Source organism: Pleurodeles waltl, chromosome 1_2 (genome assembly GCF_031143425.1).
Source record: "Pleurodeles waltl isolate 20211129_DDA chromosome 1_2, aPleWal1.hap1.20221129, whole genome shotgun sequence".
Lineage (NCBI taxonomy): Eukaryota > Metazoa > Chordata > Amphibia > Caudata > Salamandridae > Pleurodeles > Pleurodeles waltl.
In genome coordinates, this window is record NC_090437.1 from 1,243,787,397 (window position 1) to 1,243,931,575 (window position 144,179).

At 44.4% G+C, this 144,179-nt stretch overlaps 1 protein-coding gene across 1 annotated transcript; it reads left to right on the forward strand.

Annotated features, from left to right (window-relative positions):
• The first annotated feature begins 14,955 nt into the window (after window positions 1-14,955).
• Window positions 14,956-99,573, forward strand: SUCLG1 (succinate-CoA ligase GDP/ADP-forming subunit alpha). The gene is made up of 9 exons (XM_069204645.1): window positions 14,956-15,080; window positions 28,158-28,261; window positions 41,107-41,223; window positions 48,882-49,094; window positions 50,427-50,484; window positions 62,388-62,471; window positions 63,607-63,758; window positions 77,143-77,331; window positions 98,615-99,573. Exons 1-9 carry the CDS (start codon window positions 15,047-15,049, stop codon window positions 98,639-98,641), a joined length of 978 nt encoding a protein of 325 aa, XP_069060746.1. The 5' UTR covers window positions 14,956-15,046; the 3' UTR covers window positions 98,642-99,573.
• The last annotated feature ends 44,606 nt before the right edge of the window (window positions 99,574-144,179 follow it).

Here is a 144,179-nt window from a genome sequence, read left to right on the forward strand (position 1 = left end):
TTTCAGATTTTGTTCTCATGAGAAGCAAACCCCTATTTGTAAAAAGATTATTGTGTAACTGTAGAAAGTCATATCCATTTGTCCTTGAAGACACTGTAGTACAGGAACATGGACTGAGATCCTATACAAATATTTCAACCTGTTGGAGTCACATGGAAAGGAGATGTTTCCATGACAGACTTGGGAAAATGTTGAACTTTTGCAACCTGGAGACTAGTGATCAATTTTAATTGGATAATGCCCCTTCAAAGTACTTTAATCTGGCACCTTTAACAAATATAAATGTTTTTTGTGGATTAATATAGCAGTGGATATTCAAACTTTGCACAGTTCAGTCAGAGAGCAAAAGCAGCCTTAGTCTTGTCTCGGTCAGAGACAGTCACTTTCCTCCATGCTTGCACATGCCTTGCTGACAGATGCCTTGCTGATGAAGATTCCCTGAATGCGGTATCCCTTGGAGAGGTATCTTCATCTTCGTCTCCGCCATTTGCTATTGCTCCTTGAAATGCCCTTTTAGATTCAAAACTACACTATGCTGGTGCTTTTTTTATTTTTATTTTTGGTTAGTGCCTTATAGCTCAAGTTAAATCATTTTCCAAATTATTTGTGTCCTTTTTGTATTCTGTATTTTTCCCACATGTGTTCCTCCCCACACATGTATTTCCCAAATTTGGTTAGCTGTAGGACTGACCTGTGCCCAGCTAAAGCTTATTCACCCTGCTAAATTTGAATTGACTAAGGATTGTGCAATCTGAGCACTGTGTTATGTCTGTGTCACAGTATTTTCTATTGACTTTCTGTATCATTCTTCTTGAATGCTCAATTTGACAGATGTTAGTGTGCCTGAATTTATTTTGTTGCCTTGGGCAACCCTGGGAGAATATGTATCTCTGTATCTTGGTTTTTCGCATAGTCTATTTGACTTTTAGCTTGTGTTTTTAATAAATCTTTTAGTTTTATTACAGATTGGAGTCCTCATTCCTTGGCTACATTGGTCATGGTGTCTAAATTATTGGGATCATGATGAAGTAATTGTTGATGGTTCACCACACATCTTTCAGGGTCCAAAGGTCCATCGACCTCATGCACACGTGATTCCTGTGAAGGATGACAAATGCGCCCATATCAGCTGTCTTTGTTTTTGAAAATGTCCTAGACACTTGTCAGGGATGCAGGGTTTTCCATTATCCATCTGCACATATTTACCCCCAGCCGTACCTTTACTAGCATCTCTTCCAGGTAGGCATGGTCTAGTTAGCCAAAGGCCTTTTCTCCAGCAGGAGAGTAGTGCTGTAGCTGTCATCTCTTTTGCTTGGCTTTACAGATGAGGTGACCAATCTTTCTGGTATTTTTATATGTCTGCCTATTCTGGCCAAATTCTACCAGATCAGAATCTATTGTATAAGCAGTGGCAGTATGGTGTCTAAGTTTGTAGCGATTTTTAGTGAATAATTTTCTATTCAAATTAATTAACACTATGCATAAATGGGAGGCACAGAGCTCCTGGTCTTGTTTATGTTTTGGTATAGTAATAATGGTATACTTTGACCATGTCTCTGTCACCCTCACAGTTTCCAAAAATAAATTGTACAATTTATTCCACAAACGTAGGGGATTTTACTCTGTTTTGCTATAGAATATAAGAGCTAGTCCACAAGCTTTGAGCATTTTCAGAGTTTAGGCTGCCCTAGAAAGGTGTCCAATGTTGTGGCTAGTATTTTATTAAATAAATGGGTATCTGTCCAAATAAATGACCACTGTGACCCTATATGAGAGGCACGGTGCACCTGGTCCTTTCTTTGTTTCAGAATATTATTAACTACAGTTTCTTACATGGTTTCTGTCAAGCTTTCAGTTTCCAAAGATGTACTGCCCTTCTTTTCCATGGGATCAATGTGATTGTGATTTATTTTCAACAGGATGGGTGGCCCGGCTCATTTTTTGAGTTTTCACTGCCTTCAAGATCTTATGTTTTGTAATAGGCTTATCCATACGTGCCCTGACTTGTACATGCATTTTTGGATTACCGCAAAAGTATGACCACTGGGCTCATGTTTGGTCTACTTCATATGCCTTATAAAATACCTGAAAAATAGCTTGTTGTGGGATTTAATATAACTTGTTCAGGTAAAGGGTTTTAAACTTTACCTGAAAAGTTGCCAACTTCAGCCCTGCAGTGTTTGTGCTGCTTTGCTCTGATTGGCCAGCCTCTGCAGCCTGGACAGGCTGCCTTGATGAGGTGTGATGTGGCCTGGCTCAACACAAAGAGATGTGCCTGGGGGAGGAGATCTTCCCTCAGCAGATGGCAGGGAAGGACATTTAGAGCAACCCAGGAACACCCTCACATCCTGCAAACCCAGACAATTAGTTGCCCCCTTGATTAGATTAGGAGAGGGGTATGTTTAGGATTGTTAGCCACACAGTGGGTGGACTCAGCCAGATGTAACCTTCAAAAATCACTTTCAGCCATGATGGATTTTTGAGGAATGTTGTTACCTGGGATTGATTTTTGACACACTTCTCAGAAAGTGATCATCGCGGGGGGAAGGACCCTGCCCCTGATTGGAGAACCAGGACCCCCCCTGTTTTTCACCCAGAAGCAAGGATACAACTGGAAGACCTGCACCCACACCTCAGTTCCCTACCAGATCCCTATCAGATTCCAACAAGGAAGAACTACAGAAGAAGAAGGACTGCCCTGCTGGACCCCTGGCCTGCATCTGGACACTGCACTCTGGAGGACTGCACCAGCTGCACACTTGGGCTTCACCACAAGAAGGATTTTGCCTGGCTTCAACTGGTTCAAGGAGGGACTCCCTGTTTGCTACAGGTGAAAACTTGCTAACCAGAGTCCCCTGCACCAACTCTTGAAGAAACCAACCAGATGACCTCTGCCCAGGGCCAAAACGGAGTTTGCACCAGGTGCATTCTAGGAGTTGTAGTCCACACCCTCAAGGAGCATCTCAGAGCTTCTGGAACCTTGGGTTGAACTGTGGACCTCAAAAGAACCTTAATAGAACATCTGGAAGAAGATCCAGAAGTTTGAAGAACTTTGGAGAACTTTTGGAAAAAAGCTCCATAGAGGGTCCGACCCGCCGCGGCAACCCTAGCTGGCTTGCCTCAACCGTGACCCGGCCTGACTTGCAGGTTTGTCCCGGTGAAGAAAATCTCCAAAAAAGTGACTACGTCCGAATGTAGGAAGTTGACCAGGACCTCCCAGGCAGTGTATCTGAAGAGGGCTGTAAGGACGTTGGATCAAGATTCAGGTTTGCCCTGATCGAAGGATTTTCACGTTGAAAAAACGACTTCGTCCAAAGGTAAAAACCCTCACTGAGGGCTCCCGCGATGCATATCCAAGGAAGAGTTCCAGGAGGTCGGATTGGACTGGCAGGTTCTTCATGCTGAAGACAATCTCCAGAAAAACGACTAAGTCCTAAGGTAAACTTTTGATCGAGGCCTCCTGCGGACTGTAGCCAAGCCGGGCTCCATCGCGGTCGGCCTTAAACTTTGACTTTGCCCTGGTCGAGGTGTGACCAGATGAACAGATTGGTGCTTTTTGTTTCTATGCGCTAGAAAGCATTAATTCTTTAAAAATTCATATGTCCGGTTCCCCTTATCCGATTTTATTCGTTTTGGTGTCATTTTAAAGCTAAAAATACTTCCTATTTTTATATATTGATTTTGGAGTTTTAAACTGTTTCCTGTGTTTTATTTAATTACTGTTTTGCGATATTTGAATGCTTTACGCTTTGTCACCTAAGTTAAGCCTTTGTCGCTCGTTGACAAGCTACGAATGGTTGAGCTGGGTTTAATTTACTGAGACCTAACTGGACCTAAGTGGAGGTTGGTGGCCTATTGCTAAGTGTAGGTACTTACCTGCCCTTATAAATAACCCATGTTCCAACAGCTCCCTTTTCTAGCCTTTTTCTGGCCCTCTTGGGGGCTACATCTACTTTTTGGACTCTCTTAGTGCTCTTTGCAGACATGTATTGTTTTTCCAAATCCACCATCTTCCCATGTTCAGTTTTCTCAGACTGCAGTTACCTTTGGTTCTTTTACTACAGCACCAATGAATTCCATGATGAATTTCAGATGGCCCTGTACGTCAGTACATAGAGAAAGGTAGTATTCAAAGGTGTTGATTCTACTTTCTTTTTTATTATATTATACAGTAGCGGCACCCATAATCATTGTCTCTGTAGTAAAAGGGACTTCCCTATCTCTGTAATATGTCTACACCTGATTTTTTGAAGTCCGCTCAAGAAAAATGTGGTCCTGAACCCTCTTCTACTTAATCTCCCCTGAACCTTATCAGTTGGGACTCATTCAGACAGTTTATTTTTCATCACAGGATGCTCAAAAGATTAAGGGCCTGATTATGACCTTGGCGGATGGGCTACTCCGTCACAAAAGTGATGGATAGCCCACCTGCCATTTTAAAAGTTCCAAAGTTGCAACTTATTGGCATGTATTTGGATTGTGGATTACTCGCTATATATTTAATAGAATGTGGTGCTTTTCTCTGTCCAATTAGGTATTTGGTATTTTATTTGACAGTCACAGTAGGAACATTACCTACTTCTTGAAGCTACATATCATTACTTAGGATTGGGAAATATATAAGGTATGATTATGTGTCAGTACATTTCTAGTTTTGATTATTTTTGATGTTGTACTTTATTTTTTCAACTCTTTATTTCATTTATTGTTTAGTTAGTGGTCGTTGGGTGTTGACTTTGGCTTTGAATTTTTCTTAGTGGTGAACAAAGAAGTGGGTCACATATGTAAATGCTTGTGAATATGCAATTTACCTGGTGGCTGGTAGCACTTTGACTATTTTTACGTGGTGACTTAGTGGATTATTGGTAGGCTTGGCTCTTTTATATTGGGATCATCACAACTAATAGGATCACCTTTCCGCTATCGTTATTGGGATTCTCCTTTCCTTTAACATAAGGGTCTGTTATAGATTATATTTTGCAACATACAGTTTGAGCATTTTGGTTTCTAATATTAATTTTTACTCATAATGTAGAGCCCTGAAGAAGTCGTTGGGAACTAGAGGACTTCCCCATGACGAAACACGTGTTGGCTCGGAGTGTTTTTCCATGGATGATGCTGTAAATTAGAAGATGTGATCTAATAAACCTCTGGACTAGATTGGACTTTTTATTGATTGATGTGAAACTTTGGACTGCATTCCTTTGAACTTAACTCACTTGAATTTGACTTACTTGTGTTGCAACTTTACTCAATTGATTTTTGACCTATTTTACTTGTGAATATATAATTTGGGCTAGGGGGGCCTCACATTGTGTCAATTATTGTTGGGTTTATTTAAAACCTCTGAGGGATGGGTGTTTTCCCTTGTGTAGGCAACCCCTAATGATACACTTGGCCGAGTGATTTCCTGAGCGCCACTAATCCCCTGTTATTACACCCCATTTTTCCATTAACCAAGCCGATGAGGCCTAATTAAAACAAAACAAGTTTGGGTTTTCTTGTGTTCCCATTCATAGAGGACATAGTCTGGCAGTTTGGGCTGGATAATTCTTATTGGAGCAGGACTAAGACTAAATTGTATAAGGCTCGTGGTATGAGGAGGCATAGTCGGCATAAAAGAATAGACTGGACCACTGCCCTGATTAATTAACAATAGCTGAAAGGATTTCAAGCATTCAACTCCAGATCACTTTTTTATTTTCCTCTGTGAAACCAAGAAAGTATCAATATTTTCTAATCAAATATGTAAGTTGTTTAAAGCTTGCTGTGGCATTGAATATGTTTGCTAATTTTCATGACTCTAGTAGGCCCTGACGTCAGAGGGCTCAGGGTTGGCCATTTGCTCATTTGCTAGAGGCTCAACCTCACTTTTCAACTTGGCAAGGGGAAGTGGGATTTAGGAGAATAAGTCTAGTATTGTATCCATGAATTAGATCTCCTCCTCAAGGATGTCCCGTACTTCCTCAAGAAGATACTGACACATGTCCATTAAATACGTTTTCACTGAGCGTAGCAATTTTCTGTCACATGATTGAGAGCCACTGACTAATAGAAAAATTATATATATTGGCTTATTTCTGCGTGTTTTTTGCGATATGCTCCAACTACTGTTTTTAAGTGAAGGCTCTGGTCAGTTGAAATGACAATTGTCTCTGATCTTTTGCTGTGCTGCCTGCTATTCTGTATTAATCTGCAGTTGGACTTTTGGCTTCCTGACATTTTGTGTTCAATTATTAACACGTCAGTACTGTGATGCACTAAAAGTGATAGGTATGCCCAGGCAGTAGGTATGCCCAGTGCTCACTGGGCTGCAGAAACCAAGATATGCCTCCCTGATGACACCTAAGTAGGTAGAAACTGGTTTGGGGTTACTGGTTCTCCACAGGGGACATGGCCTAGCATTGTGGGCTGCGCTGTTTCTACTGCAGTAGAACCAATACCGATGTGCTTATGACTGGTCCCTGTCCAAGATGGCATGGCTGTCATATAACTAACAGGCTGGAAGGCAGCCTGTGTAATTACCAGAGATTGAGATTCTTTCAAACCTTCTACCCATCCTTTTATATTGTCCTCAGTACAACACTCTAAGGGCAAAGGGTATGCTGAGACGTGGGTCCCCATGCTCATTGTGCCACAGGATCCCAGCTGTACTTCACTGACAAGGCTTTGCAGTAAAGACTCTTGTTATAGTAACAAGACGCCCGTATTTGGGTGGCAGCACCACAGGGTGCGGGGTACTGAACCTGAGCTGACGCTGTGTAACAGGGTCGGCCTAACCCTTCTGGCCAGCTAGCAGCAGCTCACCAGTACCCAAGAGTAAAAGGTGATTTGTGGCAGTCCTTAACATGTGATCTGGATTTGTAAGGGAAATCATGGTGGAACAGGTCTTACCCCTTTCTCTCAGTCACATGTGTCACAAATACAAAGGCAAAACAGAAGCAAGACAAGGTTCAATATGTTTTATTGAATCAACTGCATGCTACGTAAAAAGACATGTATTTGGATTATAAGGATTATAAAGAAAAGCAAGGCAATGAATGACAAGAAAAGTGAAACATAGAAAAAGTCCCACTGTACAGTCACAACAATGGTTCTAAAATCCCTACGTGCACTACTAAGGTTCTCTACAAGAGCATGGCAGTGTTAACCCCAATCTGCCCATCACCCTGCTCCCCCCAGAGAATCCCATCTCCCATACTTGTGAATGTAGGAAAGAAAAGGTCTGCTGGTCTACTGCAAATTCTCGCACATGGAGGAAGAGACTGCGTCAGGTCTCAGAAGAATCTGCAAAGGCGACGTACAGTCTATGATGGCAACTGGTTAGAATTCCCCTCTATCGTGTAGGGGGCAGTGAGGCATTTTATAATAAAATATCCGGTGTTCTGCGAAAACTGCCCTGATGTGACAACACATATATTTCTGTGTGTAAGAGTTGGGGACATGATGAACACTTTGTACCGGCAATAATACGTAACTTATCACGTACAACCTTGAATAAAGCACAGAATGAAAATGCCATGCAGAGAAAAGAATAACAGTAGCCTGTGTGAAAGGACAAGGCGATAAAATAATAAACTAAAATAGGGTTTCTGCTTAAAAAAAAAAGAGGAATAAAATGTATGCCTCTGAGTGAAAAAGCACAAGCTGCAGGCCTAGGCTAAAATAATGTTCCTGTGTAATAGCTAGAGCAACCTCACGACACCCTCCCAATTGATGGTTCACAGTGAGTAGGTCCTTAACAAGTCTAAAGCAAAACTGTCATTTCTACATCTATAACCTAAAAATCAATACTAAAATGTACACAATGAAATGCAGGGGCGGCCCCTCCGTTGTGGCGGAAGAGTGTCGCACCACTGCTGAAAGGCAGCAGAAAAATAAAATGGTAATAAAATGATTGTATTATCAACAGAGATGTGGAAAAGATTAGTGGAGATCTGGTGAAAAGCCCTAAAAAATGCAAGTTTGTAGGTCTGCACAGACTCAAAGGCATTCCAGCCCTGGAACTATTGCTTACCACTACTTCCAGCCCAGTATGTACATCTGCAGAAAGTTGGCAAAATAAGGGAATTACTAGTAATCAAACTCTACTATATTATGAGCCCTGGCATAATCAGATCTGCTATTATCAGAGCTCTTATATAATAAAATGTCTTCCATAATTTGGCGCCACACTATGTTGCACTGAAGGGAAAATTAGATTATATTACAGGGCAAGCAGATTTGTAATGCAACCTATCCCACGGACAAGTACATACTTTATTAGATTCCACACCCCTGTGTCATTTTATTTTCCGTTTCCTCCTCGGCCAGTCTTGCCCAAACCGACATGTGGACTAAGAACTCTCCACCAGGGCTTGGTCCTCAAAGGGCAACCCACAAAAATGTTTAGGAAAGTTAGTATTTAAAAGGGACTGTATCTCTGCAGATAACCTTGCAACCTGGAGCGTATAGGTCTAGCGGGCAGATGTAAGCACCACGTGTTTATGAAACAAAAGAGCTTTCAGTCTACTTAGCTTGGAAACAGTTACATTTCAAATAGCACTATTAGGCCATATCTCTGCTACTTTTGTCCACTGTGTTGGAGGAATAAACACATTACTGCAACAGGTAACAATTTGGGACACCGAAACGACTTAATCAGTTGCAGCTCACATTCCACAACAGTTCTCTTTGTTCAGAACCACATAGCTCCCAATGAAAAGCATCTGGAATGCTGGATGAATCAAAGGGACAGGAACCCCCTTCAGATAACAGGCTAAATTTTCCACTGAACCATTACATAATCCATTCAAGGACAGCTGTTTAATAATCATTAAATGGCTCACAAAAGTCTCACACTCGCTTTTACCACGAAAAACCTCTTTCATGCCATTGAAATATTTGTACGAGAAGGGCAGCTCCCACACATCATGAATGTAACTATCTTCTAGCCTTTCATATCTGCCTACAGGAAAGTGCCTCAAGCATGAGGTGAACTGAAGTGTGGAAATAGGCAGATTAATAACCCCAATAATTTACCAGACAGCAGATGGTATTTCTGCCACAGTAAAAGGCAACTTTTCTAAATTTTCAATGTTAAGCATGACATAAGTTGATTCCTACTGTTAGCCATTATTTGTTGCTGTTGGGTTAAACTAAATGCGGCAAACAGGTATTTTGAGCTAAAATATTGCTATGGTACGTGACCAATTTTAATGACTTGTAATGACCAAACTTACTGCATAATGGACCTTAGCTGACTTTGTCCATGTTGTAAGGACCACATGTCATTTTGTATAATGTCGATCTCAGAAGTAATGATTTTGCTGAGTGGGTTATATGATGGAACCACGCATGGGGCAACCACGCATGCCTGAACAACGCGGTCGGAACGACCGTGTTGTTTCCATGCATGCCTTTACCATGCATGCCTTTACAATGATTTTCCTTGTAAAGGCATGTGTGGAAACGGCATGCTTGGTTGTCGCATGCCACTCCCCCACCCTAAAAACTGAAGTATCCCGACCCCCCACCCTTAAAAACTACTCCAATACCCCCCACCCACCCTGAGCCCTATAACTGACCCCCACCTCCAAAAATAAAAACCCAACCCCTACCCCAATCCCCAAGCCTAAAACTTAAACTACCCCGCCGCTAAAACTACTAAGATCCTCCACCCCCCTAAAAATTAAAAAATACCCCAACCCCCACCCCTAAAACTACCATGAACCCCCACCCCGCCACTAAAAATGAAAAATAACCCAACCCCACCCCTAAAACTACTGCAACCCCTCACCCCCTAAAATCGAAACTACCCCGACCCCCATCCTACCCCTAAAAACTAAAAATACCCCAACATCCCCACCCCGCCCCTAAAACTACAGCGATCCCCCACCCCCGCCCCTAAAACTACTGCGCCAACCCTAAAACTACTCTGAAAAATAAAACTACACAGAGTCCCACCCTGCCCCTAAAACTACAGCGACCCCCCCACCCCACTCCTAAAACTACTGCGATCCCCACCCCCTTAAACCTAAACTACCCCAACGCCCACCCCGAAAAACTAAAACTACATCGACCCCCCCACCCCTAAAAACCAAAAATACCCCGACCCCACCACCACCCCCCAAAACCTAAACTTCCCATACCTCTCACCCCACCCCTAAAAAGTAAAAATACCCTACCCCCCACCCCCGCCACTAAAACGACTGGGATCCCACCCTCCTAAAATCTAAACTACCCCGACCCCCACCCTGCCCCTAAAAACTAAAAATACCACAACCCCCGCCCGCCCCTAAAACTACAGCAACCGCCACCCCTAAAACTACTGTGACCCTGCACCCCCTAAAACCTAAATTACCCCGACCCCGCACCCCCACCCCTAAAAACTAAAAATACACCGACCCCCCACCCCGCCCCTAAAACTACCACGACCCCACACCTCCCTAAAACCTAAACTACCCCCACCCCGCCCCTAAAAACTAAAAATGCCCTGAGTCCCCACCTCGTCCCTAAAATGGCCCCTGCCCCACTTACCTGATTGGGTCCTCCGGTGAAGCCGACTCCCTTCTTCTGTGCCTTAACCACACATGTATGTTGTTCAGCACATGCATGGTTAAGGCACAAAAACAACAGCTTTCTTTGTTCACGACTTTGTTGTTCCGCAGTCGTGGTAGGGGATGTTTCCCTGCTGAGGCTTTGTATGTGGTTGGACAAGGTGTTCATTCCACTATCTACAATGGCTAGTGCTTTCTGTAAGTTTTCCTGATCTATTTGCCTTAACTGGGCTGCTACTTCTTTTTGGGAAAGTTTTCACATTTCATTGTAAATTGCATAAAAGAAGCACTTTTTCATTGTCTTCTGGGGTCCAACAGGAAATCGTGTAGATCTGCGTATTCTGATAGGAGACTGATGTGTTCTTTTACCGCTTCTAGTGAGGAAGATTTCATCCACTGTTGGCATAATTTCCCTACGCTATCTGTGATGACAATATCAGAGTGTTGTGATGATACATAACAAGGGTCAAGTCCGCTCACTCTATTACTGCCTGTGGAATTTACAAAACGTGCATGAAAACAATTTGTGCCTGTTGGCCACAATAACCACCCATCAGGACCTGAAAGTGTTGTGTTAAATGTTCCTTTTTTGGACCCACCCATCGAGCTGTTCTATAGTGGCATTTATTATTTTCTGCCAATTTGAATATTTAGCTAGCGAGGGAATACTAGATGCATTCATTTCCTTGTTCTTTGCTAAGCCTAGACAGCTAGTTTGCTGTATGGTGTCATTTAGGAAAATTATTTCCAACTGAATAAGGCATGCTCTAAACAAAGCTTCTCTTCCCTGTATTTGCCAAAATTTTGTTCCCTAAACACTTTTTAAGTCAATCGACTTTAACCAATATTCGTAGCCTTCTACTGACAATTGTGAAACAAAAGAATCAGAATAAATCAATCTGGTGTCAGTTAACAGAATATTGATCAATTTTATTGTAGGTAATTTGAAATAATAAGACTTAGCATTTGTCACATTGTGCCCAGTAAAATGGGTTAACCGGCTTCCGTCACTGGCTAACTTCACTGTGAGTGATGGCATCCTGCCCTTCCACAAGGAGGACCTCCAAGCACAAAGTAGTTCCCTTCAGTGTTGCCTTTTCATTCTCTTTTAGGATCCTGATGGGAAAGCGGCATGCATTTTACCTGCTCTTCATGTTGCTTTCCCATACATGCTAAACTTTTGAGCCCAGTAAGAGGGACATTTTTAAGCCAAAATTGGGTTCCTCATTGATTAACATTAAAGTAGAGGAGATTTTATATGGGAGACACCTAAAATAAGGCCATTTGGGGCTTACAAAAATGGGAGTCTCCTGTCTGAATGAGGTCTGTTGACATGTATGCTTTCCAGCCATTTCAGTTCCTAACTGCTGCTGATTCTGTTGTAAATTACATTTTGGGATGCCTTTTGTTTATTTGACTGCTGCTATCTCACAGTTAACCACACTATGTCCATTTAAATCTATTCCGTATGACGTTGTTATCTTTTTTGTATATGTGCAATGAAGTACATTTATAACTGCACTTGTGTATGTCATGCTGCTATAAATTTTAATTTAGGACTTTAATTATACATGTAGATCAATGTAAATCAACTTAGCTTGGTTACAGATTTCCTATAAATCCTAGGTGTATGTCTTTCTATTGTTTGCGCTAAGTCCTCTTGATCTTGTACTTATGTAAATATGTAACTATTATTTTGATAATTGAATCTATGCCATTTATTCTGATTTTATTACAAAACACTGAGGCTCTTATTATGCTATCTTCTCTTGCTTTAATTCAAATAGCAGCCAAGAAAAACTACAACTCCCAGCAAACCTAGCTGGGAAAACTACAAAATACATGTCATAAAGAAGTAACCAATCAGGATAACAGGTAGGTATAAACGTCTTGACTGAGAGCAACAAGTCCTCTTTTCTTGCTGCTCGCAGTCAAGATAAGTACTATCTTTATTATTCCTGCTCTTATACAATTTTTCACATGGTTATAGTTGGTTTTACTGTGACTTATTGTATTATATAGGTATTTATTGTAGTTATAATGTTATCATAACCTTTTCTCGTTATTGCTGTATTCGTTTGGGCTTTCTCAACATTCTACCTCAAGCGCCCTCAGCCTCATCAATTTTTTAGCCTCCCTGGCAGCCCGGGGTAGAGCGTATAGGTCGGTTAATACGTACAAGTCTGCGATTTCTGCAGAACATGTTCGAATCAACAATAAACCAATCGGTGAACATCCTCTAATTTTCCGGCTGTTAAAAGGAGCACGTTTTGCTAAACCTCCTTTACCTAAGTATAATGCTATGTGGGATGTCAATGTGATTTTGCAATTCCTATTATCTCAACAACCTAATTCTCTCTTGTCCCTCAAATTCCTTTCTGCTAAACTTACCATTCTCCTCTGTCTAGTTTCCCTAAAACGTATTTCCGATGTTAGAGCTTTAGATGTGACTTCTGTACAGTATACTGCTGCAGGTGTTTTTTTTCAGGTACGAAGAAGAACAAAGACTAACCTAATGTCAGTTTTTTATCCGTATTTTCCTGATCATGCTGAATTATGTGTGGGAAGTTGTTTGAGAGAGTATATATCAAGAACAAATGATTTGAGAAGGCCTTCCGAAACTCAACTCCTTGTCTCCTTTAGGTCCTCTCACAATCCTGTCTCGTCCACTTTAGCCCGTTGGGTAAAATGGATTATGAACCTTGCAGGTATTGACATTTCCGTCTTTGGGGCTCATTCCACTAGAGGGGCTATGGCATCCAAGGCCTTTTGGGCAGGCTTGAGTTTAGTTGACATTCTCAAATCGGCAGATTGGTCAAATGTCTCAACCTTTAGAACATTCTATTGTAAACCTGTCTCTCATGTAGCCAGTTCTGTGATTTCTATGCTTTGAACTAGCATAATAAGAGCCTCTGTGTTTTGTAATAAAATGGAAATTTTCTTAGCTTCATTGAAAGAAAGTCTTGATTTTATAAAAGACACGTATGCGAGTATTATCCCGTCACTTTTCTTCTTTTTTAACCCTCCCTTTCTTTTGATCAGGTTCATCTACCTCTACCAATCAGACGTCTTAGAAGTTTTCCTCGTCTACACTGTGATGCTCAGGCTGATCTACCTACATCTGTCCAGAAGAAGTCCTTATTTCAAGGTTTCCAGCATTCTATGCTTCATTCTGACTTTGATGAAAAGACGTTCAGTATCATTTATCGTTCGGAGGCCTTTTTCTCGCTTTTATTGGCATGCATTATTTTACTTTTGATTTTTCCTTTATTCAGAGTTGATTAACTGCTCTGCAAGAAAAGAGGTCTTGTTGCTCTCAGTCAAGACGTTTATACCTACCTGTTATCCTGATTGGTTACTTCTTTATGACATTTATTTTGTAATTTTCCCTGCTAGGATTGCTGGGAGTTGTAGTTTTTTCTTGGCTGCTATGTGAATTAAAGCAAGAGAAGATAGCATAATACTTGCCTCCGTGTCTTTAATAAAATCAAGACTTTCTTTCACTGAAGCTAAGAAAATCTCCATTTCCTGTCATATCTGTGAACATTGTTACATCTTTATGCTTCTAAAGTGCTTGAAATCAAACTTGTGATCACCTAAACTAAAATGTACTGTCTTATATTTTTAAGTGATGCTGCACTACACCACATGATCAATGCTGTTGTTATTTCTTGGTTCCAAATAGTTTCATTATTGTCATTACAAGACAGTGAGCGTTCCTGGAAACTTCTCACCATGGTGTACCCAACCAAGTACATGCCAGCTTACTCAGACTTTTGTTTATAGTGTGTCAATCTAAGACGGGAATAAACAGTGAGAGTGACTGTATTAAATGTCAAGTGGGTGGAAACCAACTCCAGAGTTATTGGCTTTGCCATACATGCCAATAGTCCCAATTGAGTCAGGAGACTCCAGATATGAAGCAGAAAATGGCTTACTTTGGTTCTCACTTGCCTGAAATAACCTCTGCTTCAAAAAAAGTCAAAGAGGGAAAGCCATTCTCCTGATAGTTATTTTTTTATCCTACACTTTCTTCTTCTAAAATGTTGGATTGTATAGATTAACCAATATTTGTTTTCTTATAAAATGTGTACGGAGTATTCCCAAATATTTACATTCATACAAAAGGATTGTTTTCCCCACCCCACAGCTCCGGTCCATAGTACGAAGCTCCTACAGTGTTGCACTGTACAACTAAGCCACCCTAGACCTGTAAGTAGTTTCTACTATTAGTTGCCCGTTACGTTTAATGAAAACTACATTTCCCGGCATGCCATTAAGGCTTCGTGCTCGCTAGCCTCATCGGAGTTCTGCAAATGTCTGAAAAAAAACCTCGAAATAAAACTAAGCACTTCAGGGTAACTTATCTAAATGATGAAGGTACAGTCTTTTTTCCATGTTTATGGTTCTGGCGAACTGCCGACCTCTACGTAGCGTGCGTGCTCCTGCGTGACCGTGCGCGTGGCCCCCTGCGCGCGGCCTGGGTTGTCATTGGCGAGTGACCCAAGATGTTTGCCGGCAGGTTACTTGCTCGATCGCTGCGTAAGTATGCCTATGCCGTTAGTGTGGGGCGTCCTCGTTGGCAAGCGGTGTGTTGGGGGCGGCTGTGATTTTAGAGTATCTTTTCTAGAGCAGAAAATGCACCAGATTTAAAGCCATTTCACTTGCATCCGAAGAATGTGTTGGCATGGGGGGCTGGTTAGAGGCTGTCCTGGTCAGCAGGGTGTACTGCATTCCTGCCTGCTTTTCTGACGTGTGCATGACGGCTCTGCAGCAACCTACGGTTACGGTCTTTGCGAACGTTTTGCCCACGTGTAAACTCGTATTAAGAGTCGGACAGGACACAACGTGTGTGGGATTCGTTCGCACCCCCACCTTAATTGAGGTTCTTCGGTATATGGCTTTGCAAGGAGCCTGGGTGTTTCAGGGGGTCGAGGTGTCTGTAATCGTTTACCAAATGCTACACTTCTCTGAACACTTTTGGTTGTCAAGGTTAAGTCCCTATCCTCTAAGCTTTCAACCCAACTTTTGTCCACGTTTCTACTGAATACACGTCCCTTGAACACTTCGGTCATTCCAAATTTAGCACACGCCATGTTGCTATTTAATTGTTTTTGCTCGGTCCCATTCTTTCTCGTAAAGGTACTGAAATAACAATTCTGAAATCGAAGAATAACTACTTATAGTGCAAAAATCAACTTTCAGCTGAAACTATTGTTTAAGTTACTTCTGTGTATAAAATATCTTGAAATAGTTATTCGGAAGCAAACAATAGGAGTTGCGGTTTTATCCTCTTATTTATCAAAGGGACTGCTCATTCTAGTTAGAGATCCCAAATGCGTCATGTCAGGTACAGTAGCTTTTTTGGAAAATGCCGATTTAAGACTAGTTGCCTGATTTTGTACGTAATTATATTAAAAGTCAATTCCCACGTGTTATGCTGTGTGTTGTACATATTATGCTTGTTAAGTGCTTCTCTCCCACTAGTTGTCAGCACAGGTGATGAGTGGCCCCATATCGTAGGAGACGCTTGGTGTAGTTGGAAAGGTGGTGTATGTCTGCAGTAGGAATATGCTCATGCTCAATATTTCCATCACTGCTTGTCATAATTGTCCTATGAACTTCAAAGTTGATCCAACTGTTGATTACATTCTGAAGTCACCTCTCACAGTAAGAACTGGGGTTTAATGCCGCATTGATATCGGACTCCTAGATGGAGCTGTGTATTTTTAGAAACCCTTTTCCCAAGTCATATGACTGTCGACGTTCCAACCCTAAATAATTAAGGACTGTCGATAGACAGAAAAGGGAAAGTCCTGAACTTTAACGCTCAGTCTATACCAGTAATAATCGCTTTACCACCAGGCTTCTCTAGATCTGTCTTTGTGGGTTTATTCAAATATTGGTAGCGTTACGGAAAGCAAATATTAGTCGATTAAGGAAAATAGCCAAAATCATAATACAGTAATGCAAGGTGCCTTGAAGAAATTAAACCGCCCCAACACGTTTGTCAAATAGTCAGATGTTCTAATTAATAAAAGAAAGCCAAAATGACAAAGTACTACGCACATCTAGTCCACTATAAGCAACAAGCAGAAACGTTTCACAGAAAAAGCTTCCTGTGACACAAAAATCTGGTTCTTCTCCGAATAGCTTTTCTTTTTATAAGGGTCTGGACAAAGAAAAGCACACCATTTCATAGCATAATATTAGAAAAGCAGCTATTAAAATTCACATTAAACAATCTGCTATTCATTTAAAATAGCACATGCTTGTTCATTATTTTCATTTATATATATATATATATATATATATATATATATATATATATATATATATATATATTTATAATTTCCTTTACTTGTTTCGAAGAACTCAAGTTTTATGAATGCAGTAATATGAGAAAACAAAGGCCTGTTTTCTGCACGTTCATAGCAATAAGCGCTATCAACACATAAGCTCAAAAACCTTATAGGGTATCAAGCACACATCTTTTCAGCTGGGGAAGCGAGAGAAGTTAAATTTGCAGCCGAATGGCAACAGTTTTCTTAAAGAAAAATAAAACCTGAAGATGTACAACTTGTTCGCAACAAAAATGAATGCACTTTTCTAAAATGTGACAAGCACTTTTGGTAATGCTGCCTAGTAAATTGCGACATTTGTTAGTATTTGCAGTCCAGACATTTAATTGTTCAATATTATTTGCCTAGTATAACCACAACACTTTTGGGCAATTTATTGCCCAGAAGTGTTATTTGAAGCTTCAATAATTGGACAAAAAACTGTTTGGTGATGCCAGGTTAGCAACTTGCACACGTTTTGTGTGCTGTTAATAGCTTATTGTGCCTTGGGTTACCTAGGCACAGTTTAACAACAGCAAGATGTGGTATTTCTTCCACTGGTATGGCTCTGAAAGGAATTGTTCAAAGGATAGTGTCTAATTTTTGACCGACTTTCATTTATTGATTTAAAGCTTTTGGGGAATACATTCGTTTTAACTCAAGACTGATTACTACACGGGTGGAAAGGGAGGGTAATGTCAACGCTAATTATATATATATATATATATATATATATATATATATATATATATATATATATATATATATAATTTTTTTTTTTTTTTACTTTTTTTTTTTTACTTCATAAATGCTTTGTAATGGCGATTGGATCTTGGATTATGAATGTTACTAGATAGTTTACTTAAAATGATTGATCTATAATGGAGTCAGAATTATCAATAGTGTTGCACCTGACCCTTTTTACAGGCTTATCTCCAAACCTTTTGCCTTCTGCCTATTTCTAGGGACGAGCGCAAAGCGCTCTGTCCCCTGTTGCAATCTCTATTTGGGCTTCTAACCACACCCAAGTCACGTCAGTCACTTTAATTAGTCCTTGGGCTTGCCCTTTCATTGGTGAAAGGCATGCATATGTCATGCCTTTTCTGGTGCCTCCTCCTCAAGCGCATCGACCCACTACTGAAAACATACAACGCTTGATGTTTTCCGTCTGTGTTCTGCGCTACTGTTTCTCTTTATTTCACAGCACGATCTCGCTGGGCAGTAGTCGGTCGCTTCCCATGACATAGATCCTGTTGCATAGGTAATTGCACTTTTGCCGGTTTCACGGACAATTGCACTTTTGCTGGTTACATGGATGATTGCACTTCTGCTGATAGGTTTCACTGCGAGCAAACTTTTATTTCCCTTTGTGTGGCTGGCAGCTGTCTGCTTGCTCATGTGAAACTTTGACTTTTCAGTTTATATGGCAAGAAAAGTCCAGTTAGTTGTGAAACTGTTTTACTTTTCATTTTCAATTTATGTGGCAAGAAAAGTCTGGTTAGGAGTTTACAGTGCTAATAACTCTAACTCAAGCAAATGCAAGACCTTGCAAAAGCTTGTTTCTAACTTGTGTTGGTGGGCTGTAGGACTCTGGGCACTTTACCACTGCTAACCTGCACTAAGGTGCATATGCGCTCTGTCTAAAATGTAATGGTGATTTTTTTCCCCAGTGATAGACATATTTGATTTACTACTAATTCCCTAGTATAGTGCACCAGGTATGCCTAGGGCCTGTAAATCAAATGCTACTAGTGGGACTGCAGCACTGATTGTGCCACCCTCAGGAGTAGTCCTGCAAACCTGTCTCATGCCTGCAATTGCAGTGCCTGTGTGCGCAGTTTTACACTGCCATTTCGGCCTGGCAAGTGCACTCACTTGCCAGGCCCAAACATTCCCTTTTACTACATGCAAGTCACCCTATGGTAAGCAGTGTATGCAAAAGGTAGGACATGTATTGGTTTGGTTTACATGTCCTGATAATGAAATACTGCTAAATTCTGTTTTCACTATTCCAAGGACTATCTGTCCCATAGGGTGACTTGGGGATTACCTTGACATAACTTTTAGGGCTAATTTCCCATTGGGAGCAGATGGTGAAATGGAGTTTGGAGTCTCCGAACCCACCATTTTGAAAATACAACTTTTGGTGACGTTGGGTTTTGAATTGTAGGTTTGAAAATGTAACTTTTAGGAAGTGGGCTATTTGTTGCATAACTATTCTGTGCCTCTGCCTGTCTGTGGGATGCACTTCTGGGTCAGGATGGCAGTTGGGTACTGTACAGTGGATAGTAGGGTTTTGTACTCAAGGTATTCTGCCGGGAAGAAAAGCTGGTTGCTGTAGAAGGGACTGCCACTCTGCCTGTTGCTTGTTGTGCTGGCCTGCTGCTTCTGTCCTGGGAATGAAAGGGCTGGACTTTGCTTTCTACATCCTGCTTTCCAAGGTTCTCCAAGGGCTTAAACTGAGCTTGCCTTCTGTTGAGAGGTCTCAGGGACATCAAAGATTTCATCTGTCAGTGTCTGGGCTATTCTGCTGAGAGTCTTGATTTGCCAAGTGGTGCCAACTTCAGGCCCTTGGTAGTGTAAGCTGGTGACGTGAAGGAGAAAATCTACTCGCGGATGCGCCACAGTGGTAAAATCAACACAGCACCTGTCCAGCGGCTGGAGATTCGATGCAGTGCATGTCTCGCAGCTGCAGAATTGACTCAGGGCCTGTTTCACTGCAGTTCCGATAACATAGTGCGTCTTGGTTTTCCACACATCGTCCGTGGGGGCATCAATTTGTCATTGTTCCTGCATCACAGTAAGGAACCAAGGCTGCGTGCCCAGAAATCAATGCCTTGCCTTTCCTGCAAGGAAAGAATTGACGCATCACCTCCCCTGCCAGTAAGGAACCAACGCATTGTCTCTCCTGTGAGGAAAGAATCAAATCATCACCTTCCCTGTGCAGTAAAGTAAACTGACCCATCACTTTGCTTTTCAAAGCTTTTTGATTCCTGTTGACTAAAACTCATTTAAACCTTAAAGTGATATCTTTTCTTGTGTATGTTGGATTTTTGTTGTTTTGGTCTTGTCTTACTCAGATAAATATTGGTTATGTTTCTAAACGGGTGTGGAGTCCTTTTTATTATGTGTTCACTGCATTTGTGTGTGTGTGTGTGTATGTATGTGTGTATGTATATATATATATATATATATATATATATATACACAAATACTTAATACATTTCCTCTGAGATAAGCCGGATGCTCATGCCAAGCAACCCAGGGGTGAGCAGATGTTATCTTAGCTGTACTCCCTTACCCTGATTAGACTGAGGCACTCTACTGGGACAGGGTGCAAACCATTGCCAACTAGATACTCCTTTTCTAACAGATTATTGATTCCAATAGCAACCTGCATGGAGGGTTTCTGTGGCCAGGATTATAAACAGTGAAAAATACTACAACATAGAAAATCAGGCTTTCTGATTTTGAATGCTACATTCTTTCAATCTTGGAGGAACACAGTCTTAGTCACGGTTTCTAGATAATAAAAAATAATTACTATTACATCTAGTTGTTATGCGTGGCTTAACCTTTCTGCTTCCTCTTACCCTTTTGGACCACTGACAAGTGGCCATACCAAAATGTCTTTATAGTTTGGCTCATGGCTGAAGGAATTACCACAGCCTACCCTAGAACAATAGTGTTGATCCTCCCAAATGTACCCTTGCACATTAGGTTAATAACACCATTGTGATGAACTTTTCTGCACCAACCACTTAACTGCTTTGCTGGGAGTCGGATGGAATTAGGTTCTGATTCGAGCAGTAAACTCAACACTCAGTATATATTAATCATATCAGTCATACATCCTTGGTGAAGAACACATGAAATGTTTGCAAGGAGATCAGCCTTTACAATTTGAACAGATTGCAAGAAGACCCAATGTAGGAATAAAACAAGTTCTTTATTCATAATTAATCTGTACTCGAAATTGATTGTAGCCTGGGCAAATGAACTTTTTATTTTGTAGCTGACTTGTTTCATTTTATTCAAACGTCTTTGGGGCTGCAAAATATACATATGACAAAGAATTCAGTTAAAAAACAACACATGTAAAATACACATACAAAAGTACCCAGGTTACATGAACATTGGCTCATTGAGCTGAATTAGTATTTCACCTTCAATTAGTATAATGTAGAATTATAAGTGTATCAAGATTAGACCGTCCAGTTATCCTTATGTGGATGAGTGAGTTTGCATTGGGCAATATATATATATATATATATATATATATATATATATATATATATATATATTTTTTTGTCAAGGTTCGATGGGGGTTGACAAATATTAGCCAGAAATTGCATACACCATCCCTTAATGAAATCAGGCCATAATAGATCGCTCTGTAATTTATTCAGTAGATGGTAATGGATTCTCCAGAATCCTGAAAGAATGGAAACATGATTTTCGTGTGAAAGTGATGCTAGTTCTTACAACAATTCCTACAATGAGCTATTTAACCACACTTGCCCGGTAATATTTCTGATGCTGTTTTATTTTAACACTTTTTATTTCCTCTTTAAGGTATTAAACGTTCATTCACACAAGAATTGCAGTAAAATATTTTAGCTGGTGTTACTGCTTTAATTTCTTTTTCATGCAATTTGTGATCTAGCATTCTTCCTTGCAATAGCCCAAAGCTTCTGATTTGTAGTGTTCCTCTTAGCTCTTTTACAGCTCAGGCTCTAGCCTTTTGAAGGCTAAACACATTTTATAAACCTAGGACCGTTCATGCTTGAGCCTTTATGCAAAATTAGGGTATTGGTTAAGGTAGTGGGACCTTTCTTGAGCAACAGCCAAAATCCTCGTCAAGGTAAACCACAACAAGATGGTAAAATTAATTTATGCTTAACCCTATGGTAGCTTGGCACAGAATCATGCAAAATGTATGCATCACAGAAACAGTATTAGTGCACACACAATACAAGACCAGAAAAATCTCACAGCAATTTAGAAAATAGAGTAAAATTGAATGAATGAAATTGTATCAAAACTACTAAAATCTAATCAATATAACCATATTCATGCAGTTTCATTTTATGCAGTGAAAATAGTACTAAGGTGCAAATGGCTCCAGATTAGTTATCCGATCCTGTGGAATTGGACAAAGTCACAAATTGAGGCCAACCACGATGCTGAGCAGGCTGGTCACAGGACCAAGTTTGTTCTGCTAAGATAGTAACTTTTGTCCTTTGGAATCAAGATGGGAACACTGCATCGACCTGCGATATGCTGCGTCGAGGAACCATCAAACTGCAATGCCTGGTCCTACATCGAGATGCAATGTGCTGCGTCAGTGCTGTTGAAACTGCTGATCAGGATCTGCAGTACTGGCATCAAGATGCATTGTGCTTGGTCGGTGCTGAGGAAACCGCAGACCAGGAGCTGTAATTCAAGGTCAGGTGTCAAGCTGCATCTGTTCAGATGAAGCTGCAGGCCTAGAGCTGGTAATGCAAGGACTTGGGGCGAAATGCGCCACATTGTGTTGGTTCCCGATTAAGCCGTTGGTCAGGGGCCTGTTGAGTCCCTGTACCTCAGAACAGGTGGCCAGTGGGCTGACCCTTTGGGACACTCTGGTAGTCCTGGGTTCAAACGGTTAAGCAGCTCAGGCAGCCAGAGAAACCTACTTGCAGAGTCCCCTGGTCCAGGAGTGTTCTGATGAGTGATTCAAGAAGTCCAATATTTATACCTGGTGCCAGCTTTGGAAGTGGGGTGAAGGGGAGGGGGAGTGGAGGGCAACACCGATACCACCACCTCACCTGGTTCTGGAAACTCCCCTCCTCCTGATGTCCTGGCTTTAAGGGATCTGGTATCTCAATAGCCTCAAATCAAGTGTGAGTGAAAGACAGAGAGCTGAAGCATCCCTTTGAAATGTAGGAAAGCAGGGAGCAGTTCCGCCATCAACCATCTTGGCAAGGTAGCCCATCATGCTAATAGCTAGTCCCCCTTTTTCCTCATTGTTTGGGAGGATTAGACAAAGGCCAGCTGTCAACTTCACTTACTTGTGATACAGGGAGCAGGCCTGGGATAAGAAAATGACAACTTTGTAAAAGTGGTATTTTCACGATTGCGACAAAAAATCCGACTATCATTTAACAAGAATTTGAAATAAGAATTAATTTTAGTGTATACATCATTTTCCTATCTGGTCCCTTAAATTATCACTTATTTAGTGTAGTAGGGTATCGTATGGAAGAAATAGGACTTGCAATACTGAAAAAGGACTGTAGGAGTTTTTCACTACCAGGACATGTAAAACTTAAACCCATATGTCCTACTTTTAAAATGCAGTGCACCATGCACTTTGAGCCTTTCGGGCTTACCTTAGAGGTTACTACTATGCTTTCAAAAGGAAAGCTTGTGCTTCTCAAAAGGTTAATTTTGCCAGAGTGAATTGGCAGCTTAAAACTGCACTGCAGTTTGGAGTTACAGGCCTGGAGACTTTTTAAAAAAAAAAAAAAAAAAAAAAAAAGCTAATATAGTGAGTGGCACAATAAGTTGCAGGCCCACTAGTAGCATTTGACTTAATTGCCCTCTGTACATTTAGTACCACTTTACTAGGGACTTACAGGTAATTTAATGTACCAATAAGGTTTAACGAATTGTACCATATTTTAGAGGGATTGTACACACACTGTAGCTCTAGTTATCAGTGATAGAGTGCATGGTCCTAAAGCTAAGAAAAAGTAATTCAGCAAATCAGGAGGGGTGGGAGAAAAACAATTGGGATACTTCCACCTAAGGTTGTCGGGTCTAACAGCCTTCATAAATTACTTTTTGCAAATTATTATATTTACCACTTTTCACCCTTGCTAACATATTTGCTTTGGTAGAGATACTCCTTGTTTGTGAAGTACTTCAGAGCAGTCTGAAAAACATCCTAAACAAGCTAACATCTTAAAACAATAGAAGAACTGCTGGGTTTCTTTTACAGAATTAGAACCTCATTGCATCTTCCAACGACAGACCATATAAAACGGATTGTATGAATACATAGTAACAAGTGTCAAAGGATTAATGATTTTGCCCACTCTGTTGTTTCTTGTTCTATATGGTATTTACATTTTGGACAAGTCCATGTTGTCTTTTCGTTGATACATTGATAGTCTAGTGGATGGAATCAATGGTTGTGGTATGAGACCAACTCAGGATGGACTCTTGACTCCTTTCTGGTTTCCCATACACAACCTGCTGCCTATGTGAGATGTACCATCTGGAGAAGAGCCTTTCACAGCTGCTGATGCACCAGAGTGCATGGCAGCAAGCTACAGAGCTACATAGTGGCTCACCTTCGAGGTTTACTTTGTTACAGCACCTGCTGAAGGTGAATTAAGTAACTAACTCTGAATGTGGAGTCTATCTTGAAGCTGTAATGTTTCCTGTGTATCTCATCACATTTGGTACACCTCAAGCCAGTTAATACCACAAAGGATGTGGCAGATGCCCAAACAAAGCGTAATCCCCCTTCTCCAATCTCTACAGAAGGCATGCAGAGCTGGACGTTCTTGCTTGATGTCCACCTTTTATTGAGGACACCAAGTCCATTCTTCTCGTTGGAACAAAATATAATGGACACTCACACATAAACAGCTAATGGAATAGAAACAGTATTCTGTGCAGAGAGTTCCAGGCCCTTTGGCTGCCAGAAACCCTTATTCTGGAACTGCCTAACATAAATAAACGATAGAATCTTCTCTGCCAGGCCTTTTTCCCCTCAGGTGCCAGGCCTCTTATTTTGGCTATTTGGGGCAGTTTGCGCTTAGGCCCTCATAACTGTTTGTCCACGTAAGCCACCCACGCCAAATTTGTGTCCTTTTTTCCAACATCCTAGGGATTCTAGAGGTACCCTGAATTTGTGGGTTCCCCTGAAAGAGACCAAGAAATTAGCCAAAATACAGCAAAACTTTTAATTTTTTTTTTTATTATTATTTTTTATAAATGGGGGGGGGGGGGGGGGGGAAAGGGCTGCAGAAGAAGGCTTGTGTTTTTCCCCCCCTGTAAAATGGCATCAACAAAGGGTTTGTAGTGCTAAAATCACCACCCTCCCAGCTTTCAGGACCAGGCAGGCTTGAATCAGAAAACTAAATTTTTCAACACAATGTTGGCATTTTACTGGGACATACCCCATTTTTACTATTTTTTGTGTGCTTTCAGCCCCCTTCCAGTTAGTGACAGAAATCGGTGTGAAATCAATGCTGGATCCCGAAAAGCTAAACATTTCTGAAAAGTAGACAAAATTCTGAATTCAGCAAGAGGTCATTTGTGTAGATCCTACCAGGTTTTCCTACAGAAAATAACAGCTGAAAAAAAAATATATTGAAATTGAGGTGAAAAAAACAGCAATTTTTCTTCATGTTTTACTCTGTAACTTCTTCCTGCGATGTCAGATTTGTTTAAAGCAATATACCGTTACGTTTGCCAGACCCTTCTGGTTCTGGGGATATATAGGGCTTGTAGGTTCCTCAAGAACCATAGGTACCCAGAGCCAATAAATGAGCTGCACCTTGCAATTGGTTTTCATTGTATACCAGGTATACAACAATTCATGAGTGAAAAATAGGTATGCAAAGTCTCATATGAACATTCCAGAATTAACACATCATATTTTGAACAATGAACGCTCTCCAAATAGTTTTTAGAATAATCACTGCATTACAACAGAAATCAAAGAGCACCTGGTTTTCTCCGCATGAATGAATTGTACTAGAGTCATGAATAACACTGCTACGTCACACTCTGATTAAGAGTTCCAAGACTCAAATGTTCAGGAATTATTATGCACCTTAATCAAACTGCACATCAAGATTTCAATGTCTAGAAATGACTGCGCACTCTGCCGATCTGTATTTCAAAAGCTAAAACGACAGGAATAAATCGCGCACACTGTTGCCGATTCGAACATCTAGATTCAAATGTAATGAAATGATCATGCGCACTGCTGATCTGTAATTCAAGAGTTAAAATGCTAGAAATGAATCGCCCACACTGTTGCCGATTCGAACATCAAGAATCAAAGGCCATGAAATGATCACGCAAACTGCCGACCTGAATGCCAAGAGCCAAATGCCAGGAATGAATCGCGCACACTGTTGCCGATTTGAACATCACAATGCAATTGCCATGAAATGATCGCGCACACTGCCGACCTGAATGCCAAGAGCCAAATGCCAGGAATGAATCGCGCACACTGTTGCCGATTCGAACATCGCAATGCAGTTGCCATGAAATGATCGCGCACACTGCCGACCTGAATGCCAAGAGCCAAATGCCAGGAATGAATTGCGCACGCGATTTTATGTTTATGCCCAAAACTTGAAAGTCACTGTAAACGCAGTTGGGGGCCTAACCCGACCCTCCGCCTTACCGCCTTGCTTGAAGATCACCAAATAAATGAGGGCAGGCCTGTAAATGACTTGATAGGCCTCCGGGACAAGAGCTCAGGAAAATGCTGCTGCTCTGCACTGGGACCTCTGAATAGTGAGCACGTGGAGCTGGGCTGGCTCCCTTATATAGAGCCCAACCCTGTCCACGAGCCACACCCACCCATGCTGCAGGATAGGCTTCTAGCATGTCTTAGAATAAGGACCACACCCTGTAATCCTGCAAACAAGCCTTGCAAATAAACAATGTATTGCAAACAGCATTAATGACTTTTCAAGGTAAAAGCTCTGCAATGCAAAAGGTTAACATTCTGCTTAGAAACACAATGCATGAAATATGCCCTTGCATAAGGACTGGGTTTTTTCATTTACGTTGCATAGAGCGCACACTGTCCTGATGTTGACAATCCTGCTGTGCTTTAACACAGGTAGAATCACATATATTGTGCATAGTGGCAGTATGGTGGGACTTTTCCTATGTTTCACTTTCCTTGTCACCATTTTGCTCCTAGTATATTTCATCATTCTAATTATTGCATTTCATGCCATTTTATCTAAGGTGCAGCTGATTAAATACATGTTTTTGAACCATTTCCTGCCTCTATTTTTCTTTGCATGTGTATGACTAATGTACCTGAGAGAAAAGGATGAGAAGTCATTATGTCATGCTCCTGGTTGCCACAAATCATCCCTGCTCTTAAGCAAAGATGAGGCGCTGCTAGTTGGCCGGAAGTGTATTAGGCCAACAGTTTTCACATGGTGTGGGATTGGACTCAGTTCCCCATTATGCATGTGATGCTGTCACCCAAATCCAGCATCCTCACTGAATAATGAGAGCCCACATGACTGTGTTTTTTTTTCTTCCAGTTTTTGTATCAGTTGGGGCCGTTGCAGTGCCCATTCAGGGCAGCCCCCACCCCAAGATATAGCTGCAGAATACATTTATGGTTTCTAGTGGGCTGTCTGCCCGTGGGGAGGGAGCAGATCAGAGCTATTTCCCCATCTGTCCCAAAGAGGTGACAGAAAGACTGAAAATGCCCAAAAACAATGGGGGTTGGTGAGCAAAAGCCCTTGCCTAAGGGGCCCCTCCCCTCTCCCTGGTGCCTAGTGGCTAGATCCCTGTTGGGGATTGACCTCCTGCGGAGAGGTACAGTTGGAAAGGGGAGATTCTCCCCTTTCTAATGATACATCTCACGTTTGCCTCTGTCTGCTGAGATAGCCGCCTGAGCACTGAGGCATTGAAAGTGAAATTCGCCGATCGGCTCATTTCACTTTCAGTGAAATTACATCAGCGCTCCACACACGCTGATTGTCATTTCATTGAAACAAAAGAAACAGCCTCAGGGGGTGGGGAAGCTCTCCCCCATCTCCGGAGGCTTTTTCTTTAAAAAAAAAAAAAAAAGAAAGAACAAAATTAAAAGTCCCCGTGATGCCTGCACTAGAAGGATTTCAAATGCCATGTGGTCTGACAGCCGTCTGATGCACATGAGCACTGTTGGGTTGGACGGCTTCCGGCTGTCCAATGCACCAAAGTGGTTAAAACTTCAAATAAATACTAATACCCTGATGTAAAACCCCCTCATAAGCCCCTAGCAAACAGTTCTTACTAGTTTCTGCAAGATTCTATCACCTCGACCTAACAATTTGGGTATTAGTTGAGAACATGAGTAGATTCACTTTTCCCCCCTTTACAACTGAATTTGTCTGCAATGAAGACTGATAATTCAGGTGAGTTTACATTTTAAATGTTTATGTACAGACTTTGGAGGGTAGTGATGAGTGTTTTTGTGTAAGTTCTTGGAAGTTTTGGGCAGACAATTCATTAAATTCTTTATTTTGATTTTTAGTACACCATAATGGCGTCAGATATTGTTCCTATACAGCCTCTCGGAAAAATCTTTACATCAATAAGGACACCAAGATCATTTGCCAAGGGTTTACTGGCAAACAGGTATGCCCTCTCACTTACATTCCGTATACCATTAAATCCAGTTTTACTTGTTCATCTGCGTATTCGCCATATGTGTAAAGGTTTTTTTCATTTTTACAAGTTCTGCTTCCAGTGTGCTTTAAATTTATATTATCTATTTTTTACTGATTTACTTAGCATATTTTGCACCTATATGAATGAATGAATGAATTTTATATTTGTATGGTCTGAACTTATCCAAAAGACAGGTTCAAAGGCAAGGATACAGTCAGGTGATTAGAGAGGTAACTGGGTTGTTCACTGTTTCTGCTTCTTGATGTAATGTTTAACAGGGTCATCTTTAACCATTTCTTGAACTGGAGCAGGTGTGGGACTGGCCTGATTTTCTAGGGAATGTTTCCTTTTTTAAAACTTTTTTTTTTTAATGTATTTATTTTTTACCCTTTTTGTCTCCAGTCTGATGGTGTCTGGGATTTGTGTGCTGAGAGCCACCAGAGATGGTGAATTTTCTAAGCAAAGAGGTTGGGATGCATGTTGTGATCATATTTTTTCAGGCGCTTGGTTAGACTTGCTGTGGCAAGTAGGATTGCCTTGGAGGGGAGTTAAGGTGGGGAAAGCCAGTGTGAGAAGCGAGGCTTGGACATTCATTCTGAGGTTTCTTTTCAGGAGGCATGGGGAGAGCTGGCAAAAACCATTTTCTTGGCAATGTGTTCCTTGAGGGTGAAGTGCTATCTGGAATGGTTTGGCATTGGTTGGATGTATTTGAAACCATCAAGGTTCAAGCCAGTCAACTATGTTTGTACCCAGTCCTGATTATTGTCCTTGCCCAATAATAGGAATTCAGGTATGCATGAGATTCAGGCATTGTTTGAGGCATTGAATGTCTGTAGTGGAGGAGGTTTCCAAGAAGAATTGTTTATCACTAGCATATCAGTGAATGTTGATGCTGTTATCGGTGAGTAGAGCCCCATGATGCTCAGTGTAGAGACAGAAGATGGTGGAGGACAGTAGAAACTACACAGATGATGCTGGATCTTCTGGATGGTACCCATAAGAGTGAATTAGTGTTGGTTGGAAAGATAGGAGAAGTATTGAAGGACAATGCCAGTGTATCCATTTTAAGACGTTAGTATTTGGATGAGCGTGGGATTGAAGGCAGAGGCAGTAGATCGAGCAATACCATGTAGCAGAGGTTATTTTCACTTGTGGTCAATGTCACTATTTTGCTCGAACACTCAGTTGGCACTCGGTGTGGGTGTATAGAAAATGTGTGTGTGTGTGTATATATATATATACACACACATACATACACACATTTTTGGGAGAAACTAGAGATATTCAATCGCCCAGCCACATTTGTCCAATAATTTCTATCCAGAACTGTGTGATCTCCCTATTATGGTTTCTTTTTTCAGTGCTAATGTTGGGAACTGTCAGTGAGAAGGCAATTAAATAGAATGGAATTCAATTTCCTGTGATATGTGTTAGAAAAACACACATTAATTTGATAACCAAACAGCTGCTTTGCATATAGTGTCAGGCCAGAAGATTTCAGGCCAGAAGATTTCAACTGCAAAATGAGACACATGGAAAAAGCTTTAGAAGGCACCCAGATGCAGCTACGTTTTTTTCTTTTCTAAATCGGGCAAAAGTTTGTATGACCCAATTACATGAGGTTTTATCTGCCACCCTCTTTTAGCTGCACTCCTTTCTTGAACTTATTTATTTATTTTTAATTGTGAAATTCAAATGCATACAGTGTGTAAGATAGCTGTCCTGATATGTGGAACGGTGATATGGAAAATTAATAGATGTATAAAAGATGTGCAGCAGTAATTACTGAAATGACCATTGATAGTGGTCAAAAAGTGCTTCCTCAAGTAACAATTCTGAGGAGTCACCTGGCTGGGAAGTTAATGTGTAGATCAGTGGCACTAGCAGTTAACATGCTACAAGTTAGTGCTGCCTGATCTCGAGCTGACTTACGGGTTACATTATTTTTTAAGTTTTATGTAAATACATAAAACGTATGGATGGAGTCAATGAGAACAATTCTGGAGCAAATACATTTCTTTTTGATAATCAAATGCATCATTGGGAGCATCTAGTATCTGCCTCACTGCTGCTTCTGAGTTTCACTCCAGGCTGGGAGATTGATCAGTATTTCAGATACTAATGACCTTTTAACCTCCCTATTGACATGAAAGGTATTGAGGCCTGATGACTTCCAGAGGGAGCCTCTGTAGCGTGTTTCATGTAAAAATTAGTGCATTCCCATATTCATATACTGCTGCTCCCTTGCCTCCCTTCCAAACGCTATTTAAAAAAAAAAAATGTTTTATTTAGTTTTGCATCAAACCATAACATGGTGTTTGAATGCACACCTTAAAGAAGAAATACATTGGAGTGGTTCTGCCACCTGTTGATTTTAACAGACAGGCAATTTAATACAAACAAAATAAGGCCATCAGTCAGTTTCATGGAGGCTTTATGTGCTTGGCAGTTTTTCAACATGTTTTTGTGAGTCTATAGTATGCAGAAACACGTACTCCCCATCCTCCTCTGATACTGTAGTATGTACTCCAAGGGTTTCATATCTTATAAAGCATCTTTGGATACCCTCTGGCTTTGTATGTTATACTTTCAGCCACAGTGTATAAGTCCATTTCCACTTTCCATTCTCTAAGGCATGGCGTCTCTGGGCCCCTCCAATATTTGGCTGTGTCTTTTTTTTTAGACACTATGAGTCCAAGGTTGCTACAAAGGAGTTTGGGTCTCAGGACATCTATATCAGTCGTAATTCCCAGTAGTGATTATTTGGGATCTACAGGGATGTCCTCTCCTAGTAGTATATTTAGTTTTCTCAGTATTACCGACCAATGGAATTAATTGGGAGGACACTCTCGGAATGTATGAAAGAATGAGCCCATATATGCCTCACATCTGAGGCAGGTCAAACCTGTGCAGGCGAGCCCTATCATAGTACACCCTATGTAAGATTTTGAATTGTATTAAGCGTAGTCTTGATCTAATTGCAACTTTCTGTGTATGCATCAGGGCCGCAAACCAATCTGTGCCATCTAACTCTCCTACATCCCTTTTCCACTGCTCCCAGATTGCTTTCAGTGAATCAGGCATGCTATTATTTAGCATTTGTATGTTCAAGAGAGGGCTATTCCCATCAGCTCTCCCTGGAGCAGTCTCGCCTCAAGCAGCGCATACACTGGGATTGTCACACTTCTGATCACAGTTGAGAGGATCAGTATCCATACTTTTAGTTCTTGTGCACTATTTGGCTACTGCATCCTCAGGTCTCCCTTAAAAGTGCTCACTACTGTAAAGAAATGGCTCCCTGTTGCAGTTACCCCCCACTTTTTGCCTGATACTGATGCTGACTTGATTGAGAAGTGTGCTGGGACCCTGCTAACCAGGCCCCAGCACCAGTGTTCTTTCACCTAAAATGTACCATTGTTTCCACAATTGGCACAACCCTGTCACCTAGGTAAGTCCCTTGTAACTGGTACCCCTGGTACCAAGGGCCCTGATGCCAGGGAAGGTCTCTAAGGGCTGCAGCATGTCTTATGCCACCCTAGGGACCCCTCACTCAGCACAGACACACTGCTTGCCAGCTTGTGTGTGCTGATGGGGAGAAAATGACTAAGTCGACATGGCACTCACCTCAGGGTGCCATGCCAACCTCCCACTGCCTGTGGCATAGGTAAGTCACCCCTCTAGTAGGCCTTACAGCCCTAAGGCAGGGTGCACTATACCACAGGTGAGGGCATATGTGCATGAGCACTATGCCCCTACAGTGTCTAAGCAAAACCTTAGACATTGTAAGTGCAGGGTAGCCATAAGAGTATATGGGCTGGGAGTCTGTCAAAAACGAACTCCACAGCTCCATAATGGCTACACTGAATACTGGGAAGTTTAGTATCAAACTTCTCAGAATAATAAACCCACACTGATGCCAGTGTTGGATTTATTAAAAAATGCACACAGAGGGCATCTTAGAGATACCCCCTGTATTTTACCCAATTGTTCAGTGCAGGACTGACTGGTCTGTGCCAGCCTGCTGCTGAGAGACGAGTGTCTGACCTCATGCGGTGAGAGCCTTTGTGCTCTCTGAGGACAGAAACAAAGCCTGCTCTGGGTGGAGGTGCTTCACACCTCCCCCCTGCAGGAACTGTAACACCTAGCATTGAGCTTCAAAGGCTCAAGCTTCGTGGACAGAAACAAAGCCTGCTCTGGGTGGAGGTGCTTCACACCTCCCCCCTGCAGGAACTGTAACACCTAGCAGTGAGCTTCAAAGGCTCAAGCTTCGTGTTACAATGCCCCAGGGCACTCCAGCTAGTGGAGATGCCCGCCTCCTGGACCCAGCCCCCACTTTTGGCGGCAAGTCCAGGAGAGATAATGAGAAAAACAAGGAGGAGTCACTGACCAGTCAGGACAGCCCCTAGGGTGTCCTGAGCTGAGGTGACTCTAACTTTTAGAAATCCTCCATCTTGCAGATGGAGGATTCCCCCAATAGGATTAGGGATGTGACCCCCTCCCCTTGGGAGGAGGCACAAAGAGGGTGTACCCACCCTCAGGGCTAGTAGCCATTGGCTACTAACCCCCCAGACTTAAACACACCCTTTAATTTAGTATTTAAGGGCTCTCCCTGAACCTAGAAACCAGATTCCTGCAACAACAAGAAGAAGGACTGCCTAGCTGAAAACCCCTGCAGAGGAAGACCAGAGGACAACTACTGCCTTGGCTCCAGAAACTCACCGGCCTGTCTCCTGCCTTCCAAAGAACTCTGCTCCAGCGACGCCTTCCAAAGGGACCAGCGACCTCTGAATCCTCTGAGGACTGCCCTGCTTCGACGACGACAAGAAACTCCCGAGGACAGCGGACCTGCTCCAAAAAGACTGCAACTTTATCCAAAGGAGCAGCTTTAAAGAACCCTGCAATCTCCCCGCAAGAAGCGTGAGACTTGCAACACTGCACCCGGCGACCCCGACTCGGCTGGTGGAGGACCAACACCTCAGGGAGGACCCCCGGACTACTCTACGACTGTGAGTACCAAAACCTGTCCCCCCTGAGCCCCCACAGCGCCGCCTGCAGAGGGAATCCCGAGGCTTCCCCTGACCGCGACTCTCTGAAACCTAAGTCCCGACGCCTGGAAAAGACCCTGCACCCGCAGCCCACAGGACCTGAAGGACCAGACTTTCACTGCAGACTTGACCCCCAGGAGTCCCTCTCCCTTGCCCAAGTGGAGGTTTCCCCGAGGAAGCCCCCCCTTGCCTGCCTGCAGCGCTGAAGAGATCCCTTGATCTCTCATTGACTTCCATTGCGAACCCGACACTTGTTCTAACACTGCACCCGGCCGCCCCCGCGCCGCTGAGGGTGAAATTTCTATGTGGGCTTGTGTCCCCCCCGGTGCCCTACAAAACCCCCCTGGTCTGCCCTCCGAAGACGCGGGTACTTACCTGCTGGTCAGACTGGAACCGGGGCACCCCCTTCTCTCCATTGAAGCCTATGCGTTTTGGGCACCACTTTGAACTCTGCACCTGACCGGCCCTGAGCTGCTGGTGTGGTAACTTTGGGGTTGCTCTGAACCCCCAACGGTGGGCTACCTTGGACCAAGAACTGAACCCTGTAAGTGTCTTACTTACCTGGTAAAACTAACAAATACTTACCTCCCCCAGGAACTATAAAAATTGCACTAAGTGTCCACTTTTAAAATAGCTATTTGTGAATAACTTGAAACGTATACATGCAATTGAAATGATTCAAAGTTCCTAATGTACTTACCTGCAATACCTTTCAAACAAGATATTACATGTTAAATTTGAACCTGTGGTTCTTAAAATAAACTAAGAAAATATATTTTTCTATAACAAAACCTATTGGCTGGATTTGTCTCTGAGTGTGTGTACCTCATTTATTGTCTATGTGTATGTACAACAAATGCTTAACACTACTCCTTGGATAAGCCTACTGCTCGACCACACTACCACAAAATAGAGCATTAGTATTATCTCTTTTTACCACTATTTTACCTCTAAGGGGAACCCTTGGACTCTGTGCATGCTATTCCTTACTTTGAAATAGCACATACAGAGCCAACTTCCTACAACTACCATGTACTATTCTGGGTCCAACATACTATACGATTGTGCCTTCAGAGACTTACCTGTCGAACGAGGCTTCTTTTCCTGGGTGGGTGATGTTAGAGGTCACTTATTCTTAAGATGTTTAACACTCCGTTGCAGAGGTGTGGAGCAAGATGGCAGCTTGGTGAACGAGCGCTGCAGAACCTGATCCCTTTCACTCATCTACAAGCTAATTCTCATCTGGTGTCTCCAATCCTCTGATGTGGATGTTGGTGCAGTTCCTACAGTGACATTGTGGGACACCGTCCGAGACAACGGAGAGTCAGGGTGACCAGGAATGCAGGGCTCCTGACCGGACGCACCCAGGCAAGAGAAAATCACCATAGAGTAGAAGAAAATGCTTTTAGCTCAAGAGCTGAGCTTGAAGGAGCTGGATCTGAAGAGCAGGTCCAGCACAGATTGCGGCAGCAGTACTACAGTGCGGTCTGATGGGAAGGAGCATATATCCAAGGATGCCATAAGGATTTTGTTGTGGGGAATGACATAGAGCAGTGGTTCAGGTGTCATGAGGTGGCACTGAGGATGCACAGGGCCCCTGAGAAAAATTGCGGGTGGTTGGGCTGTGGAAGTATTTCTCAGTGGAGGGGAGGGACACTTTGTTGGCCTTAGAAGTAGAGGACCAGATGAGGTATCCTGACATGTAGGGTGCCCTGACCAGGAGGTATGGTCTCACCCGAGAGTTAATGGGCCAAGTTTAGGGAGAGTGGTAAACCTGGTTCTCAAACTTGGGTGAAGTATATTGAATCTTTCTGCAGAGCACTGGTTGGTTGGGTGAAGGGCAGCAAGGTAACTATCAGAGGTGAACAATTTGATTGCATGGGAGCGCTTTTCTAGTCGTTGTTTTCCAGAGCCTTGCCAGCACTTGATTGGCAGCAAGCTTACTGACCCCAGGAAGCTTGCCAAGGAGGCGGACCACTGGCTCAGCACCAGGGTCCAAAAGAAGTATGTGGGAGACTAGCCAAGGATGGGCAAGGGTTCCCAACAGAAGAAGGAGGGGGTAACAAGGATAAAAGTAAGAAGTTCTCAAAAGGGCCCCAAACCAGTTCCCAGGGTTAGGATTCCCTAGCCCCTGTTGAGAAAAGTTGGTTCCCTTCAGTAAAGCCTACAAGGAAGGGAGCCCTGAAGTGTTTTTCTGGCCAGGAAGGGCATTTCAGGGGCAGTTCCAAGTGTCCCAAACTGGCACAGACTCCCACTTGGGGAGGAGTTGGTCCCAGTTAGTGGTGGGTAGGCTGCTCAGTTAACCCTATCCGCTTGCCCTGGGTGAGGTGGTCCTGAGAACATCATACCTGACAATAGTAAGGAATACAGGCAATGGGTGACCATTAATGGGAGGCTCTGAGAGGCTCTCCTGTATAGTGAGCCTAAAGTTGCTGAGTGTTGACCAGCCTGTGTGCTAGTGGTACCCCAGTGTTTCAAAGCCTTCCTACTTGGTCTCGCTTGCAGGTCATTTAGAGCCAGACAAGACCTTTGACAGGCTAGTGTCACACTTTTGTTCGCCCCAAATGAGGGAAAACTCAGATGCATCAGACATGACAAGAGAGTGGCAAATCTGGGAAGAGGTGCAAGGCTCCTCTTCAACCATTTCCTGCCGTGAACACCCCTTTGGAGCAGGTGGTCATTGGTTTTGTGGGGCCTCTGGATTCTAAGACAGCCATGAGCAACAGATGTATCCTAGTCTTGGTGGACCATGCCACCCATTACCTGGAAGCTATCCTTTAAGGACAGTGACTGTGGCCAGGGCACTTACAGGGATTTTTACGTGAGTGGGTTTCCCCAAGGAGGTGGTATTTGACCGGACCACCAATTTCATGTGGTTGTACATGAAGGCCATGCGGAAGGTGTGTGGTGTTACTTACAAGTTCACCATACCTTACCACCCCCAAAGTAATTGAGTGGTTGAAAGGTTCAACAGTACTATGAAAGGCATGATTTTGGGTATCTCAGAACCCATGAGACTTAAGTGGGATGTCCTGTTACCATGCCAGCAGAAGGGGGTTGGCTTCAGCCTTTATAACTTCACTGTGGAAGGGCCTCTCAGTTTTGTGACGGACGGCTGGGAGCAAGCTCCCAGGAAGCCACCCCAGGCCACAACCAGACAGCCTGCTTTCAAAAACTCACCTAAGATAATCTGGAAGCTAGCCAGGAGGACATGAAACGCTTGTACGAATACTACTCTGGTTGAGTTTCAGCCTGGCCATAAATTGTGGATGATTGCTCTGGTAGAGCTCCATGGTCTTCTAGATCATTGGTCTGGGCCTTTTGAGGTGAAGAGCAATGTCACTTACCTATTTGATATGCAAACTCCCAGGAACCCTTTGAGGGTGCTGCATGTGAACCGCCCCAAGCCACATTTTGAGAGGTCTGAGCTGACCATGCCCTTGGTCACGCATGATGGGGTGAAAGAGGAGAGTGAGCCTCTCACCGACCTGCTGTCTGCCAGAGAGCAGGCTGGGTCAGTAGAGAGTGTGAACCTCTCCCCTACTCTGACCCTAAACAGCAGGGGGGCTGTTTCCAGTTGCTGGGATAGTTTGCCTCCATGTTCTCATTCACCCCTGGGGTTACCCAATGGTGTACCAATGACATTCATACTGGGGAAATACAGTGTGAAATGGCATGAAGGAGGAAGTCTCTAAGATGCTGAAGTTAGGGGTGGTTGACACTTAAGTCTTTGGTCCTGCTTAATGGTTCTGGTCCCCAAGGCTGCTCTTACTGGTGTCACACCTGAACTAAGGTTCTGTGTTGACTAACGGGGGCTCAATGCCGTCATTAAGACTGACACGTACCCCTTCCCTGGTGGTGATGAGCTTATTGACCAACTGGGAACTGCTAGGTTTCTCAGCACATCTGATCTAACGGCTGGGTAGTGGCAGATTGCCTTAACCAAGGGGGGAAAGAGAGGAGGGCTTTCTCAACACCAGAGATGCATTACCAGTTCTGTGTTATGCCCTATGGGTTGAAGAACGCCCCTTCCACCTTCCAGAGGCTGGTCAACCAGGTCCTTGTTGGGTTGGAGAACTTCAGTGCCACCTACCCAGACAGCATTTCAGTCTTCAGCTTCAGCTGGGAGGAGCACTCCAGGAAGTGCTGGGGCTCTCCAGAGTGCAGGTCTCACTATCAAGACCAGTAAGTGCCAGATAGGGCAGGGGTCCATGATGTACTTGGGTCACCAGGTAGGGAGCGGCCAGGTGGTGCCGCTACAAGCCAAGATTCCTACTATTCTGGCCCCCCAAGATCCAGACCGAGGTGAGAGCCTCTTTAGGTCTCACCGGGCACTACAGGAGATTTGTTAAGGGGTTATGGCACCATTGTTGCACCCTTGTCAGGTGAATTGGACAGAGACGTGCCAGACTGCTTTTGAAGCCTTGAAGGAGGTCATGTACACAGCATCCATGCACAAGGCTCCTGGCTTCTCCAAAGAGTTTGTGGTGCAGACAAATGCCTCAGAGCATGGTTTGGGAGCTGTGCTCTCACAGCTAAATGAGGGGGGCCTAGATCAACCTGTAGCCTTCATTAGTAGGAGGTTACTTTCCCGGAGTAAGGGTGGAACACAGTAGAAAGGAAAGCTTTTGCTGTGGTCTGGGTGCTGAAGAAGCTAAGACCCTACTTGTTTAGGGCTCACTTCCGGGTTCAGACAGACCACATACCCTCAGATGGTTAATGCAGATGAGAGGTCAAAATCCTAAACTGTTGAAGTGGGCCATCCCCCTACAGGTAATGGACATTACAGTGGAACACCGCCCTGGCACAGAACATGCTGATGGCCTGTCCAGGTTCTTCCACCTTAGTGATGAGAACTCCGATATGGTGTAGGGTAGTTCTCCCCACCTTCAGCTGGGGGGGGGGGGGGGGCGGCACATGTTAGATCTGTCAACTCTTTGTATGGTTTACCCTGTCTTGTTGGCATCTGACTTCCTGTTTTTGATCTTGTGCTGAATTTCTCTTTTGCTGGGCACTTTACTACTGTTGACCAGTGCTAAAGTGCAAGTGCTCTCTGTCTAAATTGTAGGGGTAATTGGTTTATCCATGATTAGCATATTTGACTTACTAGTAAGTCCCTAGTACACAGTGCACAATGTGTGCCCAGGGCCTGTAAATCAAATGTTGCTAGTAGGCCAGCAGCACTGATAGTGCCACCCACATGACTAGCCCTGTAAACGTGTCTCAGACCTACCACTGCAGTGTGTGCAGTTTTAAGCTGCGAGTTCGACCTGGCAAAGTGCACCCACTTGCAGGCCCAAACCTCCTTTTTTACTACATGTACGTCACCCCCAAGGTAGGCCCTAGGCAGTCCCCTGGGCAGCGTGCAGTGTATTTAAAAAGGTAGGACATGTTCTGATGTGGTTTATAAGTCCTGATAGTGAAATCCTGCTAAATGTGGTTATCCCTATTGCAAGGCCTATCTCTCCCCTAGGTTAACAAGGGGGATTACCTTGAAATATCTTACAAGTGTCCTTTTTCCCATTGGGAGCAGATAGAGATCTGAAGTTTGTGGTCTCTGAATTCACTATCTAAAAATACATCTTTTAGTGTAATTGATTTTCAAATTGTAAGTTTGAAAATGCCACTTTTAGAAAGTGGGCATTTTTTTTTGCTTAGCCGTTCTGTGCCTCTGCCTGTCTGTGGATTACATGTCTGGTCAGGATGACAGTTGGGCTGCTTCTGAATTCACTCTAGACAGTCACACAAAGGGAGCTGATGTGTGCCCCTTCATATCCTGATGCCTTTTTCTGGGCTTCAGTGGTGAAAGGAGCTGACAAGTGCACCTGAATAGGGCTATTACTTTAATTAGGCAAAGCAGTCTCCAGCTACTTGGAGTGTGTCTGGGGCTAGATCAGGAAAGGCAGTGTATTGTGCACTAAAAAGACTTTTCCTTGAAGTTTGCCCACTTCAAAGGCAGAAATGAGTATAAGTATTGGACCCCTGAGCCCACAACTTCAAACACTTCTGGACTGAGGACATTTTGCCAGGAAAAGAGCTGGATGTTATAGGAGAGACTGCTACTCTGCCTTTTGCTTATTTGTGCTGGTCTGCTTATTGCTGCGTCGGTCCTAGGAGTGAAAGTGCTGGACTTGGCTTTCTACATCCTGCTCTCCAAAGGCTTGGACTGAACTTGCCTCCTGTTAGAAGTCTCAGGGACATCAAAGACTTCATCTGACAGCACCTTGGCTCTCTCGTTGAGAGTCCTGACTTGCCAATTGGTACCAAATTCAGTTCCTTGGCCCTTGGGAGTGAGTTCTGGTGCAACCAAGAAGAAACCAAGTGCATCGACTGCAAAGCAACTTTGGAACCGGTGCTGCTGTCTGACTCCGTGCCACTGCCTGCTCCAGAGCTGCGGTCCCTGCTGAGTTCAACATCCGTGTCCGATGCCACAGGCTCGATGCAGCGCCTCTGAAGTCCTGCCACAGTGCGAGTCCTGAGTGCCATGTCCCTGACATCTGGGACACTTGACTCCGCCGCAGCACTTGTCGTCCCGTGGTGTGATTGTGACACCGCAAAGTCGATGCCTCACGCCTTGATCTGCTGGATTCATTGATGTTCCTGGATCGTAAGAAATTGACCCATCGCCACGGACACCGCATCACCTCCCCTGCAACTGTAAGGAACAGACGCCTCACCTCCCCTGCCTCGCAGTAAGGAATCGATGCCTCACTTCCCTGGTTGCAGTGAGGAACTGACGGCTCGCATCCCCAACTCTGTGCAACGTCTTTGTTTCATCATTTTCCAAAAGGTACTGTGCCTGGGTTCTATGCGACTCTGTAACCGGGCTGCACTCCCTTGCAAATGGCGTCGGACTATTGGAAATGCCTTTTGTCAGTGACGTTGTGATAGCCCAAGACAGAGCTATTGTGTTTCTAAGTGCTTTGCTGAGATTGAATCTTTAAATTTTTTTATCTTTGCTTGTGTATTTTAGATTATCATTTTCGTCTTGGACCTATGATGGCAACCGCCTTCTGATCTCCTCTTGATGTAGTTTGAATTGAGCTGGCAAGTTTGGAAGTGTCCTAAATCAGTCGCTGACAGGGCAGTGTAGTGTGCCCATTTGCAAACCTCACCTCCTTTTCAACTTGATCATCACTTTCCACTTAGACTAGCCTTCTTTGGCCCTCACCGAAATAGGGAGGGATATTTACCATACATTGCAAATGCTCTTATTGCACATTAATGTACTTATCAGATAAGGTAAATACCTCCTATTCAGAGTTTTGAACAAGAAAACGAAGCATAACACGTGGAATTGTTTTTTAATGCTCAATGTTAAGCACATTTTGCCTTTTCTTCTGGGCCTTTTTCTCTCAGTAAATTTCAGCAGGTTTCACTAATTATCACACCATAATTCTGATCCCTTTGTAAACACGTTTGCAGAGGGATTAGAATTTAGCCCTGAGCTTGAGGGCCTTTCTGTTAATCACCTACTAATTCTAGCCTGTAATATTTGCTCACAAAACATAGTCCTACACAGTCTTGATATTTACTTGGCTGCTCTGTTGTTATGTAGGCCAACATCTATATTTTTGCTTTGTACCACAGAGGATTAATATACTTTCAGTCATTAGTGCATGAGTAAATTTCTCCAAATACATAAAAACCTTTTTAGCTTTGTGCCTTCTCTTCCTTTTGAAATGTAGTTTCCTTCTGTTTCCAGAATGAAAGAGTTAAGTCTACAGTTTAAAGTAATGTACTCACTTCCTGGTCTTTCTCTTCCAGGGTACTTTCCACAGTCAGCAGGCTTTGGAATATGGCACCAAGTTAGTAGGTGGAGTGTCCCCTGGTAAGGGTGGTAAAACACACCTGGGTCTGCCAGTCTTCAATTCAGTGGCAGAGGTAATGTATGCTTCACTTGGCTGATTTATGAATATGTATACACTGAAAATTATAATTTCCCAGTAGTAGAGCGTAATATGTGGGAATCTGTTGGCTCATAGATTTCTGGGTATTTGTCTGTAAATATGGGCATCTGATTATGAATCATCTGTCCATGGGTTCTATGAATATTGTTGTGTTTAGGTGTTTGTGTGCTTTGATTTGTGTAGTTGCATTAATAGATGAAAACTGACATGCTGACAGTTCATACTCACAAATGCACAGGAATAATCACACTATTAAATAACCCCACATGCAAAGTAAGTACTTTTACACAGTTGTCAGTAAATTATCTTTTGTATTTTTTATGGTTAGCATGTTCATGCATGACTAATTTTAGGCATTTTCCATGTTTCTTATCGTTTGTGAATGCTGTGCTTTCTGTGTCTCTGATCCTTTTACATACCACACTGTAACTCACATCCAAGTGGAGCCTTCAACTGTCACTCTTTCATGTTGCTCTGATCTTTGTATTAACTTCCTTTTAGGTATATCTCTCACCTGTCTCTTGCGCTCTCACTTCTGTGACCTCTATTTTCTCCCCCACCATTGGGAAGTTTGTGCCTCTTATCTGTACTGTTTGAGGTTTGTTTCTGCCTTATGACCTTCGTCCTTTATGCTTTCATTCTGTTGCCTCTGTGAGCTCCTCTTCATCTCTGGTCTCTTTCCTCTCTATGGTTTTGGTTATATTTATTATTGTGTATTGAGTAGTGTTATACCACAGACTGATCTCGTTGTACAATATAGCATTGTGATGAAACTGGTGCCTAGACACTGAACATCCAAGTCTTCGCTTTCTTGAAAACTTTTAAGGTGGTCTTGAATTTGTGTAGTTCTTGGGAAGCTGCTTCAGAGTATTGCCACCTGTTCTATTGTGCATCACATATGTACTTTTAAATGTATGAAGTGCTGTGTAAATCTTTTGTAATGTCTAGAAAGTGTGTAGGAGATTTTAAGAAATTGTAGGTCTGTGCTGAACACTGTAACGAAATGCGTGCCCTGGGCTGCACTTTTTTACACAACAGCCAGTATAGTTTCACTAGAACAGGATAGCGAACTTCTCAAAATGTGGTGTTAGCCAGTATTCTATATCTCCAATCTTATGAGCAGATGTTGCACAAACCAAAACCACAGTGCCAGTGTATAAGTAGTTGTGGAAAGCAAAAGTGTGACATCTTCCTTCACCCATGTCAGCGAAAGATAAGTGAAAATCCTGCTGTTGGTCCAAAGATGGAAGAAGCTTGTTTTCGCCCATGGCCTTTTTGTGGCAGGCTACATATATCAAGGTCTGTCACGGACGTAGCTTCCAGTAGTGTAGCAGGTGCAGTGCAGTGGAGCACAAACGCCCAAGAAGCTCAGTGAACCCTGGTTATTGCTGTATTTTACAGTCAAACAGTGACCAGGGATCCTATTTCCTTTCTTTCACAAGGCCCCATGAGATACTGGCTGTGCCACTGGGGTCTGTATGATGTGCTAAAACTGAAAGGGTTGTAAGATGCAACTGAATTCCTGGCAGACGATAAGCCATTCAGCACTTGTTGAGTTTGGTTTTAAGCCATTCTTCTCTTCTGTTTACCTGTAATTCACAATTATTATTAGTGATATATCCTGCAGCATAATTTGGTTGTCATCAGCATATTGATAAACCTAGAACATGAAGGAATTATTAACCTTGTCAGAGCTAGTACTTATACATTAGGCATAATAAACAATGACCTTCTTGTTGGTTATTTAAATCACTATTTTTATTGGGCCCACTGCAAGCAAAGTAGTACTTGTAGTTGTTTATCGATTATGCTGAGACAATAAATCAGAGCTGGAGACTAAACTGAAATGTTGCTATAACTAGATATTTCATTTGTACACATAATTTGAATATATTCATCTGACCGAACTGAATCTAGAGTGGCTGAAAAAATCGCTGACTGTTGAACCAATGCTTGTCTCTTACTGCAAATGTGTGTTTTGCTGGGATCTCCATTGTTCTAAAAAAAAAAAAACCCCTGCATCACTGAAATGTTTAGGCTCCCATTTGTTAGAAATTAGGTCGCTAGTTGGCAGAGGGAAACAGCCTTGTCCAAGTAGGGACCACAATCCTAGTCGTGGTAAATCACTCACAACCTAAATTATCCTCTGCTCACCCTTTAGTATCTTGTCACAGAGCAGCCAGGCGTAATTTAGAAGGCAATGTGTAAAGTATTTGGTCAAAAATCATACAGTAAAAAAGTGAGAACACCACAAAAAGCACTCCACGCCAGTTTAGAAAAATAGATAATATGTATCTGAACAAAATAAGACCGATATGTCAAGAATCCAATGTACACAGGTTGGCCTATGAATTTTGCAAGATTAACTTCTAGTATAGCGCTTAGAAACACAATAGCTCCAACTGGGGCTAATATGACATCTTGGCTGAGTCGTAGCCAATAGCCCGATGCCACTCACGATGGAGTGCGGGCCTGTCACGGAGTTGAATGGATCCCAAGCAAAGTACCTTTGGTAAACGAGGAGTTTGGGAGATGAGGCGGCTGTGGGCGGTGCGGCGTCAGTTCCTGGCTGTGGCCAGGGAGGTGAGCCGTAGGTTCCTTACTGCTACATAGGTGAGGCATGGCGTTGGTTCTGTCCGGTTGCAGGGGAGGTGATGCGGCGTCAGTGGCGAGGCGTCTGTTTTTTGTAACCTGGTGGGGTTGTGGAGTACAGCAGGTCAAGACGTAATGTGTTGACTACGCTGTGTTGCTGTCACACTGTGGAACTTCAGTGGCGTTGCAGCAACATCTGGCTTACATTGCAGGCCGTGGTCATTGCTTTCAACAAGAACCTTAGAGCTGGCGGCGGTGTGGTGCGGGGTCGGACAGCAGTGTCTCTTCTGGAGTCGCTGAAGTCGGTGGACTAGCTAGGAGCCAGTAGATGAAATCTTTGTTGGCGCTGAGGCTTCAGAACAAGAGGCAAGCTCTTGGAGAGTACTTGTGGAGGAAGGAAGAGTCCTTCAAGCAGTGTCTGAGAGAAGCAGGGCAACAAGCAGGATAGTAGCAGTCCTTCTATAAAGGCAGTCTATACGAGTCCTTTGAGCAGCTCGGCAGTCCTTCTGACAGAGTCCAGTTGTATATCCAGAAGTGTATGATTTGATTGGTGAGCTCACAGTGTGTGTGTGTCTCTCTCTCTCTCTCTATATATATATATATATATATATATATATATCCTCTATGCCTCCTGCCCAGAGAACACCCATCCGTAGTGGAATACACCTGGGGAGCTGTTATCCAGCACAGACTAGGCGTGGATTGGAGAGAGGCTATAAGGCACAGATAGCAGTAAGTGCAGGGAAATGCCTACTTTCTAAAGGTTGCATTTCTGAAATAGTAATGTACGATCCAACTTCACCAGTAAGTAGGATGTGTTACTACCATTCCAACCATACCAAATATGGCAAGTCTATTAAGCTCCAACCAGAAATTACCACTTAAAAGCATAGAATGGAATCTCTAATGCTAGCCTATTAGAGGAGCAGGCTTCACAGTATTGAAAAACGACTTTGGGAGTTTTTCCACTACCAGGACATGTAAAACTTTAAAGTGCATGTCCTGCTTTTTAGTTAAATAGCACCCTGCCTTATGGGCTACCTATGACCTACCTTATGTGTGGCTTATATGTAAGAAAAGGGGAATGTAAGGCTTGGCAAGTAGTTTTGAATGCTAAGTAGAAATTGCAATGAAACTGCACACATGGGCCTGGCAATGGCAAGCCTGAGACCTGGTTAAGGGGCTTATGTGGTGACACAATCAGTGCTGCACTGCCCTCTAGTAGCATTTAATTTACAGGCCTTGATCACATTAAGTGCATTTTACCTGGGACTTAAAAGTAATTTAAATGTCATTTGGGGCTGAGCGAATGCTAATGTGTTTTAGGGAGAGAGCAAATGTGCTTTAGCACTGGTTAGCAGTGGTAAAGTGCTCAGAGTCCTAAAGGCAACAAAAACGAGGTCAGAAAAAGAGGAGGAGGAAGGCAAAACGTTTGGGGTGACCTTTCAGAGAATGCCATTTTCCCACACCATTGCTCTGTTTTTATGGTGTGGCTTGATAGCGCAAATGCTGCCAGACAATTATGTGAGAACATCAGAGGAAGAGTTAGGCCCCGTCCACATGTTAACATTCAGCAGAAGTTGTGTGCTTCCACAAAAAAGTGCTTGCTTTCCACAAAGCTGTGATAGTTTTGTTTATTCCTCCAGGTGCCTGAGGTTGATCTATCAAGGGCCCAAACATGCTATTAAATTGTCTTAGACAACTAGATGATTTATGATGGGTTTCTCTGGCAGCAGCACAGATAGGAGGCAGATGACAGTCATTAACCTATATGGATTTTTAGGTCTGGCTTACAATACAGCCATCACCTGACCTTTTAACTTACACCAATATTATTCAACACTTCTTTTTTTCCTACACAAATACATATCCATTCCCACTCTATCTACTTGTAGTTTTTCGCATTACCATCCAACATTGTTTTGAAGCTAGACCTTTTGGCATTGCCAGTGCTTGTTTGTATAAGTCTTATCACTATAGCTTCGATTATTTTCTGTAAAAATCGCCAACCTTACACATAGAGTAGATACCAATTCCACAGCATTCAGGAAATTTGTTCCATAACAGATTTAATTTCTACCCTGTGTGCTGGAATCGTTATTTAGTGCATATGTTAAATACAGACAGCATGTTATGCAGTACATGTGGTAAAAATACTTTTCTATTCACCATTTTTATAAAGTACATCTCTACCAGACAACGGTCTTCCTAGCGCTCGTGGCTTTAGCAAAATGAGAAAAGTAAACTAATTGGGGGAAACAATAGGTTTGTAGCTCCTATGTGTAACTCCTGACGATATTTTCTGTTCTCAGGCTGGTGGGCAGGAGGTTCCAGAGTTTGGGTGCAAAAGAAGTGTATGACTGACCTCCACTTCTTGCTCTCAACTCTGATAACGAGCAAATCAAGGTTGTTGGACCTGAGGGCCCTGTTTAATCTGATGGGGTGTGATCAGCTGATGGGGCACATGTGTGCCCACTTTGTGTTTTGCCCGATGTACAAGAAGACATAGTACCTGAAATTGTACTGTGCTACTTATGGGCAACCATTGGAAAGTTTTCGGTGCTGCCCATGCTGACTGTGTTTCAAGGAATTCATAACAATATTCGAGCAGCAGCATTCTGAATTATTTTGAGTTTTTTTTAATAACCGTCATTGGGCTACCCAAATCAAGTGAGTTGCCATAGTTAGTGCGTGAAAAATCAGTCCTTGGATCAGTGTTCTGCGTGACTTCAATGGGAGCCATTTCAGATTTTTCCCTAAGGCTCTCAGGAGCCCAAAAGCAGCAGTCGGCCACCTTCTTGTTTGAGAGGCCATGGAGGGATGATTATCCAAAGTAATCCTTAGGCTCTTGACCCCTAGCTTGGAAATTGGACATTCCCTTAAGGAAGGAGGCCAATTACTCTGCTCCCAGAAGGGTTGGGATGTTGCCCACTATCTTATCCTGTGTTTTTCCCCCCCATTTCATTTTAGGCAGATGGCTGCCATCCATTAGACACCTTCTGTAATCGGCTATTGAGTTTCATAGAGGTGGAGTCGGGAGATGGCGAGATAATCAACTGTGTTTCTTCTGCATAAGTTACCATTGTGATGCCAAAAGAGCAGATTATATCAGATAAGAGGTGGACAAATATTGCACCTGATGAATAGCACATGCTCAAAATATCAAGAAATGTCCATTTTCAGGCAATATAAGTTCTTGGTGTGGTGAAATGAATCACTAGAGAGTAGGAAACAACACTTCAATTCACAAATGGCGCTTAGGTCACCCAAATGTACAGCACAAATAATTCCCTGTGTGGAAGTGTGCAGGTATTAATTTTGTGTGGACAAAGTACCTTGAAACAACACAAAAATAATCCACTGCCATCCCCTAGTACCAATCAGCCATCACAAACCGATACGTGCCACTCTTTCATCATATACCCTCGCAGGGAAAGGAAATACAAGTATACAGATCCTGAGAGTGGTTTCATGGTCAAGGCGCTGCTAAGCCTCTATAACAGATAGCGTTCCTTCTCATGCTGAAGATGCCACCACAAAAAAAACAAGAACATGCTAGTGGACGGAGATATTTAACTTAATACAAAAATCTATATATCAGCATAATGTTGAGAGCTAGCTGGCATTTTCAGGAAGAGGGTAGCAGTGTATCCATACGTGAGCTCCAGGGTAGCTGCAATTATCAAAATAAGTTTTGTATAGTCCATATTGATCCTGTGTATCCCTGGATCACAAGCTGATTTATGTTTCTGGGTTTTAGCCTAACTCTGTCAATCCTTAGTTATATCCTGCTTTGCTGTGCCATTTGAAGTCATTGATTGGTGGCCTGGTTTCCATCCTTGAAGTGCTGCAGTCATAGTGGTGGCCTCTGGAATGGAAGTGTGAGCCGCTGCAACCAGGGAGAGGGCGAGAGAGGGAGAAGAAAAAAAATGATGTATGTGTTTATGTTGTATATCTTTTTCCAATCAAACAGTTCATGTGTTGTGTTTTTTTTTTTTGTTTTTGCATTGTTGCGATGGTCTTGATTCTGTGTATTGTTCTACAGCTTGTGTTTTATTCCCAATACTGTCAGGAATTTTCAGCACGTACTTTTGCTCAGGGGTATTTTATGGTGGTTTCCATAGGTGTTTTATCGCCTCTATTACTTATAATTGGATGTTAATTACCACGTAATTTTTTGCAAATGGTTAAGATCATATAGGTTATATAGTACACTTGGACAATTTTGCGGAGTTTAGCACAATGAAAAATATCACATAGTATTTTTAACTTGTGATTAGACGATTTGATAAAATCATGCACTGTTAACCCTGGCATGCGGTTTACCACTACGCCTAACTCATAATTGGGGCAAATATTTGCTACTAGACAATGCGTGTGCAGTATTTTGTCTCTTTTTTTTTTTCTTGTAAGCCGTGTATTGAGTGGTTTTATAAAAAAAAAAAAAATGATTTGTTCTTTTTGTTATTAGTTGAAAGTCTGTTGTACTCCAAGAAAGACCGCCACACATCTGACTCTGAAAGAACTGAAAGATGACCAGATCGCTTATTCTAAGAGCCTTCCACTGTCTGCAAATATACGTCGTCACATTTTCAGGAAACACGCTTGTCAATGAACTGGCATCTTCTTGCCCTTTAACTCTTCGTGCACCTTCACTTAGCTTTTCATCCCCCAGGGTGAATGTGTGTGGCATTGAATGGGTAATACTATGACCTGTTATTTACATCACGATGAAACCGCACCGTGAATAGTAGCGCGTTTAAAGTGATCTTATGAGGGCCAAGTAGGAGTTTGACCAGCTAATCTTTTAAGAGCTAATCTAGACTGAAATCTTAAATTTGTTGATTCCACGGTGATCATTCTCCAGTTACACGTACCGCAAACATGTTCTTCGATACTTCGGTTGATTTCCTAACCACGCTTGTCTTCACGTTTGACTGGGAATTCTTGAGTGTAAATACAGACTCTGTAGGAGGCTTTCCAACTCCTGCATTTTGTATTGTACAGCAGTCTCTTTCAATGTTAATATTTTTTCTGCAGGCCAAAGAAGCCACTGGAGCAACTGCGTCTGTGATCTACGTGCCTCCTCCCTTTGCTGCTGCCGCCATTGATGAATCGCTTGATGCCCACATGCCCCTAGTTGTGTGCATTACTGAAGGGATACCACAGCAGGACATGGTGCGTGTAAAGCACAGGCTCCTACGCCAGGGCACCACGCGTCTCATTGGCCCTAACTGCCCCGGAGTCATCAATGTAAGTTAAAGAACTGTGTACAGATTCACCTTTGACTTTTGTTAGATAATAGCGTGGTGGCCAATCATTTTTGGTGACCCGTCCATTGGTTGAATGCATTATAGTTGGGGATAATTGAAGTTATTAGACCTGCAGAAGTGGCAACCTTTCACAGTTTTTCCCGAGGCTTGAAGAGACGTACAATGTTTGCATTTACCAAATCCACACTTTCAGAATCAGACTTAAATGTCATGCGTAACTTATGATTTTTTTTCTTTTGCCGTTGTATGTGTAAATCTCAATGGTAATAAAATCATTGGTGAAATTCTTCCGTGCATGCGTATGTATGTACTGATAAAGCTACCTATTCAGTCTTGCTTTTTGATGTGATGTGTAGTCCTCCCTTCCAGCTTTTAAACAACTTGATGCCTATTTTGTATGCTTATAATATTCAGAGGTGTTCATGTAAAAGGCACAAACTTTTAAGGGACCTAATGGTTGGTTTTTTTTAACCTGTTGCAAAAAAGACGACTAGATCCCAGGTGTCTGGGTCTAGGATTGAACTGTACATCGAGCAGCGACGTGTATGGTCATTCTGTTACATTACAGAGGGCATCAGGGCAACACACAGTTTCCATTTGGATTTGGATTTCCACTCCTTTGGAAATGCTTCCCTTGTCATAAAATAATACATTGTGCCCAGTACAGATACCATAACATAACATGACTTTTATTTGTGCGGACCATTAACGTTCATATTCTTAATTTGTGATTTTTTGCACTTTTAGCACATATAGTTCTACATAATCTGGGCCACTGGAATTATGCGGCAGGGGATAACCGAATTATGCAGCAAGAAAAGGCACATGATGGTGGCGGAGTCACGTTTTTTGATATTCCTTCATTATTTTGTCATTTTTACACATTCAATCAGTCAATCAAACAGGATTTATAAAGTGCGGCTAATCACCCTATGGGGGTATCCAGATGCGTGCAGGTCTCAGGGTTACATTAGTAATTCTGAATGCTCAAAGATAGAAACAATACAGACGTACAGAACTGAAAGATGACCAGTTCACTTATTCAAAGAGCCTTCCACTGTATGCATCATCGTCACATTTTTATGTTTTGATACCTTTGAGTTAGAAATTATTTTTTGTTGTTTAAAATCTGCAGATTATGCAGCAGCTAATTATATCTACAAATCGATAAATATGGTTTAAAAAACTGCTGCCTCAGAAACTCATACTTCCAGCAGCCCTGCATATGTTTTATCATCAACTGTCACATTAAAGCTGTTTCGTCCTATAGTACAATTTATTTTCTGTTAATATTTTGCCATTTTTTTTTTAGCCTGGTGAATGCAAAATTGGCATTATGCCTGGTCACATCCACAAGAAAGGAAGGATTGGTGAGTACTGCATGCTGATGTCTTTTTTTTGCTATACCCATGGTCACTGCGCAGTAGAATTTGTAAAGATATTTCTTCTTTATTTTAGATGATTGTTAATGCATGGTTTTTATTGCTGCTGTGCCTAGCTAGCTACACATTAATGAATTAACGTGACTTCCCAGCTCAGTTAATGTTTTTTTTTTTTTTTTTAGCACAATATCAGTCATTTGCTTAGTTTTCTCTAATTTAATTTCCTAAACGGTACCGTATTTGCTGTCTAATATGCTACATCTCGGCATAGAAATCACATCCCTTTCGATTGACACTCCAAGGGCAGTTCAGGCCAATGATGTACCACCTGCTGCCCAGCATTTCTGTGTCTCCTCCTTGTAGTTATGAACATACGTAACCCATCTCGGGCCAGTTTTTAGGTCGAGCGCGCAAGCGCTTTGACCTGTAGTAAGAATTGTGGACTATTAACCAAGGCCACCTCACGCCCAGCACTTTCACTCATTCGTGGGCTTGCCTTTCAAAAATCATTTATCATTGATAAATGCTTTACGTTTGTCCCATCTTGGGGCGGTTTTGATACAGCCTTGCAGACTGCCCCGTTACATGGATAATTGCACGATTGCCAATATGGTTGAGTGTGAGCGAACTTCTTTTTCCTTTTGTGTCTCTCCGTTGTGCTCATGCTAATGGTGGCCATGGCGCTTTAAATCAGCTCGCTAATGTCATCAAATCATTTACACTTCATTTTCAATATATGTGGCAAGAAAAGTCCACTTGGGAATTTAAAACATCAATAGCTCTAACATGAGCAATTGCGGGACCCCTTGCATTACAAATGCTTGTTTATTTTGTTTTTTGGTATTTTTCCAAGTATCATCCAAAAGACCAAATCTCTCAAGAAACGTCCAGTAACAGGATATACGAACTTGGTGAAGATGGGGGGGGGGGGGAACACTCTTATTTTCTGGCCCTTTTTCACATCCAGCAAATAGTTACATTTTAACAAACGTTCCCCCTGTGATAATGATTTTGCACCATTAATATTTGTGCAGTCTCACTTGATGCTTTGGCTTCCTAAACGATGTGTGAGAAATTCAGTTCCATTAGTCCCAGTGCAGTCCAAAGCAGCAGCAACTTCTATACTTAAAAAGAGGCGAGGCACAGTCATACCCCAGTCATACCCTGTGCCCACTTCCTCTCACTGCATAGGCTTTCAAACTGAACACACACACAAATATTTAAACATGCACTCTCTCTCGCGCTCTCGCGCTCTCTCTCTCTCTCTCTCTCTCTCACACACACACACACACACACACACACACACACACACACACACACACACACACACACACACACACACACACACACACACACACACACACACACACACACACACACACACACACCCCTTACCTGCTTCTCTTCGACATGAGGGTGCACATTGTTTGATTGACTCCTCCATCTCTTTACTCAGGCTATGCTAGCAGAGCACCAATAACGTGTGCACTGGCCACATTAAGGCTCAAGGTACTGAGGCAGACCTTTTTTTTCTCTATTCTGACTTCTGATTAAGTAAGAAGAGGATTTACACGCCCTGAAGTTTCATTCGCTGGCATGCTCCACTGCATGACACTAGTGCAATATATCAGATATGTATTGTGTTGATGTGAGGCCAGGTTGCAATAGCTCCTGCCTGACACTTGTGCAATACAGCAGTTGAGCCCTTTTATGCTGCTAAGGGTATATTACATCTTTTGCATTCAAACAAAAGGTCTGCAAGACCGTTAGTATTCTTGGCAAGCAGTTAGTGATAGCGTGAGGCACTGGGTGGACTCCCTAGTGCCCTCCAAGAGCTAGCCTCCAGTAGTCAAAAGTTACGTGACCCTAGTAGTGTCAATAGGGATCTTTCTCCTATGGTGTTCCTGGCCATGTACTGCTGACTCTGGGGACCAAGAATCCCTTTTTCCCCTGGACTCATAGTAGCAAGACAATGCAGTACACAGTTGAGGAGCTGTCAGCCAGAAATATAGGGAGCCACAACATTACAAATAGCATTAAAAAAAAATCACTATTTATTCAGTGTTTCTGAGAAGGAAAATAATATCAATATAATCACAACTAAATACTATGTGTAAATTACAAGTATTTACAAAGTGGCAGGTGGAAATACAATTGGCATTTCTCCAAAAGGAGCATTGCAAGCGACTTGCAATACATATTGCTTACCTTTTAAAGAAAGGTCACAGTAGGCAACTAATCACCTAAATCTAGATTAGTCTGTAGTTGTGAGGCAAATTGAATCATTTCTGTACCAGCACACTATTAACCCTAAATTAGCTGTGGCTAATGATTCACTGAGTTGCATGTAACCACAGGTGCGGTGCCATGGCTTAATTTACCCTTTATATCCTGATCGGATGAGAGGAACCCAAAATAAAACAATGAGCTTCCCTTCGCCAGCCAGTCGGGGTAACTGACCTTTTCCAGAACGCCACGGCAGCCGCCTGTTCCAATGCTCACTGCATTCCAAGAATTCCACCCCAATTACATTACAACAATATTACAGCTAGGGATTAGTGGGCAGGGGGGCACTGTGGCCAGGGGGTGGACTTGGAGATAGTCACCGGGGCAGTGCACCGACTGGCATGTTTCTACACCGGGGCAGCGGGTGGGGAATATGGAGGGGTATGTGTGTGATGCACAGGGAGGTATCAAGATGCACGGAGTCGAGCTCTAGGACTGTAATAGTTCAAGGGGAGCGGGGGGGGGTGTCATACGAATTAGAGAGGGGGCGGGGTCTTCTTCTGGCAATTCCCCAAACTGCATAAGCATGGCATCTCAGGCTGTAGCTATAGGGTGCCTGTATATTGATCTGGCTTCTTCCCAGCGTTCGGCCTCTTCCCAGCAGAGTAGTGTCCTGTGCCACTGGGGGACAGCTGGGGGATGCTGGCTCTCTAGTCATGGTTAGAAGACCTTTAGCCAGCAGGAGGGCAGGGTTAGCAAAACGTGCCTCACTTTGTGGTTTTTCCTAGGTAAAATGTCTAGGGCTGCAGCCTTCCAGGTGTTTAGAGTTGTAAGTTCTGTAACGGTGGACAGTGAGGTGCGTACTGTGTGCCAGAAGCCTGCTATGCTTTGGCAAGACCAAAGCATATTTTGGAGGTCGGCCAGCATGGGATCTAGGGTTGATGATATTAGCCATGGGGAACATGCGATTTAGCCAGAACGGTGTGAGATAAGCTCTATGAAGGACCACGTATTGGATGTTTTTTTAAAAAAAAAAGCATCCCTGGAGATGGTCTGGGGGTTGGTACTCCAGGGCTCTGGGCCATTCAGTGTTGTCAAGAGGTCTTGCCAGGTCCTTCTCCCATAGGCTTCAAAGGTACCCCAGTGGGGTCCCTGTATGTTCAATGATCACTTTATAAGACCACGTGATGAGGTGCCATCCGCCCACCCCATGATGTAAAAGGTATGCATCACTGCATGGGTCAGTGGTTCTTCGTCTATCGCTCCGTTTAATGGGTGGAGCAGTAGCTGCCTGTGTGTTAAGTAATTCAGTCCACACCCCCACGAGCCCTTAGTTTCACCCAGGCAGTTTGGACAGCTCGGATCGCCGCATCCCACAAAGCGGGTGGAGTCTCAGTGTGGCCTAACTGACTGGCCCTGTTGGTGACGGACTCCAGGATGGCTCTCAGTAGGGCGACTTAAGTGCTCTATGGCAGCTCTGATGGTATGATCGATGTTACCCTCTTGATCAGTGATGCATTGCCCGGCGGCCCTCCACCTCGGACCGCAGGCCATTACGGGCTCCCTGGTCGAGTAAAACTTGGGAGAGGATCAGGTCTTCTTTGCTTCACACCCCTGCTGTGTCAGTTACGCCATGATGGTCCAGGCCTTGTTGGTGTTGATGTGGTGCAAAGCATTGTCTCCTCCGCGCACCAAACGCACAATGGTGTCTGTCCCCGCCGGCAGAGCGCCCAGTGCGCCAGGCTTAGAGGACTCGCTGTGTGGCTGCAAGAGAGAGGGCTTGGCTACCTGTCGGCCTTCTCGGTGGGTTTCAGAGGTCCCACGGGGTCTACCCATTCTCAGTGGCGGGTCTAGAAGTCTCCGGCTACCCGCTATCTGCATCGCATATGATGGCAGGATCTTAAGGGATTGCATAGTCTGCATGCCGGAGCTCTGCTTCCAGACATCTGCATCTTCCGTGGTTAGGCCATGTCCCCACCATCACATCATAATAGGAAGATATGTTAAGGTCCCAACAACGTGGCTACAGCCAAGTACGAGAAATCGGGAGAGACGGGGCCTATGGAAGACAGCAAGCAACCCTTATGCAAAATTCTAGAGTTTAGTGGGGCCCAGAACCATAGTCCACAGGCTGGAGTATACTATCAAGAGCCAAACTAGTCAAACCCAAAAACATTAGGCCACCATAGTCTAAGATATCTTAAAATTAGTGACTAATTATGAAGAGCATTTAGAGCTCTACCATGGCTGCCACTGAATCAAGGGCAACAGGAGCAATATGACAATCATAAGTGCTTCTGCATTAGACTTCCTAACACAAGACTAGGTCCAAATAAGTGAACTTGAAGCTGGGCTGCCCTATTTTCAAATTGTCCACTTTAGAGGTGAGGGAACTGGAAACAAAGCTTCCTTTGCCTCTGTAGGGCGAAAGGCATGTGTTGTGGTCCTGTGATGAGAGGACTTTCCCCTAGAGCACCAGCAGCACAGCAGATCTCACGTGCTTCCTTGCGGTACAACTGTAAGGCCATATGAGGAGAGCAAAAGGAACAAAGGAGGCGTCGACTATGTTGCTTGACACCGTGGCACAGCATCCGGAAGAGGTCATACTGCTTGGAGAGAAACTGCAGACTCCCTGAGTTCTCCAGACTTGGTGCCTCCACCAAGGGTCAGTGGAACCCATGATAATATGCAGGTGCTCACAGAAGCAGGGGGCCTCTGAGACACAAAAACAAACAGCTTTCCTGGCCAAGCATGTCTCCATCCAAAGAGAACCTGTGGGAAACCAGGGTACTTCGAAAGCCTTCGGGCAAAATTGGCATATTTTGTCAGGTAATTCCCATGGGATAGCATTAGCCCCAGTGCAGAGAAAATACTACTACTACAGGTCTCTGAGAAGGGAGAATTAATTTGTCCAGGAGAAACTGGGCTCTTTTGCAAACCACTCCCAAGGTTGGCCTTTTGCCAATACCTCAAAGTAATGGACCCATTTTTTAGAATATGAAAAGCATGGTTTCTTGTGAAGCCGGTAAGCTTATGAAATTGAAGGTAGCACTGACTGTTAAAGGGCGATAAGCGGTAACGTCAATTATTCAACATCCAGATACCTCAAGGTTGCATGAGCACTTTAAACCGTGTGTTTGCTATGTTCATTATGTACTCTGTGACAAAGGCAGAGGTCTGATATTTATAACGCGTACCTTTGTATGATTCAATGTAGGCGCACACACAGAGAAAAGCTGTGGCCCCATCTTGCAGGGCAGAAAAGACTCCTCTGCCTGTGTCGGGGGGGAAGGAGAGCACCCCTGCCAACATCTCCCCACATGCGCCCGACCGTAGCTAAAGGGAGCCTTTTACATGAAGAGTGCAGTGCACATGTAGGTAGCATTCAGGGGTTGCAAGGTCATTAAGGCTTCCCTTCACGGCTCCAGTGAAAAGGGTATGTTGGTCCTCCCATTAGGACCGGTTCACCGATCTCAAAAAGAAAAATGTATACATGGGGGCAACCTTTAACTAGAAAGAAAGGCATTTCAGTAAGTGGGTTAGAGCACCATTTAATCTTCTGGTAGGGCTTGAAATGTGCTTTTATTTCTGCTGTTGTGCCACAAGAGTGCCTCTTTTGGTTGGTCCTTAAGCTGCAGTTGCAGATGTGTAAAGGTAGAAATATGGTTCTGGGAAACTTTATTCAATATAACGCTTTATTGACCATGTTGATGATTGACAGTGCAAGGTTTTATGTTACAGTAAATAGTATTGGATGTTGGTACTCTTCCCCATAGGGAAACCCCTTTATATTTTGATGCTGTACCCAGTGTAGGTGAGGGGATTGCAGTTATCGGTTTTGGACTTGATGTGGATGTGAACTGCTTTGAGCGTGGCTAAAGCTATTTCCATCTACATGACTGCGTATATTTGTAATTTATGCATAGTATTTAGTAATGTGAAAGTATCTTTTCTTTTTATAAGAAAAAAACAATGACTGAACTGTAATATATTGAGTGTTGTAGTTGCGTACCAGTAAATAAAAAAAAAATAGCCCACACCACTTCCCCCACAGTAGGTTTTGAACTGCTCTGATGTGCTACCCTGAAAGTGTCAGGTGCTACAGTGGTGTACTTGGTTCCCAGTAAAGGAAAAGTTGCGTATGTATACTTGTGAAGAAGTCCCATCCTTCGCAACTAATAACCCAGTTTCTTACAGTCAGCCATCAGATCAGCACTGCACAGAGGGGGAATCTGGTGCTATAGCAAGCAGATCTAAAACGAGAGACTATTTAGCATAATTTTGAAAAGTGGAAACTGACATCCTTCATGCAGAGTAGCGATCCGGAACACAGTACAGAGGGACAACTAGAGTCCATTACAAAAGTTTAAGAGTACCACCAGATGCACAACAATGACACTGCGCTCCAAATGGGCATTGTCAATGCCAAAAAAGTGGCATAAAAGTGAGGCCCATTAGGTTTACCAAAACTGGTTACTATTTGTATTAAACATGATTTACATTATTTTAAAAGTACCTATGAAAATTATTGGGAAAACAGGAGGGCATGTTTTCAGATTTCGCCATTCGGTTGACTAATTATAGGGTTCTTACGTACTGAAAGATGCTGGGAGCATTCAGTATCTTTTAGTACTTTGATAATGTATTCAAGTGGGTATCCGCTGAAATATTGTCTTTAATATCCAGGTCAGTGGGGACTGGAATTCAGTACCCTCAGATAAACCCTTTTTAACTGCACAGTGCTATAACTGGACTTCGTTTTACTTAATTTTGGTTTTCCTGCTAACAGACAATGCTTCACTTTTGATAATTCACACCAGGAAACACTTTTAGCACATGGTCTGATATTCACATCACTTGTCTCTAAATAACACACGTTAAGCTTTTGTCAGTGATTTAGTTGTTTACGCAGCTCATTGTTCTGCCAACAAATTGTCATGTGTCTCAGGAAGTGTATTGTTACCTTATCCAATATTTATGCCCTTTCATCCAAGAATATGATGGCGCTACCGATAGATGAGAGAGAGAGAGAGAGAGAGATGAACATGAGGCCAATCTTGGGGGTGCCTCTCAAATGCTTCATTTAAGAGTCATGTTATTAGAGTCTTCTTGAAAGTTTTTAGTTCAGTGAGAGATCGAATATGCAATTGAGAGAGAGGTCCAAGCAAGCAGTCAGGCTACCATAAGGAACCTTCGAGTGTTGTCCTTTTGAGTTTCAAAATCTTGGCACCACTAGCAAGTTGTCTGTAGAAGAACGGACTTTCCTTCTCGGGATGTAGCTTGTCATTTGATTGACCAAGAAATCCATGGCCAGCCCATGCAGAGCCTTGTAGACTGGAGAAGAAGTTTTAAACTGAATATGCTGTTACACTGGTAGCCAGTGGAGCTGTTTCAGAAGTGGTAGGATATGAGTATCACAAGGGGCTTTGAACACCAGCATTGCCCCTTTGTTCTGAAGCAGTTGTAGCCTCGCAATCTCCGAGTTCTGGATGCCAAGATAAACGCTATTTGCATAAGTAATCTACTGCCAGATGACCGCTGCCATGATGGTCCTCAGTGCTTTAGTAGAAAGAAAAAGTTCTAGTTTCCTGATGGTCTGTAGAATAAAAACACACTTACGGCCTCAGCATTTGTTTGCGATTTTAATAAGAGCTGTTAGTCAACTGCTATTACTAAGGTTTTTGTGGCTGGCTTGGATAGTAGTAGCAGACCCATTTTACTGGGCTAGTAAAGAGTGGACCAAGATGCAGAGTTCCCATTAAAGACCTTTACTTCAGGATTTCTTCGTATTCAGCTGTTCGAAGCACACCACTCTGGGTTAAAATGTACTGTCACTGATTTAAAAGAAGCAGCCAATATATAGTTACACTTCACTATAGGTATATTCTGTTTATAGTCATAGTGTCAGTGTAACTGGAAAGTGTGACGTCTGACCTAAGAGTCTGTTATGAAGTAATGGTGAGAGGAAAGATGGGGGAAGGGTAATTTCATAAGGCCTGCTAAAACCAAATTAAATTCTGCGAAGGAATGTCTTATTGCCTCCTCCAGAAACCTCTTAATGGCTGAAATAGCAAAGTTCTGTGCCGTGTACATTCCCCTAATGTGTGCTACAATCACTTATAATTGCTCCCTTAAGGATAAGCAAAAGTCTCATGCCAGTTGACAGTGTATTTCCTTGTGACTCTGGACGGTAGTACTTGGATGCAAAGAACTGGCATTGTGTGTTCTGTTACAAATAGGTCTATTTGCAAAATAGAATAAAGTCTACCAAGGATGTTTAGTTATTTCCAAGAGTCGTTTCTACTCCTACTGAACTTTCTTTGAATGTCTTCTCCTGTTACTTGTTCTGCTAGCAGGAGAATGTTCCTTGCAAATGTACATTTGCAAATATTTTGGCTAGCTTTGAGAATAAGAGCGTGTTTCCCCCCTGTTTCTTTAGAACTTTGCAGTTCACTTGTCTGTCAGAATGTGAACTCTTTGTGTTCTGTTTAACTCTGAAAACCTTCTAGTGCCAGATAAATAGTCTTTCTCTAGGCAAATGATGTGCTTGTTTGCTTCCTGTGTAGACCACTTCTTGTCTCCCCTCCCCCAAAGTCTTGACCGGCCCTATATGTGTCCCCAGTCCACATGAAAAACATCTATTGTATTGTCTTCTGGTAAAGGTGTTGTCAGTGGCCTCCTTTTCATCATATTTGCTTTGTTCCACCTGTTCATCTGTTGCTGACCTTGTTTGTTACAATGAGAAAATTCCAATAAATAATAATAAAGATATGAATTTTGCAAGAATTAACTTAAAAATACGGTTCCTTGAAGTAGTTAGCTTCATCTGTGTCTATCACAGCATTGTGAACAACAAATCCAGCAGTATAGGCAGGTCGCGGACCAGCTATTGTGTTGGGAAGACCGGCAAAACAGTATCTTGGAAATGGAGGAAGTTGTGATCCTCAAGATGAGATCCAGAGTGCAGCATCGCAGGCGACGGTTCTGGAGGTCCATGTGGGGGGGTCGTCAGGCCCTTGGAGTCACATGCATTGCAGATCGAACTCCGGGCTGATGACAAATTCAGGAGCGCTAGCGTGGATGGCATTGGGGCTGCAAAGCGGGACAGTGCGGTGCCCACAGGTCACGGAGCAGGCAGCAGCTCGGTGATAGCATCCTGCGGCATCAGTGAAACCAGAGCTGTAGTGTGAAGCATGGTGGTGCGACGTGCGGTGTCTCCAGGTGACGGTGCATGCAGCGTCATCATATTTGCTGAAGTGCTGTTGGCGGTAGGCCCAAGGTTGCACTGCGGCACGTGGCGGGCTTCGTGCGGCATCCACGGGTCACGGTGCAGACCATGGCATCTGTTGACGACACTGGAGTTAATGCTGCTGGTGTTGGTGTTTGCGGGTTGCGGCGCCGGTAACAGCGTGGAGTGTCGTCGTGGATGCCAAGGCTGCTGTGTGAGCAAGGTGATGCAGAGTGTGGGGCCCACAAATCACGGTGCAAGCAGTGACTCCGTGATGGCGTCAGGTGGAGGACAGGGTTGCTGTTCGTGGGGCACGGCTCCATGTGGCATCATCAGGTCACTGTGCAGGCAGCGGCGTGGTGGTGGTTTTTCTTCTGATGCAGAACAGAACACACAGTTCCCAGTGCTATAGGCTGATTAATTGACGTCTTTGATATCCCTGAGACTTCCAACAGGAGGGAAGCTCTACTCCAAGCCGTTGGCGAAACCTCACAAGCAGGATACAGCGCAAAGTCAAAACTTTGCCTTCTTTAAGACAGAAGCAGCAACTGCAGGCCAACCCAGCAAAACACACAGCAAAGGGGCAGTACTCCTCCTCCAGCACTTCTTGGCAGAGGTTCCTCTTGTTCCAGAAGTGTTCTAAAAAAAATCTGGGATTCTGGGTCCACTACTAATAGCCAGTTCTGCCTTTTGACGTAGGCAAATTTCAAAGGAAAGTCTCTGTTGTTGACAAGACCCTGCCTTGCCCGGGCCTGACCCCAGACGCCCAGGAGGTCCGAGACTGCATTGTGTGAGGGCAGGCACAGTCCTTTCAGATGTAAGTGTCGCCTCCTCCCTCTAGCCCAGGGTATGCAGGCTACACTCCAGCTCCATTTGTGTCACTGTCTTTAGGGAATTCACAACAGCCCATCTGTCAGTCTGACCCAGATGTGCAGTACACAAGCAGGCAGAGGCACAGAATGGTTTAAGCAAGAAAATGCCCACTTTCTAAAAGTGGCATTTTCAAACTGACTGTCTAAAAACCAACTTTACCAAAAGATGTATTTTTAATTTGTGATTTCAGAGACCCCAAACGGCATATTTCTATCTGCTCCCAATGGGGAAGCCCCCATGTTAACCGATGAGAGAGATAGGCCTTGCCATAGTGAAAACTGAATTTGGCAATGTTTCACTATCCGGACATGTAAAACACACCAGTACATGTCTTGCCTTCTAAATACACTGGACCCTGCTACATAGGGTCTACCTTAGGGGTGACTTAAATGTTGTAAAAGTAAAAAGTTTGGGCCTGGCAAGTGGGTACACTTGCCAGGTAGAATTGGCAGTTTAAAACTGCACAGAGACACTGCAGTGGCAGGTCTGAGACATGTTTACAGGGCTACTCGTGGGTGGCACATTCAGTGCTGCAGACCCACTAGTAGCATTTGATTTGCAGGCCCTGAGCACCTGTGATACTGGATTTTTAGGTTTTAAAGAGCCCCTCCCCTCCGTCCGCCCCTTCTTACGGGTAGAAAGTACTTGGGATGGTGGCATTATAGTGTGAGTTTGAGGGATGTGAGACTGATCCCTGAGAAACCTTACTACTTGTCCTGCCCCTACTTCCGAAAACTGTATTTTTCTTCTGAGGTTGTTGCCTTTGTGTAGCCTGGATGAAATGACTTACTGCAGGTTGCCCCTTAACTTGAGGCGTGTAAAGTATTCTCCTCTTTTGTCCGTAATACTGCCCCCTTTTAAAGTAGACTTTTATATTTGCATAGCCCACATGTCCTTAGTCATATCATTGCCTTTTTTTTTTTCATGCTTTTCGGTCTGTTCAACTAATGAGCTGAACGGGGGTGTGCATATGTGGCATTTCAAAGATGTGTTTTTGCTTTAATTTTAAGTGGCAACCTATGGTTGTCGTTAGGTATAAAATGGTGGTGACTGGTCCCTGTTTACCTCGTGCTTGTTTTGATTTACTTATCACTGACAACAGTGATACGTGCGGTGTTCTGTGCTAGTGCCCCAACTACCATTTTTGTAGATCATTTGTTGATTTTTTTTTTTAATTTTTTTTATTTCATTTTATTTTTTTAGTCTAATAGTGGCAGTTAATTTTTCCAATAGTTATGGGAAGTTCAGCTTTTTGCAAAGTGTGTGGACTTTGCACAACCTGCAACATTGTCTGCGTTAAAAAGTGGGGAAATTTTCTAGTACATTACTTCCTTTTTGCATGTGTTTCTTTTTTGTTTGTTGACAAAACTTAAAACTTTTCCAAAACATGATTAGAACCAAATTGGGCCCTTCTTTTTTTCACAGTATGACTGTTTTCTTATCAAAATTCATTCTCTTAAACCTATATGGGTGCTGAGTAGGCCATACATTCCTCCTATTGAAACCTACATACTGAATGTTTACTAAGTATTGCAAAGTCTAAAATTAACATTTGTTTTTTCAGGTATAGTGTCCAGATCAGGTACTCTTACGTATGAAGCCGTCCACCAGACAACTCAAGTCGGATTAGGACAGTCTCTTTGTGTTGGTGCGTATGTTTTAAAGTGAATTAGTGCCTAATGTAAAATATTGGCAGTTGATCTGTTTCAGAATTTGTATACCAATACATGTGTACACTTCATGTAGACCTATTGTAGTTTGCTAATCGGTGAATACTTAGGAAAACTTGATCATGGAGTATGCATTCTTACCATATTGTCTCCAAGCACATGTCTGATGTTCATTACGGTTTTATCGGATAAACTGTTTCAGCAGTTAGTGGCTCTTTTGTGAGCAGAAGAGGATAGTTTTCAACTATTTCATAACAAGGTTGTATGGAATCCTTTCTTTCTCTTTTGAGTGCCTAGGGTATGAATGAAGGTGTGTAATTACCTTCAGTAACGTTACAGACTTGAGAAACGTCTATTGGAGTTAAGACATCAGCATCTAAGAGCAGTGATTTTCAGTGTATTAATTGAATCACAATCCCTTTTAAAGGAATTTGTTCATTAAACTAATACAGTTTAATTTAATGAGACCATTGGATAATTACCTCTAACAATTTAAAAAACAAAAAAAACATAATGTATTAACTGCCTTACCTTTTCAAACAAAGCAGGACATCATCGTCGTGAGGGTATGAGAGACTTAGTGGGTTACTATTTGAGACGAACTGGTGACTCCTTAAACACAAAAATATATTGTTTGGGTACCATTTTAGTGTTTTAAAACTCTAAATGTAGTTTTCTGGTAAAAGACACAAACTACTCATGAATTTGTTTCCAAAATATAATTTTAACAGAGTAATGTGCTAGGATTCCACAGTAAATTCGAACCTCAAATCTGTCGTTCTTCCACACCCCTGCTCCGAAATTTAAAGAAACTGGTTGCATTTTGAATGGTTCTGCATCTCAAATCAGTAGTAGTTCAGTGTGCAGCTGGTAGCAGTCTGCAGCCTTTTCGTGGTACACCATTTCAGTTATTTGAGGTTTGAGAAGGATAACCATGGGTATGCAGTTGTTTATTGCTTTACCAGAATGTTACCTCGCATTATTTTTTGTACATGCAGTCAGTTGGAAGCTAGTGGAGCAAGCATACTGGTCAGTTAACAAATTTAAATTTTCTGTTTTTAGTCATACTAAGAGTGATTGACTATTTTTCCTAATAAAATTGTTTCTTTTCAGGTATTGGAGGAGATCCCTTCAATGGAACAAATTTTATTGATTGTCTCGATGTCTTTCTGAAAGATCCACATACAGAGGGAATTATATTGATAGGTGAAATAGGTGGCAGTGCTGAAGAAAATGCTGCAGAATTTTTGAAAGAACACAACTCCGTAAGTGCATTGAAAGACCTAGTTCCAATTAACTATTTGTCTGTCTCACACAATTTGCATTGTGATCACAATCTGATAGAGACTCCTAGTTGTAGATTGTTTACCTTAGAATTTCCCCCAGATGTCAGTCTGAATCTGGAGATTTTTCTTGAGTAGTACTCCTGCGCGCTGTTAGGTGGCGGCGTCTCCGCGTTTGTCGTTGATATCGTGCGCACCTGATGCAGGACCTATATGGGCGCCACCCTGCGCTGACATCAGTTCTTTTCTTTTCACGCATGATCCAAAGAGAGCTATCCCTCAGTAACTTTTTTACTGGTCATTTGTAATGTGCCCTGAGGAAGTTACACAACCATATTTGGGTCTTCGTTGGACCTGGCCCTTTTTGCAGGGTCATCCCTAAACTTTTTGCCTCCTTCCTCCTATTTTTTTCTGACTCATGCTGTTGGCTGTAGGACTCTGAGCACTTTACCATTGTTGATAAGTGCTAAAGTGCAGGTGCTCTCCCTTCTAAAGTTGATATGATTGCCTTACACCTAATTGGCACATTTAATTGACCTGTAAGTCCCCTTTACAGTGTTATCCCTATACCTAGGGCCTGTAAATTAAACGCTACTGGTGGGCCTGCAGTGCTGCTTGCACCACTCACAGAAGTAGCCTTTCAAACCAGTCTCAGGCCTGCTAGTGCAGTTTACCTGCAACAGGGACCTGACATCTAAATTTACTTGCCAGGCCCCGAACTCTCCTTTTTATTACATGTAAGTCACCCCTACGGTAGGCGCTAGGTAGCCCTGCGGGCAGAGTGCTATGTATGTAGAAGGCAGGACATGTGCCTGGATGTGTGGCCTGTCCTGGTAGTGACAAACAGCCTGCTTGGTTTGTCACTGCTGTGAATGCCGCCTTGCTCATAGGATTGCATTGGAAATGCCCTGCCTTGTGACTAGGGGGGTATTGTCTGATTTATGAAGGGTAGCGTAGGCATGTTTGGTGTGGGTGTAATGGTAGCGAGAAATGCTGCTTACTGGAGTAGGTGGATTTTTTATTACCATTATAGGAATGCCACTTCTAGGAAGTGAGCATTTCTCTGTGCTTATTACTGTAGTGTTTAGCAGCTTGACTCTAATCCACGTCTGGGGCAGAATGACAGCTGGACTTTGTGCATACTTTTCAGACAGCCTGTACACAGAGAGGGTGGTGGTGTCACAGAGGTGCATCTGCATTTTGAATGGTCTTCCAGGCTGGGAGAAGGGGAGGCGGGGCACACCTGCATTAGTATTTGTAAAAGCTGTGCCCTGGCCTCACACAAAGGGCTTGTTTCCCTCAAACTTATGTCAGAAGCCTGTGCTGGAGGAGAGAGTGGACACTCGTAGAAGCAGTTGTAACTGGTTTGAATCTCTTCTCCGCCTCCTTTTGAGTGCTTTGCAAAACTGAGTACAAGTACAGGGGATTTTCCACATGTAAGACGCACAAGAAACATCTTAAGGAAATGGACACAGAAAGTGGTGGAGGTACTCACCAGGAACAGCCTTGGACTGCTGCTGCTGTGCTGACCAGTGACCTGCTGGAGCACTAGGAGAAACTGCCACTGACTGCATCCCCTTTGTACTGGCCTGTTGCTGGGCCCTACTGCCCTGTGCTTCACTTGTATTCTCTAGGGGCTGGGTGCTGTGGCCCCTGCCCCATACATTTATTTTATATTTCAGCACAAAGGAGCGCTTTGCCTGGGTTGCAGCTGCGCATGAGGAGTGCTGTACTTTAGCCCCCTAGCGCCTTGAAAGCACCTTTTATTTGTTTAGCACCTTGAGAGTGATTCTTAAATCCTGCTGCCAGAAAAAATCACCCGACCCGGGCAGCTCGTATTTTCCGAGTGCGCTGTGTTTTGTGCCTCCAGGGCACGAGGAAATAAATCCTGGAGCGAGTACGCTTCCAGAGGTTCCTCGGCGCAAGCCGTGCGGAGAATTGCGCACCCGAGGCGCCGACAGGCCCTTCTTTTTTGGTCTAAATTCACTACTGCAGCCCAGGAGAACTGCAGCGAGGCCCGCGCGCCTTGTCTGGTGCAGGCGCTTCACAGGCGGGGAGGAGGCCTCCTTCACTCCACCGGGCCCCATCCAGTGTGCATAACGCAGGCGGGGTGGAAGCCTCCTTGGAGCCCCCCAAGCTCCACCGGGCCCCCATATCTGATACCGCAGGCCGGGTGGAAGCCTCATCGGAGGCCCCCCTTGCCGCTGGGCCCCCTTCTTTATGTTTTTGGATCACGGGCGGGGTAGTGACCTATCCATAGGTGCCACCAACCCCCCAACCCCCAAAAAAAGGGTTCAGAGGACATTTAGGCAGGCCGGTGTGCTGACCCTCCACGGAGGTCTCCAGCCCTGCCATAATTAACCCCACATCGCCGCAGGGCAGAAACTGGGGCAGAGGAGATCCACAGTTGGGACACGGACTTCCACGTTTTGCCCACGTTGTTTTCTGGTAATGTGGCATTTCAGGCTTTTATGTTGACATCTTCTCATGGTTATGGTAATATGGGCATTTTTGGGGAGAATGATCATCTACCATTTGGGAATGTTCCATGCTACGCATAATTTCAGAAATGATGTCTGGGCATGTGGAATATGTGTTTTACTACGACCCATGCATTTATGAGGATATGTTCTCATGACTTTCCATGTGTTTTCTGATGTTCTTTTATGGGCATTTATATTTATTATGACATGGGCATTTCTTTTACTAATGTTTACCTGACTACTGCTTATGTTGAAAGATAACCAGCAACCTATGTGTTTTATGTGACTACTGCTGGCTTTCACAGAGGAATAGTACTGTGTAATGTTCTGACAACTGCTTGGGCAACAGGGTATTACTGACATGTTGTGTTTGGTCTAATGATGTGTACAATACATTTTATTTTTATATAACTTGGTGGTGTGTTTCCTTTGTTGTGCGGATAGTGTGTCACGTGTTTTGTGTGTGTTGTGCAAGTGTTTTACACATTGTCTCTAGGATATGCCTTACTGCTCCTACCAAGCTACTGTGGGGGTGAGCAGGGGTTATCTTGGGTGTGTAACTCCCTCGCCATGACTAGAGTGGGTGGGTTCTGCCTGGCTTGGGTGCCTACCCTAGCCAACCAGAAACCATATTTCTACCAGTCTTGTACAGAAGACTCCTCAAGACCTGGCTCTTTGACCAGTAGCAGCTGTCCAACACCCCCCCCCCCCCCCAACACACACACACCCCCAGCGCCTTGAAACCCTAACTGGTATGTAGTGCGCTTTATAAATATACTGATTGATTGATTGATTGTACCAAAAAGTGTGTTGGCAGACAATACAGTGTGGAGATGTTAATATCATTTAGTTTGGCACATCTACAATGAGACAGAACGTCATACATACTTGGGACATGAAGAAAATGATTGTTCAGACCGTGGTTGAAGTTGGGCGAAAATATTAATGCACTGATTATGTACAAGAGAGAAGACACAATTGGTAAAAAAATTGTTTTCTCAAGTTAGAAGGGACACAATTACTATTGTCACATATATATTTTTGCATTAGAGTTTTTCTAAAACGTTGTGTAGATTGATACGCATCATGCCCATGTCTCTCGTTAGTCCTCCTACTGTTTTTAAGTGTGGTGAGATGTTGGTTACAATTGTGATTTGGTTGTTTTATGTGTGGTTACATGAGTGGATGGAGTATGACTTTACATTTTTAGTATAATAGTTTAGGCAACTGTTGGTAGGGGTGTGATTTTTTTGTTTGTTGAATAAATGGCATTTTTAGCAATATTTTTTGCATTATCATGTATTAATGTCTTGGATGAGAAGAAAATAAGTATTTGAAAAAATATACAAAATGAAATTAAATGGATTATTTGTTTACCAACTGTTTGGCTCAACATATTTGTATTATGTGTTGAGTGTTTGAATCATGCAACATTTAAAATTGAAGGGGTTGGCGGGTATGGTTTCGTTTACATTGACCAAAAATGTCACAAACACACCTAATTGATCAACAGTTCTTTACCTCACAGTATTTGCCTATCATCAAACATCCTTAAGTTAACGTAAGTGGCAGGTTGTGATAGTAAATCTGATCACCTGCTGAAAGTGAAAAATAATGGGCATTATTAAATTATCCGCTCTACTGTTCTAAATAAACCTGAAATAGTTGTATTGTGTTCAGCCATGCACCGTGTATTGACGTCTGCAAGTTTTCTCATACTTTATTCCGATATCACCTGTAATTGAACCTTCCCAGAATCAGGTGTAGAGCAACCTGGCCCAACTAACCAGAAAACCTAAAAACAATCGCCATTATTATTCTGTGTTTGTACCAAATTAAGTTCAGTAGTATCATTAAGCATGTCCCAATTATAACATAACATGTGTATTTGTAAAGCGCACGTTCACCTGTAGGCATCTTAACACTAAATAACAGATGTTTATTGTTACCCAACTCAATGGTACTCATTTTATCGACCTCAGAATTTTGGATGAAAGGCTGAGTGAACCTGACGGGATTTGAACCTGTGACCATGAGGTCAGACACAGGCCCCTACAGTGGACGCATTAGTCCACTAAGCCACGAGACCCGGATCAAATTATCAACCCTTTAAGAATGAACTAAGGCTGCTAACAGCCATAATGAGGTCCATTTCAAAAGTGTTTAAGGCTTGTTGGAAATGGACCTTTATGCAGGGTTATCCATAAACGTTTTGCCTTTCTCCTCCTATTTTTTATTGACCCTCTTTTTGTTGGCTTTAGTACTTTGGGCATTTTATCACGGCTAAACAGTGTTGAAGTGCTTGTGCTCTCTCCTCTAAAACTTGGTATAATTGGCTTACACCTGTTTGGTTTATTTCATTTTACCAGTGAGTCCCTTGTAAAATGGTATATCATATACCCATGCCTTGTAAATTAAATGCTATTAGTGGGCCTGCAGCGCTGATTGTGCCACCCACAGAAGTAGCATTTCAAACTTGTCTCAGGCCTGCCACTGGAGGGCCTGCATGTGCAGTTTACTGCCACACTGTCTTGGCAAGTCAAACTAATTGCCAAGGCCTAAACTCCCCTTTGATTTCACCTAGGTCACCCCTAAGATAGGCCCTAGGTAGCCCTACGGGCAGGGTGCTGTGTAAGTAAGGTTGGGCATGTACCCTTATATTTTACATGTCCTTCTTCTGACAAAAAGCCTATTTCATTTTTTACTACTGTGACTGATGCTCCTCTCATAGATTAGCAGTGGGAAATCCCTTATATATGTTTGTGATCATTTTTGATCTGGAAGGAGTGGCTTGGTCATGTTTGGTATGTTTGGAATGGTAGTTGGAAATCCTGCTTACTGGTGTAGGTGGAGTTTATATTACTTAAAAAAAAAAAAAAGTCACTTTTAAAAAGTCTGTATTTCTCTGTGCTTATAACTCAATCCTTTGCAGTCTGACTCCAATCAATGTCTAGGACAGAGTGGCAACTCCACTTGTTGCATACTTTCCAAACAGGCTTAATTACCCTCTAATTATGTCTGGAGCCAGGGCTGGGTTGTAAGGGGTTGTGGTAACACTTGAAAGGTTTCCTTTGAAGTCACGCCCTGAACAAAGACACTTTGGAGTATAGTTACAGGGTCTTTGGCCCTATGAGTTTCAGAGCACTTTTGGAAGTAGGACTGAACCTATGTCAAATAAACCTCTGCTCTACACCAGGTGACTAATCTGGACTGCCCTTCTATTGTTGCCCTGCTGCCTGCTGGGTGGCTGTAAGGACTCACTGGATTGCTTTTCTTTTGGTGTCCTGCTCTCAGCTGCTCCCTGACTTTGGTTTGCAGAGAACTGCTAATTAGTAAGAAGAAACTGACACCAGGACTACTTGCCTTATGTGCTGGCCTGCCACTTCCCTCAGAGTCCCCATGCTGTGGGGTTCTGAGGCTGACACTTCATATAATTTCAAAGGTGATGCAGCGAGAGCCCTTCGTTCTTTCTTTCTTGCCTCAAATACAAAGTGAGCGCGTTCTCCCCCAGCGCGTACAGAGCACAAGTTGGTAACAATACTGGACCGCCTGGCAAAGCTTCCCCCCCCCCCCCTTCCCTTTCAGCACAGTGACTAACAGCACCTACCCCCCCCCCCCAACCCAGTGAAGAATGAGTTACAGGTTGTGCTAGGGAGAGTGTTTGAAGTTAGACCAGTAAGCAAGGTCTGTGCCAAGAACTGCGGGTCGCCAAACTGACTTGTGCCAGTGCAGGCCCCAGCCTGCAAGCTTCCTTTATCGATGAGGACAGACCTTGGAGTGTGCCCTGACACCCGCATTCCTGTTCGGAACCGTGAGTGACTGCGCCTAGCAGTCAGAAACCCTCTGAGGGGCCCCACCAGTGGTCTTTCGGGCTTGATTCAGTGCTGCTCTACAAGGATTCCCTCAGCACAGCCCTCTTCATCAGCGGCACAGGACGACTGACATTGGAGGCACCTAAGTCCGTCCCCAGCACGAGAGGCCTAATGCGGCACAGGCGGCCCAAGAGCACTGCCGAGCACAGTGAGCTCAGCCACAGATATTAGTGGACCTAACTGTTTCTGTCACCGCTGTGACTCTTCGAGACGTCAAGTGCTGTGGGAGGGCTTGTGCTGCAGGTATAAGCCGGCGAGCTTCCCTTTCCTACAGGTAGGTTCCCTAAGGTCACGGACACCCCCTGCCGCGTTCTAGGTACTACTGGAGGGGGGTTGACCAGAAGAAAAGATATGTCGGCCCCAACAGTTTCACTTGCGGGCAACTGCATTAGTCCAGGGCGTGGAGGATACTGAATGAGGTCTCCCTGCGTGCCGCTGCAGTTGTACCCCCCCCTTTTTGTGGACACACTGTAACTTGAGGAACTTGCTCATCCGGCACCAGGCACCCAGAATGGGCCAAAATCAATGAAGGCTGTCTTACCAGGTAATCCCGACTTTTGTCCTTAGGGGGGTTTCCAAATACTGTGTCCCGTATAATAGGCACGCTGGGGTCCCTGTAACCTACACGTTTATGCCTGAAATTCCATTCACTCAGCAGGGTTTGCCGAATCCACCATAGCCTGTCCATTAGGAGTGCAGGGGATCTGCACCCTATGGTTGTGTAGTACGATTGGTGCAAGGGTGTTGGATTTAATAAAATATCTTCTTGTCCATGGGACAGGTTGATTCATAAATCCACTCGTCCTGTAACAAATTCCACTTGTCCCTTTGCTGCCATGTAGTTCCATGTATGGCAGCAATCTCATTATATAAGGGCTCTGATAATAGCCTCGCTCATTATGCCAGGGCTCATACTATAGTAGGGTTTGAATACAAGCGAATTCCTTATATTGCCTCCTTTCCACATAATGAGGTTGTAAGTAGTAGTAAGCAATAGTTCCATGTTTGGAATGCCCTTTTGAGTCTGTGGAAACCTATGAACTTGCATGTTTTAGGGGGTTTTACCAGCTCTTCTCTAATTGTTTTCTATACTGAGATTGCTTGAACATTTATTCCTGACAGTTGGGGAAAAAACTAATTGCAGGGACTGTGAATTTATGAATGCTCAACAGATTTTCTCATGAGCAATTCTGGGCCTACATATTTGCTTCAGCTAAAATGTAGTTCACAAATATTTTCTCTGAATACCATTTCCTGGCCTACTGTTATTTAATCTTGATAATTTATGAGTTGTAAATCTGCACTAATGCAAAGACATATACCGTGGGTGCACTTTTGTGACTTCCTTTAAGAATTGTGCCCCTAATTAGGTCTTGTGTTAACCAAGACCTTTTGTTTTTATTATATTTCTTTTTCTTTCTCTGTCTATTGACTGGCTTTACTATGAGGGACAACATTGTGCTCATTTGCAAGGAGCATGTCGTCACACAAAGTAGTTTTACCAGAAACTACTGTAGCTGTGTGTGCTTTTTGAGACTAAAAAATAGTTTTGCCTTTGCCAATGTTTGTTATAATAGTGAGGGCCACAACAATTAAGTTTTACAATAACCATGTCAAAATAAGACACACATTAACAAAACGAACAGGCTGACGACCAATGTCGAACCTGCTGACTTTGACAATGGTTGTTTGTTTTCATGTTTCCCATAATCTTAGTGAAACTGGTTACACTGATTATTCCATTATAAATATGTTTTTTTTTAAATACTAGCATGCATCAACACATTTCACTAAATAATGCTTCAAAGAAATGGAATCTAAAATTTCACAGCAACTTAGCAAAACGTTTTTTTTTCCCTCATTGCATTTTTTTTTTATGAGCGTTTTGATTTTCAAATCAAAGAATCTTCAATATTGCTTTCAAGCTTCTGCTAATATTTGCACCTAATCAGAGAGCATTTTGGGAGCGTACATAGCCTCATATTATTCAACTTTGAAAATGTGTGTATATATTTTCATACTGGAACTACTATTAGGGCTGTCTGAGCTTCCTAAATTTCCTTAGTTTGCGCTCACCTTAATATTGAAAGCTTTGCATTAATAAACCATAAATACAAGTTCAAACATCATTAACATATGGACCCAAATGTTACTCTTACTGTAGACAATGCCCTTCCCTGATCAATAATGTGGTACAGTAAACTGGCAGCGAAAGTGTTTGTGCTGCAGGGGGTTGGACCTACCTGTCTCCAGGACAAAATAAATATGAAAACTTGTTGCCTGTGACCCCAAACAATAGGTCTTGGGCGTCGAGCTATAGGAATTCCACACCCTTGTCCTGTATTTTTCTGAATAAGTTGCATCGCTTATAATGACTATGCCATACATGTTGTTTCACAACCTGTGAGCCTGCTTTCTTGCAAGGTATTCACTGTTGCCTGTCGGCCTGACCCTTCCCTTCTACAGAATGATGAGTACTATTTCAGTATTGGCATGAAATGTACCATCTTCCTAATTTGTCATTTTGTCTTGTTATGTATATTTATAATATAAGGACATATTTTTATATGATCCTGTGTAGAGTTTCTTTTGTGGTGTGTCTATTGTGTCACTAGTGTGAGTGTTAAGCAAATGCTTTACATATCACCTCTGGGGATAAGCCTGACTGCTCTGTACCAAGCTACCAGTGCGTGAGCACAAGTTATCTTTGGTATCCTACTTGCCCTGACTAGAGTGGTGGGTTCTGCCTCGCTTAGGTACATACCCCAGCCAACCAGAACTCAAAGCAGTGCTATGATGTTTACCTCTTATCTAAGGAATAAATGTAAGGAATAAAAAGGAAACCTCAGCAGGGTTAGCTAGTCTGAAATTGTAAGGAATAAAAAGGAAACCTCGGCAGGGTTAGATCGTCTGAAATAAGAAGCCAACGTAAAATAGATGTACAACAACATACGGTCATTTAGCTTCAGTGAACACAATGCCTTCATGGGTAAAACTGTGGATCAATGTAAAGCCATCCATGATCTGAGATGTCAAAGGCAAGTTTTGCAACTCTACTATCACGTTATTTGTAGAATAGAAGTAAGATTCAAAACACATTGCGTTAACGGGTAAAAATGATGTAAAAGTGCTAAGAGTGTTCAGTTGGTTGCCATATCATGTGAAAAAATGCAGCAACTCTAAAGTTGACTTAGTTGCATAGCCCAATACGCTTATACGACTTAAGCACCGAAAGAAACGTCCATAATTAACAGCCTGTCTGGTAGTGAGTATGGAAGAAAAACTTAGCTGTGTGCAGTTGGCAAGTCAGAAAAGTGCATATTAGCCAAAGGAATTATAACAACTTGAGATAGGGAAACGTTCCGCAATCTTGATGTGAAAAGTTAGGCATCTGCCGTTTATTGAGAGAGAAATGAAGTAAAGAAGCAACTAATGAAAACACATCTTTGAATCCACTACACCAAAATGTTAAACACACAAAGTCTATCTAAAAGGTGATAATTTCTGCAATGAGAAATAGACACGGTAGGCTTTGCTGTCCCTGTCCAGTAAAAGTAAACACATAAGCTTAGGCAAGGTAACAAAAAGTGCCGGTTATTTTTGGAGTAAGAGATGGTAGACCTGAGTCTGACATTGAAATATCAAAGAAAGCAAGGGACTTCCTGAGGAAACAATTATATCCTCCAAGTCATGTAGCCGACCGATTATTTGATCAAACTTACAAATTATTGAGCTATCCTTCAGGGCTTTTCAAATATGTGTTTACATTGACTAACAAATAGTCTATGTGACCCCCAATTAAGTATCTAGTGCATGTAAGTATAAATACCTCAAAAAACAGTAACATACAAACAGAAAAATGTACTCTCAAATTGCTTTGAAAATGACACCCTTACTTTTGGAAGAAGACATGCAAAGAATATTGTGACTATCGGGTTTGTTTAAATTGCTGGTAACACAATATCACTAAAAAGAACATCATTAAACAGAAAGCAGTCAGTTCAATCTCAGTGACGTTAGAAAGTCTTTTATCAAATCAGTAAACCTAAATAGTCAGAAAGAAGCTAAAAGTATTAATATTTGTTTGGACATCTTAATTTGATTGATGTTCTGCTTTTCAGTTACCTATAACCGTTGTACTGATATTTTTTTCTTTATAGTGTCTGATAATATAAATGGGTGTATGGTGTTTTATTTTCTGGTTTTGTTAGAACACTTCGTAATAAAACGTCTGTTCCAGGATTCCTTGTGCCTTATTAAATGATCGATATAACTTATTTTTTTCCCCCTAAATTGCAGCAGTAAATGTATAGTTATAAGAGTATATATATGTTTTGACTCAGATACCCCTCTGTAAACAGCACTGTGCCTTTCCTCCTTTGCCTAGCACTACTCCACTAGGGGTGCCTTCTCAGGGACCCAATTCAGTTTTCCTTTTGCCATAAAAATCTGTCTCTTGGGAAGATTGTTATGTAAAACAAAAAGTGTAACCGTTTATCATGACTTGCTAAAATAAGTACCATAATTTTAGTATACAAATAATGACACAAACTTATATGTTTATATTTTTAGATATTTTATCTAGCTGTGTCCTAGCTGCAAAATGTTGTGCAGCCCTTGAAGTAGACTATTTTTTACTGTAGCAGCATTTTGAACATGAGGTGGTGTACACATAACCACTGTAATTTGTGTGAATTCTGGTTAAGACTGGATTATAGAAATAAGGATGCTATAGTGCAAGGAAAGATTAATTTGTATAATTGTTTTTGACGCTTATATTATACATTTGATTTACATGTAATTTCAGGATCTACTCCGAATCTCACAATGCTTTGATGCAGTATCGGGGAGGCTGGAATTAAAAACCACATCCTCATGGACCATGATTCCGATCATAGGGCCCGATTCTTGAAGGTAAAGTTAGACCAAAAGTCTAACTTTACTACTTTTCGATATTCATAAAGGTAAAGTTAGACCAAAAGTCTAACTTTACTATTAGTAAAGTTGGTACCAAAAAGTAGCAAAGTTAGACTTTTGGTCTAACTTTACCATTGTGAATTGGGCCCACAGAACCTTCCCAGTCATCATTAAAACTCATGTCCCCAGCATCTGATCTTCATGTCTGCATGCTTGTTACATGATTTCCTTTCTGTTTAGCAGATGATCTTAGGAAATGATTTTCAAGCCAGTAGGCTATCTATATAGCAAAGGTCCCTAAAGTCTTAACATTTGAGCACCATCTCAGATTTTTAAATTCTTTTTTTTATAAAAGCATGGCTGCACAGTGATGTCTGAATTACTGTCAGCTGCAGATTTGTCAATGTTTTTTCACTTTTTTTTTTTGCAGTTTTTAGTGTTTTCATTTGTTTTTCTGTGTAGCCAAAATATTTAGGATATAGAATTGTTCTTATTATTCTTGTAATTATTATTAGTATTATTATTAGCAGTTAATCTGTTAAGGTAAGCGTTTCTTTTGGATCAGATGGTCAGGATAGTGAGTGGATCTTTTATTCGCTCAAATGAGAAACTGCAAAAGGTAGTCTGTCCTCAAATTTTAGCTTTCTCCCTGATTCTTATATCATAGGCATCAACCGAGAAATCTTATAATAAATCCACAGATGGAAATAGTTTTACCAACATTGAAACTCAAAATTTTGGGGTCCTTCCTACCTGTGAAATAAAGATTCTTTTTATGACTTCGCACATTGGTTAAGAGGCAAATGCTAGTAATCATGACCAGGCTCTGCGAATAAGTCGGCCTCTGTGGGAATGAGGGTGCCTATCAGGACTGGAGGGTCTAGCGTGGCAGTACACTCGAAAATAGCTTGTTTTTTCCCTAGGTAGCCAGGAACCACCTCTGGCATCTCTGCTTTGTGCTCCTAGAATGGAGCTGTTCAGTTACAAATCATATTGACTACCAAGTAATGTGCTTAAACTTAATATGGTTGAAAAATATATACATTTTTCCAGTGGTAAGACAAGTTGGAGACTGCAGAATGTATACTACCTGCGTTTTTACTATGTTGCATGCCAGAGAGCAGTTTTAAATAGTGGCTGCTAGGGTTGGTTACAACTCTTTAGAGTATGGTAAACATTGCCACATGTTTCAGGTATGAAGCCAACAAAACCAGCAGGTTGCTCAATGCCTTAAGTTATTGAAGGGAAGCTGCCAACAAAAAACTCTTTTGTGAATTAGTGACCCCCCCCGGGTAATTGCCATCATCCCAGGGGTCATTTTAGAGCCCTAAAGGGGGCTTGCTCTCAGAAGGCAGAGCTTCCAGATTCCATTTTGAGATTGCTCTTGGGGCTTGCCGTCAAAGGAATCCCTTATTCATGGCATATGAACCGGAGGCATACGTTGTCATTGCTGTTTCAGTGCTGTGTATTCTTTCATTAAAGCTGTTGTACAAGAGTATAAAACTGGTCTGTGCACAAGAGGCAGTGCCTTGTGCATGATGAGCAATACCCCCAGCAAATCACGGGTGTACTTTTAACATGCAAACCCAAATCAGTTAATGTTTGAAGCCAAAGCTTTTTCCTTTGTCAAGTCTTAAGTTTATGGAGCTGCAGGTTGGAGATGGTTACATTAGAAAATGCTAGCAAATGCCGTAGGAAGTTGACATTAAGAATAGCGTCGTTCTTGGATAGAAATATCAGCATATATGTTCAGTGGAGCCTCCACCTAAGACCTCATCAACCTGTTTCATGTAAATCTATGCAGATGACTTAAGAAAGGGTTGTACCTCAAGTACATCCTCCCTGTTGGCAGGAATATCCTCCCTGATAGCAGCATTATTATTCACAATTGGTGTTTGCCAGGCATTTCAGAATGCTTTCAGAATTAAATGTGCTTAAAATACTCGCAAGTGTATGCCCTTCTGTGATATCAAAGTCAAGTTTGTAGAAAAAGGAATTTTATGTTATTGAATCTTAGTTTATCTTTGAGCCATTTTACAGATTGTAAATGGTCAAACCACATTGTGAATTACTGTATTTTGTTTGTCTTGACAGGGTCCTGATGCCAAACCAGTTGTGTCCTTCATTGCAGGTCTGACTGCCCCTCCAGGCAGAAGGATGGGCCATGCCGGGGCCATCATTGCAGGTGGTAAAGGTGGTGCTAAGGAAAAAATCGCTGCTCTTCAGAGAGCTGGTGTTGTTGTCAGTATGTCTCCAGCTCAGCTGGGGAGCACTATGCACAAGGTACATTATAAAGATGTCACAATGTCTTCAACTGTTTTGATTAGATATGTGGTCAGAAATCCAAAATATAAAAATCCTGTGTTCCTCAGTAGTCCACAGGATAAAAAAATATCAGTTTCCTGTTTAAATCTGGAATTTGACATATTCTTAAAGGCTAATTTAATTTGTATTTTTTTTTTTCAATTTAACCAGTCTTTACATTTAAGTCAGTCATACTTTAAGTATGTGTTTGGTGTTCTGAAAGATTTTTGTAGACCTGGCTACTTCCTACATATAGTAGGTTACGTAGATTTGTTGCTAAATTAAATAAATGTATGTCCTCCAGCTAGAAAATGCTCAGCTTTTCTTATTTTGAGACAGTAAGTCTTACGTCTGTTGTAAGTCTGAATTCCCATTCTGTCCTAGTATTTGTGAGTGTGCGGAGCATTTAATAGACAAAAGGTCTTTGTTCAGAAGACAAGGTGGTTAGCTTCATTGTGAATGGTAATTCGGAGGACATTTAGCTTTGGAAGTGGTCTTCCACATGCCTCCAATTTTGTTCCCAGGATGACTTTTAGAATTTGATGTTGATGTTGGAGGTATTTGATAAATCGAGTGTTAGACCTAACCGTCTTAGTGTGGTCACCCCCCATCTTTTTGCCTAGCTCGCTCCATTTTTCTGACCCTGTTTATTGCTGGTTTTGGGACTCTGTGCACTTTACCACTGTTGTCCAGTGCTAAAGTGCATATGCTCTCCCCCCAGACATGGTAACATTGGTTCCTACCCTATTGGCATATTTAATTTACCTGTAAGTCCCTAGTTGTGCCGAGGGCCTGTAAATTAAATGCTACTAGTAGGCCTGCAGCGCTGATTGTGCCACCCACATAAGTAGCCCCTTAACCATGTCTCCGGCCTGCCATTGCAAGGCCTGTGTGTGCAGTTTCACTGCCATTTCGCCTTGACATTTAAAACTACTTCCCAAGAATTAAACTCAACTTTTTCTAAATATGTCACCCCTAAGGTAGGCCCTAGGTAACCGGTAGGACAGGGTGCTATGGAGGTAAAAGGCAGGACATGTACTTATTTGTTTTAGATTTCCTGGTAGTGAAAAACTCTTAAATTTGTTTTCCACTAAAGTTAGGCCTGCTCCTCAGACTAACATTAGAACTGACCTCATATACTCTTAAGTGGTAGATTCTGATCTGGAAGGAGCAGCCATATCTTGTTTGGTATTGTCAGAATGGTAATAGAAAAGTTGGATTTAATATTACTATTTTAGAAATACCACTTTTAGAAAGTGGACATTTCTGTGCACTTACTACAATCTGTGCCTTAAAGTCTGTCTTCAGTCCACATCTGGTCTGTGCTGGTTGACAGCTCCCCTTGTGCATTCCACCCAGACATCCACAAACACAGGACACTCAGTCACATCCGCATTCATCAGCATACTAGATAGGTCTTCCTGGGCAGGAAGGATGGAGGGGCTCACACTTACATTCTACGTTTCGCCTGTGGGATCGATGCAGCACCTGCTCCTCCCAGCGCATCAAGGACTTTCAACGCCTTGTCCCTGGGCGTCAAAATATCCCCATATCTCAGTGAGGAACCAACAGTGCGTACCTGAAAAACGACGCAACCCCTTGCAGCTCGTGAATAAACAACACTTCATCTGTGCCACACTGGAAAATCCAACACAACACCTTAAGTTTCACTCCCCTCCACTGCGGTCCCCGTGCATCATTATTTTTGACGCGTCCCAGGTACTGTGTGTTACAAAGAAACAACTGTTGATTTCTTAGTTTTGAGACTCTTAAGTCCTTTAAAAGTGATATTTCAACTTGTGTTTATTGGATCTTTGTCGTTTTTACCTTATTTTATTCGGATAGATATTATCTATTTGTCTAAACCTATGTGGTGTATTTTTGTGATGTTTTCACTGTTACTGTGATTTGCACAAATATGTTATACATTGCTTTCAAAGTTAAGCCTGACTGCTCAGTGTCAAGCTACCAGAGGGTGGGCACAGGATAATTTGGATTGTGTTACTTACCCTGACTAGGATCGTGGTCCCTATTTGGACAAGGCTGTATACATCTGCCAACTAGAGACCCCATTTCTAACATTGGTGAGAGTGAGGATAGGACTAGTGTTTTGTGCAGTGCCATACAATAGCTATGTGTACACTACATATCCACAGTTGAAGGTCAATCTGATTTGGTTTCTTTTTGCTGTACTTTCCCTTCTTGACATTCTTTATTCAATCCTATACATCATGTCTCTGGCTGGGTCCACAAGTGGAGCTTGGGTAGTTTGACCTGGCTAAGCTGGAGTGATACACCTTTAACCAGCTGAAGGGCTTTTGCAACGGAATGGGGGTACCTACCCGTGAAGCCTCCAAGAAGGAAGAGTACCAAAAGGCACTGAGTGTCTGGGCAGAAGCCCACTCACAAGAGCATGATGTGTTGGGGGAGCAGGTGGATGGCTCTCCTGAGGAGCTGCCAACAGCAGTGGGGGGTGACACCCCTGCTAAACCAGGGGGCAGTGTCTCAAGCCACAGCCTGACTGTAGAGGAAAGGAGAGAGAATTCAGGCCAAAGTTGGCAAAATTAAAAATGGAGGCAGAGGAAAGGATGTCTGAAAGAGCCCTGAACAGACACTAAAAAAGCTGGACCTCAAGGCTAGGCAGTCAGTCCAGCAGTGATGGTAGCAGCACACGTACAGTACCTGATGGAGACAAAAAGGTTCATGTACCCTAAGATTTGTGCCAAGTAATGTGGTGGGAGAATGCATTGACAAGAGGTTTTCTGCTAATTAATCTGCACTGAGGGCACAAGTGGTTCCTGTAGAGCACTGCAGGGCGGGCCTGTGGAAACACGTGCCAATACTTGAGAGGGATACACTTTTGACATTAGAGGCTGGGGACCAGAACAAGTACACTCCCATTAAAACCATTTCGATTGCCAAATTTGGACTGATCCCTGAGAAGTATCCCCAAGATTCAGGGACAGTAGCAAACTCCTCAGCCAATTATGGGTAGATTTGGTTGATTTTTCCAGTAAGGCACTGAATGGCTAGGTGTGGGACAACAAAGTCCATGATTGTTGGGTTGTACAAAATTTAATCCTGAGAGCATATGCTCACTATTTGCTTTACACAGTTGTGCTAGCACCTAGTAGACAGTAAGCTGACTGATCCCAGGAAGCTTGCTGAGGAGGTGAACCTCTGGGCTAGCACACCAGAGTGTCCAAAAAGGTATCTGGGAGTACACCCTAATAGGATGTCAGGGTTCCCAATAGAAGAAAAAGCGGGGAGAAATTTTTAAAAATAAGGAGTTCTCTAAAGTCCCCCAAAATAATTCCCAAGGGAATAACAGTAACCAGCCCTGGTAAGATCCTAAGCATAAAAGGGTCTCTGATCATAAGACAGGGAAGTTTGTGCCCCACTGTACAGAGTGCCCCAAGCATAGTCACTCTAAGAGTGACCCCAAATGTCCAAAGAGGGCACAGCCCCCCACTAAGTTGGCTAGTGTAGCACTTGGTGAGGAGGTAGTCCCAGTTAGCTTTGGGGAGCGGACAGAGTTAATCTTAGTGTCCCTGGAGGATGCAGAAAAGGTGCCAAAAACTCACATGCCTGCCAATACTTCTAAGTATCGGCAGTGGGTCACCATTAATGTTCAACAGGTCGAGGCTCTGCGTGACACATGGGTCAGCATGACTACTGTCAAGGGTCAGCTGATGACAGCAGAGCAGATCCTACCTAACACATTCCACCAAGTCATAGTCGCTGACAGTCGTTAGAGCCAGCTACCCGTGGCTCTGTTTCCCTTTGAGGGGGGGTGGGAGTGGGGACTCTGGTACTCCAAAAGTAGCTGCGAGTCCTGCAATGCAAGTAGGTTGCCTGATATACAGCCTCAGATGCATTCTGCAGGTCCTGTCCTACCTTGCCCGGCCAGTGGGAAGTCAGGGAAAAAAGCTGACTGCTCCTATGATCCCACTTCCCTTGGTTGGCACTCCGTTTGAAAGGGTGGGCATCGACATCATTGGTCCATTGGACCCCAAGACAGCCCTAGGTAACAGGTTCATCCTGGTCTTGATGGACCATGCCACCCACTACCCAGAGGCAATCCCTCTGAGGACGGTGACTACACCAGTGGTAAACAGAACCTTAATGGGGCTCTTTACCCGTGTGCGGTTCCCCAAATAGATAGTGTCTGACAGAGCACTAACTTCTTGCCTGCATACATGAAATCCATGTGGGATGCGTGTGGTGTAACCTACAGGTTCACCACACCCCATCACTCTCACTCCAATGGTCTCTTGAGAGGGTCAACAAGACCTTGAAGGGCATAATTGCAGGCCTACCTGAGGCATTGAGGCGTAAGTTGGAAGTCCTTTTGCCATGCCTTCTCTTAACTTATAGAGAGGTGCCCCAGTTTGAGCTTCTCTATGGCTAACCTGCCAGGTGACCCTTCGGCATTGTCAAAGTGGGGTGGGAGAAAGCTCCCAGGAACGCCCTCCCCCGGGATGTGGTCAGCTGCATGTTGGCCCTCGACAGCTAGATGCACTGCTTCTGGAAGAAAGCCAGAAGCAACCTGTGCGCCAGTCAAGAGGTAATGAAATGCTGGTATGACCAGAAGGCCGCTGTGGTGGAGTTTCAACCTGGCGACAAAGTATGGGTCATGTAACCAGTAGAGCCCAGAGCTCTGCAGGATCGCTGGAGTGGCCCATATGAGATAAAGGAGCGTAACAGGGAGGCCATTTGGTGCAACTCCAGACCCCAAGGACCCCCCCCCTAAGGGTGCTCCAGGCAAACAGACTAAAGTCTCACTGTGAGAGGTCTGAAGCCAACATGCGTCTAGTGACAGATGAGGGTGTGGAAGAGGAGAGTGAACCTCTCCCTGGCCACCTCTCTGCACAGGAAAGTGATAGGTCAGTGGAGGGTGTCAACCTCTCTGACTTCTTGATCAGCGAGGTGACTGTTAAGTTACTGGATCAGTTTTCCCTCACCCCTGGACTCGCATGCCTGTGTGTCCATTATTTTGACACGGGAGACAGTCTCCCTGTAAAGAACAATATTTACAGGTTGTCAGACAGGGTGAAGACCAGTATCACGGATGAAGCTGCCAAGATGCTAGCATCAGGGGTGATTGAAAAATCTACCATTCCCTGGGCCATCCCAGTGGTATTGGTACCAAAGGCTGCCCCACCCGGCGCCAAACTAGAACTTCGGTTCTGTGTGGACTGGCGAGGCTACAGTTCAGTCACAAAGACTGCACACCCCATCCTCAGAGCTGATGAGCTCATTAACAGACAAGGCGCTGGCAAATTCCTCAGTACCTTTGATTTGAAATCGGGGTACTGGCAGATTGCCTTGGGGGTAAAAGAGAGATCAGCATTCTCAACCACTGAGGGACATTACCAGTTCTGGATGATGCCCTTTGGGTTGAAGAATGACCCTGCTACCTTCCAGCGGTTTGTTATCAGGGTTTTGGCTGGTAAAGAAGCATTCTGTGCTGCCTACTTAGATGACATTGCCGTCTACAGTGTCAGCTTGAAGGAACACCTGCTCCACCTCCAAGAGGTGCTCCAGGCCTTGCAACAGGCAGGACTGACAATCAAGGCGAGCAAGTGCCAGACTGGGCAGGGTTCTGTGGTGTACTTGGGCCACCCAGAAGGTGGTGGCAACGTGCAGCCCCTTTACGCCAAGATTGAATCAATCATGGCCTGGCAACCACCTAGATCTCAAACTGAAGTGAGGGCCTCACTGGTTACTACCTCAGATTTGGTGGCCCCCTTTATTGAGCTGACTTCCAAAAAGCAGCCTAGGTTGGTAATCTGGAGAAAGGCTTGTTAGAAAGCCTTTGATTTTCTCAAGGAAGGCATGTGCACAGCACATGTGCTCAGTGTATGAAGCTAGCCTGGTGTGTGGCAAGCACCTATGGTGTTATCACCCTATACCAGATCCAGGTATCCCCTATTAGGTAAGTGTAGGCAGTGTCTAGGAAGCCAGGGCTCTCTAGAGGTAGCTGTGGATGAGCAGCCAAGACTTATCTAGGAGACATGCAAAGCTTATGCAATACCACCGTAGTCACACAGCACTCACATATGAAAGAACCACAAAGGAAATAAAGGTAATTTATTAGGGTACCACAAATACTAGAATACTAATAGGCAGTCCCCCCAACTGGAGGTAAGTAAACACTCTTATTTACACATAAGCTGTCAAAGTAATAGGAAATAGTGAGGGGCCTGGGGGAGGGCCAAACCATATACCAAGAAAGTGGAGTACAAGATACACAGTACCCCACCTAAGGATGTGGTAGAGGGAAGATGGAGGAACTAGGAACCCCAAGAGGTGAGTACCAGAGTGACTCCCAGTGACCAGGAAAGCAGAGGTAAGTACCTGGTCTTCCCCAAAACCAACAGGAGGACATTGGAAATGGATTGTGCAAGACCTAGACAAGACTGGAAGAACACAAAGGTGGATTTTGAAGGAGTAGGACCTGCAAAGGAAGGGGACGACCAAGTCCAGTATATGATGGAGTGTCCAGTCGTGGCAGGGGCCACTACCCACCCTTTTGTGGATGCAGGACCAGGTCGACGAGGGCCGTAGAAGACCAGCAGTGCAGCACAGGAGATGAAGAGGAGTTCCCAAAGTGATGCAGATGGTGCACCACGTTGTCCGTCGGGTTGCAGTTGGCCGGTGGTGCTGAAGAACCACCAACAAGCCTTAGCAAATACAAAAGAAGAGTTACAAGGCTGAAGAGGACCGGCAAGGCCCAGGGGACTCGACCAAGAGGTCGTCTCAGCAGTGCAGTCTTGTTTGGTTCCTGTGAAGCCCAGCAGTGGTTCCAGTGGCCAGGAGCAGAAGATGTTTTTGCAGAGAGGTCCTGGTGGAGTCTTGCATGACGAATCTGGGGACCTACCCACAAGGGTGCCCCTGAATAGCCCAAGAAGGGGCTTGGTCACTCTCTGAGATGACCACCTATCAGAGAGGGTCACTGACGTCCACTGCCTGACCTAACCAGGGGCCCCTGCACATCTTGTTTCTAAGATGGCAGAACCAAGTGGCCACCAGGGGGAGCTCTGGTCACCTCCCCTACGGTGGTGATGGACAGGGGAGTGGTCACTCCCCTTTCCTTTGTGCATTTTCATGCCAGACCGTAGACCAGATGTCCCTGGACTCGTGCAAACTGGATTAAGCAAAGATGGCACCAATTGTGCCCTTCAAAGCAGTCTGGTGGCATGGGGAGGCTAACATTTATTTCCAAAGGCAAGGAGGTTGTACCCCCTCTCGTACAGGAAATCCTTTGTTCTGCCTTCACCTGCTTCCTGTCTTCGGGACTGCAGCAGCGCGGGCTGCCCACAGACCTTAACAGGCTGGTAGTAGCAGAACTGGGGGTTCTTCTGAGGAGCCCCCTGAGTGCATGGAATCTTGTCACCAACACTGGCATCACTATTGGGGTATGATGCCGACATGTTTGATACCAAACATGCCTAGGTTCGGAGTTACCATTATGTGGCTGAATCACAGGCTTCCACGCACTTATGAAGTCCAGAGAATTGGCACTGGATTTCGTAAGGATACCTCTGCTCATGCCCACACGCGCACAGAGGCACCTGCACCCCGCTCTTTAAGCTGAAAGGGACTACGAAAGGGGTGACTTACAGTGACCTGGTGTAGTGGCCAGCAGTGAAAGGGCATGTGCACCTTTTCATGCATGCTGCAAAGGCCTCCCATGGGTGGCATAAAACATGCTGTTGCCTATGGGAGACCCCTGGTGTTCCAGTCTCCTGGGTATCCAAGCACCATCTACCAGGGATTTACAGAGGTACACAAGTATGCCAATTGTGGGGTCTATGAGTAACAGAGCACAATCACCGGGGTCCTGGTTAGCAAGGGCCCAGTGAACAGTCTAAGAACACTGACATCAGTCAAAAAGTAGGGGCAACCATGCCAGAAAAACTGAACTTCCCTACAAGTGACAGATGCATCACTCCTGGGAGGGGTGCCAATCAGAGGCATCTGGCCTCTGGCAGAATCCGACTGCACATCAGCCTTTTTGGAGCTCCGTGTGATCTGCCTATCATTAAAGGCCTTTCTTCCCTCTGTCAAGGGGAAAGTGGTGCAGCTGTTCATGGACAACACCACTGCCATTAGGTGCTGCAACAAGCAGGCCAAGGGGAGTCGGGGGTTGTGGACCCTTTTTCAGGAGGCTCTGTGCCTCTGGACATGGCTGGAACAGCAGGGCATATTCCTGGTGATTCAACATATGGCAGGCTCTCTGCATGCCAGAGCAGTTGAACTCAGCTGAAAATGTCTACTGCATCATGAATGACGTCTCCATCTGAAGGTTGCACCAGGTCTCTTTCGGCAGTGGGGAGAGCCTTGATTAGGTCTGTTCGGGTCCGCAGACAACATGCAGTTTTGTGTGCTGGAGTTTCCAAGGTGGCAATTGCTCAGAGACTCTTTTTGTGTAGTGTGAAGCTCAGGTCTCCTGCACGCCTTTCTGCCCATACCACTTCCAACCAGAGTTCTCAAGAAGATCAAGAACGACTAGGCCAAGTAATCCTTGTGGCTCCGGACTGGGCACTAACATTCTGGTGTTCTGAGCTGTATGTCCATTGATCCTCGAATCAGACTGCCCCTTCGGAAGGATCTTCTGGAGCAGGAGAGGGATCTACACCCAAATCTTTCCAGTCTCCACCTTCTTACTTGGAGATTGGGTTGCACAGTTGACAGTTTTTGAGCTTCCACCTGAAGTCTGTAACGCAGCCTTGCCACCCATGCATCCCTTCACCAAGACCGTATACGCCTGTTGGAAGAAGTTTGTGGGATGGTGCATAGACTCTCTGTTGACCCCCTTTCTGCCCCTCTCTCTGAGGTCCTGTTGTTTATTCTTTCTCTGGCCCAGCAGGGCTCTGCTATGTTCACTTTCAAAGGTTATTGGTCAGCTATCTCTGCTTTTTATTAGGTTGCCTGATAAACCTTCTTTGTTTAAGTCTCCTATTGTACATAGGTTCTTTATAGGCCTTACACATATGCTTCATCCATCTCCATTTCATATGCCCCAATTTGATTTTGACATTTGTGATGTGCCATCCTTTTGAGCCTCTCCACAATTGTCCTCTCAGGCTTCTCACTGCTTGTGGCCATTACATCTGCTGGCAAGGTGAGTGACCTGCAGGCATTATCCTCTAAGCTGCCCTACCTTTTCATCTATCCTGATAAAGTGGTGCTTCGCACTAGGACTTTTTTTTTTCCCAAAAGTGGTTACACCCTTTCATGTAGGCAATCCATCACCTTGTCTACTTTTTACACACACACCCACATCCCTCTTAGGGAGAGGAGAGACTCCTCCTCCTAGACCCATAAAGAGTGTTGGTGTTTTACCTTGATCATACAAAAGAGTTCTGGGTGGATGATCAACTCTTTGTTGGTTAAGTGGGTGCGAAAAAAGGTCGGGGAGTGCAGAAGCGGACTATTTCCAGATGGGTCGTACTCTTCATTAATATCTGCTGCACACCGGCCAAAAAGCAACTCCCTGAGGGCTTGCATGCACACTCTTCCCAAACTACAGCTGCGACCACTGCGTAAACACACGAAGTTCCAGTCCTTTATCTGTCAGGTGGCAGCTTGGGCATCTTTGCCCATTTTCACCAAACACTACTGCCTGGATATTCAGGTCCGTAGGGACGGATACTTAGCAGGTTCTAGCCTGCAGGACTTTCTTGTATGATCTGGGTTTGCAGACCCAACTCTGGGAATGATATTGCTTGGGTATATATTCAAAGGTAAGGAATCTGCAACTAGAAGTCTATCAGATTAACAAGTTACTTACCTTCGGTAATTCCTTTTCTGGTGATTGGGATAGTCGAAGGGTGTGATTCCATTAGTCCAAGTGCTTTTAGACGCAAACACTCTGACTGATAACATAGTCATAGTTCAAACTGTTATTGAGAAATACGTGGTGTCTCTAAAACACAAGTTTTATATTCTGTATTTGTTGATTTATTTATTTTTGGGATTTTTTTTCTACTGCTTTTGATAGGATCGATCACTATCACCCTTTGTAAGAAGCTGGTGAGATGGGATCTCTACTGAATTATTAAGGGTTATTATTGCACTTCATACATTCACCTGGTGCAGAGTTTTAACTGGGATTGGGGACAAGGGACTGATTCCTAAGATTTTAAAACAAAGTTGATTGAAACAGGGATGTATCTTAGCTGTGGTTTACCAGCCTGGTTTAATAATATTAACAATTTTCCTCCACGACTTGCACTTCAAAATGTGCATGTTCTAATCTACAGTACACTTATGACTTAGTCATTTTTTACCTTACACCCATTAGTCTTCAGCAAAATCGTAATGTCCTTTTTAATTATCCAAAGGGTCACTTTTTTTAAATAAATGACACGAAGACCAAGGTGTTGCCATTCACATAAAAGAGGCGGTATTTCCCCTGTAAGCAGAGTTTAGGTGAAAGGTCCTTGGATGTAGTAACAGCATACACATACCTAAGAAGGGTCTTCTCCCACTCCCTAAAAAGTACATCTAATTTTTCCACATATAGGATAAGATTTTACTGTTCCTCCGGTATGCTGCATTTCAAAACGCTCTTGGATATCTATCAGGCAAAGATACCTCCTAGTTTATTTTATGCCCCTAAATAAATTCCCATAAGCAAATGGTCTGCTTTAAATGTATTCAAGGGAAGCTTCTTCGGAAGATAATATCCCTAAGTCAAGCTATTCCTGTCCAAGCTTTACGCTTGGAGCTTTCCCTCCTTGGTGCCTAATCTAGATATTTGGCGATATTATTAGATGGACCTATAATTTACTATACACACCAGAATACACCTTAAGAGATCTCCTAAGGGAAAAAACTTTTAACGAAAAAGTAGGAATTTATACTTTTAATTTTAAGATTGCACTAGCGAAAATCCAATTTACTGTTGCTCACTTGCGGTTGTGGACACCAGCACCACTAATGCGGTTTCTAAACGAATACAATGGCCAGAATAAGCTTCACCTGTGATATTACACATTGCTCTTAGCTAGAAACATACAAACTATATTCTGAGAGTATATCTTTAAAAAAGAATCAAGAATGCCTGACATTGTTTATGTAATATAGTACTAAGCTACTGTGTAATTATGTTAAGTTTGGGCATTTTACCTTTAAATAACTTTAAAAAGGAGCTAAGACTGTAACGTGTGAACTCTGTAAGGGTGGAACTCAAGATATTAAGCACATTCTCTTTGTTTGTCCCAGTATGCCAGTAAAGGAAGCCAGGAATCGTTTTCCAAAACCTTTGTCTTTTAAATGTAACATTTTCAAAATCAATTATCTGACTGCCTTAGTGAAGACTTCTCCTGATGAATTTGTTATAATTTGCAGAACTTTTTAAATCTTTTTTAACTTATTTATTAATTGCAAGGTTTCTATTTTGACTGTCAGGCCTTTTTCTGTCTCTTTCCTTTAATCATATTATGTATAATTGTATATATTGTTGATCTCCGATCAGAGATCTACATCAATAACCTTAAAATTAAATTGTATTGTACCACACAGCCACACATACATCCAGCATATGCATTTTACATGCGTGTACGGCACAGCACTACATACTACAGGTCATCATCATTTAACTTTATTTCGGTGAGTAAAAACAAATCATTAAAGTACAATACCCAACAAAAAGAGAGAGGACTTCTAAAAGCAGGGAGGTACTAAAAAAATAAGGTAAAAGCACAGTTAAAAGGGACAAGGCAAGTTTTAAAAAGCAAACAAGAAATAAACAGTCAGATAAACATCACTTAATATAATGAAAGGCAATACTCAATAATGAGAATAATTCCATGAATCAGCACTGGTTAAAAATATAATACACCAATATCTGTATACTGTGGAGCAATCACACATCCAATTTGATAAATATAAATAGATAAGTCTAAAAATTGATTCCCCACTCTTGCTCCTAAAATTGCTGATCTCAGATGTCATAATAATACAAAAATGTTCCCCTTTTTCCCCCCATTAAAAAAACTATCTGGGTGGATGATTTTCGCTTTAAAATTCTCACGACATAAAGTAAGGGATCAGTTCCATAGGTCTATAAATAATCCATAAGGAACCGAACCAAGGTCTATGTCCTGTACAAAAAAAAGCTACAATCATACATCCAAGTTAAATAAATATACATAGATAAAACTAAACCATAACTACACAATTTTGTCCCTTAAACTTGCTAATCTCAACCTCCAGATAGACTCGAGAAAACTTGCCACTGGTAGAGCTATCTGGACGGACGGGTCGCATTTTAAAATTCTCTCAGCATGGAGACAGGATCTAACTCCTAATTGTTTGAAAAGCGGGATGAGCCAAAGTGCTCTTTGTTTGTGATATGCTTGACAGTGGAAGAAAACGTGTGAAACGGTTTCTTCACTTTTACAACCCATCGGGCAACCTTTAGGTCTATTAGTTGAACTGGACCATTTGTACGTAAGGCAGCACAGAGGGAGAGACCCAATCCTAAACCTGATAAAGAGGGCACGAGCAAATGGAGATAACTTTGCATCCAAAAAGGGCTCAAATTCGTAATGACATTTAACAAGTAAAAAATTGTCGGACAAGGACATTGGAATAGAACCAGCAAATTGTCCAACCTGAACATTATGCCAATAAGCATCCTATAACAGCTGTGCAGCATTTTGAGGAATAGAAATAGGATCATGCCAATAGGAACCTAACCCCAGACGGGAAAAAGATTGTTCAACAAAAACACACCATTTAGATTTAATACTAGAATCACGGCCCACCACATTTAGGAGGCCACACCGAAAAGGGGTTAGGGCATCAGTTGTCCACAGCCGAATCCATAACAGCAGGGGCCTTAGGGCAGCAATCTGTGAGATTGAAAAAAGATTTAGGTCCAGGTGAATGGGCAAGGATGGGGTACTCGATGGAACCTTTAGCATCATTTTTAAAAACTGATTTCCGCCCTTGCCAGATTCGCCAGATTACAATGGCCCCAAAGTTCGGCTCCATATAGGGCGGCCCCCCTAGCTTGAGCTTTGTATATTTCCAGTGCAGGAGATATTGCAAATTTTGGGGTACTAGAGGCAAATCTGACAATTCCACCCGCCCTCTGCTTCAGGCATAATAAAGATTTATGGCGCTGGGCCTGCCAAAGATGTGAATCTTCCACTTTAATACCTAGATAATCAAAGGTACCCACCCTTTCCAAAGGGACATCATCTAAATATACAGGCCTCTTCATTTTTTTTCTAATATCTCCAAAAACCATGTATTTTGTTTTTGCTGAATTAATTGATAACCCATGGTCAGTGCAAAACTCCAGGAATCTGGAGAGCAGCCTAGAAAGGCCCATAGCAGTACGTGATAGCAATAGGGTATCATCTGCAAACAGAAGACAGGGGATCTTCTGCCCGCCCAGGCTAGGGGCATCACTTTGACAGTCTGAGATATGGCAAACCGGCATTAATAAACAAGAGAAATAAGGTGGGCGCCAAGACACAGCCTTGCCTCACGCCCCGTGCAGTTGGGAAAGCAGGGGTCAGATCGCCAATGGTACCCCAGCGGACTTTAGCACAATTATCATAATAAAGATCCTTGATAATATTAATCATGGAACCCGGAACACCGGTGGTACTAAGGACCTCCCAAAGCTTGGCACGCGGGACCAGGTCAAACGCAGACTTCAAGTCAACAAATAAGTGGTCTTTGTCTGCATCTACAGTCTTCCACTTGATGGTGGTAAATCGGAAGATCTGATCGATAGTTCTGATCTTGTCCCTAAATCCTGCCTGGAGATGGCTTAAGACCTGATTTTTCATTATCCATTGTTTTAATCTAGTTAGCAACTGGTACGAAAAGATTTTCTGCAAGTTGTCTAATAGACTGATAGGCCTATAATTCCCAGGGGAGCTCTTGTCTCCTTTTTTATGAACGGGGACAATAATCGCCATCTTTCACGAGAGCGGATAGGATCGAGATGCCATGGCAGTGTTTGATATCCTGTTTATATAACGGGTCCACACAGATAGGTCTGATTTGTACAGATCCGAGGGAATACCATCTTGGCCAGGGGCCCTACCAGATCTTTGAGCGCAAATTGCCATCTCTGTTTCTTTTAGGGTGAAGGGCGGCATTTCAGGCTGGCACAGTGCATAATCTATGGAAGTATCATAAAGCTCCATCCGAGGGCCATACAGTTCACGAAAATAAGAGAGCCAGGTTCCTGGGTCGATGAGACATTCAGTAGTGGATGACAGGCCTGGGTCGCTGCGCGCAACCAAAGTCCAAAAGAGCTTGGCGTCGCGAGAGCTAGCAGCCTCCGCCAGACACTCCCATAAATGCTCCTCATATTTGAGTTTTGATAGAGTGAGAGTAGACGCATAGTTCTTTCTCGCATGTGTAATGTCGTCCCGGTTCTTTGCCTTTAAGGCTTCAGATAGAAGATGCTTGGCCACCCAGCACTCTTTGTCAAACCATTTGCACCTAGGAGCAGAAGATTTTGTTTGGGATTTGGAAGGTTTAGTGAAAAGCTCCTTAAGTTCCGCAAAAAACCCCACATGGGCGGACAAAATTTCTGAAGGAGATAATGCAATGGAGTCCTCAAAAAGTTGGTGACTGGTCATCATAATGCCAAGCTTATGGTTCAGTAAGTCAGATTTAAAAAATGAGGGCCACTTTACCGCAAGCTTGTAAGTGGAAAGTTTTGACAGAACACTTCGGCCAACCAACCCAGCGGGTAGATCAAACAGGGCTACGTTATATGCAATTTGCAGGGGGGCGTGGTCGCTAGTGCGGGGAAGACCCACCTCTACATTAGTTATGAGATGCCAAACTCGTAAATCCAAGATGACCTAATCCAAACAACTACTATAATTACCTCTGAAAAAAGTGGGCCTAGCAGGGTTATCATTTGGAAATCAGCCATTTCCAAAACGGAGGCCATAGGTAAGTGCAAGGTCTATTATCTGAGACACCCTAGGGGAAGGAGTGAGTGGCGTAGGATGAAATTGAAGTGGGGGAATGTTCCACACTACGTCTTCATCCTGAGTGGACTCAGCAAAGGCTGAGCCAAGCTCAATTTGGGCGTTAAGATCACTAGCAATAATGACTCGATATTTAGAATGGAATTCTGAAAGAACATTATGCAAGCGATAAATGGTATCAGACTGTTGGTTAAGGGAGCCTGGACGGTTATAGATATTAATACACAGCACAGGGGTACTAGACCTAGGCTGTATTACTATGGCTAAAATATCACAAGAATCAACAGCAATTTCCTTGACCCTAACCATCTCAGACATCTTGACCCAGATACATAGACCCCCAACCGCCCTTCCCCTGGGGGATTGAGTTGCCTTTTTTGTGAAAGAACAATAACCTTGCCTATACACACCACCCATTGCCCAAGTTTCCTGGAACATGCAGATAGAGTAAGATTCCACAAAAGCCCCCCACTCCGGATCAGGCAGTTTGCTCTTAATACCTGCCACATTCCAGGACAGCAAATACCCTTCAGAAGTTGGAGTGTTACAAGTGAGCGTACCAAAATCAGTATCCGTAATTAGTTTAGAATTAACTATAGGAGTACAGAGAGAAGCACTTGGGATGGGACCACCTGGGCTGATTAAAGGTCTTTGAGACAGTACAAGTGGACCACAGGGTATGCAATGATTAGGGAAGAGTAGTCAGTCCACATCAGATGTATCCCCTATAGTAACGGGGTCTTGAGTACCACTATGTTTAGGATTGTGAACCAAAGCAGCCCCATCAACAGGGAAAGACAACAAGCCAGACTTAGGAGCAGGAACTGGAACACTGCAGGGGCTTCCCTTGGGCCTAAAAGGATGTGCGGGCAAGATCTTGTGGCCAATAGCAGGCAGGCGTTCGCGGAAATGTATATCAAGGTCAGTTCTTAACGTATTGCGGGCTTCCATCTGCAAAAGTCCCCTAACTAATTCGGGGTTAGTGAGGTTAATTTTGATGGTATCATGGCCACCGGGACAACCACATACTCGTGAAGCAAAAACAATGTCAGAATGAATAATAGAAGCACAGCCCCTGGTATGACGAATCCAATATGCCACCTTGTTAACAAGGGAGGAGGTATCTTCTCTGATATGAGTTGTAAGAGGAGGAACATTGCACAAATAAATACAATTTGAATTAGCCACATGAGTAGAAGGGGCCACAACTTGACCAAAGTCAAAAGAGGAGGGTGCTGAACGTACTGTCGAAGTGGCCGGTTGGATCCTATGGCCTAGCTTATTAGTGGGGCCCTTGTTGTGGTCCCCACTTGTTGAAGAAATAGCAGGCAGTGCAACAGGGCCCAGAGGACAAGAAGATTGTACCGGCACAGGAATCAAAGTACGGTGAGGAGGTGAATCAATTTGTTTTTAAGAGATTGAGAACCTCAAACAGTATGCCCTTTAGCTCCCCGACGTCACGTTTTAAGCTAGATATTATTGTTAGTACGTCTTCTCCTGGAGGGTCACAGGGAGTGATAACGTGTGAAGATATCGAAAGTTGATTGGCACCCACCGAGTCAGCCTGGTCTAAAGTAGAAAACCGATTAGCGCAAGGGATGCCACTGAGAATGAGATCGTAAGCGGTGGCATCTAAGTTGTCCATTAGACCTGGGGGAGTCAAAGGTTTAGGCAAACCCAACTGACTAGGCGATACAGAAACTTGCACAAGGGAATTCAAGGGCTGGGGATCAATAGAAAGGCTGCTGTTAGGAACGGGAGTAAAGTCCCAGATTTCAGTCTCTTGCAGGCCTTGCTCTCCTTTTCCTTAAGAATAGATTCCACCTCCTCAATTAGGTTATCAATTTCTCTTGAGACGCAGTTTGAGTGGACTTGCGCTACTCTATTAAGTTTTAGGTTTTTAGATTTAGCACCTGCAGCATCAGGACTGGTGCGCGCCTTACGCTTCCCCATGCTTGGCAAGGGAAGTAAGATAGGTAAGGCAGGGAAAAAAAGGCACTCACTACACTCTTGTAAGGTGCATGAACAAAGAATTCAGAAGAGAAAACCATGGGGGGTGGCCCAGCCTCTTCCGGGCACTGACGGGCAAAGGACAGGCCCGCCCTTGGCACGGGCTTCGCCCGGGCGTGTCCCGCGCAGCGGGCGCGCTCTGATCCGATTTAAAGGGCTCACAGCCCCGCCCCCAGGCTTCAGGGATCCAGCAGCAGCAGTCCTCCTCGGTTTGTGAAATGCGCGACCCTCGAAGCGGGCGCGCTCTGATCCGATTTAAAGGGCTCACAGCCCCGCCCCCAGGCTTCAGGGATCCAGCAGCAGCAGTCCTCCTCGGTTTGTGAAATGCGCGACCCTCGAAGCGGGCGCGCTCTGATCCGATTTAAAGGGCTCACAGCCCCGCCCCCAGGCTTCAGGGACCCAGCAGCAGCAGTCCTCCTCGGTTTGTGAAATGCGCGACCCGCGAAGCGGGCACACTCTGATCCGATTTAAAGGGCTCACAGCCCCGCCCCCAGGCTTCAGGGACCCAGCAGCAGTCCTCCTCGGTTTGTGAAACGCGCGACCCCAACTACAGGTACTGTACCACTCAGAGGCACATACGCATCCAGCACGGCTCAGTACTGCATTATCCCTGTATTGTACTCCTCCCAAGCCCATATACACCCTGCGCAGATAGACCACCGCTGCCCAGCACTTCACAACAATCCGATGTAGGCCCAGGGTGAGTTCAGCACACAGCAGCGCAACTTTAAAAATGAGAGAGCCTGTAGGCCTCACTCAAGTGACACAAGTTAACAAGCATTTGCAATGCAATGGGTCTTGCATTTGCTTGAGTTAGAGCTATTGACATTGTACTCTGACTGCGGACCGTCCATATCCGTCAGTGTATTTATTTTCTGTTCAGAGATGAAAGCAAATACAAATTAAGTGGTCTGCTTGCTAGAGATCGCAAAGATCCGAATTATAATCTCAGTTCGCTAAATGTTGCCCTTTCTGAGCACATCACTTTATTGCTATGGGTAATAGTTTTAAATCTGCCAACACTTTGTAGATCCATAAACAAACCGGATCAAGGTGCCACCGGTGCCATGAGCGCAAGAGTTATTAGCTCCGTGCGTCAATGTCTAGAAAGTATTGCGGCTCTGATGAAAGGTAAACCGGAGGAGGGGCCATCACACGCTGTAACAGGAGGAAGCGTGACGTAGTGTGGGGTGGGAACTCAGCACACAAAGGAGGACATTTCACAAAATGCACCAATAAAAATGAAGCATTAAAGACAAACATAACAAAGAATGAATATCAAGAGTGGGCTTGGTTAAAAGCCCACAGAGAGATTACAACATGCTAGAGCGCTTCCGCGCTTGACCCTAAAAATGCATGATATTCCGTGTATTTCTGTAGGGGTTCCGGGGATCGGTATTAAGTCCATGTCAGAAGCCTCAGCATGGGAATTCCAAAAAGGCAATCTACTCGTGGACTCGGCTAAGATGTACAGAGTCTTTACAAAGCTGTTTAGGTCCCTTTAAAATACGTAGAGCTTACCATGATAGAATACAGAGCCCCACATCCACCCACTTAATTGCTAGATCCTGTACTCCTCATTCTGTCCCAAGAGATCCTCCTGACCAACTGTACAGAAAGGCCCTGGCAAGTACAGAGCCGCGGAAACCCACAGATAGTTAAAGAAAATGGGAAGGCCTGGGCACACATATCAACTTGATTATTAGAAGGCCACATATGCCTATTGTTAGGAGAAAGGTAACGTGGGGGTTATTCCAATTTTGGAGGAGGTGTTAATCCGTCCTAAAAGTGAGGGATATACCGCCAGCTGTATTACGAGTTCCATAGGATATAATGGACTCGTAATACGGCTGGTGGTATATCCGTCACTTTACCGTCACTTTTAGGACGGATTAACACCTCCTCCAAAGTTGGAATAACCCCCATAGTGTCTAGCGGCATAGTTGAAAAATCGAAGTAGCAAAGGATATTTGACTGTACAGATTTTGTGTTTAGTGTGTATAACATACTCTTTATTTAAGAAGGTCAGTAACATGAATGAGCTAAATTATCTGAAGTTTTAATGAGCATGTTATGTTCATCTTTCTGAAGTGCATAAACATATCTGTGCCATTTCGAGCGCGCAGAAGTCTTGATTGCTTCACTCCGTAACTAGGAATGTGTCATGTGCTACATAAGGTGTTTAAAAGTGTCATAGATGTGTGTCGGTACAACAGTTACAGTACATAGATCTTTCTGGCCCCTACATGGGGTTCATAGATTTAAAGCTGGTGTTTTCATTCTACTCTTTGGGGTCAGGATTAAGATGTATTAAATGACATCTCTATAACAACTTTTTCTTAAGCAGTTTTTTACAGCATTAACTTGGCCCAAGATGGTTATATCACTTTTCTAAAGCAGTAGAGAACATAAAGGTCATATTCATTTTTTTAAGCACAGGGAGATAAAGTCATTTGCCTAGAATCACAGGATCTTGAACCAACGCTAGGATTCGAACCTGGTTCCTTATTTCCAAAGTAAGCAGCTCGGATAGGTCACGATCGTCCGTTATCTCAAACGTCATGAGGTGTTCTTATAGCCACTGGTAAAGTCACATTACGTTATTGTTCTAATCATGTTATAATACTATACTCGTATCTCATATACCTATCAAATGAATGCACGGCATAAGCACTTGGAAAGCAAATGCACGGTATGTGAGTGGTTTGTTGTCTTTCGCTGCAGCATAAAGTGACTAGAGTTATTTATTCTCTCTCTGGATGCATTGAATGGTCTTGTCTGCTACGCCATGACTTTAGGGCACCAAGAGATACCTAAAGATGGCCCCGGTAATCCTATATAGAGCTTAGAGGCATAACTGAGGGCTGCAAAATGTGTCTGGACATGTCTAGACACAATGTATATTTTGGGAAGTGTGGTGACCCAATTCAAAGTGTTCATGTGTGCCACTGATGCTCTGGAAGGACACTGTTCCTCCCCATGAGGGTGAAGGAGATGCTCAAAAGGAAACAGAACTTCGCTCACAGTCAAACGTATTGGCAAAAGTGCAACTATCCATGCAACAGGGACGATGTCATGCAAAGCACTTGACTACTGCCCAGCGAGATCGCGCTGCATAGGTAATAAAAAGAAAAAGTTGTCTAGAAGCCATTTGGAAAATACAGAGCCTCGTATGTTTTCAGTAGTTTACTGGTGCTCTCGAGGAGGGCTAAACTCCAAAAAAGACATGACGTATGCATGCCTTTCACTAAAGAAATCAATTGAATTTAAAAATGCAAGCCCACAAACCAAACTGAGGGGCGTGGTTACAAAGCCCACGGAGAGATTACAACAGGGGCCAGAGGGTTGCGCGCTCGATGTTAAAAGGACTTGTTTACTCCTACTGATCACTGCACGTTATGCTGCCACCTCTGTGCTTGTGCTGCTTACCTTCTGATAAAGGCAGTAGCCTTGCACTATGATGGTAGCACTCTGGGCGCCGCTCCTAGTTTAAGAAGACCAAACTCTGTGAGACAGGCTGATGTCATGATGCACATGCGTAATCAGTGTTTGCCCTCTGCCAGATTTTTTTTTTTTTAAATGTCTTTATTACTAGACTTGATCAGATGTCCTGAAAATGTAAAACTTATGCTCGGAGGTCCGCTTTTCAGGTGTCTTGGACTTCAAAAGACAGTGGCTGCTTCCAACTTTTGTATTCCAGAAGAGGACAGATTAACAATTGCTCTGCCCCTTCTGGCCAAGGGAGGCTGCTGGCTTTTAGCCGTCATTACATAGGCTTCTGCTGTCTAAGTCCAATACCCGTTATAAGTTCCCTTCTTTCATATGCCCTTGCCTAGTTTACTAATGTAGGACAGGCAGTGTAATGGCGCAGTAATGAATGGCTGCACGGTTCCTGTGAATTTCGATTTTTTTTTTTTTGTATCAGCTGAGAAATAATTTGTATCTTTTTCCCAGCTATAAATTTGAATATGTGTTTGGATGTTAAAAATCAGTAGCAGTACTGACACTACTTTGGATTTCTTCAACAACAAAAAAACGGCAATTGCATTGTGAGAATAACACCCTTTTCAGCCGTGATGAACTATTGTTCAATGTTTGCTAATTGTCTATCATTTAAAATGAAGCTCGCATTTATGGGGTAAGTCACAGAAGATGGTCGTACAGAAAACAGTCGCTTTGCTTTGATATATCCATACCTCAGTGGTAAAGGTACTGTTGCCCTCTGTTAATGTTTCGTTTTGTTTGTGTTTTTTGTTTTAATTCCTAAGGAGTTTGAGAAGAGAAAAATGCTATGAAAACCAAGTGTGCTTGAAGTACAGCAGAAGAAATATCAGCTCTTCACACATCACCTCCGAGCCCACGGTGTTGCCTCCCAATTTTTGCCTGACACCATTGACAAGCTACTGGTGTATTTCACCACCAGTCAAACCACACAAAAAAATGTACCATGGATCAGGTTCTATTTTTGTGAATCCTAGCCATTTAATAAATATATTTTTTAAGGTTCATTATTTGAGGGTTTTTCTTTTTATGTTCAGCAGTACATATAAATCCCGATAATTTAAGCTTTGGACTCTATTTTTCTGTGTAAATAATGTATGCATTGGACGCATTTGTGAGATGATGAACATGAGGCATCCATAGAATATCAGATTGTACCATGTTGCATAACCCCTATGTATTTAATGGTCATATTAGCAAACACTGTTATTGATGTACTTTTTTGTCAAATCGTATTCTGTTGAAACTAAATTTAAGCATTTGTTTCGGTCATTTCTTACTGAACCTATAACGGTTACTTACAGTTTATTGGAATCTGGTAAGACTGGTGATTGAAAGTAGATAATCATTTTCATACGTTAAAATCTTTAGACTTTTTTACTTAAATTATTCAAAATGTATCAGTTTGGTATTATTTCGAATATCCCTAATTGTGGTGGTGTTTGCTGCCACTATATTTTGAAATTCACTTGTGGCCACATGAACTCCTTTACTGTGTCGCTGCATTTTCAAAATGAAGATTTATATGAACATTGGTTTTGCTGGGTTTATTCCCCGGAAAGAAAGTCTCACATGGAACAGCACTTAGCCTAAATACTAGTTTTAGTAAATGACCTTTGAGGAACACTGATGATGGTTTGAATCCTTATAAATGCAAAGTGAACTAATGTCCCTGTTAAACCAAATTTCTCAATGTACCTTAAATGAAATAAATGTTTTCTCTGTATGTGTATTTGAGTCCTGCTATCACTTTTTGGAAATTATGCAAGGATTTTTTTATGCTTAGTTTACAGGCACAATAATTTGTCTACTATAGTTTTTTTTTTTTTTCTGAATTGCTAATGTACTTATGTTACTTTAAAAATACCCGCTAGTCTCAAATAGCCCAGACCAGCTGTTAAGACATAAGCAGGCATTGGGTAATGTCATATTGGCTCTGTACACATTGACACTGTATCTGATAGCAGAATTGCAACTCCCCTCCTAATTCCAATTCAAAGCTTCTCTTGTAGTTGGCTTCAAAGTTCTTTATTGTACAATATGTGACGGGCCAGGTTTTTGTGGTCAGCTATAGACAGCTATGTATGACCCTTAGCTGTCTCTTATTTTGCCCATTGGCGAGCAAAGATTCAAATGTGCCACGAAAGAACAATACATAACATGACCCTGCTGGGTCCCTACAACTGTAGCCAGGCATACTTGCTATTGCTTTTGTTCCATTACATGAACACATGTTTTATCTATCAGCAAATTAGTGGTGCACCCTAAGGGCACTCGTAAAGAGAGATAGTTTATATATAATAATAATAATGTATTGCTTCAGAAATCACCTTAATAAGATCGAGCCTTCTGTTTGCTTTTTCCTGCATTTACAAATCCTCTGAGCGACTTAATGTTCCACTGTAGTTTTCATGAGGTTGAACACCTGACCCATTCACCTCAGCCAGCCCTTTTATGAACATTTTGCATTGCGCCACCCCATGATTGGTACCAGCAATAAGAAAATAGAGGAATAAAGACCAGTTGGTGAAAATGGGGCACTAAGTTTCAGAATGTAATGTGGCATTGTGAGGACTTCGACATAAGAGAATGGTTGAGATGGTACCAAAATAAGCCTGGCTACTTACTATAGAGCAGTGGTTTCTAACCTTTTGACTTCTGTGGAACCCCACTTTATCATTACTGGAACTCGGGGACCCCTACTGAATCCTTATTGGAATTCGAGGACCCCCCCCTGAGTCATTACTGAAAGCTTGGGACCTAATCTGTTAATATCATTTAATTTTCTAAGCAGCTACGGACCCCATGAGGAGGCTTCGCAGACCCGCTGGGATCCTCGGACCACAGGTTGAGAACCACTGCTATAGAGTGAGTAATATTTTCTCCCTACCTTACCCTTTCTAGGTCTAAAATTCCCAGACACCTACATTCTGACTCAAATACTGTATGTTAATTAGCAGGTTCTTAATAAACATTAATTCCAGTTGTTTTGAGACTATACTTGAAAACACTTTCTGTTCTTGGTCCATCTACACAAAAAAGGCAGATCACAGAAGACCAGTTTATAGTATTCAGTATAATAAATAAGCGACCTAGTTCAGCATTACCTTGCTGTGGTATTAGGACCACTCAATCCCCCCTCCCCGGGTTCAAAGTACAAGGAAAGTAAAATATTCCCATTGCTGTGAACTTGTACTGCTCAATGCTACCAAACACCCCTCGTCGGATATTCACAGGAGTACCTAAAATTACTGCAAAATTACCATAGGACAAAAAAAAGACAGTTGGGCGGGTGTCCCCTGGTGTTTCATTACCATGGTAGGTTGGCCTTAAGTACATGTTGGGGGAGGGGGGGGGGGGGGAGGGTTTGTACTCTTTCGCTGTGCACAGGAGAGGGGGGCGTTGAGGGGATGGGGTTGATTAGTTAGGGATGCCAATAAAAACTGGCTGCACAATTGCACATTTTTATATCTTTTTTTATTTAAGTAGAAATTCAACGAAAGAAAACAGGTTAAAGTGACGATATAATTAGGCATGGTAATATCTTACTTTGCACTAAAAAAATAACTTAAAAATTCATTGGAAAAAAACAAAGTTTGAAGTGGTGTTGTAGTTTGGCAAAATGTCTGTTAAAAATACCATTTTAAACTACAAAAAAACAAGGAAATTCACTAGTTATATTTAACTGAAGTGACTATAGTTTGCACACTTGCCATGTACTGGCTATGACCTCACATATTACATCACTCATGACATGTTCTTTGATGATGTTAACATAAGTGATGGCATCTGAAATGACATCATTAATGACATTACTGTGAAAGCTAGTGCCCATGTGAAAGTTACTTCAATTAACTATAACCGGTGAGTTTCAGTGCTCTGAGTTTAAAATGGTATTATAACGCACGTTTTCACATAACTAGAACACCACTTTAACCCCCCACATTCCCCTGGAGCCTCCTGCCAGATGCCACACCCAGCTGAGTGGTCTGATTGCTCCTTTAGCTCAAAGTAGAACCCTACTACAGGCACTGTGCACTTCTAGAAGGAAAAGTGCTTGTCAATTGGTGCCCTATAGTACATGCGCACCCATAGCGAAGATTTCATCTGTAGGTGACAATAGCGGTAGAAGAAAGACTTTCACCTCCAGCTGGTGCAAAAACGGAAGTGCAGTAGAGGAAAAGGAAGCTATCTTTATATCCGCTACAGCGAAAGAAGTAGCATGCACCTTGTGCCAGGACTTGGCTGGCATTCCGTGCCGCTCAGTTGCTTGTAGCTATTGCCCTGCAGCACCTAGAAGCCATTATAATCAAGGCTGATGTGGATAGAACGGCAAAGAAAATGATAGAGGGGTGTCCCAAATAGGGAATAGTGCTTGCTTTAAAATGGGGCTTTATATGCCAAGCCATTTTGATTAATGATTGAAAGTCGTTCTGTACATCACAGTGCAGTGTGTATTCTGGCATGACAAGTGTTTCTTCTCAGTGCTGTATTAGACCATGATAGTGGTGTCTTATGTACTGGGAAAAACTACGTATCTGAAACGGCAGTGGTGTATTACCTACTCAATAAATGGCAATGCATGTTGCATTTATTGCAGTTATGTGGAAAATGGCTTCACGGCACTACCTGTACACTTTTGGATAACTCTAAAAGCTCAAACATTAGTTACCTGCACCAGTCCTATGTGCAAATGACACTGAGCAGTCTCCTGATGTAGTGAGCGGTCAATGAGCAGTACCGGCCTTTGTAGCCATCAAACCATTTTCCCATTTGCGATAATTTTCAACCTTGTATTTTTGTCCAGCCTACTTAGATGTCATCCTTGGCAGTCTGACTTGTGTAGCATGAGTTTATTAGCAGCCTACATCTTCTGATGGGCTCTTAATCGTATAGTAACAGCAAAAGCCCTAACACTGAGACAGAATTATAAATGGTGTAACTTACCCCTGACTTACTACATCAGATACACTCTGCATACTTTGGCGCAAATAGTTCCCTTATTTTAGTTCAAGTTTTTATTTGACACATACTATAAGCAATACTCCCAGTGAAAACTAGAAGGAATTGTATGTATTGGAAAGAGATCTAATAAATCTTTACACTTGACTCTATATGACAAGATTTAAAGAGCTGTCCAGGTTCCACCTTGCACTAGGTTTAGTTGTTAGTGCAGTACTATTTCCAGGAGTAACAAAAACAATCTTTATAATGAGGTAAGTAATATTGTAAAGCAGATGAATTTGTAATATGTTCAACCAATATTCCCAGTCAATACTCATTGATTAATAAGCTTTGTATTTCACCATATCCATGCATTTAATGCCACCGCAACCCAGGAGGTTAAAAACGCGTGAAACTGTTAAGGAATGCCAAGAACAATACAACAATCCCATCATGTATTAAAAATGTTCACCAAACGTACGTCAAATGTAAATTCATGTGGTAGCTCAGTGAGCGGTTAAGTTCTCGTGAAAGCAGCCCATAAGGGCAGTACCAGTGTGCTGATATATTATGCAACAAACCTCATAGGGGAATCAGGTGGTAGAAAATAGAGTAACTGGTGCAAGCACGTGCCAGTCCGAGATCCAGCTAGTTTAACCAATGTGAACACATTAGCAAGTAGAAACTCAGTGATCACAAGTAATGTCCATAGCATAACAAAAATCAAAACAAGCGTATAAGATCTGTTACAACAGAGCACTGCATGGTTTTCATGCTGTTCCAGACTTGTGAAGACTCATCAAATTAGGCTCTGAAGGAAAATGTGTGAATTGAGAAAATTTCAGCCCATGGGTGAGGGTCAATGCAGAACAGCTGCTGTCCTTAAGTAGTAGGGCATGGGTTATTGGTGGTAACCTATACCAGGAACAACTTACCAATCACAGGAGAGACTGGGTAGAGAAAAGTAATACTCAGTGTACCGCCATCGAAAAACGAGATGCACAATCAAATTAAGAATTAATATACAGGACCATTTACTGGCTGGTTAAACTAGCAGAGTTGCTGGAGCATCCGGGGTGAAAAAACGGCAGGAGGCTGTGGCAGGACGCCCTAAAAAAATGAAAGTATGCGACTTTCAGGGGCAGAAAGGGCATTAAGAATATACTGGCAGATCTCTGCTAGTGGGATTTGTACTCTGATGTTGAAGGAGAGAGGCCTCTTGTAGATATAGGTTAACAGGGAACCCCTTGCATCAATCTGTGCATTGTCTACCTTAGTGTTTCCATAGGAGGTTTACAGCAGATCTGATGAACACTAGGTTATAGTTTTTCAGCATAATATTTAGTTTGAGTCTACATTCATTTTAAGATTAAAGATTTGCTGCTACTATTTTTTCTCTTTAATAGTGCCCTTTTTGCATCTTCAACCCATTAGTATATGCTGCGCTTGTCTTTGTCATCTCTCTTTATCTATTGGCCTGCCCTTATCATTCCATGTTGCTTCAAACCACTACAGCATACTGTATGGGGCAGTCAACCAGTGGCCTTCTTGCGTGCTCTTTAGTTCCCTTTATTGCCAATGTTTTTGTTTTCACTTAGTAATTACTTTAGCGTTACCTTTATGTAGAGCCTGTTGAGAGAGCATGATGCTTTTGGTGTGAACACAGGGCACATTCCATATTAACAGGATCCCATCTCCTGCCAGTGCTGTTGTAAATTCCTTTTGGAGTGTTTTGCTTTTCTGACTGCCACTGCCTCACAGCATACCAGATTGTATTCATTTACAATTGTTTTTAACTAAGTTATCCTCTTTTTACTTTCTTTCTCTCTCCTTTCTTTCTTTCTTCCCTTCCTTTTTTTTCTTGGCTTTTCTTTCATTCCTTTTTTTTCTTGGCTTTTCTTTCATTCCTTTTTTTCCTTTCCTCATTCCCTCTCTCATTCTTTCTTCCCTTCCTTTTCTTCCTTCCTTGGCTTCTTTCTTGTTTCCTTCTTGGCTTCAGTGTTTGTTCCTGCTTTCTTACTTTCCTGTCTTTTTATTGCATTATTTCATTCTTTCTTCCTGTTGTTATCTTGCTCTTTTGTTCTGTCTTTCTCTCTCCCTTTTGTTCTCTTTCTTTCCTTTCTCAAAGGAAGGAGTCATATACCCAGTTCCAGACCGACTGACTTTTTAGGCCTATGCTAGTCAACACCTTTTGATTTTACTGAACTTAGATGTATAACTTTGTTATTTATAGGTGTGTTTAGCCAGACTTCATCCATTAGTCTGTTGCTGGTGTCATTCGCATTTTTCTTCCGCCCCCTCTAGAGTTCATTAAGAAGCAATGCATCAGCCATTGGCTGACTTCACTTCAAGTTCCATGTGACCCTTTCAAAAGGAACACATACACTCACAAAGTAGTTCCCTTTAGTGCTAGGCAATATAATAATGTGTGTTTTGTTGAGACCCATTTTTTTTTTTTGTATTGAAGAACAGATGAACCCTAAACAGTAATTTTTTGCATAAACCATGAAAGTCAGATCAAACCACGACAGACAAATTGCAAATTGCCAGAAGGCCTACAGCCACTGCCAGACCTATTGGCTTTGACAGTGCTTGTTTAGTATTGCGGTTGAAGTTCATTTTCAGCCTTCTTTCACTGCACAATGACTAGCAAATTGGTCATTAAAGAGTTGGATACTTTAAATCCACTTCATGCCTGGACAGTGGCGATGGGATAGTGTATTCCTTTTATCCATTCTGCCAGCTATGCAGTCTGTGCACACTCATTGTTTTGGCATCTCACCAGAGCCTCCCAATGTTTTTTCTTTTCCCAGAAGCTTTAGCGACTGAGTTTTGTCAACTTGTGAGTGTTTCTGTACAAATTGTGCTCTCATTAGTTGAGAAATGAAGGGCCTGGCACACAGATTTGAGGTATAGATACTGACCATATTATCTAAGACAAAACAAAGAATTTAAGACAGACTGTAGTCGCCAGGCAGACCAGAGATCTGTGGACTCTGAAGATTCTCATGGTACCAGACCACTACAAACTCAGCAGGCAGTATACACTTAAAAGATGGTATAGGTCACTGGCCAAGTTTGTGCTCAGTTCGCCATGTCCATTGGGAGTATGCTATCAGTTGTGTAAAACCAAAGATCAGTCAGGTGGCGGCAGATGAGTGCTTAGCCCAGGTGCCAGCAGGCAGGCAGGCGGACAGTAAGAAATGATAAGTAGTTGGGCTCAAATCCTTCTGGACTCAGTGAGTTAGTCCACTGCACTCTATGGCATATGCACAACTGAAGGTCTCTTTTGTCCATGGCTCTGCAGCCTGTCCCTGCTTGAGCTATCCCAACAGTAGGTAGTAGAAAAAAATGTCGGCCTAGGTGATTGACCAGAGTGTGACTGACACTCCACTGATAACGTGACGTAACCACTGAAGTGTCACCTGTGGTGAAAAGAATGTGTCACAAATGCATGGGTGTGTTTACAATGATGCACAACTGGTCTGGCCCATTGAATCTTTAAATGGGCATGTGGACCCGTTGCCTGCGGGAGTGACAGTCACCCATCCCTAAAAGTATGGTGGCCTCTTCTGGCTACCACACCACAAATTAACTACTAAATAAGATGCTGTTAACACATAAAGACCAGAAAAAAGATAGGAACTGCGTGTCACATATTCTAAATTTTCTGTTGGCCCCCTTCTAGACTTTATTTCTTAGGCAGCAACAATCGATTGCCACTCAACTCCCTAGTATGAAGTAGAGTCTTGAAGAATGAGTTGACTCTAATGGAGATTAAACTATGTTTTTCAACATCACGCAGTATCTCAAGTTATTGTTCTACAGTTTTGACCTCAGTAACAACTGTGACGTTTTAGCTTGGTTACCCTCACCTTTGGCCTGTTTGTCAGTGTGTTTGTGTTTACTTGGATCCTATTAATCAGGACCCCAGTAGTTATGCTCTCGCCCTTAAATTATGGTTATGGCATACTGGTAATCCAGTGTTCGATGGCATCTGTCGCTGTAGATACGCATGTTTTGCAATAGCTCGCCATCTGGTGTTGGGCCGGAGTGTTACAAGTTGTTTTTCTTCGAAGAAGTCTTTCGAGTCACGGGACCGAGTGACTCCTCCTTTTGTCTCCATTGCGCATGGGCGTCGACTCCATCTTCGATTGTTTTTTTTCCGCCATCGGGTTCGGACGTGTTCTTGTCGCTCCGAGTTTCGGAACGGAAAAATAGCTAAATTTCGGAAGATTTTCGTCGGTATTGTTGCGTTCGGGATCGGCGTAGTTAGATTCAACACCGCGTCGAAGGATCGAAGAGCTCCGGTGCCCTTCGGGGTAATTTTTCGATCCCCCGTCGGGGCCTGGTCGGCCCGACCACGTGCTGAAGAACGCCGATGGAACGGACCCCGTTCCGTTTCTGCCCCAAATGCCACAGTAAATACCCCTACACAGACCAACACTTGGTCTGCAACCTGTGCCTGTCACCTGAGCACAGTGAAGACACCTGCGAGGCCTGTCGTGCGTTCCGGTCCCGAAAAACACTCCGAGACCGTCGAGCCAGAAGACTTCAGATGGCGTCCGCGCCGACAGCCCGCCGGGAGTTCGAGGAACAAGAAGAAGAGGAAGGTACCTTCTTGATCCAAGACTCGGACTCCGAAGGATTCAACGATACACAAACCGTGAGTAAGACGTCGAAAACCACTCAGAGGAAGATCTACAAGGCCCAGGGGACGCCACTGCCACCAGGCCATGGCTCGACCCATAAATTCGGTGACCGACCGTCGGCACCGAAAAAGGCCCAAACAGTGCCGAGATCGTCCGACTCCGGTCGAGACACCGGCACGCAGCCTTCTCGGGACCGAGAAAGTGCTGGAGACAAGCATCGACACCGAGATGCCGGTGTAGACACGGCTCGACGCCGCGACAGCGGCCCCGAAGAAGATCGGCGCCGAGAGGTTTCGGCCCCGAAAAAGAAAAAAGTCACCTCGGAGCCAAAAAAGAACGCAGACAGGGTTTCGGTACCGAAACAAACTGCAACCGACCCAGCTTCAGGCTCTTATACAGAAGAGCACTCGCTAACCTCCCAAATGCAAAAGCATAGGTTTGAGGAAGAGCTACAATCAACTGATGTGGACCATACACAAAAGCGTATTTTCATACAGCAGGGGACAGGAAAGATAAGCACCCTTCCCCCTATTAGAAGAAAGAGAAGGTTGGAGTTCCAAACTGAACAGACACCACAACCAAAAGTGGTGAAAAGAGTTACCCCACCACCCTCTCCACCGCCCGTGCTTAACGTCTCACCAGCACAAACTCCATCACACTCCCCAGCTCACACCACCATGAGCCAGGGTGACCAAGATCAAGACGCATGGGACCTATACGACGCCCCAGTGTCAGATAACAGTCCAGAGGCATACCCTACGAAGCCATCTCCACCAGAGGACAGCACTGTGTACTCTCAAGTGGTGGCTAGAGCAGCACAATTTCACAATGTAAGCCTCCACTCAGAACAGGTCGAGGATGATTTTTTATTCAACACACTCTCCTCCACCCACAGCTCATACCAAAGCCTGCCTATGCTCCCTGGTATGCTCCGGCACGCAAAAGAAATCTTTAAGGAGCCGGTCAAAAGTAGGGCTATCACACCAAGGGTGGAAAAAAAGTATAAGGCGCCTCCTACAGACCCGGTTTTCATCACTGCACAGCTGCCACCAGACTCTGTTGTTGTAGGAGCAGCTAGGAAAAGGGCCAACTCCCACACATCTGGAGATGCACCACCCCCAGATAAAGAAAGCCGCAAGTTCGATGCAGCTGGTAAAAGAGTCGCAGCACAAGCTGCAAACCAGTGGCGCATCGCGAACTCCCAGGCACTACTTGCGCGCTATGACAGAGCCCATTGGGATGAGATGCAACATCTCATTGAACATCTGCCCAAGGATCTACAAAATAGGGCAAAACAAGTGGTTGAGGAGGGACAGACCATTTCCAACAACCAGATCCGCTCCTCCATGGACGCTGCAGATACAGCTGCACGGACAATTAATACATCTGTAACTATCAGAAGGCATGCATGGCTCCGAACGTCTGGATTTAAACCAGAGATTCAGCAAGCAGTTCTCAATATGCCTTTTAACGAAAAGGAACTGTTCGGCCCAGAAGTGGACACAGCGATTGAGAAACTCAAAAAAGACACGGACACTGCCAAAGCCATGGGCGCACTCTACTCCCCGCAGAGCAGAGGGAATTACAGCACATTCCGTAAAACACCCTTTAGAGGGGGGTTTCGGGGTCAGAGCACACAAGCCAGCACCTCACAAGCAACACCGTCCAGTTACCAGGGACAGTATAGAGGAGGTTTTCGGGGACAATATAGAGGAGGGCAATTCCCTAGAAATAGAGGAAGATTTCAAAGCCCCAAAACCCCTACTACTAAACAGTGACTCACATGTCACTCACCCCCTCCACACAACACCAGTGGGGGGAAGAATAAGTCATTATTACAAAGCATGGGAGGAAATCACTACAGACACTTGGGTTCTAGCAATTATCCAACATGGTTATTGCATAGAATTTCTACAATTCCCTCCAAACATACCACCAAAAGCACAGAATTTGACAAAACATCATTCCAATCTCCTGGAGATAGAAGTGCAGGCACTATTGCAAAAGAATGCAATCGAATTAGTGCCAAACACACAAATAAACACAGGAGTTTACTCACTGTACTTTCTGATTCCAAAGAAGGACAAAACGCTGAGACCAATCCTAGACCTCAGAGTAGTGAACACTTTCATCAAATCAGACCACTTTCACATGGTCACACTACAAGAGGTATTACCATTGCTAAAACTACACGACTATATGGCAACTTTAGACCTCAAGGATGCTTATTTCCATATACCAATACACCCATCGCACAGGAAATACCTAAGGTTTGTATTCAAAGGAATACATTACCAATTCAAGGTACTGCCTTTCGGATTAACAACCGCACCAAGAGTCTTTACCAAATGTCTAGCGGTAGTCGCTGCACACATAAGAAGGCAGCAAATACATGTGTTCCCATATCTAGACGACTGGCTAATCAAGGCCCATTCGTTGATAGAGTGCTCAAATCACACAAATCAGATCATACAAACCCTCTTCAAACTAGGGTTCACCGTCAACTTCACAAAATCCAACATTCTGCCGCGCAAGGTACAACAATACCTAGGAGCCATAATAGACACATCAAAGGGAGTATCCACTCCAAGTCCTCAAAGAATTCAAAATTTCAACACCATCATACAACGCATGTATCCAACACAAAGGATACAAGCAAAAATGGTGTTAGAACTCCTAGGCATGATGTCTTCATGCATAGCCATTGTCCCAAACGCAAGACTGCACATGAGGCCCTTACAACAGTGCCTAGCATCACAGTGGTCTCAAGCACAGGGTCATCTTCTAGATCTGGTGTTAATAGACCGCCAAACTTACCTCTCGCTTCTGTGGTGGAACAACATAAATTTAAACAAAGGGCGGCCTTTCCAAGACCCAGTGCCACAATACGTAATAACGACAGATGCTTCCATGACAGGGTGGGGAGCACACCTCGATCAACACAGCATACAAGGACAATGGAACGTACATCAAACAAAACTGCATATCAATCACCTAGAACTTCTAGCAGTTTTTCAAGCACTAAAAGCTTTCCAACTAATAATAGTTCACAAATACATTCTCGTCAAAACAGACAACATGACAACAATGTATTATTTAAACAAGCAAGGGGGGACGCACTCCACGCAGTTAAGCCTGCTAGCACAAAAAATTTGGCGTTGGGCAATTCACAACCAAATTCGCCTAATAGCACAATTTATACCAGGGATCCAAAATCAACTCGCAGACAATCTCTCTCGAGATCACCAACAGGTCCACGAATGGGAAATTCACCCCCAAATTCTAAACACTTATTTCAAACTCTGGGGAACACCTCAGATAGACTTGTTTGCGACGAAGGAGAACGCAAAATGCCAAAACTTCGCATCCAGATACCCACACAAACAGTCCCAAGGCAATGCCCTATGGATGAACTGGTCAGGGATATTTGCTTACGCTTTTCCTCCTCTCCCTCTCCTTCCTTACCTGGTAAACAAACTCAGTCAAAACAAACTCAAACTCATATTAATAGCACCAACTTGGGCAAGGCAACCCTGGTACACAACGCTGCTAGACCTATCAGTAGTACCCTGCATCAAATTGCCCAACAGGCCAGATCTGTTGACACAACACAACCAAAAGATCAGACACCCAGATCCAGCATCGCTGAATCTAGCAATCTGGCTCCTGAAATCTTAGAATTCGGGCACTTACAACTTACCCAAGAATGTATGGAAGTCATAAAACAAGCCAGAAGGCCATCCACCAGGCACTGCTATGCAAGTAAATGGAAGAGGTTTGTTTGCTACTGCCATATTAATCAAATACAACCATTACACACAACTCCAGAACATGTAGTGGGTTACTTGCTTCACTTACAGAAATCTAACCTGGCTTTCTCTTCCATTAAAATACACCTTGCAGCAATATCTGCATACCTGCAGACTTCCTATTCAACTTCCCTATATAGAATACCAGTCATTAAAGCATTCATGGAGGGACTTCGGAGAATTATACCACCAAGAACACCACCTGTTCCTTCATTGAACCTAAATGTGGTCCTAACTAGACTTATGGGTCCACCTTTTGAACCCATGCACTCCTGCGAGATACAGTTCCTAACCTGGAAGGTGGCATTTCTCATCGCCATTACTTCCCTAAGAAGAGTAAGCGAGATTCAGGCGTTTACAATACAAGAACCTTTTATACAACTTCACAAGAATAAGGTCCAATCCTAAAGTTTTGCCAAAGGTTATTTCACCGTTCCATCTAAACCAAACCGTGGAACTTCCAGTGTTCTTTCCACAGCCAGATACCGTAGCTGAAAGGGCACTACATACATTAGATGTCAAAAGAGCATTGATGTATTACATTGACAGAACAAAGAACATCAGAAAGACTAAACAACTATTTATTGCATTTCAAAAACCTCATGCAGGAAACCCAATATCAAAACAAGGTATAGCCAGATGGATAGTTAAATGCATCCAAATCTGCTACCTTAAAGCTAAACGACAGCTGCCCATTACACCAAGGGCACACTCAACCAGAAAGAAAGGTGCTACCATGGCCTTTCTAGGAAACATCCCAATGCAAGAAATATGTAAGGCAGCCACATGGTCTACGCCTCACACATTCACCAAGCACTACTGTGTAGACGTGTTATCCGCACAACAAGCCACAGTAGGTCAAGCCGTATTAAGAACATTATTTCAAACTACTTCCACTGCTACAGGCTGATCCACCGCTTTTGGGGAGATAACTGCTTACTAGTCTATGCAAAACATGCGTATCTACAGCGACAGATGCCATCGAACTGAAAATGTCACTTACCCAGTGTACATCTGTTCGTGGCATCAGTCGCAGTAGATTCGCATGTGCCCACCCGCCTCCCCGAGAGCCTGTAGCAGTTTGGAAGTTACCTTCAACTATTTGTATATGTATCATCTCAACCTTAAATAGGTACATACTTAGTCACTCCATTGCATGGGCACTATTACTACAATTCAACTCCTACCTCACCCTCTGCGGGGAAAAACAATCGAAGATGGAGTCGACGCCCATGCGCAATGGAGACAAAAGGAGGAGTCACTCGGTCCCGTGACTCGAAAGACTTCTTCGAAGAAAAACAACTTGTAACACTCCGGCCCAACACCAGATGGCGAGCTATTGCAAAACATGCGAATCTACTGCGACTGATGCCACGAACAGATGTACACTGGGTAAGTGACATTTTCAATTTCACCCACAGTTGGCACCCCAGGGCATTGGGGTCCCAGGGATCCCTATGGGCTGCAGCATATCTTTTGCCACCCATAGGGAGCCCATACAAATGCTTCTACTGGACTGCCATTGCAGCCTGCGTGAAAAGGTGCATGCACCCTATCACTGCCATTTACACTGCACCAGGTCACTTGCAAGTCACCCCAATAGCAGTGTCTTCAGCCATGAGGGCAGGGTCACAGTCAGAGTACCTGTGGGTGAGGGCACCCATGCACTAGCAGTGGTGCCCCCGCGACCTCCAGGACCATTTTCCTGGACTTTGTGAGTGCGGAGACACCATTTTACGCGTGTACTGGACATAGGTCACTACCTATGTCCAGCTACATAATGGTAACTCCTAATATAGGCATGTTTGTTATCAAACATGTAGCGATCATATCCCCATGCTTTTGTAAGCACTGGTTGTATGATTCCATGCACTCTAGGGGCTCATTAGAGGACCCCCAGTACTGCCATTACAGTCTTCTGAGGCTTTGCAGGCAGCCCCAGCTCCTACCACCTCTCAGACAGGTTTCTGCCCTCCTGTTGCTTGAGCAACTCAAGCCTAGGAAGGCAGAACAAAGGGTTTCCTTTGGGAGAGGGGTGCTACACCCTCTCCCTTTGGAAATAGGTGTTACAGGTTTGGGAGGAGTAGCCCCCCCCCCCCAAGCCACCAAGCCACTGGAAATGCTTTGAAGGGCACATTTGGTACCCTCCTTGCACAATCCAGTCTACACCCATTCAGGTAACCTCCTCCCCCCTCTCCCCCCCCCCCCCCCAGTCCCTGCTCTGATGCGAAACTGGACAAGGAAAGGGGAATGCCCACTCACCTGTCCATCACCACCCCTGGGTGGTGCTCAGAGCTCCTCCAGAGAGTCCTTGGGTTTTGCCATCTTGGATTCCACGTTGGCAGGGAACTCTGGGAGCACCTGGGTGGACAGTGCCAGCAGTTGACGTCTGAGCCCTCCCCTGATAGGTGCCTACCTGTGTAACTGACCAATCCCCCTTTCAGGGCTATTTGAGGTCGCTCTCTTGGTGGTTCTTCAGATTCGGAATGCAAGACTCCAGCAGGAATCTTCTGCATCCTCCACTTCACCTTCTCACTGAAGAAACTGCATCTGGACCCTCCAGGAACTCCACAAACTGCAACAGAGAAGCAAAGAGGACTTCTGTAACATTGTATTTTCAGCTCCTACCAGCAACTGCAACTGTTTCCAGGTCGTGCATCATCAGAGGACAGCCTGTCTTCAGCCTGCACCAGAAGAGCGAAGGAATCTCCCTTGGTGTGAAGGAGTCACTCCACTGCTTCATCAGGCTGGGTGGATCCCCTCTCCTGATGAGCAGCGTGGATCGTGCATCACGGTTGGTGGACTGAAGTGGTCCTGATGTCCTACTGTCCAACTTTGGTGGAGGTAAAAGCTTGCCTTACCACTCAAGACAGTACCCCAGTGCACTGCATGTTTTGCAGTTGCCACGGCTTGTTGGCATCCTTCCACGAAGTTCTTCGTGCACCGTGCAGCTCTGGCCCTCAGCACTCCATCCTGCGACGCACAGCTTCCTGAGTAGTTTTCCGGCGGCGTGGGATCCTTTGATGTTGTGCTGCATGAACCTCCTTTTACACCTTCTTTGGACCCATGCTGTGGGACCCCTGTGTGCGCTACCTGGTCTTCTGTGGGCTCTCTGAGTTGCTGAGAGCCGCCTCTGACTCCCCCTCCTGGGTAGAGTCCACCAGGTCCCTCCTGGTCCCAGGCAGAACCATTTTCCGCTAACCACGAGCTTTGCGTGTGCCAAGGCCTGTTGGCAGAATCCAGCGACACAAACCAAACTGCAATCTTCCACCGGTGTAGGACATCATCTGCACCAACCAGGAACCCACATCCGTCTTCTTGGGTGCAGTACTGACTGTTGTTCTTCACCGGTGGTTCTTCTTTTGCACCTTCATCCGGATTAGCAGGGGCTCCTGTTCTCCCTGGACTCTTCTGTGCTTCTTGGACTTAGTCCCCTTCTTCCACAGGTCTTCAGGTCCAGGAATCCACTGTTGGTGTCTTCAGTCTCTTCTGGTTCTTGCATAATCTTCTTTCTCATGTTCTTGTGTGTACTAGGAATGTTACTGTGATTTACTCCTGCTTTCCTGGGTTCTGGGGTGGGTTCCATTATTTACCTTAAGTGTTTTCTAATACTCCCAGCGTCCCTCTACACACTACACTTGCCTAGGTGGGAAACCGACTCTTGCATTCCACTTTCTTAGAATATGGTTTGTGTTTCCCCCTAGGCCCATTTCTAACTATTGTGATTTTCACTAATTGCACTGTTTTCTAACTGTTTTTATGCACATGTCTGCATACTAGTGTATATAATTTGTGTATTAATTATCTCCAAAGGGAATATGGTATTTTTGGCATTTGTGTCACCAAAATAAAGTACCTTTATTTTTTTTTTAACACAGTATTTTCATACATGTGTGTGTGAGTACTATGTGACTACAGTGGTATTGCAAGATCTTTGCAAGTCTCCTAGGTGAGCCTTGACTGCTCAGCTACAGCTACCTCTAGAGAGCCTGGCTTCTAGACACTGCCTACATTTCACTAAGAAGGGATAACTGGACCTGGTATAAGGTGTAAGTACCCTAGGTACCCACTACAAACCATGCCAGCCTCCTACAGACATGGATTGCTGCCTGTTGGAAATGGCACTTCCTGCAGGGTCCTCCCCAGACTTTTTGCTTTTCTTCTCCTCGTTTTCTGATCTTGGTTTCAGGACTCTGTGCACTTGACCAATGTCACTGTTGCTAAAGTGTACATGCTCTCTGCTTAGAATATGGTAACATTGGTGTATCCACAATTGGCATATTTAATTTACTTGCAAGTCCCTAGTAAAGTCCACTGTTTGTGCACAGGGCCTGTAAATTAAATGTTACGAGTGGGCCTGCAGCACTGATTGTGCCACCCACTACAGCAGGCCTTCAAACATGTCTCATGCCTGCCGCTTCAGTCTTTGTGTTCAGTTTTAAACTGCCATTTCGACCTGGCAAGTTGTAGGAAGTTGGCTCTGTATGCACTATTTCAAAGTAAGGAATAGTATGCACAGAGTCCAAGGGTTCCCCTTAGAGGTAAGATGGTGGCAAAAAGAGAATACTAATGCTCTATTTTGTGGTAGTGTGGTCGAGCAGTAGGCTTATCAAAGGAGTAGTGTTAAGCATTTGTTGTACACACACAGGCAATAAATGAGGAACACACACTCAGAGACAATTCCAGACCAATAGGTTTTTGTATAGAAAAATATATTTTCTTAGTTTATTTTAAAGAACCACAGGTTCAAATTTTACATGTAATATCTCAATTGAAAGGTATTGCAGGTAAGTACTTTAGAAACTTTGAATAATCACAATAGCATATATACTTTTCAAATAAAACACGTATAGCTATTTTAAAACTAGAAATGCAATTTTCACAGTTCCTAGGGGAGGTAAGTAATTGTTAGTTCTTGCAGGTAAGTAAACCACCTACGGGGTTCAAGTTTGGGTCCAAGGTAGCCCACCGTCGGGGGTTCAGAGCAACCCCAAAGTTACCACACCAGCAGCTCAGGGCCGGTCAGGTGCAGAGTTCAAAGTGGTGCCCAAAACACATAGGCTTCAATGAAGAAGGGGGTGCCCCGGTTCCAGTCTGCCAGCAGGTAAGTACCTGCGTCTTCGGAGGGCAGACCAGGGGGGTTTTGTAGGGCACCGGGGGGGACACAAGTTAGCACAGAAAATACACCCTCAGCAGCACGGGGCGGCCGGGTGCAGTGTGCAAACACACGTCGGGTTTTCAATTGGAATCAATGGGAGACCAAGGGGTCTCTTGAGCGATGCAGGCAAGGGGGGGGGGGGGGGGGCTCCTCGGGGTAGCCATCACCTGGGCAAGGGAGAGGGCCTCCTGGGGGGGCACTCCTGCACTGGAGTTCCGATCCTTCAGTTCCTGGGGGCTGCAGGTGCAGGGTCTTTTCCAGGCATCGGGATCTGGGAGTCAGGCAGTCGCGGTCAGGGGGAGCCTCGGGATTCCCTCTGCAGGCGTCGCTGTGGGGGCTCAGGGGGGGCAACTCTGGCTACTCACGGTCTTGTAGTTGCCAGGGAGTCCTCCCTGAAGTGTTTGTTCTCCACAAGTCGAGCCGGGGGCGTCAGGTGCAGAGTTGCAAATCTCACGCTTCTGGCAGGAAACGCGGTTGTCTTTAAGTTGCTTCTTTGGAAACAAAGTTGCAGTCTTGGGCCGCTGTTCTCAGGAGTTTCTTGGTCCTTTTAGAGCAGGGCAGTCCTCTGAGGATTCAGAGGTCGCTGGTCCTGGGGAATGCGTCGCTGGAGCAGTTTCTTCAGAAGGGGGGGGGGGGGAGACAGGCCGGTAGGGCTGGGGCCAAAGCAGTTGGTGTCTCCGTCTTCTCTGCAGGGTTTTTCAGCTCAGCAGTCCTCTTCCTCTTAGGTTGCAGGAATCTGAGTTCCTAGGTTCAGGGGAGCCCCTAAATACAGAATTTAGGGGTGTGTTTAGGTCAGGGAGGGCAGTAGCCAATGGCTACTAGCCCTGAGGGTGGCTACACCCTCTTTGTAGCTCCTCCCAAGGGGGGGGGGGGTCACATTCCTATCCCTATTGGGGGGATCCTCCATCTGCAAGATGGAGGATTCCTAAAAGTCAGAGTCACTTCAGCTCAGGTTGCCTTAGGGGCTGTCCTGACTGGTCAGTGACTCCTCCTTGTTTTTCTCCTTATCTCCTCCGGCCTTGCCACCAAAAGTGGGGCCGTGGCCGGAGGGGGCGGGCAACTCCACTAGCTGGAATGCCCTGTGGTGCTGGAACAAAGGGGGTGAGCCTTTGAGGCTCACCGCCAGGTGTTACAGCTCCTGCAAGGGGGAGGTGATAAGCATCTCCACCCAGTGCAGACTTTGCTACTAGCCACAGAGTGACAAAGGCACTCTCCCCATGTGGCCAGCAACATGTCTCGAGTGTGGCAGGCTGCTAAAACCAGTCAGCCTACACGGGTAGTTGGTTAAGGTTTCAGGGGGCACCTCTAAGGTGCCCTCTGGGGTGTATTTTACAATAAAATGTACACTGGCATCAGTGTGCATTTATTGTGGTGAGAAGTTTGATACCAAACTTCCCAGTTTTCAGTGTAGCCATTATGGTGCTGCGGAGTTCGTGTATGACAGACTCCCAGACCATTTACTCTTATGGCTACCCTGCACTTACAATGTCTAAGGTTTTGCTTAGACACTGTAGGGGCACAGTGCTCATGCACTGATGCCCTCACCTATGGTATAGTGCACCCTGCCTTAGGGCTGTAAGGCCAGCTAGAGGGGTGACTTATCTTTACTGCATAGGCAGTGTGAGGTTGGCATGGCACCCTGAGGGGAGTGCCATGTCGACTTACTCGTTTTGTCCTCACCAGCACACACAAGCTGGCAAGCAGTGTGTCTGTGCTGAGTGAGGGGTCCCCAGGGTGGCATAAGATATGCTGCAGCCCTTAGAGACCTTCCCTGGCATCAGGGCCCTTGGTACCAGGGGTACAGTTACAAGGGACTTACCTGGATGCCAGGGTGTGCCAATTGTGTAAACAAAAGTACAGGTTAGGGAAAGAACACTAGTGCTGGGGCCTGGTTAGCAGGCCTCTGCACACTTTCAATTCAAAACATAGCATCAGCAAAGGCAAAAAGTCAGGGGGTAACCATGCCAAGGAGGCATTTCCTTACACAAGTGCACCCACTTGCCAGGGCCAGACCTTCCTCTTTATTACATATGTCATCCCTAAGGTAGGCCCTAGTTAACCCCAAGGTCATGGTGCTGTGTATTTAAAAATGTGGGCATGTATTTTTAAGTTTAACATCTCCTGGTAATGAAAAACTGCCATATTTGTTGTTTGCTACTGCAAGGCCTAGCTCTCCCATAGATTACATTGGGGTCACCCTGAAGCATCCTTAAGTGTGAATTCCAAGTGGTAAAAGTTAGAACTGTGGAGTCACTAGACTCACAATTTAAAATCACAACTCATGAAGTTGGATTTTAAATTGTAAGTCTGAAAATGCCACTTTTAGAAAGTTGGCACTTTCTTACTTTACCCATTCTGTCTCTTTTCCTGTCTGTGAATACATGTCTTGGGTTGGTGACAGCTGGGCTTTGCATTCCCTCTAGACAGTCACACACAGTGGGAGCTTAGGTGTGACTTGGGTCATTAGCTGGCTTGACTTGGGGGCATGGGGAGCTTAGCACTGCCTCACCTACATCTGAATATGGCTGTGCCTCTCCCAACACAAAGGGCTGCATAAGCCCCTGTACTGTGTCTGGAGGCAAGAAAGGGTATGGAGCATGTGGTCTTCAAAGGCCTCTTTGAAGTCTCCCCCACTTCAAATGGACATTTGGGTATGGGTTCGTGGTCACGCTGGCAGGCAAGATGGACACGTGGCACTGAAGCTTCAGGGAACAGCGGCCGTCCTTTCTGATTTCCAGACTTCCCACACCTTGCAATAAGATTTCTTCCGTGGGGACGGCTCCCCTCAACCGACAGCTTCGCAGCTGCTGCCTCTCTTGCCCAGATCCGCACCCTGGAACCCTGCTGCCTCTGACCCCCTCTGCAGCCTGACACAACCCTCAGAGGTCCTGCAATGACTGAGGTAGCGGGTAAGCCTGAGGGTGTCCTGCAGTGCGGGTGTTTGGCTCATTCGCGGTCTACCCCACCCCCCCACCCCCCCACCTTAATCCAGGCCACGGGTATGCATTGGCTGCGTGCATTTTGCTCTATTTGCCTTGGTTGGCAGGCCCAGTAGATGGGCTGATGGAGAGAGGCATTTTGTTTTGAATATGCTGTGACTTTGCCTAGCGATGCTCCCAAGGCACTCACATGCTGGTCGCCCTCCTGGTGGCCGGTTTTTCTGCACCCCGGGCCGGATGGAGGTGACATTTCTCAGCCCTCCAGGAACTGGAATGCTGAGGCCGACTGACATGATCCACCATACGCAGCAGTGCTCTGTGAGTCCTGGGGGAGGGTGGAGGGTGGGGGGTGGGGATAGGCACTATTGCCCTACAGTCTCTTGCACCGTACCAACCTGTGCATTTTGGGGATTGCGGAAACCACTTGTAGGAAAGTGCCCCTTTTGGAGCGGTTATCCCCCACATTTTGCCTGATATTGATGCTGACTTGATTGAGAGTGTGCTGGGATGCTTCTAACCAGGCCGAAGCCCCAGTGTTCTTTCATGTTACAAATGGGGTGTCTAGTTGGCAGAGGTATACACCCTTGTCCACGTAGGGACCACAATCCTAGTCAGGAAGAGTCACAGACAATCTAAATTATCCTGTGCCCACCCTCTTGTCCTTGGCACTGAGCAGTCAGGCTTAACTTAGAAGGCAATGTGTAAAGTATTTGTGTAATAAATCATACACTAACACAGTGAAAAATACACCACACAAGTTTAGAAAAATATTTATTTCAGTAAAATGAGGTCAAAACGACAAGCGCAAGTTGAAATATCACTTTTAAAAGGTTTAAAAGAGTCAATTCTTATAAATAAACAGTTGTCTCTTTGTTACACACAGTATCTGTCCGCAGAGGAGGAGATGCGTGGAAAAATAGGAAGCTACGTAAAATTTTCTGACGGGACACGGACAATGCATTATTTCTTTCCACACTGCAAGGGCTTTGCGTAGTTTTTGGGCGCACAGTCTTGGTTCTTCACTGCGGTATGGGGATATTTTGACACACTGAAAAAGGCACAGATGCTGCATCGATCCTGTAGGCGATGCGTTGAATTTTCAGTCGCAAGGCAGGTGATGTGTTGAACTTCCAGTCGGGAAGTAAAGGGCTGCGTTGTTCAGGTTGGCTGTGGATTTCTCTGTCGCAATGCAGGCTTCGTGTTGATTTCAGCAGGCGGCGCTTCGATTTTCAATGCACAGGGAGTTTCCTGAAGAGGTGAAGTCTTTTTGGGCCTGAGACTTCAGAAAACAAAAGGCAAGCTCAATCCAAGCCCTGGGGAAGACAGAGTCCTTGTCAGCAAAGTCAGAGGACAGCAGGGCTGCAGGGCAGCAGTCCTTCTCAGCAAAGCAGTCCAGATGAGTCAGTTAGGCAGCCAGGCACCTCCTCTGACGGGTGCAGGTGTAGGTCCAAAAGTGTCTGGTGGGGTCAGCGACCCAGTTTATGTACTCAAAATGCCTTGGAAGTGGGGGAGACTTCAAAGAGTAGTTTTAAAGTGCACAAGTTCCCCTTTCAGTTCAGTCCTGTCTGCCAGGGTCCCAATAGGGGGTTTAGCAGTCTATTATGTGAGGGTAGGCCACTGGCCTTTTAAATGTCAGGCCCGCCACCCTTCCATCCCTGGAAGACCCATTCAATATGCAGATGAAAGCAGGTGTGACTGAGTGTCTTAGGTTTGTGGTTGTCCGGGTGGCAATACTAAATATGACCTGGTTACCCCTTTCAGTTCGCACACTACCACTCAAAAGGTATGAGGGCAGACCTAATGCTAGTCTATGAAATGAAAGAAACAAGCCTCACAGTAGTAGAAAACACATTTACAAGTTTTCTTTTCATTACCAGTACATATAAAACACATATGTATATGTCCTGCTTTTTACCTACATAGCACCCTCACCTATGGTTACCTAGGGCTATCTTAGGGGTAACATATGTAGGAAAAGGGGAGTTTAAGGCTTGGCAAGTACTTTTAAATGCCATGTCGAAGTGGCAGTGAAACTGCACACACAGACCTTGCAATGGCAGGCCTGAGACGTGGTTAAGGGGCTAGTTATGTGGGTGGCACAATCAGTGCTGCAGGCCCACTAGTAGAATTAAATTAACAGGCCCTGGGCACATGTAGTGCACTTTACTAGGGACTTATAAGTAAATAAAATGTGTCAATTGGGGATGAAACAATGTTACCATGTTTAAGGGAGAGAGCATATACACATTACTGGTTAGCAGTGGTAACTTTTGTAGAGTCCTAAAACCAACAAAAACAGTGTCAGAAAAGTGGAGGAAGGCAGGAAAAAAGTTGGGGGATGACCACCCTAATGCTGCCAGGTCTAACATTTTCCAAGAAACACTATTGTTTTCACAATTGGCACTCCCGTGGCACACAGTTAAGTCCCTTGTATTAGGTACCCATGGTACCATAGGCCCTGTGGCCAGGAAAGGTTACCAAGGGCTGCAGCATGTATTATGCCAACATGGAGGAACCCTCACTTAGCATATACACACTGCCATTGCAGCTTGTGTGTGCTGGTGGGGAGAAAAAGGTAAAGTCAACATGGCACCATGCCTACAAACCACTGCCTGTGGCATAGGTTAGTCACACCTCTAAAAGGCCTTACAGCCCTAAGGCAGGGTGTACCATACCAGGCATAGTTGCATGAGCAGTATGCCCCTACAGTGTCTAAGTCCATTCTTAGACATTGTAAGCGCAGTGTGGCTATATAAAGTATAAGGGCTGGGAGTTTGTCATTGCGAACTCCACAGCTCCATAATGGCTTCACTGAAGTCTGGGAAGTTTGGTATCAAACATCCAAGCACAATAAACCCACACTGATTCCAGTGTTGAATTTATTGAATAATGCATCCAGAGGGCATCTTAGAGATTTGTATTTTAGCCAAAAGTCTAGTGCAGGAATGACTGGTCTGTGCCAGCCTGCCACTTCCAGACCAGTTTCTGACCACATGGGTTGAGAGCCTTTGTGCTCTCTTTGGCCAGAAACAAAGAGTATACTGGGTGGAAGTGCTTCACACCTCCCCCTGCAGGAACTGTAACACTTGGCGGGGAACCTCAAAGACTCGGGCCTCTTGTTACAGTACCCATGGTACTCCAGCTAGTGGAGATGCCTATCCCCCTCTCCCCCCACACACACACACCAGACAAAGCCCCACTTTTAGCGGCAAGTCTGGTGGGAAAATTAGGGAAAACAAGGAAAAGTGACAACTTAAGCTGGGACCACCCCTGAGGTGTCCAGAGATGAAGTGACCCCTTCCTCGCAAAATCATCCGTCTTGGTTTGGAGGACGGGAACCCTTTGGGGATCTGTGTCCCCCTCCCCAAAGGAAGTGGACACCGGAAGGGTGTAGTTACCCTCAGTGACAGTAGCCATTGGCTACTGCCCTCTGACCCTGTAATGCCCCTAAATCCAGGATTTGAGGGCTCTCCTGAACCTAGTTTGTCAGATTCCTGGTGACCTCAAGAAGAAGAAAGAAGACTGTAGACACCAACTGACTTGGCCCCTGCCACACAGGCCTGTCTTCAGCTTCTGAAGCCCTGCTACCAAAGGTGACGCATCCTACAGGACCAGCAACCTCTTCAAAGCCTCAATAGGACTGCCTGACCACCATAGGACCAAAAACTTGTGTGGACAACTGCCCTGTCCAGAAAGAAACTCCAACAAAGGACTCCAGAAGCGCCTTGGATCCTGAAGTCCTGCCCACTATGCACCCGATGCTCTTGGCCCATGTCCACGTGGCCCAACCAACTAGAGCTGGTCTCCAGGACATTCTGACCAAGTGTCCACCCTGGGTTAACCCCTCCTGTCCAACATGACGACAACTGCAGCCTAAGAGTCTCTACAAGTTTTTTTTTTTTTTTTTTTTTTTTTATTCTGGCCATGCCATATTATGGGAATTTGGGGTGGGGGGGGTGTTGGGATGGGGACTCATCATCTACAGCCTACATTGTATGTTGTGTTATATTGTTTCTGTTTGTTGTAGCCATATGTTTCGTACACCTATGGGTTTTGTACTGTTCTGGCCCTTTAACCTGCAGGGCATACTCAAGTGAGCACTCACCTTTCCATTACCTCCACTTCCTCGAATATCCGTGGACTCAATAATCCCCGGAAGGAACATTTTGTCCTTTCGAATATGAACAGGCACAAGGTCAAACTAGCCTTTCTTCAGGAAATCCACTTAGCACCCCGCGCAGACTGCACCTTTGCCTCCGTTTGTGGGTCACCCCACTATTTCTCACTTATGCTTGGGTAGTCTGTATTGTGATCCACAGACCTCTTAGTTTTATCCTCCACCATGTCACTGATCCTCCTGATCTGTGGCTCTCTTGCTGTCCTGCTACTTAATGTCTACTCTCCCAACATTTCCTCACCTGAACTTTTCGCCACTATTGCTGATCTGTTAGCTTAACACTCCACCGCCTATCCCTTCCTAGGGTGTGGCTTTAACATCCCTCTTAATTAGCTTCGTGACACTTCTGGATCCACCACCACCACCAAGCCTGCTCCCTCCAAGCCCTGCTTGACATTTTACCGACAAATCATTTGTCAGATTCGTGGAGCTCCTTTCACCCAGGCGCATGGGATTACACCTTCTATTTTCCGCACGACTCCTGGTCGTACATTGATTACTGATTCCTTTCTCGGTCCGCCATGCTGATGCATTCAGCACAATACGGGTTCTGTCCCTTATGCTACACTATGAGAGGCCTTTAAGGCTTACATCCATGGCATCTGTATCTCTAAATATGCAGGCATCCTGCGTGGCATTTGCACTGAGCTGGCTTGGGTGGAGAGCGAAACTACACTCTCTTGATGCCCCCACACATAGGTGTGCTACCCTCTTAAATAAATGACTTTATGGAGCTGGCGTACGAAGTGGCCAATCCTGGCAAATATACCTGGACCTGGAGCTATGGAGAGGGTGAACAGCCTGGCTGGACACTCGCCCAGCTCCTTCACCCTAACTACCAAGCCTCTTACATCACTAGTATAGTTACAAACTCTGATACCACCACTACTGACAACGCCTCCATCATTGAGGAGTTCTCCTTTTATTGACGTCTCTATTCTTCCTGCCCGTTATCACTTCTAAAATTATGAAACAAAAAACCTAGCCAAGGGTATTGCTACCTGCGTGCAGCTACTGCTAGATCAGATTATCTCTCCTCTGCTGATGGTCTTTGTACTGCATTGTTCTACCGCCATAAACATGCATACTGTCCTCTCGGTCCTTAACCAAATCTCTCCTACTCTTCCTGCTGCTGTTGCCCTTTTGGACGCCAACAAAGCATTTGATTCTCTCAATTGGCTCTTTCTGAAAGTAACCTTACGCAAACTAAGATTGCCTGGCAATTTCTGCGATCTTATTATTCTCTGTGTCTCCCAGACAGCCTGTCTTCGAATCAATGGCCACTTCACTTAGGCCTTTCCGATATTCAGGGGCATTATACAAGGCTGCCCCCATCCCCTCTTCTCTTTATAATTGCCCTTGATCCTCTCATCTGCCATTTTCAGGATTGAGACCTTCACAGGGGGCTACAATTTACCAAAGGGCCTGTCTATATGCTGATAATATTTTACTTTTTTTTTTTTTTTACACAAACCCCAGACTCGCCTCCCCCCCACTCATCAGAGAAATCATACACTGCAATGTTTTTTTCCAGCCTTTCCATCAACTGGCACAAATCATACCTTTTTCCCTAGACCAATGCCTAGTCTGTTTGACCCCTGACCTGCACTCTGGAGGACTGCACCAGCTGCACACTTTGGCTACACCACAAGAAGGACTTTGCCTGGCTTCAACTGGTTAAAGGAGGGACTCCCTGTTTGCTATAGGTGAAAAATTGCTATCCAGAGTCCCCTGCATCAACTCTTGAAGAAACTGACCAGCTGACCAGTGGCCCAATTAAAGTTTGCGCCAGGTGCATTCTCGGAGTTGTAGTCCACACCCTCAAGGAGCATCTCGGAGCTTCTGGGCCCTTGGGGTGAGCTGGGTACCTCAAAAGAACCTTAAAAGAATATCTGGGAGAAGATCCAGACGTTTGGAGAAGTTTGAAGTACTTTTGGAAAAAAGCTCCATAAAGAGAGCAACCTGCCACAGCAACTCTGGCTTGCTTGCCTCACCCGCGACCCAGCCTGACTTGCAGGTTCATCCTGGTGGAGACAATCTCCGAAAAATAAGTCTGAACATAGAAAGTTGACAGGGACCTTACAGGCAGTGTATCAGAAGAGGGCTCCAAGGACGTCGGATCAAGATTCAGGTTTGCCCCGGTTGAAGGATTTTCATCTTGAAAAAAATGACTACGTCCAAAGGTAAAAATATCCACTGAGGGCTCCCGCGATGCATACCTGAGGAAGAGTTCCAGGAGGTAGGATTAGACTGGCGACTTGGTCCCGCTGAATAAAATCTCCTGAAAAACTACTAAGTCCTAAAGTAAACTTTTAACTGAGGCCTCCTGCGGGCTGTAGCCGAGCAGGGTTCCATCGCGGTTGGCCTTAAACTTTGACTTTGCCCCGGTCGAGTTGCGACCAGATGAACCAATTGGCGCTATTCGTTTCTAAGCGCAAAACAGCATGAATGTTTTTTAAATTCATATATCCGGATCCCCTTATCTGATTTTAATCATTTTATGTCATTTTAAAGATAAAAATATAATCTGTTCTTATAAAATGGTGTTGGATTTTTATTGTGTTTTGTGTTTTACTTATTTACTGGTTTGTGATTTTTAAATGCTTTACACATTTGTCTCCTAAGTTAAGCTTTGTCGCTCGTTGCTAAGCTACCAAAGGTTGAGCTGGGTTTAATTTATTGAGACGCACTGGACCTAAGTGGAGGTTGGTGGCCTATTGCTAAGTGTAGGAGGTACTTACCTGCCCTTACCAAAAATCAATTTTCCAACATTTTTGGTAGCAGCGATGGGATCCAGTACTTGTATTTAATATCACACTACAGATTTAAGTGAAATAAGTTAAAAATCCTCTAAATTGACCTAGAGTAAAATTATTTTTGATTTTACAAATGTGGACTCATTTTTTTAATTACTTCATCTTTGATTTTTCTAAATTGTTCTGATCAATTGGTGCCAAGGTTTTTTTTTCAAGTGACTCAAAACTTAAGGGACACCATGGAGCCTGATCTGGCTAGCGTACCCACACTTACTGCAGCTGAGCTTAGGGTGTTGTGTAGAAAGAGGGGACCAACTGCTACTAACAACCTTAGGAAGGCTGTGATGGTTAAGTCCCTTAAAGCCTGGGTAGCGCAGAAAGAGGCATGGAAAGCTTTAGAGGTAGGAAGGGACAGAGAAGTTGAGGTGTCCAAGGGTGGGGTGTTTTGTCCCAGACTATCCAAGAGGGTGGTTCCTGCTTACGTAGAGGGGGTTGACATAGACAAGTGGTTGGAGGCGTTTGAGAAGGCACTCCACATGAAAAGGGTTAGGCCTCAACACTGGGGTTCACTTCTATGGGAGCTGATCCCCAACTCTGGGAGGGATAGGCTTCTGACTTTAAGTGGGGAAGAGGCAGATTCATTCCCTAGGATGAAGAGGTACTTAACCGAGAAGTTTGGTCTGACCCCAGAGCAGTACAGGATGAAGTTCAAGGACATCCAGAAGGTCAATACCCAGTCTTGGGTTGATTTTGTAGACACCTCACTTAAGGCACTAGAAGGCTGGATACATGGTAACAAAGTAAATACTTATGAGGGGTTATACAATTTGATCATGAGAGAGCACATCTTGACCAATTGTATCCAAGAAAGTTTACGCCAGCATCTAGTGGACTCTAAGCTGACCAATCCCAGAGAGCTGAGGGAGGCAGCTGATGAGAGGTTGAGAACCAGGGTGGTTGTCAAGCCCTCGGAGGTGACTCCAAGAAAGGGGAGGTTAGGTCCCCAAACACCTAAGGAGAGAAGCGGTAAGCCCACCACAGTGACCCCCTCTGTGCCACAGAGCCCTAAGTAGGAGGGGAGTAAATCCCACTCCCAATCTGACAAGCAGAGGCAGGGAGACCCAGGGCTGATAAAGCTCTTGGACAGTAAGGCTTGCTTTGACTGTCAGCAGACAGGTCACTTCAGGGGAGATGCAGCCTGTCCAAAGAAGGTGGTTAGCACTGGGCTGTCCAGTGTAGCCATGGAGGACTCCTCAGATGATGAGGTCCTCATAGCATTGGGCTGGGAGACAGGACCAGATGGTAAGCTGGTGATCCCTGAGGGTGGGAGTAGGCACTTTCACCCCATTCAGGTGAATGGTATCCCTACCACTGGCCTGAGAGGCACCTGTGCCAGTCACACTATAGTGAGTGATCGAGAGGAGAGACCAGGAAAGTCAGGATAGACACAGGGGAGTTCACCTCCAAACCTGTAGCCATAGTGCCCCTGGAGAGGGAGGATATCCTAGACTGGTTGAGGGTGGTAGTCAGTGGTGACCTCCCCCTGGATTGTATCCTGGACAGTGACCTCCCAGAGGTGAGTCTGGCCCCAGATGGGACGATCGCCCAGGGCACCCCCCGACCCAAAGTCCTGGGGAGCTAGTCCCTACATTTCGGGGACAGGGCTCACCAAGAAAAGGAAAGAAGAAAAGGAAGGGTAGGCCACTCCTAGAGAAATTTCCAGGGAGCCAAAAGCTTTCTGCCCCAGTAGGGGGGGAGCCCAGAATTGGCACTGGTGAGGCCTCACCTGACCCTAAAGAAGTTTTGAGTAGCCAGGCAAGTGTCCAGCTGCAGGGTGTTGCCCCTGCACTGACGGAAGGGAGAGTAGCAGGATGGTGTCTGCCACTGTAGGTGGTAGTCCCCCACTCTAGACAGCCAGAGGGGTACAGTACCCCACAGTTGCCCCTAAAGCAGCTCAGCCAACTGTCAGTGTAGAGCTTAGGTTGTGGTTCAGGGTGCTGACAGCTGTCAGTAGCCTCTGCTCTGCTGGGTGCTGGCCTTCATGGCAGCACTGCACTTGGCCTGGGAGCAGACCCCAGGGCCAGAAGCAAAGTAGGCTCCTTGACCCTCTTGGTCATGGTGGGGTTGCTCAAGTGTTGGGTGACTTCTTTGGGTAAGCTAGGTGTTTCTGTAGCAAAGATAGGGATATGGCAGGTGGGCACCCCACTGCCCAAAATGGCAGAGAGAGAGGAGGAAGACCCCCCTAGAGGGAAGTTTCAATTTAAGATGGGCCCTTTCACTGTGGGGATGGGTTCACTACCCAGAGGGAGTGACCATGACAGGAGGAGGTAAGGCAGAGTAGGCCCTGCAAAAGGGACAGCCAGTTTTCTTCACTGTCTTCCTCGTCTGACAAGCCAGGAAGATTCTCCTAGGGTTGGGCTGAGTCTCTTGGGCGTGTGGGCTGGGGGACTTGTGTGAGAAAACAGGGCTGATTGCAGAGGCCCCCCCTAACCTTTTGCCCCCATTTCTCACTTTTTGCTGGTGCTTTCCTGACTCTGATGGTGCCCTGGATACTACTAACCAGTCCCAGGGCCTGTGCTTTGTATACAATCAGTATGCAAATTAGGCTAACTATAATTGGCTAAGTCAACCTACCTATAAGTCTCTAATATATGGTAGGGCATGTAGGTTTAGGGACCCCATTATAGGTGGTGCACCCATAGGTGCACTGCCGAGGTGCCCAGTGTCATTTTAAAGGCAGGCCTGCCTTGCTGGCTGCTTTTAAATTGAAGTTACATGCAAATTCAACTTTGGAATAAAAGTAGTTCCAAAGTCTTAAACTACCTTATTTTTACTTATGTCACCCCTAAGCTGTGCCCTATATGCCCCTACTGGTCAGTGCCATGTAACTATAAGCAGGGACCTTATACAAATAGTTTTATAAGCCCTGGTGAGCTAAAACAGCCAAATTTGTTTTTCCTTCATTGTAGTGAATGGCCTCCATAGGCTAGAACAGGGAAACTTGTTTAAATTTATAACATCCCCTTAAGTGACAAATGACTCAAGCTTGGTATCAAATTGATTGATAAATCCCACAACTTAAAATTGTTGGGTTTATTATAACTTGTTCAGTTAAAGAGTTTTAAACTTTGCCTAAAACTGTGCCAACTTCAGCCCTGTAGTGCTTTGCTCAGATTGGCCAGGCTGCCTTGATGAGGTGTGAAGTAGCCTGGGCTGAACACAAAGAGGTATGTCTGGGGGAAGAGAGCTTCCCTCAGCAGATGGAGAAGCAGGAACGGGGAGGGCTGCCAAACTGGTCTTCAAAGGCAGGGAAGGACATTTGGAGCAACCCAGCACTTCCCTCACGTCCTGCAAACTGAGACAATTAGGTGCCCCCTTGATTAGATTAAGAGAGCGCGGGTGTGTTTAGGATGTTTAGCCACACCAGTGGGTGGGCTCAGCCATATGTAACCTCCAAAAATTATTTTCAGCCATGATGGATTTTTGGGGTATGTTGCTCCCTGGGATTGATTTTTCCACCCTTCCCAGGAAGTGGTCATCACAGGGGAAAGGACCCTGCACCTGATTGGAGAACCAGGACCCTCCTGTTTTTCACCCAGGAGCAAGGATAAAACTGGCAGACCTGCACCCACACCTCCGTTCCCTACCAGATTCCCACAAGGAAGAACTACAGGAGAAGAAGGACTGCCCTGCTGGACCCCTGATCTGCGCCTGGACACTGCACTCTGGAGAACTGCCCCAGCTCCACACTTGGGCTTCACCACAAGAATTACTTTGCCTGGCTTCAACTGGTTCAAGGAGGGACTCCCTGTTTGCTACAGGTGGAAAATTGCTAACCAGAGTCCCCTGCACCAACTCCTGAAGAAACTGACCAGCTGACCACTGTCCAGTGGCCAAATTGGAGTTTGCACCTGGTGCATTCTGGGAGTTGTAGTCTGCACCCTCGAGGAGCATCTCAGAGCTTTTGGACCCTTGGGATGAGCTGTGGACATCAAAAGAACCTTAAAAGAATATCTGGGAGAAGATTCAGAAGTCTGGAGAACTTTTGGAAAAAATGGTCCATAAAGGGAGCAACCCGCTGCGGCAACTCTACCTGGCTTGCTTCAACCGTGACCTGGCCTGACTTGCAGGTTCGACCTGGTGAAGAAAATCTCCGAAAAAGTGACTACGTCCGAACGTAGAAAGTTGGCTGGGACCCACCAAGCAGTGTATCCGAAGAAAGCTCCAAGGACATTGGATCAAAATTTAGTTTTGCCCTGATCGAAGGATTTTCACCTCGAAAAAATGACTCCGTCCGAAGGTAGAAAATCTCCACCTGGGGCTCCCGCGACGCACATCCGAGGAAGAGTTCCAGGTCAGATTGGACTGGCGACTTGGTCCCGCTGAATAAAATTTCCTGACTGATGCCTCCTGCGCGCTGTAGGTGAGCAGGGCTCCATTGCGGTTGGCCTTAAATTTTGACTTTTTCCCTGGTCGAGGTGCGACCAGATGACCCGAATGGCACTATTCGTTTCTAAGCGCTGAAAGGCATTAATTCTTTAAAAATTCATATCTCCAGTTCCCACTATCTGATTTTAATTGTTTTGTTGTCATTTTAAAGATACAAATATAATCTGTTTTTATAAATTGGTGTTAATTATTGTGTTAATTGTGTTTTACTTATTTACTTTTTTGTGATTTTTAAAATGCTTTACACATTTGTCTCCTAAGTTAAGCCTTGTCCCTCGTTGCCAAGCTACCAAGGGTTGAGCTGGGTTTAATTTATTGAGATCTAACTGGGCCTAAGTGGAGGTTAGTGGCCTATTGCTAAGTGTAGGTACTTACCTGCCCTTACCAATAATACATTTTCCAACAGCTGGACTCTGCCATCTGAGAGTCCTAACCTTGCCTAAGGTGCCCCCATCAAGTCGTAGGCCCCAGAAGTGAATTCTTCAGCTGATTTCTGCAAAAACTGATGCATCGCTTCGAGTGCAGTAGAAATTCTGACACATCGCTCCCTCAATGCTGATGCAGTGACTGCCAGCTAGCGAATTCACAGCCTGCGCAGCTTGATAACAACACTTTGCGCATGTCAACGACGAAGCCTCACATTAACATCAACAGAGTCTGACACAGTGACCATAATGCATTGAAAATATCAACGCATCGTGCCCTCAACGCTTTGCTTCATCAAAGGTAGTGTTTCAGCACCTCTTCGTGGGTACTGTAGCCGGCCTACCCTCCACAGCAGTAGGCCAGGATGTTGGATTTGCACAGGTCCCTCATGACCACAAGTAACCTTTTGACCACTAGTGAGTTCTAACCACTGTTTTACATTTAATCTCTGAAAATTCATTTCTCAACTCCTACGTATTGAGTTTTTATTGTTTGGTCTTCACTCAAATAAATATTCTCTATTTTTCTAAACTGATTTGGTGTGTATTTGTTGTGTCTTTCACTGTTACTGTAATTGTGTTGCACAAATAGTTCACACATTTACTCTTAAGTTAAGTCAGAATGTTCTGTGCCAAACTACCAGAGGATGATTACAGGTTAACTTAGGGTGTGTTTCTGAGTTACCGTGACTAGGATTGTGGGCCTTACTTCAATTAATCAATCAAACACTTATACATTTATAGAGCACTGCAAATCACTTGTGTGGGTCTCAAGGTGCTGGAGCTCATTGCTGCTGCGTGGAAGATTGATATGCTGGATGATGTAGCTGGAGTGTCGGAGGGGTCCTGAGATGCAGGGGGAGGTTGTTCCAAGCCTTGGCTGCCAGGTGCGAGAAGGAGTGTCCTCCGCTGTCGGTGCAGCAGATCGGTGGGGTGTCTGCGAGGGAGAGGGAAGCTGATAGGCGGTGTCTTGTCAGTTGGTGGAAGATCAGACGTTTGTAGATGTAGGCTGGTCCTTCTTTGTGCAATGCCTTGTAGGCATGGGTCAGCATCTTAAACTGGCATCTCTCCTGAATGGGGGGGCTAGTGTTGTTTTTTCAGATGGGGTGTGATGTGGGTCCTTCTGGGGAGGTCGAGTACGAGTCTTGCCACTGAGGTCTGTATTGTCTGGAGTCTCTCCGTGAGGCATGCTGTGCCTCCTACGTAGAGTGTGTTTCTGTAGTCCAGTCTGCTGGTGATGAGCACCTGTGTGGTGGTCCTTCTGGAGTCTGCTGGGAGCCACCTGAAGATCTTGCGGAACATGCGAAGGGTGTGGAAGCAGGCGAATGAGACTGCGTTGACTTCATTCTGCATGAATAGTTTGCTATCCAGGATGATGCCGAGGTTGCATCCATGATCTGTTGGGGACAGGGTATGCCAAGTTCTGCGGACCACCATGTGTCAGTCCGTACCGAGTGGTTGTTCCCAAAGATGAGGGCTTCCATTTTTTCAGTGTTGAGTTTGAGACAGTTGTCCTTTATCCAGTTGGCTACGTTCATCATGCATCTGTGGAAGTTAGTTTTTATGGTGGAGAGATCTTCAGACAGTGAGAGAATGTGTGAGAGTAGGACATGATGTTGAGTCTGTGTGTTCTGACGATGACAGCCATGGGGGTCATGTAATTGTTGAAGAGTATCGGGCTGAGGGAGGATCCTTGGGGGACTCCACAGATGATCCTTTTGGGCTCTGATATGAATGGTAGGAGACTGATACTTTGGGTGTTGTCAGTGAGGTACGAGGCAATCCATTTGAGGGTGTTTCCTTGAATCCCAATGTGGTGGAGTCTGTTGATCAGGGTAGGGTGGGAGACTGTGTGAAACGTGGTGGACGTGTCCAGGAGGATGATGGTTGCTGTTTCCCCATGGTCCAGGAGTGCTCTGATGTCATCTGCGGCTGCAGTCATAGATGTCTCTGTGCAGCGGTTATCTCGAAATCTAATTTGGGAGTGGTCCAAGAGGTTGTAGTCTTCTAAGTGTTGGGTGAGTTGCTGGTTGATCGCTGTCTCGAGCACTTTTGTTGGCTAGGGGAGCAGAGAGGTGGGCCAGTATTTATTCAGTGCGGCTGGGTCAGTGGATTTTTTTTTAGGAAGGGCCTCATTTCAGAGGGTTTCCAGATCTCTGGGAAGGAGGCCACATTGATGGAGGTATTCAGGACCTTCTTGAGCTTGTTGGCTATTGACTTGCTTCCAAAGTTTAAGACGCAGTGGGGGCAAGGGTCCATGTGTGCTTCCGAGTCTACGGAGTTCATGATGAAGATAGCATCTTGTTTGGTGAGGAGTTCCCAGTGGATGAGGTGTTCGGGGGTTCTTGTTTGTGCATGTGAGCTGGATGATGTTGTCGGTGGTGGAGGGTTGGTGTCCGAAGTTTTCATAGATAGTCAAGATTTTGTCGTGGAAGAAGTCCGCGAGGTTGTTGCACAGTTCATGGGAGTGAGTGATGTCATTCTTGGTGGCTGCGGGATTGATGAACCCTTTCACGATAGGAGAGAGTCCTTTGCTGTGGCTTGTGATGTCTTTGATGCTATCTGCTAGTGCGTTCTTCATGGTTTCTTTCAGAAGGTGGTGGTACTGGTTGAGGGTGCTCCTGAAGGGGAGGCGGTCTTCTATTTTTTTTTTTTTTGCTGATGCTCCACTTCCTTTCAAGTTGTCAGCAGTTGCATTTGGAGGAGTGCAGTTATTTGGAAAGGGTGCATACTTCTGCCAACTAGAGACCCAGTTTCTAACGTTGCCTTACTCCCTGGGTTGACAGTAGCACATCCCTCTTTGTTTGAGAACCTTCTCTTGATGTTTGGAGGTCTGTGGTTCTAAAAATAAATAGTGCATGTTTTCAAATGAAGCAATTTGTGAACCGGCACTGCGGCAAATGTGAGCAATAAAAACATTAAATTCCTCGCACTTTTTCTTCATTCTGCATCTGCTCAAATGAATAGATCTGCTCAGTTAGTTCCTCAACACTGTTTTATTACTGAATTTAAACGTTCTTCTCCTGAGGCTCTGCCACCACTTTTAGGATATTGAGATCAGATGCATTTTTGCAGTGTGGTCAATGACAAAAGGCACAAATAGGAACACTGCATCTTCCTTTAAATGACCTAGCATCAAAGTGACTGGTAAAAATATGCCCTTTCCTAGTGATGTTCCACTTCCCCGTGACACCACACCTGTGAAAAATGCCTGCTGCCTGAATCCACATCATTCCAATGCACTTGCTTTACATCCTTCCAGACAGTGGTCCACCACATATTGGATGCTATAATTATTTGGGGTTACTCCTCTTCCCCTATATTTTTTTTTGAGGATAGGATTTGGGGACGCGTGAAAGTGCCACCCTCTGCCTACAACTGTTCCATATTGAATGGTATGGGTGCCCTATCTCAATCGCTTACCTTCTCCTCCACTTCATACTTGCACCTCGCTGTGCATTGTTCCACCTACCCTTCCTAACCACCTCTCATTCTCACTCACATTATCAGTGCTCCCGTAGATTTAGCTTAAGGAGTCTGCTAGTCTCATTCTGAGCTCTGTCTCCCAAAGTTTTGTTCTGCTCATCCTCTTTTTCTCATTCGGTTTTATTATAATCTACACGTCTCTCTTTCACCACTGGCTCTGCAACTCACTCCTATCTCTGCCTTGTTCTTATGCCTCTACCACCCCGCTTCACGCCTACCTTTTCATACCCTTACCTCCATTTCTTTCTAATGGCCTCCTATATCCATTTCTGTTTACTCTAATTTCAAACACTATTACTCTCAATCCTATATTCTCTGTTCACCTCCATTTTAACCTCATCACTTATCTGTATCCCCTTCTCGCCTTCTTGTAACCTTGTATGGTGAACATACTCAGGATCTAGAAAGAAGGTTGATACTGAACGCTAGAGTCATTCACTGAAAGGAAAACCAGGAAGCAGGATGGGACTCACAAAACCAACAAGCAGTACCTAGTCACTTCACTGTAAAAAATTCAATACCACGTCCTAAAGGAAAGCCCCATAGAAAAGCCACCGCTTACAGTCTTTTGAAGGACACATCTGTTTTTGGATGTGACCCTGTTTTAACCTACCAGTGACACTGGTCTCTTTCCCAGGGTGCGTTTATATGAATGCCTCCAACGAGGATAAAGGAAAGACTGTAGAAGCAGACTATAACCAAATGGCAGAGTACCTTTGTTGGTTGCTGTACCTGAGTATACTGCCAGTAGAACAAGCGAGTTTTGTAGGAAAAGACATTATGATTTGGTTGGTGTGAATCCTGCTCAGAGAACGATTTCTACTTCACCTTTCTTGACTGATAAGAGATTTCTAATGCACGAAAACGTAGCAGTTCTTGAGGTTACCCAGGGGTGCTGTGAACAGACTGAGGTGGCTCCGGCAGTGCAGTGGATGCTTGGGATGGCAGTGCCAAACCCGCTGATAATTCATGATTCTCCAAAGGGTGATTGCTTATTGGTCAAGATCCATTTCATACCCTGTCATCAGCACAAATTCTTACTGTATCTGCCACATAGATTATTAGAAATCATTAGAGATTATAGGAAACCGACCCTTAATATCCTCTTGTCTCCCCACAACCTACCGTGGCCCAGTCATCGGGCTCACAAAATGTCTCCTGAACAGTGGCAATATTTTTATTATGGACAGCCTATGAAACTTTTGATGACTCGGATGACCAGTGTAAGCCCAAGAGGGTCAGAACCATTGCCAGATTTTCAGACAATCTCAAAATTGTATTTAAATGTAGTTAATTTAAATCAAACGAATTGACTTTAGCCAATGGTTTTCCGGAACATATGATAGCTCAGGCCCTGTTGGATACACATGGTGTATGCTATAGCCCTATAGAATTGAATTGAACTATAATGCATCCATCTTAAAAAGCTCATGTTGGAATGTCTCCAAATAGGAGGAAACAGGGAACTCATTCGTACCTCTCATCCAGTGACTGATCGATCCATGATAGATCCTGTTCATATTTCAAAACGCACTGTTCCTTTTCTTATTCTGAAGTTCAACGTGGTCAATCATATCTCACACATCATAAGTGGGTGATCGGAAGGTCTTTTTCCAATCAGACCCAAAAAGAAAACAAGTTTTGCCAAATAGGGTTGACTATTCATTGGAACACATACCAAACATCTTTAAAATGGTCTATCCCACACTTCTGGCATTTCTAATCGCTGTGAGAGGTGTTACAATAGCTCTATGAAGTGGTACCCAAGTCACTGAGGGGCATATTTATACTCTGTTTGCGCCGAATTTGCGTCGTTTTTTTTGACGCAAATTTGGCGCAAAACTAACGCCATATTTATACTTTGGCGTTAGACGCGTCTAGCGCCAAAGTATGAGGAATGAGTGTCATTTTTTAGCGTGAACGCCTTCCTTGCGTTAATGAGATGCAAGGTAGGCGTTCCCGTCTAAAAAAAAGACTGCAACGCAAATGCGTTGTATTTATACTCCCGGGCAAAAATCACGCCCGGGAGTGGGCGGGGCAAAAAACCCCGCATTTGCGCCTCCTTTTAACGCCTGGGTCAGGGCAGGCGTTAAGGGGCCTGTGGGCTCAAAATGAGCCCACAGCTGCCCTCCCCTGCCCCCAGGGACCCCCCCCCCCTGCCACCCTTGCCCACCCCAGGAGGACACCCAAGGATGGAGGGACCCATCCCAGGGACATTCAGGTAAGTTTAGGTAAGTATTTTTTTTGTTTTTTTTAATATTTTTTTTGTGGCATAGGGGGGCCTTATTTGTGCCCCCCTACATGCCACTATGCCCAATGACCATGCCCAGGGGACAGAAGTCCCCTGGGCATGGCCATTGGGCAAGGGGGCATGACTCCTGTCTTTACTAAGACAGGAGTCATTTAAATGGCATCTGGGCGTCGTAAAAAATGGCGCAAATCGGGTTGAGGCGATTTTTTTGCCTCAACCTGACTTGCCCCATTTTAAGACGCCCTAACGCCATTTTCCCCAACGCCGGCGCTGCCTGGTGTACGTTGTTTTTTTCCACGCACACCAGGCAGCGCCGGTCTGCTAGCGCCGGCTAACGCCATTCAATAAATACGGCGCCCGCATGGCGCTTCAGAATGGCGTTAGCCAGCGCTAAACTTTTTGACGCTAAACTGCGTTAGCGCAGTTTAGCTTCAAAAAGTATAAATATGGGCCTGAGTTTGGAAGGATGGAGAACCGAGTCAGCCTTGCCAGAATCTAACTGTTGACCTGTATATCACTGAAAATGTTAAGGGCGAGCGTTCAGCTAACAGGCCTGCAGACAACGTGCAAACCTATATACAGACCAAAAGAGAATCGAAGACCCATGCATACACACACACACACACACACACACACACCCACACCCACCCGGCGGACATAAACGTATTCATGTGTTGGTTTCTAGTAAAGAGCTTTATGCTGTTTTACCGCCTTTTCAGAATTCTACGTGTGACAGGAGAGTGAAAGTTTTGAATAAAGAGAGAGTGAATGAATAAGGAGTGTTATGATAGGAATAGTCTTCCTCAGAACAGAATGGCACTGTCCAGCCAAACTTTGGAATTTGGTTGACACACAGGCTCCAGCAGGGGTGGGCGGTGGTTGGAGGCAGATTAGGGGATGTAAACGGGGGAGGAAAGATTAGGGAGGGGAAAAAGTGTAAGGAATCAAAGCTAGGCAGATAATTAGACAATAATGAATGATAGCGAGATGTGAGAGAAAGGTACCAATGTTTTCAATCCAAAATAGGCTAAGACACATGGACCGCAAGTATTAAGGCTCACTTCCAATTACACTGTGGATAGATGCCTGCACAGACAAACAGATGGATTGGGGAACATACAGACATAAAAAAGGATGAAAAGTGTGTTGATGTGTGTTTCATGTCCACTAAGTATATTGTCTGCTGAAAAAAACATATTTGAGTGAGGGCAAGGATTGGCGTCAATGCCTATTCAATCCTTGGTCTCCTTTAGAAATCACTTTTACTGATGAATACATTCTCCACGTACATTTTATTTTCCTCCTTTACATGATCGTGTTGGTCTCTCTGCATGTCTGTCCCATACTTGGCACCTATGCCACTATAATGTGTATTTTGAACTGTGATTATGTACCTTCATTGCCATAATTAACATAAAGCAATCTTCAGATAAGACACTTATGTTTTCCAAATTGCGCCATGTGCACAACACACTGGGGCCCAGATTCACAAAACTGCAAGGCAACGCAGTGCAGCAGCCAAAAATGCAGTGCTGTGTTGTGTGAGAAGGAGAGAGCAGGACAGAGCCATATCTACAGTAATATGTCTCTCTCCTACCCTCTCCCTAACGCCGCAGATTTTAGCTGCTGTGCGCCACGCACACACCTTTGCGCCATGTGTGCGTGAGTCTAGCATCGGTTTTGCACTGGAAGGCTTCCCTTCCATTACAAAATATTATGCTTAGGCTTAATTTAACACTTGTCTTACTTTCTATGTGTGCTGTACAATGCAGCACATGTCGTAGTTACCCACACGTACAAGGCCATACACAACGCAGGACCAGCCTACCTGAACCACCGCGTCTCCTTCCATACCCCCGCCAGATCCCTAAGCTCTGCCTAAATGGCCCTGGCAAGCATCCCTCGCAGACGCAAAACCTCTGCCAGAGGATGATCCTTCACCTACATTGCAGCAAAGAGCTGCAACAACCTCACCCTGCACCTTAGACAAAGCCCGTCGCTCACCATCTTCAGGAAGAACCTCAAGACTTGGCTCTTTGGACGAGGCCCTTTCCCCCCAGCACCTTGAGATCCTCACGCAGGAGTATCCGCACTTTACAAAAACTGATTGATTGTAGTTGAACTCTCACTCCCTAGCGAGACTGCTGGTTTGGGGGAGACAGCACTTTTGTTTGTAGTAGACTACAACAAACAAAGTGCAAACATAGGAGCCTGTGCATTACTCGCGTAGGCTCTCATTATTCTAACAAGACTACTGGGTTTCGAGTGGCAGAATCGCCCGCAGTGTGGGAAACTGAGTCTGACTCACTGCAGGTGATACATGTCACTCCAATTTGAGTTTTTCTCTGGCTAACTAGCAGTGCCTTATCTCTACTCAAGGGCAGGGATGATCGGGCAGTTGAGTACATGACATAAATGGTTTCTCAGGGAAGCTGTGGTCTCTCAGGTCACATCCGTTTCTCTCAGTTACATTAGTCTCATATATATAATGACAAACAGAGGCAGTGCGTGTTTCAATAAGATTTTAATGAAGTGACTGCATCTTGTTTAGTGTTAGAAATGGGGTCTTTGGTTGGCAGTCAGGTTACCCCCTGTCCAAGCAAGGACCCTCACTCTAGTCCAGGTAAGTCACACACAATCCAAATTATCCTGTGCCCACCCTCCGGTAGCTTGGCAGTGAGCAGTCAGGTTTAACTTAGAAGGCAATGTGTAAAGTATTTGTGCAATAAATCAAACAGTAACACAATATAGCACCACAAAAATACACCACACAGTGTTTAGAAAAATATATAATATTTATCTGGATATTTGCAGGTCAAAAAGATCAAAGATGCAATAAGTAAATGTAGAGATACCACTGAAAAGTGATATAAAGGGGGTCATTCTGACCCTGGCGGCCGGTGACCGCCAGGGTCACCGACCACGGGAGCACCGCCAACAGGCTGGCGGTGCTCCCTCGAGCATTCTGACCGCGGCGGTTCCGCCGCGGTCAGAAACGGAAAGTCGGCGGTCTCCCGCCGACTTTCCGCTGCTCGGGAGAATCCTCCATGGCGGCGGAGCGCGCTCCGCCGCCATGGGGATTCTGACACCCCCTACCGCCATCCTGTCCCTGGCGGGTCTCCCGCCAGGAACAGGATGGCGGTAGGGGCCCCCGTAAGAGGGCCCCACAAAGTATTTCAGTGTCTGCAAAGCAGACACTGAAATACGCGACGGGTGCAACTGCACCCGTCGCACCCCTGCAACTCCGCCGGCTCAATTCTGAGCCGGCATCCTCGTTGCAGGGGCATTTCCGCTGGGCCGGCGGGCGCTCTTTTGGAGAGCGCCCGCCGGCCCAGCGGAAATGTGTGAATGGCCGCCGCGGTCTTTTGACCGCGGTGCGGTCATTTGTCGGCGGTACCTTGGTGGACGGCCTCCGCCGTCCGCCAAGGTCTGAATCAGGCCCAAAGTGTCTTAAGTCTTTTTAAAGCAAACAAAGTCTCTTTTAGCACCAAGTACCTGGTTCGCGTGAAAAATCTCCGCAATGGGCTGCAGAGGAGGAGAAGCGTGAAAACAAAGGAGGTGTGCGTCGATTTCTCGGGCTGCACACGGTGATGCGTCATTTAGTTTCCACGCAGGGACGGCTGTGCGTTGATTTCCGGTGCTCAGTCGTGGATCGTCTTTGGTTTGCGGGATTTTCAGACACCCCGGGGTCTGTACGTGGAATCCTGGGCTTGTGGAGCGAAGTCATAAGCGCTGCATCATTCCGGTTCGGCGTGCAGTGAATTTCTCAGCGCAGGCAGGCTGTGTGTCATTTTTAGCAAGCTGTGCGTCAAATTTTTGCCGCACAAGGAGTCCAGTTGTAAGAGAGAAGTCTTTTTGGTCCTGAGACTTCAGGGAACAGGAGGCAAGCTCTATCCAACCCCTTGGAGAGCACTTCTTCACCACAGCCAGGGAGCAGCAAGGCAGCAGGCCAACAGCAAGGCAGCAGTCCTTCACAGAAAGCAGTCAGGTGAGTCCTTTGGGCAGCCAGGCAGTTCTTCTTGGCAGGATGCAGGTTCTGGTTACAAGTTTCTTCTCCAGGCAGTGTCTGAGTTGGAAGGGGCAGAGGTCCTGTTTATATACCCAAATGTGCCTTTGATGTGGGGGAGTCTTCAAAGTGTGGCTTAGAAGTGCACTAGGTCCCTTTTCAGTTCAATCCTGTCTACCAGGGTCCCAGTAGGGGGTGTGGCAGTCCTTAGTATGAGAGCAGGCCCTCCACCCTCCCAGCCTAGGAAGACCCATTCAAAATGCAGATGTATGCAAGTGAGGCTGAGTATCCTGTGTTTGGGGTGTGTCTGAGTGAATGCACAAGGAGCTGTCAACTAAACCCAGGCAGACGTGGATAGTAAGACACAGAAAGATTTAAGTGCAGAGAAATGCTCACTTCCTAAAAGTGAAATTTCTAAAATAGTAATATTAAATCCAACTTTACCAGTCAGTAGGATTTTATATCACTATGCTGGCCATACTAAATATGACCTTCCTACTCCCTCAGATCAGCAGCTACCACTCAAACAATATATGGGGACAGCCCCAATGTTAGCCTATGAAGGGAGCAGGCCTCACAGCAGTGTAAAAACGAATTTGGGTGGTTTACATTACCAGGACATGTAAACTACATAGGTACATGTCCTGCCTTTTGCCTACACATCACCTTGCCCTATGGGTTACCTAGGGTATACCTTAGGGGTGTCTAATATGTAGAAAAAGGGGAGTTTTAGGCTTGGCAAGTACTTTTAAATGCCAAGTCGAGTTGGCAGTGAAACCGCACACACAGACCTTGCAATGGCAGGTCTGAGACAAGGTTAAGATGCTACTTAAGTGGGTGGCACAACCAGTGCTGCCGGCCCACTAGTAGCATTTAATCTACAGGCCTTGGGCACATATAGTGCACAGTACTGGGGACTTATAAGTAAATTAAATAGTCCAATTGGATATGATCCAATTTTACCATTTTTAGAGGGAGAGAGCATATGCACTTTAGCACTGGTGAGCAGTGGTAAAGTGCACAGAGTCTAAAAACCAGCAAAACTAGTGTCCAACAAGTGGAGGGAGGCAGGCAAAAGGTTAGGGGTGACCACCCTAAGGCTGTCAGGTCTAACATGTGTCCCCCCCCCCAGCTGAAAGTGGGGAGAGCTACCCATCCTCCTGGGAGCTCCCATCGCTAAGGCGGAAGTATCTGGAGAGACCATCAGCGTTGGCGTAGTCAATCCCCGGGCGATGCTCCACCGTAAAGTCCATCCCCTGTAGGGAAATGGGCCACCTCAGGAGTTTTGGATTCTCACCCCTCATCTGCATGAGCCATATGAGGGGTCTGTGGTCTGTCTGAACCCGGAAGTGAGTCCCAAACAGGTAGGGTCTTAACTTCTTCAGTGCCCAGACCACAGAAAATGCTTCTCTCTCAATAGCACTCCACCTCTGTTCCTGTGGTAATAGCCTTCTGCTAATAAAGGCTCCTGGTTGGTCTGAGCCCTCCTCATGTAGCTGTGCTAGAACAGCCCCTATGCCATGATCTGAAGCATCTGTCTGTGCAATAAATTCCTGGGAGTAGTCAGGGGCCTTGAGCATGGGGCCGTGCACATGGCTTCCTTCAGAGAATCAAAGGCTTTCTGACAAGCCTCTGTCCAATTCTTCACCAACCTAGGTTGTTTCTTGGAAGTGAGTTCTGTCAAGGGTGACACAGTGGTACCAAAGCCCTTGACGAATCTGCAGTAGTATCCAGTGAGGCCTAAAAAGGCTCTCACTTCAGTCTGTGTTCTAGGTGGTTGCCAGGCCTTGATCGTTTCAATCTTGGGCTGGAGTGGCTGCACCTTGCCACCACCTACTAGGTGTCCCAAGTACACCCCGGAATCCTGCCCAATCCGGCACCTACTAGACTTGATGGTCAGGCCTGCCTGTTGCAGAGCCTAAAGCACCTCCTTGAGGTGGAGCAGGTGTTCCTCCCAGCTGGAACTGTAGACAGCTATGCCATCCAGGTAGGCTGCACAGTAGGCATCCTTGCCAGCTAGGACACCGTTAACCAACCGTTGGAAGGTAGCAGGGGCATTTTTCAACCCAAATGGCATCAACCGGAACTGGTAATGGCCATCAGGTGTAGAAAATGCTGATCTCTCTTTGGCCCCCTCAGTCAGGGCGATCTGCCAGTACCCTGAAGTAAGAGCAAACATACTCAGGAACTTGGCAGTGCCTAGTCTGTCAACGAGCACATCAGCTCGGGGGATGCGGTGAGCATCAGTCCGTGTGACTGAGTTGAGACCCCGGTAGTCCACATAGAACTGAGTTCTGGCTTCGCACCGGGGGCAGGAGACTGAGGAACTAGCGCCACAGGGCTGTCCCAGGGACTACTGGATTTCTCAATAACCCCTAAAGTCAACATCTTGGTGACCTCCTCCTTGATGCTGGCCTTCATTTTATCCAATAACCTGTAAATTTTGTTCTTCACAGGGGGGCTGTCACTCGTGTCAATATCATGAACACATAGGTGGGTCAGTCCAGGAGTAAGGGAGAACGGGGGGAGAACTGCTCTAAGAGCTCATAGCAGTCTCCTCTCTGGTTTAGAGTCAGGGAGTCAGAGAGAATGACACCCTCCACTGACCCATCACCTTCTTTGGCAGAGAGGAGGCCGGGGAGAGGTTCACTCTCCTCTTCCGTGCCCTCATCTGTGACCAGGAGCATACTGATCTCAGACCTCTCAAAGTGAGGTTTGAGCCTGTTGTGATGGAGGACCCTTAGGGGTTGCCTAGGGGTCTTGAGGTCCACTAGGTAAGTGGCCTCCCGTTTACACTCCTTGATCTCAAAGGGGCCAGTCCAGCAGTCCTGGACTCTACTGGCTCCATCACCCAAACCTTGTCTCCAGGTGAGAACTCAACCAGAGTGGTCTTCCGGTCATACCACTCGTTCATCACCTCTTGACTGGCCTCTAGGTTACTCTTGGTCTGGTTCCAGAAGCGTTGGGGTTGGTTGCAGAGGGCCAGCATGTAGCTGTCCACATCCTGGGAGGTGTCTTGGGAGCTTTCACCCAGCCCTCTTTAACAATGCTTAGAGGTCCCATGACAGGGTGACCATAGAGAAGCTCAAAGGGGCTGAACCCCACCCCTTTCTGGGTCACCTCTCTGTAAGCAAACGACGGGCATGGTAAGAGGATGTCCCACTTACGCCTCATGGCTTCAGTCAGGCCATTAATCATGCCCTTCAGGGTCTTGTTGAATCTCTCAACAAGCCCATTGGATTGAGGATGATAAGGGGCGGTAAACCGGTAGGTCACCTCA

Coding starts and splice junctions, on each gene's coding strand:
- SUCLG1 (XM_069204645.1), top strand. CDS start 15,047: ATGTTTGCCGGCAGGTTACTTGCTCGATCGCTGC. Junction 50,485..62,387: donor CCACAAGAAAGGAAGGATTG/GTGAGTACTGCA, acceptor TTGTTTTTTCAG/GTATAGTGTCCAGATCAGGT. Junction 77,332..98,614: donor TGGGGAGCACTATGCACAAG/GTACATTATAAA, acceptor TTAATTCCTAAG/GAGTTTGAGAAGAGAAAAAT.